Below are 144,179 nucleotides of genomic sequence, written 5' to 3' on the forward strand. Positions count from 1 at the left end.
AGTCAGAGGCGTTAAATTATGAGTTCCAACAAAAAATATACTACCTGTAGATGCTGCTAAGATATAGACTACCCTTGTATCTGAATGGTAGAACAAGCTTGAGGATTTAGATGTTATTCTATTTCCATTAGAATACATGTATTTTTTTTTAATATGTTCTCAATATTTTCTGATAACAGGTTCATTGAAAATCAATTTACATCATCTACCACTTATATAAATTCATGACTGTAATGGTAATCCCACCAGTTTCCAGTGAGGCATACCACCTCCTACCTTTTAGTCGTAGTAGTAGTCATACTTTATTGATCCCGGGAGAAATTGGTTTTCGTTACAGTTGCACCATAAATAATTAAATAGTAATAAAACCATAAATAGTTAAATAGTAATATGTAAATTATGCCAGGAAATAAGTCCAGGAGCAGCCTATTGGCTTTTAAAATCAGAATGAGGTTTATTGTCACTGACATAAGTCATGACATTTGTTGTTTTGTTTCAGCAGTAGAATGCAGGCATAACAAGTTCCAATAAAACGAGAAGAATAAATGGGCAAACAAACAGGTATATGAATAGTGCCAATGAGGAATAGTGAGATAGTGTTCATGGACCATTCAGGAATCCGATGGTGGAGGAAAAGAAGCTGCTGCTAAAACAGTGAGTGTGGATCTTCAGGTTCCAACACCTCCATCATGATGGTATTGATTAAAAGAGGGCATGTCACAGATGGTGTGGGTCTTTAATGATGGATACCACCATTTTGAGACACTGCCTTTTGAAGATGTCCCTGATAATGGGAGGCTTGTGCCCATGATAGAGCTAGCTGAATCTACGTTTGTACAATCCTCTGAAGACTCTTATGATCCTGTGCATTGGTGCCTCCATACCAAATGGTAACGCAACCAGACACAATGTTCTCCACAGTACATATGTGGAAATTTTCAAATGTCTTTTGCAGGCTTACAAAATTCTTGAGGGGTGTAGATATGATAAATGTAAACAGACATTTTCCACTGAGTTTGGGCTGGACTAGAACTAAAGGTCATGCGTTAAGGGAGAAAAATGAAATGTTTAAGAGGAACATGAGGGGAAACATCTCTCAAACGAACAAGTGGGTACGTGGGTGGAGGGGTATGACCCAGGTGCAGGTCAATGGGATTAGACAAATTAATAGATTGACAAGGACTAGATGGGCTGAAGGGCCTGCTTCTGTGCTGTAGTGTTCTGTGACTCTATGACTCTTTGGTGATATACCAAATATTCCTCAAACTCCGAATGAAATATAGCCACCAATATGCCTTTGTAGGCCCAGGACAGATCTGCTGTGATGTTGACACCCAGAAACTTGAAGCTACTCTCCTTTCCATTGCTGACTCCTCAGTGAGGATTGGTGTGTGTTCTACTGACTTACCCTTCCTGGAGTACACAGTGAATTCCTTGGCCTTGTTGATGTTGAGTGACGTTGGCTGTTGTTGCAATACCACTTGACCAGCAAATCTATTGCACTCTTTTATACCTCTTTGTTGTCAAAGTCAGCTAAACTAAACCCATTCCAAATAAGATCTAAGCTAAACCTATTGATTCTAACTTTCTTGCCCCTCAGTCACCCTACTTTTTATCTAGATTGCCCTTTGTAAAAACCATAACATAGTCAAGGACATACAAGACCTTTTTAAGCATGACGAACTTGCACACAATATGTGAAAGTAAACTGCATTCCCGAAGTATTTCTAAACCTGACTGTCTTTTCCTGCCAGTCAGTATTCCTCTGTGAATTTCAAATCACATTCTAGCTGCATATTATCTCACCAAGAATAAACAAGATGATATAATATTATGCGATGATTTATTCCCAGTCTGAATAAAATTCAGATCTAAATATACCCTAGGGTACAGGTAGCAACACACTGGGGCCGTCAAATCACTGAGCAGTCTCCTTGCTTTTATTCCCACTGTTAAATAGAAGCTGAGCTGAAACTTAGAGCCCAGTCTATTGGTTGAGCTGAATCAACAATGGTTGGTGCTGTTTACGTTCTGATGCAGTTATTTTTACACCATCAGTTCATAAAGGTATCTGTACTGAATTTTGTTTTACCACTTGTGTACCTTGATTTGCTCAAAAAAGTGTCAATCAATCAGACCCAGTGCTACTCCAGAGTCTTGGGGGTGACATTCAGTGCAATTCCATGCACTTTCAGGTGGCATGGAAGATCCTTAGATGTCATAGTAAAAACAGTATGAAAAGTCCTCCCAATATTTATTCCTTAATCGGTGTCTTTTGAGTACCTATGTTATCTCGCTGATATTTGTAGGACTTTGTGCAACTTGCCACTGTGTTTCCTGCATTGCACCAAGTGCAAAGATGCTTGAGATAAAAACGTTCTATACAATGTAAACACCCATAATTGCCTTTCCTCAGTTTGCTTTGAAACATTTAGCTTGCAGAATATTTAATTAAGCCAATTGAAAGTATTATTAAGCAGGCTCAATTGTCTTCAGTTGTAGGTGACCTAAGGCTAATGCTGAACAGTGGAATGAAGAGTATATAGCCCCCAGTGTTTCAAAAGTCCAGATTATATTAGATTCCATAACAGTAGACTCAGCTATTCTTCTATCTTTGTTTTCAGACCTCTCACATTGTTCTTCATTTTGACTCCACTCCTCCTGTTCCTCTTACCATCAGATCTGCATAAATACTAACCCAAAAAGCTAGTTTTAAACTGGCCAGTTTATTTTTACAACATTTTATAACAACTCTGAAAGACAACAGTGCATAAAGACCCAAGTCACCTGTACTAAAGAGTTGAATTAAGTGCAGTGAAACACGGGTTTATATAATCCACATTGAAGGTACTGTATACTTGACAGTTAAATGGTTTGCCATACACAACTTGGAACAATTACAATCAATAAATGACTAAGAACAGGACAATAATTATCATGAGGACATACTCTGAGAATATTATGAAAAGATGCAACATAGAATTTGAGATCTGTTGTGCACTCCACACCTAAATTTCATTTTAAAGTATCATCATGTGCCTGTATTGCTGGTGCAAGCATATGACAATAAACTTGATGATTTATTTAAAAAATATATATTGTAAAATCATAGCCTCTATGATTTACAAAACCTTCTAAGTCCTTGATGCTTCCAACAGGTTTGTACACAATGGAATCCAAACAAGTGGTATGGTGTCTGTTTATGGGAAAATATTAAAATAGATCTTTGAGTTGGGTCAATAGAGACGTGCTTCACCTCTCTCTTCCGGAGGCTCCACAGTGATGCTTTTTTAATCTCCATTCTTTTTCCCCATTCTTGCTCCCCTAATCAATTCAGATATTTTCGAAAGATCTTATATTTGATGGATTAACGGGGTCAAATATGCATTTTTCCAGAGGAGCTGTTGATTTAAGCTGCGATTCTGGATGATGACGTCACCGGATCTGACTGTACCTCTTCCTATAGATGCTGCCTGACCTGCTGCGTTCACCAGCATTTTTTATGTGTTGCTTGAAATTCCAGCATCTGCAGATTTCCTCGTGTTTGTGCATTCCATAATCCAAATCATTGATGTACAACATAAAAAGAAGCAGCCCCAGCACAGACCCCTGTGCAACACCACTGCTAACCGGCAGCCAACCAGAATGGGATCCCTTTATTCCCACTCTCTGCTTCCTGTCAATCAGCCAACACTCTATCCACATATGTAACTTTCCCGTAATTCCATGGGCCCTTATCTTGTTTAGCAGCCTTATGTGTGGTGCCTTGTCAAAGGCCTTCTGAAAATCCAAATACGCAACATCCACTGCATCCCCCTTGCCAAGCCTACTTGTAATTTCCTCAAAAATTTGCAATAGGTTTGTCAGGCAGAATCTTCCTTTAAGGAAACCATGCTGAGTTCTGCCTATCTTGTCATATGCCTCCAGGTACTCCGTAACCTCATCCTTGACAATCGACTCCAACAACTTCCCAACCACCAATGTCAAGCTAACAGGTCTATGATTTCTTTTCACTTCCTGGCCTCCTTCATATATAGCGGAGTGACATTTGCAATCTTCCAGTCCTCCAGAACCATGCCAGAATCTATTGACTTTTGAAAGATCATTGCTAATGCCTCCGCAATCTCCACAGCTACTTCCTTCAGAACACGTGGGTGCATTCCATCTGGTCTGGGAGATTTATCTACCTTTAGACTATTCAGCTTCCTGAGTACATTCTCTGTCGTAATTGTGACTGCGCACACTTCTCTTCCCTGACACCCTTGAGTGTCTGGCATACTGCTGATGTCTTCCTCAGTGAAGACTGATGCAAAATACTCGTTCAGTTCCTCCGCCATCTCTTTATCTCCCAGCATCATTTTCTATTGGTCCTATATCTACTCTCACCTGTCTTTTACTCTTTATATACAGCACTTGAAAAAGCTTTTAGTATCCTCTTTGATATTATTTGTTAGCTTCCTTTCATATTTCATCTTTTCCCTCTTAATGACCTTCTTAGTTTCTTTTTGCAAGCTTTTAAAAACTTCCCAGTCCTCTGCCTTCCCACTAATTTTTGCTTCCTTGTATGCCCTCTCCTTTGCTTTAACTTTGGCTTTGACTTCTCTTGTCAGACACGGTTGCATCCATTTTCCATTTGAAAATTTCTTCTTTTTTGGAATATGTCTGTCTTGCACCTTTCTCACTTCTCGCATAAACTCCAACCACTGCTGCTCTGCCGTCCTTCCTGCCAGTGTCCCTTTCCAGTCAACTTTGGCCAGTTCCCCTCTCATGCCACTGTAATTTCCTTTACTCCACTGAACTACCGACACATCGGATTTCAGCTTCTCGTTCTCAAATTTCACAGTGAACTCAATCATGTTATGATCACTGCCTCCTAAGGGTTCTTTCACCTCAATCTCTCTAATCACATTTGGTTCATTACACAATACCCAATCCAGTATTGCTGATCCCCTAGTGGGCTAAACAACAAGCTGTTCTAAAAAGCCATCACGTAGACATTCTACAAATTCTCTCTCTTGAGATCCAGTGCTGACCTGATTTTGCCAATCCACTGGCATGTTAAAATCCCCCACAATTATCATAACACTTCCCTTCTGACAAACCTTTTCTATTTCCTGGTGTAATTTGTAGTCCACATCACTGCAGCTGGCCTGTATATAACTGCCATCAGGGTCCTTTTACCCCTGCGATTTCTTAGCTCAACCCATAAAGCATGAGGAATGAGGAAGGGTTAATTAGCGATCTTGTCGTGAAAGGCCCCTTGGGTAAGAGTGACCATAATATGGTGGAATTCTTCATTAATATGGAGAGTGACATAGTTAATTCAGAAACAAGGGTTCTGAACTTAAAGAGGGGTAACTTTGAAGGTATGAGATGTGAATTAGCTAAGATAGACTGGCAAATGACACTTAAAGGATTGACGGTGGATATGCAATGGCAAGCATTTATAGGTTGCATGGATGAACTACAACAATTGTTCATCCCAGTTTGGCAAAAGAATAAATCAAGGAAGGTAGTGCACCCGTGGCTGACAAGAGAAATTAGGGATAGTATCAATTCCAAAGAAGTAGCATACAAATTAGCCAGAGAAAGTGGCTCACCTGAGGACTGGGAGAAATTCAGAGTTCAGCAGAGGAGGACAAAGGGCTTAATTAGGAAGGGGAAAAAAGATTATGAGAGAAAACTGGCAGGGAACATAAAAACGGACTGTAAAAGCTTTTATAGATATGTAAAAAGGAAAAGACTGGTAAAGACAAATGTAGGTCCCCTGCAGACAGAAACAGGTGAATTGATTATGGGGAGCAAGGACATGGCAGACCAATTGAATAATTACTTTGGTTCTGTCTTCACTAAGGAGGACATAAATAATCTTCCAGAAATAGTAAGGGACAGAGGGTCCAGTGAGATGGAGGAACTGAGTGAAATACATGTTAGTAGGGAAGTGGTGTTAGGTAAATTGAAGGGATTGAAGGCAGATAAATCCCCAGGGCCAGATGCTCTGCATCCTAGAGTGCTTAAGGAAGTAGCCCAAGAAATAGCGGATGCATTAGTGATAATTTTTCAAAACTCGTTAGATTCTGGACTAGTTCCTGAGGATTGGAGGGTGGCTAATGTAACCCCAATTTTTAAAAAAGGAGGGAGAGAGAAACCGGGGAATTATAGACCGGTTAGCCTAACGTCGGTGGTGGGGAAACTGCTGGAGTCAGTTATCAAGGATGTGATAACAGCACATTTGGAAAGCGGAGAAATGATCGGACAAAGTCAGCATGGATTTGTGAAAGGAAAATCATGTCTGACGAATCTCATAGAATTTTTTGAGGATGTAACTAGTAGAGTGGATAGGGGAGAACCAGTGGATGTGGTATATTTGGATTTTCAAAAGGCTTTTGACAAGGTCCCACACAGGAGATTAGTGTGCAAACTTAAAGCACACGGTATTGGGGGTAAGGTATTGGTGTGGGTGGAGAATTGGTTAGCAGACAGGAAGCAAAGAGTGGGAATAAACGGGACCTTTTCAGAATGGCAGGCGGTGACTAGTGGGGTACCGCAAGGCTCAGTGCTGGGACCCCAGTTGTTTACAATATATATTAATGACTTGGATGAGGGAATTAAATGCAGCATCTCCAAGTTTGCGGATGACACGAAGCTGGGTGGCAGTGTTAGCAGTGAGGAGGATGCTATGAGGATGCAGGGTGACTTGGATAGGTTGGGTGAGTGGGCAAACTCATGGCAGATGCAATTTAATGTGGATAAATGTGAAGTTATCCACTTTGGTGGCAAAAATAGGAAAAGAGATTATTATCTGAATGGTGGCCGATTAGGAAAAGGGGAGGTGCAACGAGACCTGGGTGTCATTATACACCAGTCATTGAATGTGGGCATGCAGGTACAGCAGGCGGTGAAAAAGGCGAATGGTATGCTGGCATTTATAGCGAGAGGATTCGAGTACAGGAGCAGGGAGGTACTACTGCAGTTGTACAAGGCCTTGGTGAGACCTCACCTGGAGCATTGTGTGCAGTTTTGGTCCCCTAATCTGAGGAAAGGCATCTTTGCCATAGAGGGAGTACAAAGAAGGTTCACCAGATTGATTCCTGGGATGGCAGGACTTTCATATGAAGAAAGACTGGATGAACTGGGCTTGTACTCGTTGGAATTTAGAAGATTGAGGGGGGATCTGATTGAAACATATAAGATCCTAAAGGGATTGGACAGGCTAGATGCAGGAAGATTGTTCCCGATGTTGGGGAAGTCCAGAACGAGGGGTCACAGTTTGAGGATGGAGGGGAAGCCTTTTAGGACCGAGATTAGGAAAAACTTCTTCACACAGAGAGTGGTGAATCTGTGGAATTCTCTGCCACAGCAAACTGTTGAGGCCAGTTCATTGGCTATGTTTAAGAGGGAGTTAGATATGGCCCTTGTGGCTACAGGGGTCAAGGGGTATGGAGGGAAGGCTGGGGCGGGGTTCTGAGTTGGATGATCAGCCATGATCATAATAAATGGCGGTGCAGGCTCGAAGGGCCGAATGGCCTACTCCTGCACCTATTTTCTATGTTTCTATGTATAAAGATTCTGCACCTTCCGATCCTATGTCACCCCTTTCTATTGACTTAATATCATTTCACACCAATAAAGCCACGCCTCCCCCTCTGCCTACCTGCCTATCCTTCCGCTACACCAAGTATCCTTGGATGTTCAGCTCCCAAAGACATGCATCCTTTAGCCACGTCTCAGCAATGGCCACAATATCATACCTGCCAATCTGTAGCTGTACGCCAAGGTCATCCACCGTATTCCTTATGCTGCATGCATTTAAGTATAACATCTTAAGTCCAGTATTTGGTACTTTTTGCTTTGATTGCACTGCAACTTTATTGCACTGCAACTCATTCCAATGACTGCAAATTTGCCCCATCACCTGCCTGTCCTTCCTGACATCTTTACTGCTCACTATCTTAGATTTATTTCTGTCTTCCCCCTCCTCTGCACTATCATTCCTGTTCCCATCTCCTGCCAAATTAGTTTAAACCCTCCCTAACAGGTTATTAAACCTTCCTGCCAGGATATTGGTCCCCTTCAGGTTCAGGTGTAACCTGTCCATTTTGAACTGGTCATACTTCCCCAGATGAGATTCCAATGATCCAAGAATCTGAAGCCCTACCCCCTGCACCAGTCTCTCAGCCACGCATTCATCTGCCTGATCCTACTATTCTTGCCCTCGCTAGCACGTGGCACAGGTAGCAATCCTGAGATTACTGCCCTGGAGGTCCTGCTTCTCAGCTTCCTTCTAACTCCCAGAAATCTCTCTTCAGGACCTCCTCCCTTTTCCTATCTACGTCTTTGGTACCAACATGTACCAAGATAGCTGGCTGCTCGCCCTCTCAATTCAGAATATTCTGTACCCGAACCGAGTCATCCTGTACCCAGGCACCTGGGAGGCAACACACCATGCGGGTATCTCTATCAGGTTCACAGAATCTCCTGTCTGTTCCCCTGGCTATGGAATCCCCTATGACTACCGCATTCCTCTTCTCCCTCCCTCCCTCCTGCACAACAGCGCCAGGCTCAGTGCCAGAGACCCAGTACTGTGAGCATCCCCTGTCAGGACATCCCCCTCAACAGCATCCAAAATGAGATATTTGTTGCTGACAGGGGGACAGCCACAGGGGTGCTCTCCACTATCCAGGCATCTTCCTTCCCTCTGACAGTCACCCAGTTTTCTGACCCCTGTAGCCTAGGGATGACTACCTCCCTGTAGCTCCTGTCTATCACCTTTTCACTTTCCCTAATAAGCAGTAGGTCATCAAGCTGCAGCTCCAGATCCCTAACACGGTCTCTGAGGAGCTGCATCTCGGTTCACCTGGTGCAGATGTGGCCATCAGGGAGGCTGGAGGTCTCCCAGGATTTCCACAACTGACACCCTGAACAAAGCACTAACCCTGCAGACATGCTACCTAATTCTACAGGAATGAAACAAGGAAAAATAAGTCTACTCACCCACTTACCTCGCCAAACACACAAACTTTTTAAACCGTTAGCTTGTACCATTAGCTGTGTGAGCCCTGCTGTTCCTCTGTCTCTCTGGGCCGATTCGACAAGAGGGAAAAAAAAAGTTTGTGCCTCGCTCTCATCTCTTCCCGTTACCACCTAAGCCCATTGAGCCAAAGCCCTACACCCTGCTGCCCGCTCCGACCATTGCTCGCTGTATAGAGTGGTCTCCTTTTTAAACTCTCCGCACTCTGCTGTCTACGTCATGCACCTGCGCAGTCTCGTCCTTCTTGTACTTCCTTCAGAATTTAGCTGTCACGCCACCCTTTTTGTCCAGATCCAAAACAACCGTTGGAAGTCCCCTTCCTTTTTATAGCACCCTACCCACAAACACAAGACAAAGCCAAACTTGCAATATACCCATTTTCCATGTTGAACATTCTTGGAGCTCCATTGTCATATTTAAATTTGCCAATGACACCACTGCTGCTGGCCGAATCACAGGTGGTGATACATCGGCATAATGGAGGGAGATCATAAATCTGTTTAAGTGATGCCACAACAGCAACCTCTCACTCCGTGTCAGCAAAACCAAAGAGCTGATTATTGATTAGAGGAGTAAGAAACTGGGAATCCCACAACCAGTCCTCATTAGGGGATCAGAGCTGGAGAGGGACAGTCACTTGAAATTCCATGGTATTATCATATCAGAGGATCAGTCGTAGGATAAGCACATCAGGGCCATTAGAACAAAGGCACAGCAACGGCTCGACTTTCTTCAAAGTTTGCACAGACTCAGCCTGTCATCTAAAACTGTGACAAACTTCAATAGCAGCACAGTGGAGAGTATCCTGACTGGTTGTGTCATGGCCTGGTAGGGAACCATCAATGCCCAAGAACAGAAAATCCTGGAAAATGTGGTGGATACAGCCCAGCCCTTTACAGAAAAAGCCCTCCCCACCATCGAGAACATCTAGAAGGACTGCTGCCATAAGAAAGCAGCATTCATCATCAAGGATCCCACTATCAGGGCAAACTATCTTCTCGCTGCTGCCACTGGTAAGATACAGGTATCTTATTTTGCACATCACCAGGCACAGCAATGGTTATTACTCTTCAATCATCAGGCTCCTGTGCAAACATGGGAAATTTCATGTAAACTATGCAAAATTTCATTCACCCAACTCTGAACAACTCCATCACCTGTGGGCTCACTTTTAAGGACTCCATAACTCAGTGTTCTCAGTATTATTTATTTATTACTACTATTGTTTTTGTATTTGCAGAGTTTGTCTTCTTTTGTGCATTAGTTGTTTGGCAGTCTTTGTTGTGTTTAATTTTTCATTGACTCTATTGCATTTCTTTGTTCTACTGTGAATGCCTGCAAGAAAATGAATCACAGGGTGGAATATGATAACATAAATGTACTTTGATAATAAATTTACTTTGAACTTTGCGTATTTATCCAGCAGGTGAGACTAAAAGTTGAGCATGGTGAATGTGTTCTGTAATTAATGTACAAACATATGATCCAACAATGAACTGACAGTTTAATACGTCTTTAAGGGCAGAACACATTTTCTAGAAATTGATTTGGTGCAACTAATGCAATAATATACACAATCTATATTATTGATGCAACAATACCCATATACTGTATCACTACAATCATATATAGCTATTATTTTTATTGCACCATTGACATCAATTTCCAGATCTGTACAAGTGTGCAGAGATTTTCTCCCATTGTTCAAAGTTACTATCAGTAATTCGCTGGGGCTCATCTGGTCACAGTCTAACACTGGGCTCCTTATGGAACTCAATATAGGAGAGGGAGGGGGGATTTAATTACCCTGCACTTACTCCTAACACTTATTCAAGATGTTTGTCAATTGTGCAAGTCCAAAGAGATACACGTTATAAACTCTCAATAATTGAAAATAGAAGGAACAGCTGTGAGAGCCCCCTTTCAGAATTTGTCTATTTAGGAAGACTTCAGATAGGTTATATTAAAAGTTACACACTTTAGGTCTACTCCAGGTTGCTCTGGGGATTCAGAAACAAGGACCTCGACTTGGTGCAGAATGTTGTTGCTTGCATGATTTGTTTTTCTTCATCTGATGATGTGCATTGGGTGTTGGCCTTTTTTTTCTCATTTGGTTCTTTTGGGTTTCTTGCTTTGTGGCTGCCTGTAAGCAGACAAATCTCAAGGTTGTATTATTTATACATACATCGATAATAAATGTACTTTGAATCTTTGAAAAATGGTGAACTCAGCAGGTCAGGCAGCAGCGATGGAAATGAATAAAGAGTTGATGTTTTGGCCAGGACTGGAAAGGAAAGAGGAAGATGACAAAATAAGGTGGGGAATGGGAAACAGGACAAGCTAGAGTGGGGATCATAAGACATAGGAGTAGAATTAGGCCATTCAGCCCATCGAGTCTGCTCTGCCATTCCATCATGGCCGATCCCGGATCCCACTCAACCCCATACACCAGCCCATCCACCATATCATTTGATGCATTGACCAATCAGGAAACTCAACTTCCGCCCTAAATATACTCAAGGACTTGGCCGCCACCACCGTCTGTGACTGAGCATTCCACAGATTCACTACTGTAAATCTGTAGAAAAAGAGGGAAGGAGGGAGGGGAATTTCTGGAAGTTGGAGAAATTGATGTTCATGCCACCAGATTGGTGGCTTTCCAGATGGAATGTGAGGTGTTGCTCCTCAACCAGAGAATGGCTTCATCATAGCAGAAGAGGAGGCTGTGGAGTGATGTCAGAATAGGAATGGGGATAGGAATTAAAATGGTTGGTCACTGGAAAATCCCACGTTTTGCAGATGGAGCAGAAATGCTCAATATGGACAAGGGTTTCACGGTGGGTGCAATCACTTCGAAAGGTGGTAAGGATGTGTTTGGTGGGAGGGTCCTGTTGAAGATGGTGGATGTTGCGGAGACTAATGTGTTAGACATGGAGGCTCATGGGGTGGTAGGTGAGGACAAGACGCATGGACTAGATGGGCCAATGAGGCTGTTTCTGTGCTCTACTTTTCCATGACTCTATAACTTTATCCATGTTAAGGCAGTGGGAAGATATGGACAGTTCCTCTTGTCCTCTCCTACCACGCTATGAGCCTCCGCATCTGGCACAACATTCTCCACAACATCTGCAATCTTCATTAGGAATCTCCCACAAAACACATCTGTGTCTCTCTCCCCCACCCCCACCAACTCCACTCTCCAGTTTTCACAGTGGTTGCTCTCTCTGTAATACCCTTGTCCATTCAGCCCTCCCCACTAATCTTCCTCCTGGCACTTACCCCTGCAAGCGGCAGAAATGCTACACCTACCAATTCACCTCCTCCCTCACCCCCATTCAGGGCTTCAAACAATCCTTCAAGGTGAGGCAACCCTAGGCCTCCAAATCTGCTAGGGTAGTCTACTGTATCCCGTGTACCCAATATAGATTTGGGGACTGCTTAGTTGAGCACCTCCATTTCATCTGGGATTTTTCCAGTGGTCAACCATTTTATTTCCTATCTCCATTCCCATTCTGACATAAGACATGGGAGCAGAATTAGGCCATTTGGAGCCATTTGGCCGTCTGCTCCACCATTCAATCATGGCTGATTCTTTTTTTTCACCTCCTTAGCCCCACTCTCCTGCCTGCTCTCCAAAAACTTTGATGTCATGTCCAACCAAGAACCTATCAAGCTCAGCTTTAAATGTACCCAATGACCTGGCCTCCACAGCTGCCTGTGCTAATAAGTTCCACAAATTCACCACCCTCTGGCTAAATGATTTTCTTTGCAGCTCTGTTTTAAATGGATGCCCCTTTATCCTGAGGCTGCACCATTTTATCCTCGACTTCCCCACCATGAGAAATAGTTTCCAAATCTACTCTGTCTAGGCCTTTCAACGTTTGAAAGGTTTCAGTGAGATCCCCCCCCCCACCATCCTTCTAAAGTCCAGTAAGTACAGACCCATCAAACATTCCTCATATGATAACCCTTTCATTCCCAGAATCATCCTTGTGAACCTCCTCTGAAACCTTGCCAATGTCAGCACATCTTTTCTTAAAAGAGGAGCCCCAAAACAATTCACAATACCCAAGGTGAGGCCTCACCACTGCCTTATAAAGCCTCAGCATCACATCCTTGCCCTTGTATTCTAGACCTCTTGAAACCAATGCTAACATCACATTTGCCTTCCTCACCAATAACTCTACCTGCAAGTTAACCTTTAGGGTGTTCTACACAAGGGCTCCCAAGTCCCTTTGCATCTTAGATTTTTGGATTTTCTCCCCATTTAGAAAATAATCTGCACACTTATTTCTTCTACCAAAGTGCATGACTGCATTTTCCAACATTGTATTTCATTTGCCACTTTCTTGACCATTCTCCTAATCTGTCTAAGTCCTTCTGCAGCCTACCTGTTTCCTCAACACTACCAAACTTTTCATCATCTGCAAACCTGGCAGAAGAGCCAGCTATTTTATCATCTAAATCACTTATATACAGCATACAAAGAAACGGTCCCAACACCGATCCCTGCAGTACACCACTAGTCACTGGCAGAAAAGGATCCTTTTATTTCCACTCACTGCCTCTTACCAATCAGCCAATGCTCTAACCATGTCAGTAACTTTCCTGTGATACCATGGGCTCCTTGAGGTAAGCAGCCTCAAGTGTGGTACCCAGTCAGAGGCCTTCTGAAAGTCCAAATACACAACATCCACTGCACTCTCTATATCTATCCTACTTGTCATCTCCTCAAAGGACTCCAACAGGTTTGCCAGGCAAGATTTTCCCTTAAGGAAATCATGTTGACTTTGTCCTAGATTGTCCTGTGTCATCAAGTGCTTTATAACATCATCCTTATCAACTGAGTCCAACATCTTCCCAACCACTGAGGTCAGGCTAACTGGTCTATGATTTCTTTTCTGCTGCCATCCTCCTTTATTGAAGAGTTGAGTGATATTTGCAATTTTCCTGTCCTCTGGCACCATGCCGGAGTCCAATGATTTTTGAAAAATCATTACCAATGCTTCCACGATCTCTACCGCTACCTCCCTCAGCATCCTAGGGTGCAGTACGTCTGGCCCAGGTGACTTACGTACCCTTAGGGCATGTCAGTCCATGGCCTTCTCTTCTGCCATGATGAGATAATTCTCAGGATGGAGAAGCAACACATATTCTCTCTAGGTAGCCTCCAACCTGATGGCATGAGCATGAATTTCTCCAACTTCCGGTAATTGCCCCCTCCCCTTCTTCAATTCCCCACGCTTCTCCCCACCTGCTTAATTCTTCCCCCTAATACCCAAATTCCTCTTCCTTTTCTCTCATGGTCTGCTCTCCTCTCCTATCAGATTTCTACTCCAGCTCTTCACTTTTTCCATGTATCAGTATCCAGGTTCTTACTTCCTCCCCCTCCCCTCCCTCACCCACCTTGCTTCACCTACCACCTTCTAACTTGTCCGCCTTCCCCTCCCCCATCTTCTGATTCTGACATCTTCCCGCTTCCTTTCCAGTCCTGACGAAGGTTCACAGCTCAAAATGTTGGCTGTTCATTCACTTCCATCGATGCTGCCTGACCTGCTGAGTTCCTCCAGCATTTTGTGTGTGCTGCTCTGAATTTCCAGCAATAGTAGAATCTCTTCTGTTCATAGTCTCTTTTAAATCTTCCAAAATATTCTGAAAGATTTGCATAAAACCATAAGATACAGGAGCAGAATCAGGCCTTTAGGCCCATCTGTCTGTTCCACCATTTCATCGTGGCTGATCCATTATTCCTCTCAGCTCCAGTCTCCTGCCTTCTCCCTGTATCCCATCATGCCCTGACCAACCAAGAATCTATCAACAAAACAAACCTTGAGCCAGTTTAACTCAACACTGCAGTCACACTGTGGACAAGCTCATTCTTTATTGTCAGCATCTTTAGACCATAAGATATAGGAGCAGAATTAGGCCATTTGGCCCATTGAGTCTGCTTTGCTATTTCATCATGGCTAATCCAATTTTCCCTCTCAGCCCCAATCTCCTGCCTTCTTCCCGTATTCCTTCATGTCCTGACCAATCAAGAATCTATCAACCATTGTCTTAAATATACATAAAGATTTGGTGTCCACAGCTGCCTGTGACAAAGAACTCTGCAGATTCACCACTCTCTGGCTAAAGAAATTCCTCCTCATCTCTATTCTAAAAGAACGCCCCTCTGTGTCCTCTGGACTTATACTCCTCCAGCATTGGAAACATTTTCTTCACATCCTCTCTATCAAGTCCTTTCAAGGACCGAAAGTGAAGTCATCCAGGAACTGAACGTGAAGCAACTGCGTGAGATTTTCGCTGCAATGATTGCAGAAAAGTACAACTTTAATTTTGAAAGGGTACATCAGTTTAGGGCATGCTTGCAGGATGGTTTAAGTGCTTACAAAGAACTGTATGACAGAAAAATGCACGAGGCTAAGCAGTCAAGCATACTGTCGTTTTTCAAGCCTTCCACATCAGCCACAGCAGACGACGAACCTCAACCTTCGACATCGAGGCAGGCGGACGTAGAAGAAGATGACCTGCCTGCCCTGATGGAAACAGACGATGATGAGATGACACCCCAGTGTCCCACCACCCCAACCTCCAGGCCGTGGACCAATACATTGCTGCAAAGAATGCAGCGGTAGCCAGGACACACCTAGCACATATTTAAGAAAAAAAGCTAATTAATTACATGCCAGGCAGCTTCTAATTAATTAGCTTGTTTATTTCAGCTTTTTTCTTAAAGAAGTGCTGGGTGCGTCCCCACTACCGCTGCACCATTGCATGTTTTGCGGATCGGTATCGGTCCGCGGCCTGGAGGTTGGGGACCACTGCACCACCCCAACCTCCGACAACTCAGCTAACACACCATCATCAGTGTGCTCGGCCCTGTCTTCCCGATTCCCGTAAGTGATACTACACTGTGCATGCATTATTTCTACTTTATATCGTCTGTGTATTTTTACGTGTTATTTGGTATGATTTGGCAGCTTCATAGCTTAAAGGTTACTGGAGAGAGAGTTTCTGCCGGGAGCGCTTGCGTGAGATTTTCACTACGGTGGACAGTGCAGCAATGATTGTAGAAAAGTATTTCTACTTTATATAAGCTATGTATTTATCATATCATTCCTGCTTTTACTATATATTACTGTTATTTTAGGTTTTGTGTTATTTGGCATGATTTGGTAGGTTATTTTTTGGGTCTACGAATGCTCACAAATTTTTCCCATATAAATAATTGCTTCTTCACTTTACGACATTCCGGCTTGCGAACCATTTCATAGGAATGCTCTACCTTTGGATGGTGGGGGAAATCCGTATAACTTTATTTTTGGCTTTGATATTGTGCAGAAGAGTCAATGTAAGAAGATTAGGCATGCCTCATCCTAGTTACCCAGTGCTGCCCTCCAACTTCTTTGCTTCTAGTAGCATTATGTTCCAGCTTTGAAAAGACCTGAGTTGTTGATTGCAGCCCAGCAGACATTACTACTGACTAAACCTAACTTATTTTTCTCGTTAGTTCTCACAAAGTTTCTTAGTGTGATGATTGACATCCATGGCTTTCTTTTCCCCTGTGGCCCACTTGTCAGAATCTTCACTGAGGCCACAACCACCATCATTGAAACAGTGGTATTTATGCATCAATTGCACTGGACAAGGTTAAATGCAGATGCCAGATTCTTCTCTCTCTAAATGAGGCCTCTCTTCCCAGCTCCCCCATAGTCAGAAGCAACTCAGCCAGGACAGACTGGAAGTGTTTCAAAGAAACAGATGTAGACATCACAAGCAGGGAACAGCAGCTAGTCTTTGTGTTGCCACATTCTCCTTCCAATGGTAGGTTGATTTGAGGCGATGCACTCTACCCTCTAAGTTGAGAAGGAACAAACAAGAAAGAATCCTCTGCCAGCAGGCGGCTAACCCATGAGAAAATGTGTACCTTCAGCGGGCAAGTTTTCGTTTCAGGATGAAGCACCAAATCTTCTTCAGAATTATTGTAGTCGGGTTTAGTGATGAGGCATGCTTAATGCACTAATTCTCAGACAGACGCAGAAAGGAGCTAGTTTCCCCCCAGATCTGAATCCATAAGTCTACACTAGCCTACGAACCAACCTTACTTTCCCTTGATAAGAAGCCTGGCCTTCACAGCATCACTCAAATGCTCCAGGCAAGCCAAATAGTTTAAAACTAGGCATGTATCTCATGAGCATGATCTGCCACATAAGAATGAAGGAGAAGTAGCTGGGCTAAGGTAAGGGGAATTTGAGCAGGATCTGGAAGCAAATGGTCATTTGGCAGGGTATTATGAACCTTGGCAGCAGAGCAGGTTGGCCTGGAGCTCATCAGTCAGAACTTGTAGTTTGTGAGTGAATGAAATGATTATATTTAACTTAAAATAATTAGAAGGCAGGCTGCAGTTCAGCAGCTCTGCTGAAACTCACTTCAGTTTTTCTAAAACTTGACTTCTGAGCTCACTGCATATTCCGTTTGGTGTTTGTCGATAACCACATGGCAACTGTCATGAGCGCTTATGCACCAACTCTGAACTCATACGAGTATGAAAAAGAGGCCTTCTAGACTTGGCTAGATGTGACACCATCAAACATTCCCAAGGAGGATAAGCTAATTCTTTTCGAGGACTTCATTGCCAGGCTTGGTCAGGACTACAACCTTTGGAAGGGTATAGTAAGAAAGAAGGCATCAACTCAAAAGGAACACACTTCCCACCATATGTGCAGAGCAGAATCTTATCATCACAAATACTCTCTTCCATCAGAAAACAAGTTTAAGGCATCTTGGCAGCACCCCTGTTCTAATCAGTGGCATCTCATCGACAATGACATTGTCCGAGCTAGGAACCACCTTGATGTGACTATCAAAAGAGCCACGATTGGTACATATATCTGCGAGACAGATCATCACCTGATCTGTTCCACTGAGTCCATCAGACTCATGAAAAGGAGGAGGGTTCATAAGAAGCACACCAAGCCAAGGTGAAGGCTTGATACTGCCACCGAACAGCACCTTCAGAGGGTACTGAAGAACACTGGGGTCTGTTTAAATCTACCATTCTCGATACCTGCAAAAACATACTTGGGGACAAGTGCAGAAAACACTAGGGCTGGTTTGATGATAACGACATTAAATAAAACAGCTTATCTCCAAGAAAATGAAAATCTTTTGTGCCTAGTAGAATACCATCTGTCCCAAGGCATTTGAACGGCAGCAAATCAGAGATCAGGAGCGAGAGAGAGGAGGAGTGACACTCAGGTCGGCAAGTGTGCTTTAAAAAGCAGTGCTTCGTGAGAGTTTTGGCTTTGAACTATGGCAAATCAGAGATAGGATTTCATTAGCAGGTGCAAATTAATATAAGGCTGGGGCAACCAGAGAGGCCTTTGCTGGAGCAGTCATTACTGGAGTCAACAGTGTTAGAGTAGGGATTTGAGGTTTTAGCAGGGAGAGGCTTCTGTAGGTAGATTTTTTCCCCACAGTTCATTTATTGTTCCTTCTTTATAGTTGCACAGTTAGAGCAGGAGGATGCTAGGCAGGATGAAAGTGGTTAAACAGCCAGTGCAGAGTACCCCATGGGCATTCCCATCAACAACAGGTATACCACTTTAGATACTGCTGTGAGGCATGATCTGGCAGAGGAAAGACACAATAGTCAAGTCTCTGGCTCTGAGTCTGACTTTGTGGCTCAGAAGGGAAGGGGGAGGGGAAGAAGGAGCAAGCTGTGATGACTGGAGATTCATTAGTTAGGAGAACAGAGAGGAGGTTCTGAGGACAAGAACGAGATTCCCATTGCCTTCTGGGTGCCAGGGTCAGGGACATCTTGGATCAAGTTCTCAGAACTCTTAAGTGTGAGCGTGACCAGCCAGAGGTCGTGGTCCATGTAGGTACCAATGATATGGGTAGGAAGAGGGATGAGGTTCTGCAAAGTGAGTTCAGGGAGTTAGGTGTTAAGTTAAAGAACAGAATGCCCACCATTGAGAATTCAGGATTGTTACCCATGTGTGCTAGTGAAGTCAGGAGTAGGAAGATCATACAGTTTAACATGTGGGAAGTAGCTGATGCAGGAGGGAAAGCTTCAGAGTTTTGGATCATTGGGCTCTATTCCAAGGAAGGCAGGACCTGTACAAAAGAGATGGCTTGCACCTAAGCTGGAGGGGGACTAATATCACAGCGAGAAAATTTGTTAGTACTGCATGTAGGGGGTTTAAACTAGAGCTGCAGGGGCATGGAAACTCGAGTGCCAGGACAGAAAATAGAGTGGTTGTAGAGACAACTGTTAAGATCTCAAACAAAGTCAGGAATCAAAAGGTTGAGCATGGTGCAACTAATGTTCTGAGTTGCATATATTTCAATGCAAGAAGTATTGTAGGAAAGGCAGAGGGGCTCGGTGCATGGGTCAACACGTGGAATTATGATATTGTAGCTATTAGTGAGACGGTTGAAGATGGGGTAGGACTGGCAGCTCAACAATTCGGATTCTGTTGTTTTAGATGTGACAGGGCAGGAGAAATTAATGGGGAAGTGGCGGCTTTACAAATTAGGGAAAATGTCATGGCAGTACTCAGTCAGAACAGCCTGGAGAACTCATCTAGTGGGGCTTTATGGGTGGAACTGAGGAATAAGAAAGGTATAATCAGGTTAATGGGCTATATTATAGACCACCCAACATTTCACAGGATTTAGAGGAATTCATTTGTAGAAAAATCATAATCTGTTGCAAGAAACATAAGGTTGTGATAGTAGGTGATTTCACTTTCCACATATTGACTGGGTCTCCCAGCTGTAAAAGAACTAGACAGAGTTTGTTGAATGTCTTCAGGCAATTTTCGTTAATCAGTACAATGAAAGAGTGTGTAATGCTTGATCTGCTGTTGGGAAATGAGACAGGGCAGGTGACAGAAGTTTGTGTGAGGGAACACTTTGCATCCAGTGATCATAATGCCATTAGTTTCAAGGTAATTATGGAAAAGGATAGGTCCGATCCTTAGGTTGAGATGCTAAATTGGAGAAAGACCAATTTTGATGGTATCAGAAATGATCTGTGGATTGGAACAGGTAGTTTTCTGACAAAGCTGTATTTGTTAAGTGGGAGCCCTTCAAAAGTGAAATTTTGAGACGACTAAACTTGTATGTGCTTTTCAGAAAAAAAGTCAGGGATAACAGGATTAGGGACCCTTTGCTTTTGAAAGATATTGAGGCCCTGGTTGAGAAGAAAAAAACAAGTACATAGCAGGTATAGGTAGGTAGGAACATAAATCAGGAGGGCTAAAACAAGGCATGATTTTGCTCTAGCACACAAGGTGCAGATATGTTAAGAGCAAAAGGATTGCAAGGGACAAAATTGGTCCTCAGGAAGATCAGAAAGGCAATGTGTGGAGTCAAAAGAGATCTTAAATGACTTTTTTGTGTTTGTATTTACTTGGGAGATGGACACAGAGACGATAGAACTGAGGCAAAGCAGCATTGTGATCACAGATCCTATACAGATAACAGAGGAGGAGATGTTTGCTGTCTTGAAGCAGATCAAGTTGGACAAACCTCAGGGTCTGACAAGATGTTCCCTTAGACCCTGCAGGAGGCAAATCCAGAAATTGCAGGGGCCTTAGCAGACACATTTAAATCATCTTTAGCAACAGCTGAGGTACCAGAGGATTAGAGGAAGCTAACGTTGCTCTGCTGTTTAAGAAGAGCTCTAAAAAAAACCAAGAAATTATAGGCCACTGAACCTGATATCAGTAGTGGGAAAGTTATTGGAAGGTATTCTAAGAGACTGGATTTATGAATATTTGGATAGACAGAGATTGATTAGGGATAGTAAGCGTGGCTTTTTGTATGGTAGGTTATGTCTAACCAAAAAAACCAGTTTAAGGACATTATCAGGAAAGTTGATGCAGGCAAGGTAGTGGATGTTGTCTACAAGGCATTTGACAAGTTCCCACATGGAAGTTGGTCAAGAATTTTCAGTCTGTTGGTATTCAAGATGAGTTAGTAAATTGGATTAGTTATCCGGACCACCTGGAAAAGTGGGCTGAAAAATGGCAGAATGAATTTAATGCAGGTAAGTGTGAGGTGTTATACCTTGGGAGGACCAACCAGAGGAGGTCTTACCCTACCATTCACTGTGTATGGAGGAGTGTGGTAGAACAAAGGAATCTGGGAATACAGGTCCTATAATTCATTGAAAGTGGAGTCACAGGTAGATAGGTTTGTAAAGAACACTTTTGTCACATTGGTCTCCATAGATCAAAGTACTGAGTACAGGAGTTGGAATGTTATGCTGAAGTTGTATGAAGTAGGCCTCAGTGATGAGGCCTAATTTACAGTACTATCTGCAGTTTTGCTTACTTACCTACACAAAAGATATTGAGTACATTAAAAATTTATAAGGATTCTGCTGGGACTGGAGGACCTGAGTTATTAGAAAAGATTAAATAGGTTAGGACTTTTATTCCCCAGAATGTAGAAGACTGAAGGTATGTTTGATAAAGGTATACAAAATTATAGAGGGATCAAATCACAAACAAGAGAAATTCTGCAGATGCTGGAAATCCAAGCAACGCACACAAAATGCTAGAAGAACTCAGCAGGCCAGACAGCATCAATGGGGAAAAAAATACAGTCGATTTTTCGGGCCAAGACCCTTGGGCAGTATTGGGGAGGTATAGATGAGGTATAGCCAGAGGCTGCTTCAGTGTCACCAAAGTAGTCAATGATCCAAATTACTTTGGATTAAACCCACTGCACACACAGGATGAGAAGAACTTGCTAAAGGATCGGAAGGATATCAACAATCGATGGAGATAGCACTTTCAAGAACTTTTTAACCTTGACAGCATTGCTGAACCAGAGGTTACTAACCAAATCCTCCAGAGACCTCTGAGAGAAGACAGTGGGGAACCTCTGAATATGAGAGAGATCCATGATACCATCAAGAGCTTAAAAAAGCAGCAAAACCACTGGTTCTGACGGAATCCCAGCAGAGATTCTTAAGGAAGATGGACCATCACTCCTTGTATTCCACAAAGTGGCGTTGCTGGTTAAAGAAGAGATTAACGCAATAGAAAGGAAGGACATAAGCCGGGAAGATGTGGAATCGATATGGGTAGAGCTGCGTAACACCAAGGGGCAGAAGACGCTGGTGGGAGTTGTGTACAGGCCACCTAACAGTAGTGGTGAGGTCAGAGATGGTATTAAACAGGAAATTAGAAATGTGTGCAATAAAGGAACAGCAGTTATAATGGGTGACTTCAATCTACATGTAGACTGGGTGAACCAAATTGGTAAAGGTGCTGAGGAAGAGGATTTCTTGGAATGTATGCGGGATGGTTTTTTGAACCAACATGTCGAGGAACCAACCAGCGAGCAGGCTATTCTGGACTGTGTTTTGAGCAATGAGGAAGGGTTAATTAGCGATCTTGTCGTGAGAGGCCCCTTGGGTAAGAGTGACCATAATATGGTGGAATTCTTCATTAAGATGGAGAGTGAGATAGTTAATTCAGAAACAAAGGTTCTGAACTTAAAGAGGGGTAACTTTGAAGGTATGAGATGTGAATTAGCTAAGATAGACTGGCAAATGACACTTAAAGGATTGACGGTGGATATGCAATGGCAAGCATTTAAAGGTTGCATGGATGAACTACAACAATTGTTCATCCCAGTTTGGCAAAAGAATAAATCAAGGAAGGTAGTGCACCCGTGGCTGACAAGAGAAATTAGGGATAGTATCAATTCCAAAGAAGAAGCATACAAATTAGCCAGAGAAAGTGGCTCACCTGAGGACTGGGAGAAATTCAGAGTTCAGCAGAGGAGGACAAAGGGCTTAATTAGGAAGGGGAAAAAAGATTATGAGAGAAAACTGGCAGGGAACATAAAAACGGACTGTAAAAGCTTTTATAGATATGTAAAAAGGAAAAGACTGGTAAAGACAAATGTAGGTTCCCTGCAGACAGAAACAGGTGAATTGATTATGGGGAGCAAGGACATGGCAGACCAATTGAATAGTTACTTTGGTTCTGTCTTCACTAAGGAGGACATAAATAATCTTCCAGAAATAGTAAGGGACAGAGGGTCCAGTGGGATGGAGGAACTGAGCGAAATACATGTTAGTAGGGAAGTGGTGTTAGGTAAATTGAAGGGATTGAAGGCAGATAAATCCCCAGGGCCAGATGGTCTGCATCCTAGAGTGCTTAAAGAAGTAGCCCAAGAAATAGTGGATGCATTAGTGATAATTTTCCAAAACTCGTTAGATTCTGGACTAGTTCCTGAGGATTGGAGGGTGGATAATGTAACCCCACTTTTTAAAAAAGGAGGGAGAGAGAAACCGGGGAATTATAGACCGGTTAGCCTAACGTCGGTGGTGGGGAAACTGCTGGAGTCAGTTATCAAGGATGTGATAAAAGCACATTTGGAAAGCGGTGAAATGATCGGACAAAGTCAGCATGGATTTGTGAAAGGAAAATCATGTCTGACGAATCTCATAGAATTTTTTGAGGATGTAACTAGTAGAGTGGATAGGGGAGAACCAGTGGATGTGGTATATTTGGATTTTCAAAAGGCTTTTGACAAGGTCCCACACAGGAGATTAGTGTACAAACTTAAAGCACACGGTATTGGGGGTAAGGTATTGGTGTGGGTGGAGAATTGGTTAGCAGACAGGAAGCAAAGAGTGGGAATAAACGGGACCTTTTCAGAATGGCAGGCGGTGACTAGTGGGGTACCGCAAGGCTCAGTGCTGGGACCCCAGTTGTTTACAATATATATTAATGACTTGGATGAGGGAATTAAATGCAGCCTCTCCAAGTTTGCGGATGACACGAAGCTGGGTGGCAGTGTTAGCAGTGAGGAGGATGCTGAGAGGATGCAGGGTGACTTGGATAGGTTGGGTGAGTGGGCAAATTCATGGCAGATGCAATTTAATGTGGATAAATGAAGTTATCCACTTTGGTGGCAAAAATAGGAAAACAGATTATTATCTGAATGGTGGCCGATTAGGAAAAGGGGAGGTGCAACGAGACCTGGGTGTCATTATACACCAGTCACTGAAAGTGGGCATGCAGGTACAGCAGGCAGTGAAAAAGGTGAATGGTATGCTGGCATTTATAGCGAGAGGATTCGAGTACAGGAGCAGGGAGGTACTACTGCAGTTGTACAAGGCCTTGGTGAGACCACACCTGGAGTATTGTGTGCAGTTTTGGTCCCCTAATCTGAGGAAAGACATCTTTGCCACAGAGGGAGTACAAAGAAGGTTCACCAGATTGATTCCTGGGATGGCAGGACTTTCATATGAAGAAAGACTGGATGAACTGGGCTTGTACTCGTTGGAATTTAGAAGATTGAGGGGGGATCTGATTGAAACGTATAAGATCCTAAAGGGATTGGACAGGTTAGATGCAGTAAGATTGTTCCCGATGTTGGGGAAGTCCAGAACGAGGGGTCACAGTTTGAGGATAGAGGGGAAGCCTTTTAGGACCGAGATTAGGAAAAACTTCTTCACACAGAGAGTGGTGAACCTGTGGAATTCTCTGCCACAGCAAACTGTTGAGGCCAGTTCATTGGCTATATTTAAGAGGGAGTTAGATATGGCCCTTGTGGCTACGGGGGTCGGGGGTATGGAGGGAAGGCTGGGGCGGGGTTCTGAGTTGGATGATCAGCCATGATCATAATAAATGGCGGTGCAGGCTCGAAGGGCCGAATGGCCTACTCCTGCACCTATTTTCTATGTTTCTATGTTTCTATACGTGCCTTGCTCCTGAAGGTCTGGGAAAAGGAACAACAACCCTCAGAGCTCAGGGATGCTCTGGTAATGCTCGTGTTCAGGAAGGGAGACAAGGCAGATTGGGGCAATTACAGAAGTATCTCCTTCCTGTTAACAACAGGCAAAGCACTTGCATGCATCCTTGTCGATGAACGCTATCTGAAGAAGTACTCCCTGAACCTCAGTGTGGTTTTTGCCCATCTCGAGGTATTGCTGACATGGTCTTCACAGAATGCCAGTTCCAGGAATTATGCTATGAACAAGGACAACACTTGTACTTGCCTTTTATAGATTTGACAAGGATATTAGATACAGTAGACCACCAAGCTCTCTGGCATATACTATCAAGGCATGGCTGTCCTGACAAGCACTTATGAATACCGAGGTTACTTCATAATGGCATGTCTGCAATAGTGGTGCTGAATCAGAACACTTCATTGTCAAGACAGGATTCGCACAGAGCCATATCATTGCACCCACTCTATTTACCATTTTTGTTGCTGACCTCCTTCACCTCATTGGCCAAGCCCTGCCACAGGGAATCCCAATCATGTATAGAATGGTCAACAGGCTTTACAACCTCACTCACTTCAAAGCAAAGAAGAAGGTAACCACCATTATCATGGAGCTTCTGTCTTCAGATGACAACATCATCGCAGCACGCCTCCAATGTAGCCAAGGCACATAGAGTCCTGGATCTCGTTCTGGATATAAAAAAGATACAAATCCTATACATCAGTCGCCAACCACCCAACCATTTATCCATTAAAGCTGACAATATCATCCTTGAAAAGTAGACCACTTTCCCTACCTTGGCAGCATTCTCTCCTCAAAAGTAGACATCGGCTCAGAGATCAACCACCATCTGAGTAGTGCAAGTGAAGCCCATGCAAGGTTAAGGAAAGGAGTCTTTGATGACTGTGACCTAGAAGTCCAAAGAAAACTTTCGGTCTACAGAGCAGTTGTCCTTCCTACATTACTGCATGGAACTGAACCATGGACCACCTTCAGTAGGCACCTGAAAGTCCAGGAAAAATATCACCAAAGAGCGATACAAAAGATTTTGGGGATCATCTGGAAGGACAGATGCACCAACACTAGCATACTGGAGGAGGCCAATAGGAACAGTGTTTTCACCAACTCCGGATAGGTCATGTCTTTCGGATGCCTAATTTACATCTCCCCAAACAGATTTTTTACTCTTATTTGAGTAAGGACTGAAAGACTCTGGTAGGTAAAGGAAATGCTTCAAAGTTAACATCAAAATCAACCTGAAGAAATTCAACATTACATCTAAAACTGAACTCACTTTCAAGGACTCTTCATCTCATGTTCTTGATATGTATTGCTTATTCGTTTATTATTATGTTTTTCTTTTTGTATTTGAACAGTTTGTTGTCTTTTGCACACCGATTAAACACTCAAGCTGGTGCGGTCTTTCATTAATTCTATTATAGTTATTATTCTATTATAGAATTATTGAGTATTCCTGCAAGAAAATGAATCTCAGGGTTGTATATAGTGACATATATGTACATTGATAATAAATTTACTTTGAACTTTGAACTTGAGGAAATCTGTTCAAAAGAGAGATGTGCTACATGAGAACGACCTCTGCCGTGCTGCAGAAAACAAACAGCAGCTGTGAAAGGCAAAAATGAACAATCAAAAGACCCAAACACTAACCACAGCCACCTCTTACTTTGTGTCCACACTGCACCAGAATACGGGGACCCTGGATGGGCCTTTACAACCACCAGAGGACCCACCAATAGACAAATCCCTTCAGAGAACATCTTACTTGACTCAAGTGATCACACTACCTCTACAATTTGCAGATATAAAGTGCAGTAGAATGTAAACATTGTTGAAATTTGCGTAACTTCAGTATGCCATCGAAAACACTGACAAACTTCTATAGATGCACAGCGAAAAGTATCCTGATTGGTTGCATCACAGTCTGGTATAGCATCACCAATGCTCAGGAATGGAAAGTGTACAAGTGGCTCCTCGACTTCCTAACCAGAAGAACACAATCTATGCAGATTGGTGATAACATCTCCTCCTTGCTGACGATTACCACTGGTGCACCTCAGGGGTGTGTGCTTAGCCCACTGCTCTACTTTCTATATACACATGACTGTGTGGCTAGGCATAGTTCAAATACCATCTATAAATGTGCTGACGATACAACCATTGTTGGTAGAATCTCAGATGGTGACGAAAGGATGCACTGGAGTGAGATATGCCAACTAGTGGAGTGGTGCCACAGAAACAACCTGGCACTCAACATCAGTAAAACAAAAGAGCTGACTTCCGGAAGGGTAAGACAAATCCTCTCTTGCCTTCTTTGTGACGGCATCAACATTCTGGTCCCAGGGAAGATCCTCCAATATGGTAACGTGAAGGAATTTAAAGTTTCTGCACCTCTCCACCTTCGATCCTTTTATGAGAACTGGCTCATGGATCTCGGGCTTCTTCCTTCTGTAGTCAATAATTAGCTCGATGGTTTTGCTGAAGGTTACTGCTATGGCACCATTCAACCAGATTTTCAATCTCCCTACTATATGCCGATACATCACCACCTTTGATTTGGCCAACAACAGTGGCGTCATCAAAGGTAAATATGTCATTGGAACTCATCGTAGATATTAAGAAGGTAGAGCAGGTGCTAAGCACACAGCCTTTTGGTGCACCTGTGCTGATGTTGATTGCTGTTGCCAATCCAAATTGACAGGAGTCTGAACTACAAGTGAGGAAATTGGAGATCCACTTGCACAGGGAGGTATCAAGGCCTAGGTCCTGGAACTTAGTGATTAGTTTCAAGGGGGTGACACTGTTGAATGCTGAGCTGTAGTCAATAAGGAGCATCCTGATATATGCATCTTCACTGTCCAGATATTCTAGAGCTGAGTGAAGAGCCAAGAAAATGACATCTGCTGTTGAGCTGTTCTGATGGTAGGCAAATTGGAGCAGTTCCAAGTCACTCCTCAGGCAAGAGTTGATATGCTTCATGACCAACCTCTCAAAGCACTTCACACAGAGAAAATCACACCTGATTTTTTATTAACGACCTGGATGTGGGGGTAGAAGGGTGGGTTGGCAAGTTTGCAGACAACACAAAGGTTGGTGGTGTTGTAGATAGTGTAGAGGATTGTCAAAGATTGCAGAGAGACATTGATAGGATGCAGAAGTGGCTGAGAAGTGGCAGATGGAGTTCAACTCGGAGAAGTGTGAGGTGGTACACTTTGGAAGGACAAACTCCAAGGCAGAGTACAAAGTAAATGACAGGATACTTGGTAGTGTGGAGGAGCAGAGGGATCTCGGGGTACATGTCCACAGATCCCTGAAAGTTGCCTCACAGGTGGATAGGGTAGTTAAGAAAGCTTATGGGGTGTTAGCTTTCATAAGTCGAGGGATAGAGTTTAAGAGTGGCGATGTAATGATGCAGCTCTATAAAACTCTGGTTAGGCCACACTTGGAGTACTGTGTCCAGTTCTGGTCACCTCACTATTGGAAGGATGTGGAAGCATTGGAAGGGGTACAGAGGAGATTTACCAGGATGCTGCCTGCTTTAGAAAGTATGCATTATGATCAGAGATTAAGGGAGCTAGGGCTTTACTCTTTGGAGAGAAGGAGGATGAGAGGAGACATGATAGAGGTATACAAGATATTAAGAGGAATAGATAGAGTGGATAGCCAGCGCCTCTTCCCCAGGGCACCACTGCTCAATACAAGAGGACATGGCTTTAAGGTAAGGGGTGGGAAGTTCAAGGGGGATATTAGAGGAAGGTTTTTTATTCAGAGAGTGGTTAGTGCGTGGAATGCACAGCCTGAGTCAGTGGTGGAGGCAGATACACTAGTGAAGTTTAAGAGACTACTAGACAGGTATATGGAGGAATTTAAGGTGGAGGCTTATATGGGAGGCAGGGTTTGAGGGTCGGCACAACACTGTGGGCTGAAGGGCCTGTACTGTGCTGTACTATTCTATGTTCTATGTAAGTAGTAATGGATGATAGTCATTGAGGCAGCTATGTTCTTCTTGGGCACAGGTACAATTGAAGCCTTCGTGAAGTACGTAGGTACCTCAGACTGCCAAAACAAGAGGTTCAAGATGCCAGTTGATTAACGTGGGTCAAGGCACAAATCAGCATATAACCTGTAGCACTAGAGGTCCTAATACACTAGACCACTGTTTTACCTAAAATAAGGTATGCCTACCGTTCCAAGCCCAAACTGCATTTTGGTAAATCTGATCACTTGGCTGTCCTCCTCCTCCCTGCATACGGTGGTGGTGGTTGTCCATCATGTCCAACAATGACAGGAAACCTGTGCAGGAGAGTTTTTAAAGTGGAAAAGCTGTTGCACTGGGGCAGTTCTAGTCTATCAACCTCAGAAGTCCAGACAAGTGTCACAAACTGGGGTGTTCCTTGGTTGCATTAGATGTTCATGGTGTCTTCTGTGCCTTGTCATGCCCTTCGCACTCCATGGAGCATTGTAGTACCACCTGTAGATCTCATGCACCCTGTCGTCCGGAGCTAACTTTGCATGCTAGGACAGGCATATCCCTATCTCACCGGGGTATGAGGCCACCAACTACCATCACCTGTCAAAGCGGTGTACTAGGACGAGACTGCTGTTTCAATCAAACCGCTATTTGGAGCAACAGGTGAGAGCTGAGTGTCTGGTGGGACCAAATGTGAGCGAGCTGCCTGGAGTAGACATGACAAGGCCCTTCACCGGAGATGCTACCCCTCCCTTACACCAGTGCCTAAGAAGAATGGGGTAACCTGCCTCAACGACGTAGCACTTATGTCTACAGTGATGAAGTATTTTGAGAAGTTGCTGATGAAACTTGCTCCTGACTGAGGAGTGACTTGGATCCTCTCCAATTTGCTTACCAGCGCAACAGGACAACAGCAGATGCCACCTTATTGGCTTTTCACTCAACTGGAACAGTGGACAGCAAAGATGTATACATCAGGATGCCCTTTATTCACTGCAGCTTGGCATTCAATACCATCATCCCTCAAAACTAATCAATAAACTTCAAGAACTTGGCCTCAATCCATCTTAGTAGAATTGCATCCTTGATTTCCTCACTTGCAGATCCCAGTCGGTTTGGATTGGCAACATCATCTCCACAATTCCCATCAGCACAGGTGCACCACGGGGCTGTGTGCTTCGCCCCTGCTCTACTCGCTTTACACTTATTACTGTTGGCTAAGCACAGCTCCAATGCCATATTCAAATTTGCTGACAACATCGCTGTCTTAGACAGAGTGAAAGGTGGTGACATATCAGCATTTAGGAGGGTGATTGAAAACCTGGCTGAGTGCTGCCACAACAACAACCTCTTACTCAATGTCAGCAAGACCAAGGAGCTGGTTATTGACTTCAGGAGAAGGAAACAGTGATCCATGAGCCAGTCTCATTGGGAGATCAGAGGTGTAGAAGGTTAGCAACTTTAAATTTCTCAGTGGTATCACTTGGATGATCTGATCTGGGCCCAGCACACAAGTGTAATTATGAAGAAAGCATGGCAGCACCTCTACTTCCTTAAGAGTTTCCATCGATTCGGCATGACATCTAAAACTTTGACAAACTTCTATAGATGTGTGGTAGAGAGTACATTGACTGGCTGCATAAATAATGAGTCCATCACGGTTAAAGCCCTCCCCACCAATGAACACATCTACACAAAGCATTGTCACAGGAAAGCATCAGCAGGGACCTGCTTCTCCCTGTGATCATCAGGAAGAAGGTAAAGGAGCCTTAGAACTCACACAACCAAGTTCAGGAGCAGTTATTACCTCTCAACCATCAGGCTCTTGAATCAAAGTGAGTAACTTCACTCTCCCCATCATTGAAATGTTCCCACGCCTATGGACTCACTTTCAAGGACTCATGTTCTCGATATTTATTGCTTATTAATTTGTTGTTATTATTTCTTTTTCTATTTGCAGTTTGTCTTTTGCTCACTGGTTGAATTCCAAAGTTGGTGTGGTCTTTCATTGATTCTATTATAGTTATTATTCTATTGTGGATTTATTGAGTACTCCTGTAAGAAAATGAACCTCAGGGTTGTAAATGGTGACATAAGTACCCTAATAAATTTAATTTGAACTTTGAAATCAACTGAATGCTCTCCACTTATTTGGATGAGTAGTCCCAACAATGCTCAACACAATCCAAGCAGAGCAGTCTGCTTTACTGATACCCCATCAAACACAATAAAAAGTCCATTCTTTTCAGTTCTGGTGTACTGTGTCTGCAGAGTGTATAATATACAAAATAAGCTGAAGTTACCCACCCAGCTTCCAAATCTGCAGGCTTTACCAGCAAATCGGACAAGGATGAGAAGCAGATGGGAACACCACACCAAACAAGAAATAGCCTACCCAGGTTTTTCGTACTTGGCCAGATGCTTTTTTGAGTTCACCCACCTAAAGGATGCTTTCACATCTGGCTTAGAGACTGAAATCACAGGGCTATCAGGGGCTGTGGGAATTCTTGAAGGTGCCTCCATGTTCTGTCGGTCAAAGCAAACTTAAGAAGCATCGAGTTCAGAGGTGCCATGGTAACATAACAGCATGATGCTATTACAGCTTGGGACATCGAAGTTCGAAGGTCATTTCTGGCATCCTCTGTAAGGAGTCTCTGTATGTCCTCCCTGTGCAATGCATGAGTTTTACCCCAGGTGCTCCAGTTTCCTCCTGCGGTCCACAGACATACTGGGTAGTTAAGTGATCATTGTAAATTGTCCCATGATTAGGTTAGGCTTAAACTGGTTGTTGGGGGTTGCTGTAGCAGTGTGGCTTGAAGGGCTGGAAGGGCCTATATCTAACCAAAATAAAATAAATCTGGGAGTGAAATGTTGTTGGCATTTAAGTGGCATGATTTTGCTTTGTAGGAGGTGATTGCTTTAATGCCCTGCCATGCCATCCTTCTGTGATTTAAGTTTGGTCCGGAATTGCCACTTTGCATATGGAATAGCTTTCCAAAGGTCGTACCTGGACCTCTTGTGCTTTCCTCGATCACCAGTCCTGAACGCAACTGATCAGATTGCCGATCTCTTGTTTCCTCTAGGATTTCTGGTTGGAGAAGATGCTGAATGATTTTGTGGGGACACACTTGTCAAGAGTTTCTTTATAAAGTCTGTAACAATAGTAGCAAATTCATTTAGGTCTTCTGCTGAACATGGCCCAGTCTAATGACTCAAAGCAATCCTGTAGCCTAGGGGTCGCCAACCCGTCGATCGCAATCAACTGGTCGATCTTTGAGACTTTCCCAGTAGATCCCAAAGAAAAATCAAAAATAAATACACAAATACTGTTGTAATGTGAGCATTATAAAAGTAAGTAATTCTAATTAGGATAAAGGTAATATAGCAATATTTTCACTAAAAAGCTGTTTGTAAAGAGAGATTGTTTCTGGGTTGCGGGGATTTAGTTCCATTCTTTCTGCCCAGTGCGCATGTGTTTAGTTCCCCTGCCGTGCACCGCGTTTTCAGTGTAGCCTGTGCTGCATCAAAGTGACCAATTAGATTAGGTAACAGTACAGACTGTCGCAAACATCAATATACGGCAGTGGTCCCCAACCTCTGGGCCGCAAAGCATGCAGGGGTGCAGCGGTAGTCGGGATGCACACAGCACATCTTTAAGAAAAAAAGCCGAAATAAACAAGCTAATTAATTAGGTGAATGTCAGCTCAGATCAGAGGCGGCACAATCGGCACTCGCTCGTGATACCCTGATAGCATGGCGGAGGCTCCACGAAAGAAGGCGAAAACATACAAACTCCATCCAGAATGGGAAGAGGAATTTCTATTTACCTTGGTGAAAGACAAGTGTGTATGTATGCTGTGCCACCAAACACAAGCACTGACTAAAAGAGGGAATCTGGAGCGGCACCACAACACCAACCACCAGGAATTTAAAGACATCTACCTCCCAAAGAGCACAATTCGTGCCTGGAAAGTTGAGGAGCTGAAATCTGGGTTGAAGGCCCAGCAATCGTTTTTCACAAAACATGCTGCTTAAAATAAGGCTGCTATTGAAACATCATTTTGTGTAAGTCACCTTTTGGCTAAACACAAGAAGCCTTTTACAGATGGTGATTTATTCAAGGAATCAATGGCCATTACCACAGAGACTGTTTTTAGTGAGTTTAAAAACAAAAACTGCATCACGACTGCAATACCTAATATACTGCTTGGCCCTGCAACAGTGACAAGGAGGGTAGAGTCACCGTCAGAGGATGTGAATATTTTTCACTACAGTTCGATGAATCCCTGGATGTAATGCAAACAGCTCAGCTTGTTGTATTTGTCAGAATGGCTTTCCAGGATTTTACAGCAAAGGAGGACTTCCTCACTCGTTTGCAATTAAAGGAAAGAACGAGAGGTGAGGATATTTACAATGAGTATAAAAAAATGTCTGTGAAAATGACAACCCCATTCATAAACTGGTGGCAATTTCTACTGATGGGGCTGAGCAATGCGCAGTGTGCACGTTGGTTTTATAGCACTGAAAGTCAGTGCCTACTTCAGGTCAACTTATCTATGTGAAATTGCATTTTCACAGATGAAAATTATTAAATCTAAGTACAAGAGCTGAGTTACTGACAGACACCTCACTAGGGTTGCCAACTTTCTCACTCCCAAATAAGGGACAAAAGTAGCAGTCAAATCCTACCCCGAGAAAGACTACCATGACCATGAAGCCTTGCGCGGCCACCTGTGTGCGCATGCGTGATGCGCCGATTTTTTTTTTTAGCCCCACGAATCGGTTTTGGCTTAATTTTCATTATTTCTGCTTTATATAGGCTGTGTGTTTATCATATCATTCCTGCTTTTACTATATGTTAGTGTTATTTTAAGTTTTAATGTTATTTGGTATGATTTGGTAGGTTTTTTTTGGGTCTGGGAACGCTCAAAATTTTTTTCCATATAAACTAATGGTAATTGCTTCTTCAGCGTAAAGCATTTCGGCACAAAAGGTTTCATAGGAACGCGCTACCTTCGCGGGGGAAATACGGGACAGTTGGCAACCCTACACCTCACAGACTGTCTCAGACTGGCTGTCTGTAGTTATGAGCCAAATTTCAGGGAACTAGCAGAAAGTATTCAGCCCCAGTCATCACACTGAGTGAAACAGTCAATTTTTATTCATTTATTTTTCATGTTGAAATAAAACTAAATAATGAAACTTAGAATTAAAGGTGTGAAGTTTTGTAATATTCTTAAAGAAAGACAGCTATGGTCTGTTTGATATGCTAGTGTTTTCTTGTTTGAATTAATTTGAAAGTTTGACAAAAGTATTTTGTATAATTCAAATACAATTCACCCAAATAAAAGGCGTCAAATTGGAAGTTCAATCTGAACTGTTTTTTCTCTAAACGATTTAGTAGGTAGATCTGGCCTTTCACTGAGGTCGAGGGAGGGGATCTTGGGCTTAAAAAGGTTGGTGACCACTACTGTAGCCATTCATCTGCCTCCCTCTTTGTTGTCCTTACCTCTGATGCCTTGCTCTTTAGCACCTGCCTGCATGTAGGTAGGTAGGAGGACAGCCAAGTAATCAGATGGAAATCATGAGTTCAAGAGATGCAACAGTCAGTATCCTTAATGGTAGTGTAGCAGTGACTGAATGTGTTGGGTCCTCTGGTGCGGCAGATATGTGCTGATGGCAGCTGGATAGAGATTTTTTCAAACTAGCCTGATTGAGTTCCACAGCAAGGATGTGAAATGTGGCAGGGTAGGCTGTATCGTGGTTGATGAGGGTGTTCCCATTTGCCTTCTACTCTTGTCCTATTTGCTGGTAGACACTGAAGGTTTGGGAGCAGGGTGAATAAATTCAGTTTTGTATATTATGTACACTACAGTCACTGTACACAGGAGTTGAAAGGAATGGGCATTTCAGTGTGGCTGGTGGGGTACCAATAAAGTGGACTGCTTTGCTAGGATAGTGTTGAGTATTGTTGGGACTACACTCATTCAAACAAGTCACTTACCTGATTTGTGACTTAAAGATGATGAAAGGGCTTTGGAATGTCAGGTGGTGGGTGAGTCACTGTAGAGATGGTTGAGATATCAAGCCTTTGACTTGCTCTTGGAGCTACTGTATTTTTGTGGCTGGTCCAGTTGAGTTCCTGGTCAAGGGTGACACCTGAGATACTAACGTTCAATGAGCAGTAATGGTAATGCCGTTGAATATCAAGGTAGGTGGTTAAGATTGTCGTTTGGTGGAGGCGGTCATTATCTGGAATTTTTTTGCAGCACGAAAGCTACTTGCTACTTTCAGGCCAGGACACGTTTAGCCTCAGAATTGCTACTCTTAAGGCACGTGCTGCTTCATCCGCTGAGGAGTTGCAAATTGAATTAGATATTGTGAATCCAGAAGTAAGCATCCCTCCCACAAACAAGACAACATCTGCAGATGCTGGAAATGCGAGCAACACACAAAAAGCTGCAGGAACTCAGCAGGGCAAGCAGCATCTCGGAAAAGAGTACAGTACATTTTGGGCCAAGACCCTTTGGCAGGATTCAGTCCTGTACTCTCTTCCACAGATACTGCCTGGCCTGCTGTTACTCCAGCATTTTGTGTGTGTCACCAGGCATCCCATCTATTTAACCCTGACCTAAACAGAGGACAATTTACAATGACTAATTAACCTACAGACTGGATCAGTGAAACTTGGAGGGGGAGGGATGAAGCAAAGAGCGAGAAAGTTGATTGGTGAAAGAGACAAAAGGCCATGGAAGAAAGAAGAAAGGAGGGGAGGAGGACCAGAGGGAGGCGATGGGTGGGCAGGGAGATAAGCTGAGAGAGGGAAAGGGGATGAGAAATGGTGAAGGAGGTGGGGGAGGTGGGGGCATTACTGGAGAAAAAAAATCTGAGGAGTAAATTTAAATGGTGGGGGGAGGGGAGAATTTAAAAAGTTGAGGGGTGGGAAGTATCAATTTCTCGAACTTGCGGTAATGCCCCCCACCCTCTCCTTCACCATTTCCCATCTGCTTTTCCCTCTCTCACCTCATCTCTTTGCCCACCCATCACCTCCCTCTGGAGCTTCCCCCCGCCCCCCCTTTTCTTCCTTCCATGGCCTTCTGTCTCTGACTTCATTCCCTGCCCCTTCAGGTTTCATCTATGACTTTGTGTTTCTCTCTCCCCCTCCCCCACAACTTTAAAATCTACTCCTCAGTTTTTTTTCTCCAGTCCTGCCGAAGAGTTTCAGTGCAGGTTGTCGACTGTGCTCTTTTCCTAGATGCTGCCTGCTCTGCTGAGTTCCTCCAGCTTATTGTGTGCGTTGCAAGCATCCCCACATGTGATTGTTCTGCCCTCAGCACAGCATCACATGAAGTAAAATACACCTTTGATCATGCTACAGTCCTGTTCTAAATTGCTAGCTTGCATTTTGTGCTCAAAATCTCTGGAGTAGAATGTGAAACTATAAACTTCTGATTCAGAAGTAAGCTTGCTCCCAGATGAGCACTGCTAGCCGAAGCAAATGAAATATTTTCCATCTTGCACGTCTCCTTCTTTCACTTGTTGAAGCATAGAGTGGATGAATGAATTTATGGACAAATTTTATTTGCTCAGACCATGAATTTTTATGTCTTCACATGATAAACGATGTTTTAGCTGATAATAGAATGCTATGGGGAACTGTTATACTAACTCAAAGCAAGGAATCCTTTGCACAGAATATGACAGGGAGGGGAAAAGTTAAAAGGGTGGGAACACAGGTTTTATTCAATTATGATTGATGAGATAGCAACTATCCAAAATAATGAACTGGAAATACACAGATGACTGATGAGCATGCAGAAATTTGACAGTTTAGTGCCGAGCTTCCAATCGGCATGTTGACACTCACGCTATATTCCTGCTGTTGCTGGTTTTTTTTTAAGCATTGCATTAACCTGTTTAAAGTAAATGTCTATACAAAAGTATGTGCTCACAAATGCTGTATGTGTCCTATCAGTGTTCTGACCAGAACCTCACTAAATGGACCTGCTGCTTTGATGTACTGCCATTGATTGTAACTGTCAGAGAAATCTGTGCTGTAAGTGCAGTGTACATAAAAAAAATCATCCTTGAGGTTTGTTAAAGTTTACATTGAGCCTATGACGACCTTAGGCTATTCCAATGAGCTTCCCAGTCAGGAAGCTTTGAAATGTCAACAGTTCTACAATGTAGACAATACAGCATCTAATTTACACACAACCAGCTCCACAAACTGTAATAAATTGAAGCAACACACACAAAACTGCTGGAGGAACTCAGCAGGCCAGGCAGCATCTAGGAAAAACATACAGTCGACATTTCAAGCCAAGATTAATAGTTACTTAGCCTATTGAGGGACAATATTGGTCAGGACACCAAAGAAAATGTCACAGCTCTTCTTTGTAGAATGCCATGAGACCTTCCTTGTCCATTCGAGGGAAAAGCCAAGATCTCGGGTTAATAATTCTTTCAAAAAAAAACACACACCGTTTTCTTGATATTAACCTGATCAATGGCCTAAATCATAGGTTTACGTTTCTGGATTGGGTTTACAGAGTGCTAGCACTGAAACACGGATGATTTTGTGACAGGTGTGCACATGCTGCAGGATCTTCCACTGATCAAAATCAGTTGCTGAAACCATCAGTGAGATCAGTAAAATTCCAAGACAATTCTAAATACTAGTTTCTAGTGTGCAAGGTCCTTGCAAAACTTTCACCAGATTGACATATCCCAGAAATTTCTTTTCATTGGGAAGAAAGACTTCCACATAAATAAATTCATTCATGACCACAGATTGGTATGTACCATAAACTTTGCTCGACCTGCTTCTGCACAATGAAGTGTTAGGTTCAGACTGCCAGCAAAAAAAATCTAATGCTGTGACAATTGCAGCCACTTGTTGGAGAAGACCACAGACATTTCTGATGCAAATTACCATGCAAAATGGTCGACTGTTAGTCTCGAGCACACTATTGTGGTCATGTCATACGTAAAAGTTTCAGTTCATAAGGAGGAACGTGGCTGCCAATGGGAACTGCCTTCTTGGTGTGAGTGTGAATGTGAAGTTAAAGTGTTAGGAGAATGCCTGAGCTGTAACAGTTCCACCTGGCTGAGATAGTGCACCTCATTAACCACAAGTGCTATTTCCTCAGAAGACCCCCCATGCATTGAAAATTGCTGGTTTGGAAACACTTGATGGTATCCCTAGAGCACTCTGCCTGCCTGCTTCAAATATCTTGTAATGTCAAATGTTTAAATCACTTTAACATGCTAATCGGCTATTAATGGACAACAGAACACACACATTCTATTCCTCTCAACTGCCCTACATAGCCCTGTATCTGCATCCATGCAAATATTCTTGTAAAGACAAGATCTCCCACAGATTCACAGCACAGGAATGAAAGAAAGCATTGTGCAGAAAATATCTCAATTTCTTAACATTTAATGTTATTTGTCATTATTTTTAGATAAAATTATAGTATAAATGATGATATTATCCTATTGGTTTATTCTGGTGGCTCTTGACACAGATGTTACCTCAGTTTGATTCTAAATTGCTAAATCCTGTGATTTGTCAAAACTATCAGTTGATTACGGCTAACAACCAATAGCAATTGCCTCAGACATTTACAGCCACTTTATCAGAGTAAGGATGAGATATGTCATAATCTACAACATTAAGTATTAACACGATATTTTATTTATGAAGAGATTTTTAACAAAATAATTCCATTTAGAATGCAAGTATTTAAAATGAAGTAAAGTGAGTTCTGAGAGAGGGTCTCGACCCAAAACGCCAACTGCTACTCCCCTGTTGAGGTCCTCCAGCATTGTGCGTGGTGTTGTTTACGATAGTCATAGTCATACTTTATTGATCCTGGGGGAAATTAGTTTTCGTTTCAGTTGCACCATAATTAAATAGTAATAAAACTGTAAATAATTAATAGTAATATGTAAATTATGCCAGGAAATAAGTCCAGGACCAGCCTATTTGCTCAGGGTGTCTGACCCTCCAAGGGAGGAGTTGTAAAGTTTGATGGCCACGGGCAGGAATGACTTCCTATGACGCTCTGTGTTGCATCTCAGTGGAAAGAGTCTCTGGCTGAATGTACTCCTGTGCCCAACCAGTACATTATGTAGTAGGTGGGAGATATTGTCCAAGATGGCATGCAACTTGGACAGCATCCTCTTTTCAGACACCACCATCAGAGTCCAGTTCCATCCCCACAACATCACTGGCCTTACGAATGAGTTTGTTGATTCTGTTAGTGTCTGCCACCCTCAGCCGCTGCCCCAGCACACAACAGCAAACATGATCGCACTGGCCACCACAGACTCGCAGAACATCCTCAACATCGTCCAGCAGATGTTAAAGGAGCTCAGTCTCCTCAGGAAATAGAGATGGCTCTGTCCCTTCTTGTAGACAGCCTCAGTGTTCTTTGACCAGTCCAGTTTATTGTCAATTCGTGTCCCCAGGTATTTGTAATCCTCCACCATGTCCACACTGACCCCCTGGATGGAAACCGGTACCTTAGCCCTCCTCAGGTCTACCACCAGCTCCTTAGTCTTTTTCACATTAAGCTGCAGACAATTCTGCTCACACCATGTGACAAAGTTTCCTACCATAGCTCTGAACTCAGCCTCATCTCCCCTGCTGATGCATCCAACTATGGCAGAGTCATCAGAAAACTTCTGAAGATGACAAGACTCTGTGCGGTAGTTGAAGTCCGAGGTGTAAATGGTGAAGAGAAAGGGAGACAAGACAGTCCCCTGTGGAGCCCCAGTGCTGCTGATCACTCTGTCGGACACACAGTGTTGCAAGCACAAGTACTGTGGTCTGCCAGTCAGGTAATCAAGAATCCATGACACCAGGAAAGCATCCACCTGCATCGCTGTCAGCTTCTCCCCCAGCAGAGCAGGGTGGATGGTGTTGAACACACTGGAGAAGTCAAAAAATATGACCCTTACAGTGCTTGCTGTCTTGTCCAGGTGGGTGTAGACACGGTTCAGCAGGTAGATGATGGCATCCTCAACTCCTAGTCGGGGCTGGTAGGCGAACCGGAGGGGATCTAAGTGTGGCCTGATGATGTAAAGTGCTTTCATTTTGATCTGAAACAGTGAAAGCTGCTACGTGAATGATTGTTATTTCCTACTTTGAGAAGCGGTGACTTAGAAATTCATGTTCACTTCATTTGAATTGCTAAAGAATCAATAAGCACAGGGATTGAATATTTGCCAAAGGAACCCAGTCTTCCCAATGGACACCTAAGCAGTTCAGTGCAGGTCAGAGGCAACACACACACAAAATTCTGGAGGACCTCGCAGGCCAGGCAGCATCTATGGAATAGTGTGAGCAGTTGATGTTTTGGGCCGAGACCCTTCATCAGGATGCATGAATGGCCTAGGTCCGCAACAGCGACTGTTCACTCTTTTCCATAGCTGGTGCCTGGCCCGATGAGTTCCTCCAGCATTTTGTGTGTGTTCAAGTCAAGTCAAGTTTATTGTCATTTCAACCATAAACTGCTGGTACAGTACACAGTAAAAACGAAACAATGTTCCTCCAGGACCCTGGTGCTACATGAAACAACACAAAACTACACTAGACTATATGAGACAGCACAAGGCTACACTAGACTATGTAAAACAAACATAAAAACTACACTAGACTACAGACCTGCACAGGACTATATAAAGTGCACAAAACAGTGCAGGGCAGTACAATAATTAATAAACAAGACAATAGGCACAGTAGAGGACATAATTACAATATAATAATAAATGTAGCTGTCAGTCTAGACTCTGAGTATTGAGGAGTCTGATGGCTTGGGGGAAGAAACTGTTTCACAGTCTGGTCGTGAGAACCCAAATGCTTTGGTACCTTTTGCCAGATGGCAGGAGGGAGAAGAGTTTGTGTGAAGGGTGCGTGGGGTCCTTCACAATACTGTTAGCTTTGCGGGTGCAGCGTGTGGTGTAAATGTCTGTAATAGCAGGAGGAGAGACCCCGATAATCTTCTCAGCTGACCTCACTATCCAATGCAGGGTTTTGTGATGTGAGACGGTGCAATTTCCAAACCAGGCCGTGATGCAGCTGCTCAGGATGCTCTCAATACAACCTCTGTAGAATGTGGTGAGGATGGGGGGTGGGAGATGGATTCTTCTCAGCCTTCGCAGAAAGTAGAGACGCTGCTGGGCTTTTTTTGCTATGGAGCTGGTGTTGAGGGACCAGGTGAGATTCTCCGCCAGGTGAACACCAAAAAATTTGGTGCTCTTCACGATCTCAGAAGAGCCGTCAATGTTCAGCGGAGAGTGGTCGCTTCGTGCTCTCCTGAAGTTAACAACCATCTCTTTTGTTTTGTTTACATTCAGAGACAGGTTGTTGGTGCTACACCAGTCAGTTAGCTTCTGCACCTCCTCTCTGTATGCTGACTCATCGTTCTTGCTGACGAGATCCACCACGGTCACGTCATCGGCAAACTTGATGATATGATTCGAGCTATGTATTGCTGCACCGTCGTGGGTCAGCAGAGTGAACAGCAGTGGACTGAGCACACAGCCCTGGGGGGCTCCCGTGCTCGGTGTGATGGTGTTGGAGATGCTGCTCCCGATCCGGACTGACTGAGGTCTCCCAGTCAGGAAGTCGAAGATCCAGTTGCAGAGGGAAATGTTCAGGCCCAGCAGTTTCAGCTTTCCAATCAGGTGCTGAGGAATGATTGTGTTGAATGCTGAACTGAAGTCTATTAACAGCATTCGAACATACGTGTCTTTTTTGTCCGGGAGGGTTAAGGCCGGGTGGAGGGTGGTGGCGATAGCGTCAGCCGTTGAGCGACTGGGATGGTACGCGAACTGCAGGGGGTCCAGTGAGGGGGGCAGCAGGGTCTTGATGTGCCTCATGATGAGCCTCTCGAAACACTTCATGATGATGGATGTGAGAGCAACAAGATGGTAGTCATTGAGGCAGGACACTGAAGACTTCTTCGGCACGGGGACGATGGTGGCGGCCTTGAAGCACGTTGGAACGACAGCGCTGCTCAGGGAGGTGTTGAAGATGTCAGTGAGAACATCTGCCAGCTGGTCTGCACAACCTCTGAGCACTCTGCCAGGAATATTGTCTGGTCCAGCAGCCTTCCGTGGGTTGACCCTGCATAGAGTTTTCCTCACATCGGCCACAGTAAGACACAGCACCTGGTCATTGGGAGGAGTGGTCTTCCTTCCCACCATGTCAATTTCCGCATCAAAATGAGCGTAGAAGTTGTTCAACGCATCTGGGAGGGAGGCATCACCAGCACAGTCAGGTGATGTTGTCCTGTAGTTGGTGATGTCCTGAATGCCCTTCCACATGCGCCGTGTGTCACTGCTGTCCTGGAAGCGGCTCAGGATTCGCTGGGCGTGTGTATGCTTTGCCTCTCTGATGGCCCGGGACAGTTTGACCCTCTCTGTTGTTAGGGCTGCCTTGTTGCCTGCTCTGAAGGCAGAGTCATGGGTCCTCAGCAGCGCATGCACGTCCGTGGTCATCCATGGCTTCTGGTTAGCGCGTGTAGTGATGGTCTTGGCCACAGTGACGTCATCGATGCGCTTGCTGATGTAGCTAGTCACTGATGTCGTGTACTCCTCTAAGTTGTTAGAGTCGCCATCGGTTGCAGCCTCCTTGAACGTGTGTCAGTCAGTGTGCTCAAAGCAGTCTTGAAGAGCAGAAATGGCTCCTGCTGGCCAGGTTTTCACCTGCTTCTGAAGTGATCTGGAACACCTGATGAATCATCTGTATGCTGGGATTAGCATAACAGAGATCTGGACTGAGTAACTGAGGTGGATTTCCAGTATTCACAGATTTTCTCATGTTTGTCTCAGTGCAGGTTGGGTGTTTTTTAAATAAAGGACCAAGTTCTCACTGCTAACCATACAACTGCTTCTGCCCTCAAACCAGGGTCACCAGGGAGAGACCCTATACTGAAAGCTGACTCAGCTATAGTCAATTCAAATCCAAGGTTTCTGAAGTCCAACCAGAGCCAAATCACACACATACAGTCATGTCCAGACTGTGCTCTAGCCCAGACCACAGAAAGTTAGCGCTTGTTAAGTCCAACTCTGCTAGACACCAGGCTAGTGTAGCAGTTAGCACACTGTTGTTACTACTAGTGCTGGAGTTCAACGTTCAAAAACTATGAAACAATATGGTGTTAAGTACACAAATACTTTACCATTTCATTACATGACAATAGTGTTACTGAACTATCATTGAAAATTGCCTTTTTTTGGGGTTCTGGTGACGTCATCGTTCAGAATGGCAGCTTAAATCAATATCTCCCCTGGAAAAATGCATATTTTGCCTCGTTAATCCATCAAATACAAGATCTCTTGAAGATATTTGAATTGATAAGGGGGGCCAAGAATGGGGAAAAAGAATGGAAATAAAAAAAGCATCACTGCGGAGTCTATGGAAGAGAGAGGTACAACGCGTGGCTCTCCTACACGTGTGCGTGGTGGCGAGGCTGACGCGGGGCCTCGTGCAGGCAAAGCGGCAAATATGATAAGGATTCTGGAAGAGATAAGGGAAGTCCAAAAAGATATAAAGCAGCAACACAATGATATCAAGTCAGAGCTCGCCAACGTCAATCAGAAAATAGCGGAGGCAGAGACTATAATTGTGAAGGTGGAAGATTGCGTGCAAAACGTGGAACAGATACTAAGTAAGATGATAAAAATATTAAATCAACAGGAAAGTAAATTGCTTGACCAGGAGGGAAGATCACAACGGAAAAATATCAGGATTTATAATATTTATAATAAAGGAGCGGAGGGATTGTCTATGATGGACTTTGTAGACAAGCTGCTGCGGGAAGCGCTGGAGATTCCTCTGACCATGGAGACTGCAATTGAGAGGACACATCGTTCGCTCGTCCCGAGGACCTCCGGAGACAGAGAAAGTAAACCGCGCTCAATAGTACTTAAATTCCTTCCAATCAAGAGCAAGGCAGAGATTCTACGAAGGGCCTGGGGTAAGAAGAGGGTTTTTTGGAACAGGAGGTTAATATACTTAGATCATGATTACCCCCCCGCCCCGGCGGTCCTACAGAAATGGAAGGAACATTCCGAAGCGAAACGAATATTAAAGCGAAAGATTAAATTCCAAACCCCGTACCCTGCTAAACTGAGGGTATTTTACCAAGAAAGGATACGACTATATAAAAGGTGGAGGCGGCAACTACAGACATGAACAACAGAGGACTGCCCATTAGCATGGTCAAACGAAGGGAAAGTCTGGCTGAGCAGTTATCCCGATCTGCTTGGGAAATAGTACGAGAACCGAGAAAGCAGGGGACAGGAGCAGGACGAGAGAAGGATGTTAGGAAGAGACTGAGTTCTCTGAGGTGAGCCCTCACCTCCTACAGAAGAGCCATAAGGTTTGGCTAACTTTCAAAGTGCTGATAAACTAAAGGGAAGCGAAAATAGACAGTGATATACCTATCTCGAGAAATACGTATTATAATGTGGATTTTATATTACTCAATTTTTAAAAATTCATTTATTCATTCCTTTTTCCCCACCTAAATGAGAATATATACATGGGAGGAATACACAGGGAAATCATTTCTGTGTAATGGACATAGTTTTTTTGACTTATTTTTATAGGTACTGCAATGGGGACCCTCAACCCACAGGTAGGAGGGGCTACCCCCACGGTTAGACTTTCCTTCTAGCCCAACCCAGGGTCATCTAGAGACCCCAGCCTTGGAATCACACCTTAGTTACCTTTTTTTTATTTTTCGCATTTCTTGGCTCTTATTTGTTCAGGGAGTAGATCGATGAAGTTATATTCTGCAAATTTCAATGATATACTAACAGATAAATACACAAGGCTAAGGACAAAGTAAAATTCATTTCTTTTAATGTCAATGGGCTGTTGAATCCAGTCAAGCGCAGTAAAATTCTATCAAAAATGAGAAAAGAACTAGCCCATGTAGTATATTTACTGGAAACTCACTTAAGTGATAATGAGCATGGAAAATTAAAGACAATGGGCTTCACTAATTTGTTTTTCTCCTCATAAATCGGGACATAGAAGAGTTGCTATTCTCATCTCAAGAAGCTAAATTTTGAAAAAGTATTCGAAATGGAAGATAAGGAGGGCAGATATATTCTGGTAAGGGGGAATATAGATGGAAATCCAGTTACTTTATTGAATATATACGCACTACCAGGAAGTGATTAGCTTCTTCCAGAAAATTACTAATATTATGTTAACAGAAACAGAAGGTCTCTTGATATGTGGGGGAGACTTAAATTTACAATTACAACCAAAGTTACTCTTCCAACAGAAAAACTTATGAAACAAAGTCCTTACGTAAGAAAGTTAACACTCTTTTTGAGGATGTTGGTCTAATTGATATATGGAGGGACCTTTTCCCCGACAGAAGGGATTACACTCATTATTCTGCCCCCCAATCCGTATATACAAGAATAGACTATTTCATAACATTTGGAAAAGATAGCCACAAAATAATCACCTGTGGAATTGGGAAAATAGATGTAAGTGACCATGCACCTATATATTTATCTGTTGATTTTGACCTACAACCAAAGAATACTATTTGGAAACTAAATTCAAGTCTACTCAATGATCCCTAGTTTAAGGAACAAATTAAAAAAGAAATTGGTCCTTACTTAGAATTCAATGATAATGGAAAGGTTTCACCTCCCATTCTATGGGATACTCTGAAGGCTGTCTTAAGAGGGAAAATTATAGCGATATCTTCATATAAGAAAAAAATAAGGAATAGAACATTAGAGGAATTATAAAATAAGCTGAAGGAACTAGAGAAAAACACAAATTGAGTTTGGCACAGGATACACTAGAGGAAATTTTAAAAATTAGGAATGAAATTAATAGTTTGGCTACAGAAGAAATTAGAAAAAATTCAATGTTTCTGAAACAGGGACACTATGAAAGTGGATCTAAATCTATGAAAATACTGGCGTGGAGACTGAAAAAAAGATAGCAGAAAATACAATTCATGGAATTAGGGATCCAAGAACAAAAGTGATAAGAAAAATAAGCTAAGTGAAATTCAAGAAGCTTTTGAAATGTTTTACGAAACTCTATATTCCAAAGTTCCAGAGAGAAGCATTACCCAAAATGACACCTTCCTGAATTCTTTAGAGTTACCCACTTTAAGCAAAAAACAAAATAGAACGATGACTGCTGACATAACTGAAGCTGAACTAAAAACTGCAATTAGTAGGCTTAAATTAAGCAAGTCACCAGGATCAAATGGATATACAGCAGAGTAGTATAAAGAGTTTAGAAGTGAGTTAATTCCTATTTTACTCCCCACACTGAACTGGGCCCTAAGAAAGGCGCAAATGCCACCCAGCTGGAAGGAGGCGATAATCTCAGCTCTACCGAAAGAAGGCAAGGATAAAATGGAATGTGGGTCATTTAGACCAATATCTGTTCTTAATGTAGAATATTTACCTCTATCATGGCCAAACGATTAGAAGAGTTTCTACCCACACTGATACATAATGATCAGACAGGTTTTATACAACGCCAAACACAAGACAATATATGAAGGACACTTCACATTATGGATCATATTTAAAAAATGAAATTGAAGCAATAGTGATAAGTGTGGATGCTGAAAAGGCATTTGATTCACTAATTGGAATTTTCTTTACAAAGTTTTACATAGATTTGGTCTACATGACACAATTATTAAAACTATAAAGGAGTGCACTATACGACAATCCTACCGCCAGGATTAAAATCAATGGATATTTATCTAATAGTTTTACCCTAGAAAGAGGCACGAGACAGGGTTGTGCATGGTCACCGCTACTCTACGCAATATATCTGGAACCATTAGCTCAATACATCAGACAAAATGAAGATATCAGGGGAATTACTATTGAAGGGACAGAGCATAAATTGGCCTGTTACGCGAGTGACATTTTGAACTCTCTAGGGCAACCAACATACTCTTTACCTAAATTGATGCAATCCTTTGAACAATATGGCCAATTATCAGGATACAAGATCAAAATAGATAAAACCCAACTACTTTCATATAACTATAGCCCACCAAGAGAAATTGAAAGTAGATATCCTTGGGCATGGCAAATAGAGTCCGTCAAATATTTGGGCATCATTATGCCAAAAGATTTGGCAAAATTATCAGAATGCAATTATCAGCCTATATATAAAAAAATTAAGATATAACAAGATGGAACCTAATTCCTTTTCTTGGTCTCAGTTCAAGGATTGAATCTATTAAAATGAATATACTGCCCAGACTACTATATCTCTTTCAGACCCTACCAATAGAGATTAACCAAAATCAATTCAATGAATGGAACAAGATGCTACCAAGATATATATGGCAAGGTAAAAGGCCTAGGGTTCGTCTCAAAACTTTGAAATTAGCCAAGGAAAAGGGAGGATGGGGCCTACCTTCTCTTAGATTATTTTGCAGCAAAGTTAAGAGTCATGATACGCTGGTGCAACCCATCATATGGAGCTCAAAGGAAAAACATTGAGGAGAGGATATTTTCCATCTCCACTCAGGAAATTTTGGCTGATTACAAATATAATGTTCTCGTGCAGTGTGTTGAAACTCTGACTAAACACCAAGTTAAACCGGAGCCAATGAAGACAGAGTCGTAAAGTTAACCATTTACTGTTCACTCTTCCACATTAACATTGTATGGTGAAAACTGTTGATAAAAAAATACAAATATATACAGCGTCTGTTTCATTCTGGAGACCACACGCTCTCTCTTCTTTCAGCCAGTGTCTCCAGCCGCCCGAGTAGGAAGCGAGGGGGTCGCATCAAACTGCCGCCGGGCCCGAGCCCACCCCGCATTTGAAATTGAAGAGCCGACATGCGCGCCGCTTCCTTTAACAGAAACCACATTAATATTTTTACTTCAAACACTTTCATAGGAACTTACGGCGTTGTTTCTATAATGTTTCTTTGTGGGTAGACTCGGAGCTCTTCACGATCATGCTGCACGCATGACACCCACCTTCACACCTTCTCCGAACCTGAGGTTACACATAAGACGCGGCGAAACCAGAGGTGACATCATCACATGCCGTGATATACCATAGGCAACGAATTTACCTTTGTTAAACTGTAACATAGTTATCAACCTTTAACCAGAAAATAGTTCCAAACAAATCATATAAAGCGTAGACCCAACAAGGTCAAATAAATGCCTTAAGGGCAACAACAACCTACAAAGTTACATAAATAATATTGACAACCCGTGGGTGAAATGGACTCTTAAAATATGGAAAACTATTATTAAGAATATAAACTAGAGAGAGACATTGCAATTCTTAAATGGAAACAGAACAGATGGCAGCATCCTAACTTGCAACTGGTCAGTTACAGGCTTTCATGCTTCAAGCAAACTCTAATTACTACTCAAAGGTGGTCAGAACCTCATGAAAAATGCATATATTGGTGCAAAAAAATATACAGACACTTAACTTTGTGGGCAATATTTCATTCAGATCAAGTTATGATTTTACTGCAAGGACAAAGGATTCTAATATTTAAAGTGCAATATACTGAAGTTTGTGACTAGAGTGCTTAAGGAAGTAGCCCAAGAAATAGTGGATGCATTAGTGATAATTTTTCAAAACTCGTTAGATTCTGGACTAGTTCCTGAGGATTGGAGGGTGGCTAATGTAACCCCACTTTTTAAAAAAGGAGGGAGAGAGAAACCGGGGAATTATAGACCGGTTAGCCTAACGTCGGTGGTGGGGAAACTGCTGGAGTCAGTTATCAAGGATGTGATAACAGCACATTTGGAAAGCGGTGAAATGATCGGACAAAGTCAGCATGGATTTGTGAAAGGAAAATCATGTCTGACGAATCTCATAGAATTTTTTGAGGATGTAACTAGTAGAGTGGATAGGGGAGAACCAGTGGATGTGGTATATTTGGATTTTCAAAAGGCTTTTGACAAGGTCCCACACAGGAGATTAGTGTGCAAACTTAAAGCACACGGTATTGGGGGTAAGGTATTGGTGTGGGTGGAGAATTGGTTAGCAGACAGGAAGCAAAGAGTGGGAATAAACGGGACCTTTTCAGAATGGCAGGCGGTGACTAGTGGGGTACCGCAAGGCTCAGTGCTGGGACCCCAGTTGTTTACAATATATATTAATGACTTGGATGAGGGAATTAAATGCAGCATCTCCAAGTTTGCGGATGACACGAAGCTGGGTGGCAGTGTTAGCAGTGAGGAGGATGCTAAGAGGATGCAGGGTGACTTGGATAGGTTGGGTGAGTGGGCAAATTCATGGCAGATGCAATTTAATGTGGATAAATGTGAAGTTATCCACTTTGGTGGCAAAAATAGGAAAACAGATTATTATCTGAATGGTGGCCGATTAGGAAAAGGGAAGGTGCAACGAGACCTGGGTGTCATTATACACCAGTCATTGAAAGTGGGCATGCAGGTACAGCAGGCGGTGAAAAAGGCAAATGGTATGCTGGCATTTATAGCGAGAGGATTCGAGTACAGGAGCAGGGAGGTACTACTGCAGTTGTACAAGGCCTTGGTGAGACCACACCTGGAGTATTGTGTGCAGTTTTGGTCCCCTAATCTGAGGAAAGACATCTTTGCCATAGAGGGAGTACAAAGAAGGTTCACCAGATTGATTCCTGGGATGGCAGGACTTTCATATGAAGAAAGACTGGATGAACTGGGCTTGTACTCGTTGGAATTTAGAAGATTGAGGGGGGATCCGATTGAAACGTATAAGATCCTAAAGGGATTGGACAGGCTAGATGCAGGAAGATTGTTCCCGATGTTGGGGAAGTCCAGAACGAGGGGTCATAGTTTGAGGATAGAGGGGAAGCCTTTTAGGACCGAGATTAGGAAAAACTTCTTCACACAGAGAGTGGTGAATCTGTGGAATTCTCTGCCACAGGAAACAGTTGAGGCCAGTTCATTGGCTATATTTAAGAGGGAGTTAGATATGGCCCTTGTGGCTACGGGGGTCAGGAGGTATGGAGGGAAGGCTGGGGCAGGGTTCTGAGTTGGATGATCAGCCATGATCATAATAAATGGTGGTGCAGGCTCGAAGGGCCGAATGGCCTACTCCTGCACCTATTTTCTATGTTTCTATAATATGATGATTACTGGCATCAGTCCAAAGAAAGTACATAAGACATTCAATTTTTCCCACTTTCCTGCTTCAACAATGAGCGATGACCAGCATTTGTGTCAGAGAAGTGCTAGTATAACACAACAGCAAGCCAGTGAATAACAAATCCTTTTCATTTGCATCTCGATTTAGAGAAATAAATATTTACTCTAAAGGAACTGAATGTGCAGAACTGAACACAGCCAGTGGACAACATTCACAGATACATTTTAACACTGGTGAATGATAAGTTACATCATCTGCCAGATAATTATGACTTTTATGGAGCACAATTTGTGAAGTTGGATATTCAGGTTAATTATCTTTGGCAAGGCTAATACCAAGCATTTTCCCCAGTCTGTTTATTTTATTTCTTCTTTTAATATACTGTATTTGTGCAATCAATTCTCCCAAGGTTTTGTCTGCAATATCTTAAATTTGCTTTAGTGATAGCCTCAAGAGGAATAGTGGAGACTAGTTCCACACTTTCTGACTGTCTGGATAAAGAACTCCTCCTAACTCCTTCACTGAACATTTTGTATGATATTTAGATCAGGATTACAAGTGTGTTTAAGGAAACAGAGTTTAAACTCCTTACACTGACTCTCTTGCTGGCAAACGTACAGTTTCTGGTGAATAAGATCGATGATCTCAGAGCTAGGGTACTGAATCAGAGGGACATTAGGACCACATGTGTCCTTTGTTTCATGGAATCCTGGTTAACCCCTTTCATACCGGATGCAGCGATTCAGATCGGCAGGTTTACTATACAGTACACCATCAGGATAGATCTATAGAGTCTCTCAAAAGCAGAGGTGGAGGAGTATGCCTCATGATCAACTCTTCTTGGTGCACAAATATATCAGTGCTGTTCCAATTCTTCTCACTAGACCTGGAATATCTAGCAGTAAAGTGCTATCCTTTTTACCTACCACGGGAGTTCTCTGGGGTCATTTTGGTAGCAGTTTACATTCCACTTCAGGCCAATGTCAAGCAGGCTTTAGGTCATCTGAGTAATGGGATCAACATGCACGAAACAGCGCACCCCAACGCCTTCACCATCGTTTTGGGAAGTTTTAACCAGACCAGTCTGAAAAAAAATCACTAAGCAACTAACAAACAAATCACTTACAATACTAGAGGAAACAACACACTGGCCCATTGCTACACCACCATCAAGAATGCCTACCGTGCTATTCCACGCACTCACTTCGGGAAGTCTGATCACCTGGCTGTACTTTTACTTCCTGAGTATAGGCAGAGACCGAAGACTGCAGCATCAGCAGTGAGGATGCAGAAGGTATGGACAAGGGAAACACAGGAGCGCCTACAGGACTGCTTTGAATCGGTGGACTGGACTATGTTCAGGGATTTATCTTCGAATCTGGATGAATATGCTGCAGTTGTTACCAACTTCATTAAAACCTGTGTGGATGAGTGTTTGCCCACAAGGACTTACCATATATTCCCAAACCAAAAGCTGTGGATGAACCAGGAGGTACATCGTCTGCTGAAGGCTCGATCTGTGGCATTCAAGTCTGGCAACCCAGACCTGTACCAGAAAGCCAGGTATGATCTGCGGAGAGCTATTTCAAGGGGGAAGAGACAATTTCATATGAGGTTGGTGGTGATATCAGATGCACGACAACTCTGGCAGGGCCTGCAAGACATTGCTTCCTACAAAACGAAACCAAATAGCATGAATGGCAGCGATGCTTCACTACCAGATGAACTCAACGCCTTCTATGCCCGCTTTGAAAGGGAGGACACAACTACAGCTGTGAAGATCCCTGCTGCACCTGATGACCCTGTGATCTCTGTCTCAGAGGCCAATGTTAGACTGGCTTTAAAGAGAGTGAACCCTCTCAAGGCAGAAGGTCCCGATGGAGTACCCGGTAAGGCTCTGAAAATCTGTACCAACCAACTAGCAGGAGTATTCAAGAACATTTTCAACTTCTCACTGCTATGGGTGGAAGTTCCCACTTGCTTCAAAAAGGCAACAATTATAGCATTGCTTAAGAATAATGTGGGCTACCTTAATGACTATCGCCCGGTATCACTCACATCAACAGTGATGAAATGCTTTGAGTGGCTGGTTATGACTAGACTGAACTCCTGCCTCAGCAAGGATCTGGACCCATTGCAATTTGCCTATCCTCACAATAGATCAACGGCAGACACAATCTCAGTGGCTCTCCACACAGCTTTAGACCACCGGGACAACACAAACACCTATGTCAGGATGCTGTTCATCAACTATAGCTCAGTATTTAATACCATCATTCCCACAATCCTGTTTGAGAAGTTGCAGAACCTGGGTCTCCATACCTCCCTCTGCAATTGGATGCTCGACTTTTTAACCGGAAAACCACAGTCTGAGCAGAATGATAATAACATCTCCTCCTTGCTGATGGTCAACACTGGGGCACCTCAGGGGTGTGTGCTTAGCCCACTGCTCTACTCTCAATATACGCATGACTGTGTGGCTAGGCACAGCTCAAATACCATCTATAAATTTGCTGACAATACAACTATTGTTGTGTGAATCTCAGGTGGTGACGAGAGGGTGTACAGGAGACAGATACGCCAACTAGTGGAATAGTGCTGCAGTAACAACCTGGCACTCAACATCAGTAAGACGAAAGAGCTGATTGAGGACTTCAGGAAGGGTAAGACGAAGGAACACATACTAATCCTAATAGAGGGGTCAGAAGTGGAGAGAGTGAGCAGCTTCAAGTTCCTGGGCGTCAAGATCTCTGAGGATCTAACCTGATCCCAACAGATCGATGTAGTTATAAAGAAGGCAAGACAGCGGCTGGACTTTATTAGGAGATTGAAGAGATTTGGCATGTCAACAAGTACACTCAAAAACTTCTATAGTTGTACCATGGAGAGCATTCTAACAGGCTGCATCACTGTCAAGGATGGAGGGGCTACTGCACAGGACCGAAAGAAGCTGCAGAAGTTTGTAAATCTAGTCAGCTCCATCTTGGGCACTAGCCTACAAAGTACCCAGGACATTTTTAGGGAGCGGTGTCTCAAAAAGGCAGCGTCCATTATTAAGGACCTCCAGCACCCAGGGCATGCTATTTTCTCACTGTTACCATCAGGTAGGAGGTACAGAAGCCTGAAGACACACATTCAGCTATTCAGGAACAGCTTCTTCCCCTCCGCCATCTGATTCCTGAATGGACATTGAAGCTTTGGACACTTTTTAAATTACAGTATTTCTGTTTTTGCACTTTTTTAATCCATTTAATATACATAATTGATTTACTTGTTTATTTATTTTTAATTTTATTTATTATTTTATTCTCTCTGCTAGATTACATATTGCATTGAACTGCTGCTGCTAAGTTAACAAATTTCACATCACATGCTCATGATAATAAACCTGATTCTGATAAATATTTAAAGTTTTTTTTTAATTCACCAGTAGAGGCATCGAGATTAAAATCTATCCTCTGTTACATACACTGTGCCTCTTTGAGCTTCCTGCCTTATGTTCAGTTCCATAGACTTTATGTTTAACAAGCAACCAAAGGTGAATATATAACCCATCCTCTCTATGTTGACCACAATAATCATTTAAAGACTACCATTAGCTCACACTTCAGTCTTTCCATGGTCCAGAGCAGTAAAAGTTTTCAAATGTTTGTATCTTCTTTTGTTCTGAGGGAATCTGGTGAAAATCATCCTTGTAAGTATTTTATGCCATGAAATATCAGCAGTGTTTCTCTGTTATATAATATGGAGTTATGGGAGGAAGTCATTCCTGCCTGTGGCCATCAAACTTTACAACTCCTCCCTTGGAGAGTCAGACACCCTGAGCCAATAGGCTGGTCCTGGACTTATTTCCTGGCATAATTTACATATTACTACTTAACTATTTATGGTTTTATTACTATTTAATTATTTATGGTGCAACTGTAACGAAACCCAATTTCCCACGGGATCAGTAAAGTATGACTATGACTATGTTATATTGAGTCATATTCTCTATATATAATAGGGAGTTATATTCTTTGTTATATGTGCTTATACTGTGGAGACCATCGCTGTAGCTAATTAGTTTGGCTAAATCAAGGTTCTCTGTTTCTAAAAGCATCAAGTCAAAAATAAACAATTTATTACAGCCTATTTTGTAATTCTTCAAATCCAGTAACTTTTACATACAGTGGTATGCAAACATTTGGGCACCCCTGGTCAAAATATCTGTTACTGTGAATAGTTAAGAGAGTAGAAGATGAACTTACCTCCAAAAGTCATAAAGTTAAAGATGAAACATTCTTTTCAACATCTTATCAAGATTAGTGTATTATTTTTGTTTTGTACAATTTTAGAGTGAAAAAAGGGAAGGAGCACCATGCAAAATTTTGGGCACCCCAAGAGATTTGAGCTCTCAGATAATTTTTACCAAGGTCTCAGACCTTAATTAGCTTGTTAGGGCTGTTGTGGCATGGATGAAATCACCAGAGACAGAGTTACTGGTAGGTACAAAGCAGCTTCTTTATTCGACACAAGGTACAACAGGCATCATATGGATGGAGATGCTTTCAGTAGAAAGGTCTGCCAGCCCAATGTGGGCTCAATATTTATATGCTAAACACAAAGGGCAATAGCTATTTAAAAAGTTATAGACAATGCATAGACAATGCTTCCTTTTGAAACTACATACAAAATCTCACACCTTCTGACTTCATCCTTTCCTTCCAACGGCAACATGTCTGGGTTGGTATCCACAGCCTTTAGGAATGCAAGTTAAATCCACAATACATTTATTTGGTATTTTACATGCTAACATAGAAGACACTTCATATCTATGAAGTATAGATGATACTGTCTTCGAAACTACCTGTAAACTTCACACTTCCATCCGCAGCATCTGCCTAGTATCCCGATATTTACAGCTTTTAGGAAATGCATTGCTGTGAACTCAATCCACAGTACTTTGTCAAATAGAAGGCTGGTGGCCAGAGTCATTTAGGTGTAAATGAGTCATCTACCCAAAAACCACTCTAACAAGGGCTATGGCTTGTGGACAGTCATCGTTAGGAAAGGACAGGTGATGCAAATTTCAAAGCTTTATAAATACTGTGTCTCCTCATACCTTGTCCCAACAATCAGCAGTCATGGGCTCCTCTGAGCAGCTACCTAGCACTCTGAAAATTAAAATAAATGATGCCCACAAAGCAGGAGAAGGCTATAAGACAACAGCAAAGCATTTCCAGGTAGTCATTTCCTCAGTTCGTAATGTAATTAAGAAATGGCAGTTAACAGGAAAGGTGGAGGTCAAGTTGAGGTCTGGAAGACCAAGAAAACTTTCCGAGAGAACTGCTCATAGGATTGCTAGAAAGGCAAATCAAAACCCCCATTTGACTGCAAAAGACCTTCAGGAAGATTTAGCAGACTCTGGAGTGGTGGTGCACTGTTCTACTATGCAGTGACACCTGCACAAATATGACCTTCATGGAAGAGTCATTAGAAGAAAACGTTTCTTTCGTCCTCACCACAAAATTCAGAGTCAGTATTTGCACAGGAATATCTAAACAAGCCTGATGCAGTTCAGAAACAGGTCCTGTGGACTGATGAAGTTAAAATAGAACTTTTTGGCCGCAATGAGCAAAGGTATGTTTGGAGAAAAAACAGTGCAAAATTTCATGAAAAGAACCCCTCTCCAACTGTTAAGCACAGGGGTGGATTGATCATGCTTTGGGCTTGTGTTGCAGCCAGTGGCACGGGGAACATTTCAATGGTAGAGGGAAGAATGAATTCAATTAGATACTAGCAAATTCTGGAAGCAAACATCACACCGTCTGTAAAAAAGCTGAAGATGGAAAGAGGATGGCTTCTACAACAGGATAATGATCCGAAACACACCTCAAAATCCACAATGGACTACCTCAAGAGGTGCAAGCTGAAGGTTTTACCATGGCCCTCACAGTCCCCTGACCTAAACATCATCAAAAATCTGTGGGTAGACCTCAAAAGAGCAGTGCATGCAAGACGGCCCAAGAATCTCACAGAACTAGAAGCCTTTTGCAAGGAAGAATGGGCGAAAATCCCCCAAACAAGAATTGAAAGATTCTTAGCTGGCTACAAAAAGCATTTACAAGCTGTGATACTTTCCAAAAGGGGTGTTACTAAGTACTGACCATGTAGAGTGCCCAAACTTTTGCTTTGGGTCCTTCTCCTTTTTTGTTATTTTGAAACTGTAAAAGATGGAAATAAAAAAGTAATCTTGCTTAAAATAAAGAAATGTGACATCTTTAACTTTACGCCTTTTGGAAATCAGTTCATCATTTACTCGCTTAGCTATTCACGGTAACAGAAATTTTGACCAGGAGTGCCCAAAATTTTGCATGCCACTGTATTATATCTCCTTCATTTGAGGGTACCAAAGTGTGACATTGCAAACCACAGGAGCAGCTGCAGTGGAAGGAGAGACAGCAAAATGTTTATGAACAGAAAATCCCTTGAAGGCGACCCTTGATATTATCTCTTGAATTCCAAATATACAGTTTTAGCATCAGACTGTAATGGGATTACCAATCACTTGATTATTCCAGTAAGGAAATGTCACATGACAGCAAAGAGAATGAACTGAATTTAGATCAACCTAATTTCAGTTTCCTCCTATAATAAGGGTAAGCATTTAGCTTTTGTACAAAACCTGCTCACCATCCCTAGTTCAACAATAAGCTAGTCAAGATCTTTTTTGTAAAATATACTTTTCACTTTTTAACAATCGGGATCTCAACAGTGAGTGTTAATGGCATTGTTTGGAGATCTAGTTTGGAAGAATTATTGTGTCTCAAAGAGGAAGAGTCTGATTTAACACACACTGTTGAAATGACAAGCTCACTGAAGCACCCTGGGGTTAATGACTGTATCTCTACTTATGTTAATTCAGCTTCCTCACACTGTTAGTAGAGTTGGAGCCAATAACACAGGGGTGCTTCAACTTTAACCATGTATTTTCATTCATCTTTGTCACCCTGTCTGTCTCCGTAACTCCCTCCATCAGTTCCCCTGGTGATGTCATTAGTACATACTGGTTAATGACAATATTCAAAAGAAATTACATATAAAAGCAGAAGAAAACAAAAAAACACGTCAAAGTTAATCCCAATTCTTTGTAACTGGCTGATTTTTCAATGGGCCCATGTTGTCAAGGCTTTATTTTTTTTATACAAGGAAGGCAATAAGGTGTCAGTATTTGGTACAAAATAATGGGGAGTCTTTTCTACAAGCCGTGCACATTTCTGCAAGCAAACTGCAACTTATATCTCAGTTAATTTGCATTTAACTCCTGATTGTTACTGATTTTAGTTTCCATAATGCACTCCAATGCCAACAACTCAGCAAACTTTGGCAACAGGTCATTATATACTGTATGTGCATAGGTTTTGTTTGTTCCCATCCCATCTTCCACTTCCTCAGTGTGAGCCAGATCCATATAAGTTTTTCCCCATGGTCCTATCTTTTTAAACAAAGGAATGTCATATTAACCAATCACGAGGAAATCTGCAAATACTGGAATTTCAAGCAACACACATAAAAGTTGCTGGTGAACGCAGCAGGTCAGGCAGCATCTCTATGAAGAGGTACAGTCGACGTTTTGGGCCGAGCACCCTTCGTCAGGACTAACTGAAAGAAGAGCTAGTAAGAGATTTGAAAGTGGGAGGAGGGGGAGATCCGAAATGATAGGAGAAGACAGGAGGGGGAGGGATGGAGCCAAGAGCCAGGATTGGCAAAAGGAATACGAGAGGATCATGGGACAGGAGGCCGAGGGAGAAAGAAAAGGGGGAGGGGGAAAAAGCCCTGAGGATGGGCAAGGGGTATGGTGAGAGGGACAGAGGGAGAAAAAGGAGAGAGAGAGAAAAAGGAGAGAGAGAAAAAGGGGTGTCTATAAATAAATAACAGATGGAGTACGAGGGGGAGGTGGGGCATTAGCGAAGTTACAGAAGTCAATGTTCCAGACAAAATATAAGGTGTTCGTCCAACCTGAGTGTGGCTTCATCTTTACAGTAGAGGAGGCCGTGGATAGACATATCAGAATGGGAATGGGACGTAGAATTAAAATGTGTGGCCACTGGGAGATTCTGCTTTCTCTGGCGGACAGAGCGTAGGTGTTCAGCAAAACGATCTCCCAGTCTGCGTCGGGTCTCGCCAATATATAGAAGGCCACATCAGGAGCACCTGACACAGTATATCACCCCAGCCAACTCACAGGTGATGTGTTGCCTCACCTGGAAGGACTGTCTGGGGCCCTGAATGATGGTAAGGGAGGAAGTGTAAGGGCATGTGTAGCACTTGTTCCACTTGCAAGGATAAGTGCCAGAAGGGAGATTGGTGGGGAGGGATGGGGGAATGAATGGACAAGGGAGTCGCATAGGGAGCGATCCCTGCGGAAAGGGGGTGGGGGGAGGGGAGGGAAAACTTGTGCTTAGTGGTGGAATCCCGGTGTAGGTGGCGGAAGTTACAGAGAATTATATGTTGGACCCGGAGGCTGCTGGGGTGGTAGGTTAGGACAAGGGGAACCCTATTCCTAGTGGGGTGGTGGGAGGATGGAGTGAGAGCAGATGTGCGTGAAATGGGGGAGATGCATTTGAGAGCAGAGTTGATGGTGGAGGAAGGGAAGCCCCTTTCTTTATAAAAAAAAGAGGACATCTCCTTCGTCCTGGAATGAAAGGCCTCATCCTGACAGCAGATGCAGCGGAGACGGAGGAATTGCGAGAAGGGGATGGGATTTTTGCAAGAGACAGGGTGAGAAGAGGAATAATCTAGATAGCTGTGGGAGTCAGTAGGCTTATAGTAGACATCAGTAGATAAGCTGTCTCCAGAGATAGAGACAGAAAGATCTAGAAAGGGGAGGAAGGTGTCAGAAATGGACCGGGTAAACTTGAGGGCAGGGTGAAAGTTGGAGGCAAAGTTAATGAAGTCAACGAGCTCAGCATGCGTGCAGGAAGCAGCGCCAATGCAGTCATCGATGTAGCGAAGGAAAAGTGGGGACAGATACCAGAATAAGTTTGGAACATAGATTGTTCCACGAAGCCAACAAAAAGGCAGGCTTTTTAGGACCCATACAGGTGCCCATGGCTACACCTTTAGTTTGGAGGAAGTGGGAGGAGCCAAAGGACAAATTATTAAGAGTAAGGACAAATTCCGCTAGACGGAGCTGAGTGGTGGTAGAGGGGAACTGGTTAGGTCCAGAATCCAAAGAGAAGCGGAGAGCTTGGAGACTTCCCTGATGGGGGATGGAAGTATAGAGGGACTGGACATCCATGGTGAAAATAAAGCGATGGGGGCCAGGGAACTTAAAATCATCGAAAAGTTTCAGAGCGTGAGAAGTGTCACGAACATAGGTAGGAAGGGATTGAACAAGGGGGGGATAAAACAGTGTCAAGGTATGCAGAAATGAGTTTGGTGGGGTAGGAGCAATCTGGGACAATAGGTCTACCAAGACAGGCAGGTTTGTGGATCTTGGGTAGGAGGTAGAAACGGGAAGTGCGGGGTGTGGGAACTATAAGGTTGGTAGCAGTGGATGGGAAATCCCCTGAGCGGATAAAGTCGGTGATGGTGTGGGAGACAATGGCCTGGTGCTCCTTAGTGGGGTCACAATTGAGGGGTAAATAAGAGGAGATATCCGTGAATTCATTCATTCATTCACCATTCAGGGCCCCAGACCATCCTTCCAGGTGAGGCGACACTTCACCTGTGAGTCGGCTGGGGTGATATACTGCGTCCGGTGCTCCCGATGTGGCCTTCTATATATTGGCGAGACCCGACACAGACTGGGAGATCGTTTTGCTGAACACCTACACTCTGTCTGCCAGAGAAAGCAGGATCTCCCAGTGGCCACACATTTTAATTCCACGTCCCATTCCCATTCTGATATGTCTATCCACGGCCTCCTCTACTGTAAAGATGAAGCCACACTCAGGTTGGAGGAACAATACCTTATACTCCGTCTGGGTGGCCTCCAACCTGAGTGCATGAACATTGACTTCTCAAACTACCACTAATGCCCCACCTCCCCCTCATACCCCATCCGTTATTTATTTATAAACACATATTCTTTCTCTCTCTCCTTTTTCTCCCTCTGTCCCTCTCACTATACCCCTTGCCCATCCTCTGGGCTTTTTTCCCCCTCCCCCTTGTCTTTCTCCCCGAGCCTCCTGTGCCATGATCCTCTCATATCCCTTTTGCCAATCAACTGTCCAGCTCTTGGCTCCATCCCTCCCCCTCCTGTCTTCTCCTATCATTTTGGATCTCCCCCTCCCCCTCCCACTTTCAAATCTCTTGCTAGCTCTTCTTTCAGTTAGTCCTGACGAAGGGTCTTGGCCCGAAACATCGACTGTACCTCTTCCTAGTCATATTAACCAATTTCATTCACATCCATTCAATTATCTATTGAAAAAAAACTCATTTAATCTCTTGAATACACTACTGCAAAGATTATCTGTATCCATATCCAATGGTAAATCAAAGACATATATATAGCTCCTGCATCTGCCCATCAAATTCATCCCTATCAAAAGCCCAAGCAGCATCAAGTTGGACGCATATTAAATCATCCCCTTCTGAACTTAGTCCAATATTTTTCATCTAGCTACCAATCTAAATGGGCACCAAATCTGCTTTATTGATTTTAACCTTCGCATAGCTTTAATTATTGCTCTGAATACATTTCCCCCTCCACAAGCACTCAGAGGGAAACTCTTTCCTGTGTCAGTGTTCCTAATTTCTTGCCAAGCTCCTCTACTTCTCTAAACATTCTGCACTTTCTAAAACTTTTTTTAAAAATCTACAGCACATTACAGGCCCTTTGGCCCACAATATTGTGCCAACCATGTAACCTACTCCAGAAACTGCCTAGAATTACCCTACCACGTAGCCCTCTATTTTCCTAAGCTCCATGTACCTATCTAAAAGGCTCTTTGAAGACCCTATTGTATCCGCCTCCACCACCATCACCGGCAGTGTATTCCACACACCCACCACTCTACATGTGGAAAAAACTTACCCCTGACATCCCCTCGGTATCCAATTCCTAGCCCCTTAAAACTATGCCCCCTTGAGCTAGCCATTTCAGCCCTGGGAAAAAGCCTCTGGCTAGCCACATGATCAATGCCTCTCATCATCTCATACACCTCTATCAAGTCATCTCTCATCCTCCGTTGCTCCAAGGAGAAAAGGCCAAGTTCACTCAACCTATTCTCATAAGACGTGCTCTCCAATCCAGGCAACATCCTTGTAAATCTCCTATGCACTCTCTATAGTATCCACATCCTTCCTGTAGTGAGGTGACCAGGACTGAACACAATACTTCAAGTGGGGTTTAACTAAGGTCTTGTATAGCTGTAACATTACCTCACAGCTCTTGAACTCAGTCCCACAGCTGAGGAATGCCATCACACAATCGCCTTATTAATAACACTGTCAACCTGCACAGCAGCTTTGAGTGTCCTATGGACATGGACCTCAAGATCTCACTGATCCTCCAGACTGCCAAGAGTCTTACCATTAATATTATATTCTGTCTTCAAATTTGACCTACCAAAATGAAGCACTTCACACTTATCTGCATTGAACTCCATCTGCCACTTCTCAGCCCAGTCCTGCATCCGATCAATGTTCTACTGTAACCTCTAACAGCCATCCAGACTCTGCACAACACCCCAACTTTTGTGTCATCAACAAACTTACTAACCCACCCTTCTACTTCATCCTGATCACTTATAAAAATCACAGAGGAAGGGTCCCAGAACAGATCCCTGTGGAATATCACGAGGCACCGTCCTCCATGCAGAATACATCTACAATCATCCTTTCCCTTCTGTGGACAAGCTAATTCTGGATCCACAAAGCAAGGGCTCCCTGGATCCCATGCCTCCTTACTTTCTGAAGGTACCTTGCATGGCGAACCTTATCAAATGCCTTACTGACATCCATTTTCACTATATCCACTGCTCTACCTTCGTCAATGTGTTTTGTTACATCCTCAAAGAATTCAATCCGGCTCGTAAGGTATGACCTGCCCTTGACAGAGTCATGCTGACTATCCCTAATCAGATTATGTCTCTCCAAATGCTCATAAATCCTGCATTTCAGGATCTTCTCCAACAACTTGCCCACCACTGAAGTAAGACTCACTGGCCTATAATTTCCTGGGTTATCTCTACCCCCTTTCTTGAACAACATTTGCAACCTTCCAATCATCTAGTACTTCTCCCATCCCTATTGACGATGCAAAGATTCATCACAAGAAACTCAACGATCTCCTAACTCTCTTCCCGCAGTAGCCTGGGGAATATCTCATGCCTAGTACCTTTCAAAAGCTCCAGCACATCATCTTTCAATGCCTATATGCTCAAGCATTTCAGTCCACTGCAAGTCATCCCCACAATTGCTAAGGTCCTTTTCACTGGTGAATACTGAAGCAAAGTATTCATTAAGTACCTCCACTACCTCTTCAGCCCCATGCACAACTAGGCTGAGAAATGGTCCTATTCTCACACGGCTCATCCTCTTGCTCTTCACATACTTGTAGAATGCTGTGGGGTTTTCCTCAGTCCTGCTTTCCAAGGCCTTCTCATGGCCCCTTCTGGCTCTCCTAATTTCATTCTTGAGCTCTTTCCTAGCACCCTTGTAATTTTCTAGAGCACTTACAGTACCTAGTTTTTTGAAGTTTTTGTAAACTTTTCATTTCTTAACTAGATTTTCTACATACTCTGTACACCATGGTTCTTTTACCCTACCATCCTTTCCCTGCCTCAATGGAACATACCTATGCAGAAAGCCATGCAAATGTACCCTGAACATTTATCACATTTCTGCCGAGCATTTCCCCGAGAACATCTGCTCCCAATTTATATTCCCAAGTTCCTGCCGGATAGCATGACATTTGCCCCTACCCCAATTAAATGTTTTCCACAGTTGTCTCTTCCCATCCCTTTCCAGCACTGTGGTAAAGGTGATAGAGTTGTGATCACCACCTCCAAAATGCTCTCCCACTGAGAGATCTGACACCTGACCAGGTTCATTTCCCAATACCAGGTTAAGTACAGCCTCTCATCTAACTTGGCTTGCCTACATATTGTGTCAGGAAACCTTCCTGAACACATCTCACAAAATCCACCCAATAAACCCCTTGCTCTAAAGAGATGTCAGTCAATATTAGGAAAGTAAAATCACCCATCACAACAACCCTATTATTATTTTACCATTCCAGACTCTGCCGGCCTACCTGCTCCTTGATGTCCCTGTTACTATTGGGGTGGGGTGGGGGTCCATAAAAAAAAAAACACCCAGTAGAGTTATTGCCCTCTTCCTGTTCCTGACTTCCACCCACAATGACTCAGTAGACAATCCCTCCATGACTTCCTCCTTTTCTGCAACCATGACACTATCCTTGATTAGCAATGCCTTTCCCTCACCTCATTTGCCTCCGTCCCTGTCCTTTTTGAAATATCTAAAGCCCAACACACACAGCAGCCATTCCTGCCCGTGAGACATTCAATTTTCTGTAATGGCCACAACATGGTAGTTCCACGAATAGATCCACACTCTAAGTTCATCTGCCTTGTTTATGATACTTCTTGCATTAAAATAGTCACATCTCCAACCATCTGGCCGAGTGAAGCTTTCTTGCTAGCATTTGCATTTCCTCTCAGCATTTAGTATGAATGAATCATGTCATTTCTTGTCACTTTCTCCACTGAAAGCAAGTCCCAATAAATAAAAGGTTATCCCCCAATGAATCATTTTGATGCTCTGCCCCAAGTTATTTCCAATACTATTGAAGACCCAGACTTCAAACAGCATTCATGCATTCATTATCTGGCCTTTCCAATGATGCCCCAATGGTTTTACTCAAATTATAAGTAAATATATTAGAGGAGAAAATTGGAACTTCCTTGCCCTTTACTAGTAACAGCTTCCTATTATATGGATTCTTTCAGTGAATGACTAATCACACCATGTTCTTTGGGTGTCATTGGGTGAAGTCATTAAACCATGAAGAGAAACAGATAATGGACAGATGCAAGAGAGATTCACACAAATAAAAAGATACGTACATAATAAAGGTGGAGCAGGATGGGGTGACATAATAGACAGATTTAAAGAATTGAAGGGGTTTGATAGATTATTTGTAAAAATAAATATTTTCTCCTGGGAGGTTGTTCAACTAGAGATTATAACTATAATAATATGATGATGATTAGGATTATGAGGACACACAGTCCCCTTTTATTATCATTTAGTAATGCATGCATTAAGAAATGATAAAAATGTTTTTCCAGAATGATATCATGAAAACACATGACAAACTGACTTAAAAACTAACGAAAACCACATTATAACATAGTTACAACAGTGCAAAGCAATACCGTAATTTGATAAGAACAGACCATAGCACAGTAAAAGCCTCGGTCTCTCAAAGTCCCATCATCTCATGCAGATGGTAAACCCCCAGTGCCGCCAACTTGCCGATGCAGCATCCCGGAAGCATCCGACCACAATCAGACTCTGAGTCCGTCTGAAAAACTCCGAGCCTCCGACCACCTCCCGACACCGATGCACCAGCATCATCTCTGCTGAGCGTTTCGACCCCGGCCCCGGCAACAGGCGATAAGCAAAGCTGAGGATTTGGGGCCTACGTCTCTGGAGATTCTCGATCGTACAGTAGTAGCGGTAGCAAAGCAGGCATTTCAGAAGTTACTCCAGATGTTCCTCTGCACTTTCACAGCTGTCCCCATCAAATCCAGATTGATGCACACCCCCTAGTTACATATATCGATATTCATTCGGAACGGCCACCCTCGCTGCGTCGCGTCGCCATCTTCTCCTCCCTCCCAGCTATAAATTATAAATAACTATGGATAATATAAACTATAATAAGTCTCATGAACATTCACGAGAAAATTTTATTCAAGAGTCGTGAGATCATAATACTTGTTACCATCAGGACTAGCTGAGGATAATAGATGTATTTAAATAAAGATCAATGAATCCATAATGGGTCCAGAGGAGATTCACAACGATGATTCCAGGAATGAAAGGGTTATCATATGAAGAATATTTGATGGCTCTAGGTCTGTACTAGTTAGAATTTAGATGGATGGTGGCGGGGGGTGGGGGATCTCATTGAAACCTTTTGAATGTTGAAAGGACTAGACAAAGTAGATGTGGAAAGGATGTTTCCCATGGTGGGAGAATCTAGGGCAAGAGGGCACAGCCTCAGGATAGAGGGGCACCCTTTCAAAACAGAGATGCGGAGAAATTTCTTTAGCCAGAGGGTGGTGAATTTGTGGAATTTGTTGCTACATGCAGCTGTGGAGACCAGGTTGTTGGGTGTATTTAAGGCAGAGATTGATAGGTTCTTGATTGGACATGACATCAAAGGTAGCGGGGAGGCCGGGAAATGGGATTGAGGAGAAGAAAAAGAAAGATCAGCCATGAATGAATGGCGGAGCAGACTCGATGGGCCAAATGTTCTAATTCGGCTCCTGTGTCTTCTGGTCTTATGTCTTATAATGGAGAAATGATAAAAAGATACGACTTCAATTGGAAACAAAATTCAATGCAGCCCTTAACCCAGCACCAAACAGCAGAGATGAATGGTCTGCTTCTTTGCTGTGCACTCAGTTCACTTTCATATAGCAGAGTCTTCTGAATATTCACAGGGAAATAGTTTATAGCTGATTTTTTTACTGCATGCCAACCTAATCACAACTCTGTATTCACATGTACACAGAATGCACAACTCCAGAGCCAAATACTAATACCTGAACATTTTTTAATACTGTGTTCCAACTGCAGCAGCACTTTGCAAACTTTGATTTGAATAAAGGTAGATTACTGCACACTACAGAAAAATGGGGATAAATTTTGACTTCTAAACAGGTAATATTAATTCAGCCACCCATAGTCTGGAATGATGAATGTATAAGTGATTTGCATTACAGAGAAGAGTTTCAACATTTGACTTGATACTGACATACTATAACTCCGAACTGAAATATGATATCTCTGCACTTAAAAGAGGAAACTGTGCCAAATACACAGATACGGTTGTCTTTATAGTTAATTTCAAAATGTGAAATCTTTGTCAGTAATGAAATCTTCTACATGTTGTTGAATCATCAACTGTAAATTATTTCATTTATACAATATATCAGATACTGATAAGAATTTTAGTATCATGTGCAAGCAGCAATATATTGATAATGATGTTCTATTTAAGATTATCTCTTCTGGAATTACAAGGTAAAAAGACTGGTCCAAAAAGTCTCCCAGAAGGTGATGCCTCAAAAAGGCGGCATCTATCATTAAGGACCCCCATCACCCAGGATATGCCCTCTTTTCCTTGCTACCATTAAGACCACAAGACATAGGAGCAGAATTAGGCTATTCAGCCCATCGAGTCTTCTCCACCATTCCATCATTACTGATCCTGGAACCCACTCAACCCCATGTACCTGCCTTCTCGCCATATCCTTTGATACCTTGACCAATTAGGAAACTATCAACTTCTGCCTTAAATATACACACGGACTTGGCTTCAACTGCAGTCTTTGGGAGAGCATTCCCCAGATTCACTACTCTCTGGACAAAAAAAATCCTCCTTACCTCTATTCTAAAAGGCCACCCCTCAATTTTGAGACTGTGCCCTCTAGTTCTGGATACCCCCGGCATAGGAAACATCCTCTCCACATCCACTCTATCTAGTTCTTTCAACATTTGATGGGTTTCAATGAGATCCCCCCACATTTTTCTAAATTCCAGTGAGTAAAGGTCCAAAGCTACAAAATGCTCCTCATATGTTAACCCCTTCATTCTTGGAAATCATCCTTGTGAGTCTCCTCTGGACTCCCTCCAATGACAACACATCCTTTCTGAGATACGGGGCCCAAAAACTAGTGACTTATAAAGCTCAGCATTATCTTCTTGCTTTTATATTCTATTCGCCTTGAAATAAATGTCAACATTGCATTTGCCGTCTTTACCACAGACTCAGCCTGTAAATAACCTTCTAGGAGTCTTGCACAATGATTACGAAGTCCCCTGCACCTCTGTAGTCTGAACATTCTCCTCCTTTAGATAATAATCCACACTACTGTTCCTTTTACCAAAATGCATTATCATACATTTCGCAACACTATTCAATCTGCCATATTTTTGCCTATTCTTCCAATTTGTCTAAATCCTGCTGCAATCTCATTGTTTCCTCAGCACTACCTACCCCTCCACCTATCTTTGTATCATCCGTAAACTTTGCCACAAAGTCATCAATTCCATTATCCAATTCATTGACAAACAATGTGAAAATTAGCCGTTCCAGTACTGACCCCTGAGGAACACCACTAGTCACTGGCAGTCAACCAGAAAAGACCCCCTTTATTCCTACTCGCTTCCTCCTGCAAGTTAGCCAATCCTCTATCCAAGCCAGTATATTTCCTGCAATACCATGGGATTTTATCTTGTTAAGCAGTCTCATGTGTGGCACCTTATCAAATGCCTTCTGGACATCCAAGTAAATGACACCCACTGCCTCTCTTTTGTCCACTCTGTTTGTTACTTCCTCCAAGAACTCTAACAAGTCAGGCAAGATTTCCCTTTAGAGACACGATGCTGACTTTGAATTATTTTATCATTAGTCTCCAAGTACCCCGAAATCTCATCCTTAATAATAGACTCCAACACTTTCCCAGCCACTGACGATAGGCTAACTGGCCTATTGTTTTCTTTCTTTTGCCTTCCCCACTTCTTAAAGAGTGGAGTGACATTTACAATCTTCCATTCCTCCAGGACCATGCCAGAATCAAGTGATTCCTGAAAGATTATGACTAATGCATCCTTTATTTCTTCAGCAACTTCTCACAGGACTCTGGGATGTAGTCCATCTGGTCCAAGTAACTTATCCACCAGAAGACTTTTCAGTTTGGCTAGCATTTTTTCCTTTATAATAGCAATGGCACTCACTCCTGCTCAGTGATGCTCTCGGACCTCTGGCACACTGTTAGTGTCTTTCACAGTGAAGACAGTGTAAAGTACCCATTAGGTTCTTCTGCCATTTCTTTGTTCCTTCATTACTACCTCACCAGTGGTCCAATATCAACTCTCACCTCCTGTAAAACTGAAAAACTTTGTATCCTCCTTTATATTATCGGCTAGTTTGCCCTCATAACTCATCTTTTCTCTTCTTATAGCTTTCCTCATTACCTTTTGTTGGATTTTAAAAGTTTCCCAATCACCCAACTTCTCACTCACTTTTGCTACCTTATATGCCCTTTCCTTGGCTTTTATGCAGTCCTTAACTTCCCTTGTCAGCCACAGTTGCCTACCCCTACCATTTGAGAACTACTTCTGTGGGACATATTTAACCTAAGCCTTGTGAACTATTTCCAGAAACTTCAGCCCTCTTTGCTCTGCTGAGAATCCCTGCCAGAATCCTCCTTCAAATTCACCTCCACAAGCTCCTCTCTTATGCCACTGTAAATCCCTTTATTCCATTGAAATGATACATGTGACTCCTTCTCAAACTGCAGAATGAATTCAATCATATTATGATCACTTCTTCCTAAGGGTTCCTTTGCAGTAAGCTCCCTAATAAGATCTTACACAATTATTACACAACACACAATCTAAGATAGACTTTTCCCTCATAAGCTCAAGCACAAGCTGCTCTATAAAGCCATCTTGTAGGCATTCAACAAATTCCTTCTCTTTCGACCTGACACCAACCTGATTTTACCAATCCCCTTGCATATTGAAGTCCTCCATTACAATTGTGACATTACCCTATTACATGCCCTTTCCAACTCCCTTTGCAATCTCAACCCCACATCTTAGCTACTATTTGGAGGTCTATATATGATTCCCATAATTATTTTTTACCGTTGCAGTTTCTTAACTCCATCCACAAAGATTCAACATTCTCTGACCCTATGTCACCTCTTTCTAAAGATGTAATTCCATCCCTTAGAGCCACACCACCACCTATGCCTTCCTGCCTGTCCTTTCGATACAAAGTATATCCTTTGATGTCAAGCTCTCTACAATGGCCTTCTTTCAGCCACGACTTACTGATGCCCACAACATCATACCAACCAATCTCTAGTTGTGCCACAAATTCGTCCACCTTATTCCAAATGCTACATGCTTTTAAATACAACACCTTCAGTCCTGCATTCTTTACTCTTTTGAATTTTGCCTTTGGGGTGCAATTTAACTCTTTGTTCTGTCTGCATCTGTACCCAATCATTGGCTTGTTTTTCCTTGCATTCATGTTACATCCATCATCTGCTCGTAAACCAGCTGGCTAATCCTCAACTCTATCACACTGGTTTCCATTCCCCTGCCCTAATAGTTTAAACCACTCCCCCAGCTCCAGTAAACCTACATGCAAAACTATTTTCCCCTCAGATTCAAGTGCAACTCATCCCTTTTGTACAGGTCTCACCTGCCCCAGAAGAGGTCCCTATTATCCAGAAACCTGAATCCCAGCTCCCTGCTCCAATTCTTCAGACACACATTTATCTGCCACCTCATTCTGTTTCTATCTTCACTGTTGTGAGGTTCAGGCAGCAGTCCCGAGATTACTATCCTTGAAGTCCTACTTCTCAGCTTCTTTCCTAACTCCCTCTATTCATTTTTTCAGGACTCCTTCCTTTTCCTATCTATGTTGTTGGTACCAGTATGTACCACGGCTTCTGGCTGCTCACTCAAGATATTGTGGATGCATTCAGAAATATCACGGATCCTGGAACCCGGGAGACATACTACCATCCGCGTGTCATGTCCACAACATTTCCTATCTGTCCTCCTGACTATAGAGTCCCTTATTCCTGCTGCCATCTTCTTCAGTTCCCTACCCTTCTGAGCCACGGGGCCAGACTCAGTGCCAGAGACACGGCCACTGTTGGTCGTTCTCTCCCCCACCTCCAGCAGTACTCAAAATGGAGTACTTATAGTTGAGGGGGAAGGCCACAGGGGTGCTCGCCACTATCTGACATTCTCCTTTCCCTCTCCTGACAGTCACTCATTTATCTGTCTCCTGTAGCCTTAGGGTAACTATCTCCCTGTAGCTTCTGTCTATCACTGCTTCACTTAACCCTAACAAGCGGAAAGTCATCAAGCTGCAGCTCCAGTTCCTTAACATTGTATCTAAGGAGCTGCATCTTGATGCCCACATCTGTGCCAGGAGCATCGGGGAGGCTGGTAGTTTCCTGGAAATCCCACATCTGACTCCCAGAACAGAACACTGGTTTTGTAGACATACCCCTTATTCTGTCAAAAAAAAAAGAATGAACTCAAGCAACACACATCAAAGTTGCTGGTGAATGCAGCAGGCCAGGCAGCATCTCCAGGAAGAGGTACAGTCGACGTTTTGGGCCGAGACCCTTCGTCAGGACTAACTGAAGGAAGAGCTAGTAAGAGATTTGAAAGTGGGAGGGGGAGGGGGAGATCCAAAATGATAGGAGAATGAACTCATCTACTTACCTTGCCTCCGCCTGATTACCTGACTGGCAGACCACAGTACGTGAGCTTGCAACACTGTGTTCGACAGAGTGGTCAGCAGCACTGGGGCTCCACAGGGGACTGTCTTGTCTCCCTTTCTCTTCACTATTTACACCTCGGACTTCAACTACTGCACAGAGTCTTGTCATCTTCAGAAGTTTTCGGATGACTCTGCCACAGTTGGATGCACCAGCAAGGGAGATGAGGCTGAGTACAGGGCTACGGTAGGAAACTTTGTCACATGGTGTGAGCAGAATTATCTGCAGCTTAATGTGAAAAAGATTAAGGAGCTGGTGGTAGACCCGAGGAACCGGTGACCCCTGTTTCCATGCAGGGGGTCAGTGTGGACATGGTGGAGGATTACGAATACCTGGGGATACAAATTGACAATAAACTGGACTGGTCAAAGAACACTGAGGCTGTCTACAAGAAGGGTCAGAGCCGTCTTTATTTCCTGAGGAAACTGAGGTCCTTTAACATCTGCCGGACGATGCTGAGGATGTTCTATGAGTCTGTGGTGGCCAGTGCTATCATGTTTGCTGTTGTGTGCTGGGGCAGCAGGCTGAAGGTAGCAAACACCAACAGAATCAACAAACTCATTCGTAAGGTCAGTGATGTTGTGGGGATGGAACTGGACTCTCTGACGGCGGTGTCTGAAAAGAGGATGCTGTCTAAGTTGCATGCCATCTTGGACAATGTCTCCCATCCACTACATAATGTACTGGCTGGGCAAAGGAGTACATTCAGCCAGAGACTCATTCCTCCGAGATGCAACACAGAGCGTCATAGGAAGTCATTCCTACCTGTGGCCATCAAAGTTTACAACTCCTCCCTTGGAGGGTCAGACACCCTGAGCCAATAGGCTGGTCCTGGACTTATTTCCTGGCATAATTTACATATTACTATTTAATTATTTGTGGTTTTATTTCTATTTAATTATTTACAGTGCAACTGTAGCGAAAACTAATTTCCCCCGGGATCAATAAAGTATGACTGCTCCGGCGCTGACCACACCCGCAATGACCACTCCGCTAGGCAGTTCCACTCTTTTATAGAGACTGGGTTTTTAAAAGCTCTTTGCCGGACCTGCATGGAAACACTTCCATTGCACCTGCGCAGTACTCCAATCAATGACTGAGGAGGTACAGGAGGCTGAAGACACACACTCAACATTTCAGGAACAGCTTCTTTCCTTCTGCCATCAAATTTTTGAATGGACAATGAACCCATGAACATTATCTCACTACTTTTTTGGCTTCTCCTTTTGCACTAATTTATTTAATTTTCTTTTGTAATATATACTTATTATAATTTATAGATTTTATTATTATGCATTACAATGTACTGTTGTTGCAAAACAACAAATTTCATGACATATGCCAGTGATATTAAATCTGATTCTGATGTACTGCATGTCACTGTTATTGAGGTAATTTTCTCTTGTACTTAAATCTGATTTAGAAATGATGTAATCTGCTATCCGGCAAGTGAATATACTGACCCGTGCTTTTGCACGTGGTGTTTAAACATTTCCCGACTGCAGTAAAGTGGAATCATGTCCTTGTTAGTTTGATTAAAGCCTGTAGCAACAGCTCATCAAAACTAACTACAGTATAGGCCTAAATGGTCATTTCATGACATTTTGCTCCTCCTCATTCACCAAGATCACTTAGAGATTTTGCACACTTCCCTGAACACAATTAATCAGAAAGTCATGCTCAGTGTGTCTCCTCACCAGGGAAGTAAGGTCAATGAATTCTCTTTCAAGAATTATACAGTAATATTATTTTCCTCTTAATCTCTTGCAGTCGATATAATGTATTGAAATTTGCAAAATTTGTTTCAATTTATCCCTGTGAGAATTTGTAAGCTGTGATAACAATATTAGCTAGCAACGATATATTTTGTTGTTTCATCTGTCCTAAAGAGGCAGATGCATTTTTAGCAGTTGATTACAAATAGAATCAATACTAACCTGGTGATCAAAAGATAATCCATTCTGTTATCCTGATAATTAGACATTAAAAGCCAGAAGTTTCTTGTAAATTATAGATTTTCTTTTATTGAGACCTACACTACAGCTAAAGAGCTAGCAAACATTTTCCAGCACCTCCCCCTGTACCATGACTAAATTGGTGGACTGGTGGAAATGGGAATGCTAGTAGAGAGACACAGTACAAAACAGGCCCTTTAGTCCAACAAATCCATGCTGACCATCAATCTCCTTACACTAATCCCACATTAATTTCATTTTTAAATTCTTCCCACATTCTCATCGCCCCCCCTCCAGATTCTATCACTCCGCCATATATTAGAGGCAACTTACAGCATCAATTAACCTAACAACCTGCATGGCTTTGGGATGTGGAAGGAAATCCACGTGATCACAGGGAGAATGTGCAAACTCCATGCAGGCAGTGTCCAAAATCAGGATTGAGCCCAGATCTCTGCACACTGTACCCACTTCCAATTATGGAACCATACAGAATAGGAAAATTTAAAGAGAAATTAATGCAAGAAACGCTGTGCTAGTTACCAACTTTTGGGCATACACAGACTTAGAGTTCCTTCTACATTTCTGTTGGCTCTTTTTGGGGATCTTGTGTTTTGCAAATGCTCTGATGCAGCTTTAGCATTCCAGCAAAGACAAGTGAACTCCACAGAAATTTGGTGTGAGATCCATTGATAAAGTTGGCACAGGAGCCAAAGCGCAAATGGGATTCATGATTACTCAATTAAACAATAAAAAATAAAAAAGAATGTCCAGGCTAAATGCTCATCTTCATGGTCAGGAAGACAACTACAATTAACTCAGGGACTCATGGCAGTAGTGACAGCCTCATTTAAATTCAACACTCAATGTGCAAATTCCACAGGTCTTGGGAAATTCAGCACTATGGGGACCGCTTTTCTACTGCTCCAGGAAGAATTGGTTCTGAATTCATTGAGATTCCCATTCCCCTGGAATAAAATTCAGTTTACGTGGGCCAATGTCACTTAAGGAGAGCACAAAGCTACATTTTGGAGTTAATGCCTCTTCTGATGTTTGGTTAGTCATCCCTAGGGATTGTTTATGATACAAGTTCCTTGGTGGATTGAATAAATAGGATATATTGCTCATTGTCTCGATCATCACCTATAACCTTCACCTCCAAAAACAGATAACATTGTCATTCATTTCTGTGCTGGTCGCTGAACCTAGATGTGTACAAAATAGTTACCATAATTGCATGCCTAATTATGGATACCAAGTTACAATTATTTCACTATACTTAGTTCTTTAAGGTAGTTCTGACTTAATTCTAAATGCACCATCTCTGTGGCAATTAAGAAATGAAGATAGAATTTAGAATTGACTGTGTTTAATGTGAAGATACATTTTAAAGAACATTTATCCTATTCTGAGTTGCTTCTAGCAGCAATATAATTTCATCAGCATTTATGTCACTGTACCAATTATGCACATAAAGTTTCTTCTTATAAGGTTAAGGCTATGGAGCTCCTTGACGTAAAGCAACGAACGGTAAAAAGGTAGGTAATTCATCAGTTATCCATTTAGTTTTCATTAAGCATTCAATAACAGCATCTTTTGAGAGCGTAACATTCTCTTAATCGCTAAAACTTTTACCATGAATTATGGAGAGAGCCTATTCCATCTTATTGTTCTTATTCCCTACTATTGCGTCAGCATATGTGAAGTGCCATCCATTGTTCAATCCAGACATTATCCCATAGATTTCATTAAGAATCACTTGCAATTTTTTGCCTACACCTCAAAATTATAGAATAACTTCCCCAATATACATGTATAACTTATACTGATTGGAGAATTTCTTTATCTTAATTGAATAAAAAAAAAATCAGGAACTTTTTTTTTGAATAAAGTCAAAAATCAATCAATTAAAAGGGAAGGAGATATGAATTCTTACAAAGTCCTCAAGGATTGACAATTGATTGATTGAGGACAAAATGGCACAAGCGATCTGCAGCGATGTTTTGCAGACAGATCACAAAACTACTAGATAATCTAATAGATATACTTCTTCCTCTGAATCGTGATCACTGCAGCCTATAATTTCCCTTTTAAGGATGTTCTTTTGAACCAACCAAATGATCTGGCGCTTTTGCGATCTCCTGTGGGGTTCAGCGAACTAGACTGTTAAGAGTGCAGAAACAGCCGGGGCAGCTGTCGCTGGGGGTAGAAGCTGCATCGAGGCCTGATGGCAGAAGACAAACCTCCGGTCATCTCCATTACTCCGGCTGATTAAAGTGTTGACCAAGATTAAAATTGTCAAGGACGAGAGTGGAAAATGAACAGGAGTTTAGACCCGTCTGTCTGATCGCCCTTTCTCCTCACTACCACTGTCGGGCGGGAGGTGCAGGAGTCTTGTGTTCCTCGCTGCCAGTTTCAGGAGCAGTTGTTGCCCTGCAGCCAGTGGGCTCCTCAGCGGGCCTCACTCGCCCCAGCACTGAACAAGCTCTGCAGCTGTGGTCTCACCTTTGGGAAATCTGCAGTTCATGTTCCATGTGTTCTTGTTTGCCTTTTTTTTTACTATTTGCGTGATCTGATCAAGCCGTGAGGGACAAGGGCGAAGGATGAACCACTATTCAGCTCAGTACTCCACGATCTTTACCCGCTTTGGCACTGAAATGACTCTGCAGATGCGGCCGGCAACCATCGGCACTCGCCTCAGCGCTGAACTGTCTCCATATTTATGGCCTGCAGCCATCAGGCTCCTGGACCACCTTCATTCACCTCAGCACTGAAATGGTTCCAGGGCTGTGGATTCACTTTTGGGGACTCTGCAGTTAATCTTCTGTGTGTTGTTTGATTATGTTTTTGTTGATTACACGATTTGTTCTTTCCCGCCCCCCCCCCCCCACACATTGGGTATTTGACAGTCTTTATTTTGTGTTTTTTTTAAATGGACTCCATTGTATTTCTTTGTTTTGTGGCTGCCTGCAAGAACACAAATCTCAGGGTTGTATACAGTATACATACTTTGTTAATAAATGTCCTTTGAACTTTGATCATTCTATTTTCACTGTTTTCACAGTCACCTGAAAAGACTCTTCTTGTTCATTGAAAATTAGCCCCAAGTCATTTTGTTTTTAAGTAGAGCCCTAACTCAGCACAATCATATGGAAATTAATACATTTTTAATTGACAAAGCCCTGACAAATATTTAAAAGGTCTGGTTCCTTGAAATGAATGGGACATCAAGCTCAGGACTTCATAGAGCATGCCTCTTATTTCATCAGAATCAAAACCAAGAACTCTGTCATTTGGATAATCAACAATGATAAAAATGCTTGCGTAATTTTTCATTCATGGGCAGGGAACATCTGAAATAATCTCAAATGAAGTCTTTCGAGCAGAAAACATGGTAAGAATACAAAATGCAGGTACTTTAAATCAGCAAGAGTAATTATTATGAACATGATTATCACTAAGCACTGTAAGTGTTAATAATAATTGTGACTGGAAAGCAAAGAGTATGAACATCAAGGGGTATTGCTAGTGCTTTGGCAATGACAAATAAAATTAAGGGGGGGGGAGATTTTGGTATTGTACAATATTACAAAGCTGACCTTTCTTCCATTAATTTACCAATGAAAGTAAAATAGTAGTGTCAAACAGACTGGATTTGCTCTCACTCCTTTTACAAGTTTGGGTGGTGAGCTGGAGATATATTTGTACCAAAGGAGATGTGAGGCGTTCCTTCCTTCCACTAGCTTGCAGGTCATCCTTGGGCAAGGTGTAGCACCTACTTAGCCCCCTGATCAGGGTCACGCAAAGCCATGGGAGCAGTTGTTGGATGGTTGTACGAGCAGCTGATGCATATCACAAATCCGGATTATGCGACCACTGAGGTCAGGCAGACAACCTCTGAAGAGTATCAATAATGGCTGGGGAAAATTAAGCACTGGATAAAGCAAAGTATTGTCAGACTCCACCTGTAATGGGATGCACTACATTTCTGAGAAGGGTGTCCCTGTAGTGGTGAAAACTCTAAGTGGCTTTAAACATAAGAGGTTCTGCAGATGCTGGTAATCTTGAGCACACACGCAAATGCTGGAAGAATTCAGCAAGTCAGGTAGCATCTATGGATTGGAACAAATTGTCAATGTTTTCAACCAAAACCCTACATCAGAAATGGGAAGGAAGGAGGCAGAAGCCAGAATAAGGCGGCAGGGGAAGGGTGAGACTACAAGCAAGTGATAGGTGAGATTGGGTGAGGAGGGGAAGTGGATGAGTGGGGGGATGGAGTATGAAGAAAGAAGCTGGAAAGGGATAGGTGGAAGAGGTACAGGGTTGAAGGAACCAAATAGGAGAGGACAGTGAACCATGGAAGAAAGGGAAGGAGGAGGGGAACCAAAGGGAGCTGATGGATGGGTGAGGTGAGAAAGGGTGAGAAGTTAACCAGAATAGTGAATGGAAAAAGATAGAAGGAGGGGGAATAAAAATTACCGGAAGTTAGAGATATCAGTCTTCATGCCATCAGGTTTTCCTCAGCTACATCGAAGACTGCATTGGCCCTGCTTCCAGTATCCATGCTGAGCTTTTCAGTTTCGTTATCTTTGCCTCCAACTTTCACCCTGATCTCAAACTTACTCGATACCTTTCTGACATTTCCCTCCCCTTTCTCAGTATCTCTACTTAACTCCCTTTCTCGCTTGTCCCTCCCCACTGATCTCAATCTTGGTACTTATCCTTGCAAGTGTGACAAGTGCTACACCTATCCTTGCACGTCCTCCCTCACCATCATTCAGGGCCGCAAACAGTCCTTCCAGGTGAGGCGACATTTCACTTGCAAGTCTGGAGGGACCATCTACTGTATCCAGTGCTCCACGTGCAGCCACATCTACATCAGTGGGACATGATGCAGATTGGGGAACCACTTTGTTGATCTGAAAAAGGCATAATATCCCAGAGGATATCCATTTCGATTTGACTTCCCATTCCCATTCTGACATGTTTGTCAATGGCCTCCTGTACGGCCATGATGTGGCCAAGCTCAGGTTGGAGGAGCAATCCCTCTTTCTCCAGGTTGCCTTTAACCTGATGGCTTAAACATTGATCTCTCCAACTTCTGGGAACTTCTCAACCCTCCTTTCTTTTTCTATTCCCCATTCTGTTTCCCTTCTTTCACATTCTTTTCTCCTCATCTGTCCATTACCACCCTATGATTCTCTTCCTTCTTCCCTTTCTTCCATAGTTCACCATCAGATTCCTTCTACTTCAGCCTTTTACCTCTTCCACCTATCCCCTCCCAGCTTCTTAGAGCCCTTCTCTCACCTACACACTTTCCCCCTCACCTGGTCTTCCCTATCACCTGCCAGCTTGTACTCTTACCCCTCCTCCACCTCCTTACTCTGGCTTCAGCCCCTTTCCAGTTCTGATGAAGGGTCTCAGCCACATCTTTGTTTATTCCCCTCCACAGATGCTACCCGACTTACTGAGTTCCTCCAGGATTTTGCGTGTGTTGCTCTAAATGGTTTTGAGCTTTGTGAGTTCTTTATGGTAAATATCAACTACTTTGAGTAATGTTTGGGTAGTTCTCATCAATTAGTTTTCAAAGTAGCACTGCTCTGTGCATCTCTGAAAATCAGCTACAGTACTGTGCAAAAGTCTTAGGTGCAGCTAGTGTGCCTAAGACTCTTGTACAGTACTGCATTTGCCAACGTGGAGTGGAGAGCGAGTATGTAGATCTGGCAGGAGCAAAGGATGTTGAGAATGGTGAGGGTGGAGCACCCCAAGAAGGGTGTGGGACAAGTATCAGAGAAAGAGTACCAGAGGCAGTGTGTGATGCAGGTGCAGACACTTTCAGCCCTGAGATACCAGGCAAGGTTATTTGATTCCAAACAATTGGTTTATTGATCATTACAAAGTGTCTCTCTGGTGCTTCCAGCTCCCTTCCCCTTTTCCCAATCGTGAATCCCCTCTTTCCACTTTCAGTCCACAATACAGACCCACATCAGGATCAAGTTTGTCATCACTCACATATGTCATGAAATTTGATATTTTTACATTAGCAACAGTACAGTGTAATACATAAAATTACTACAGTAGTATGCAAAGTTCTTAGGCATCCTGGCTACATACAGGATATGTGTCTAAGACTTTTGCACATGAATGTATTTCCTCAACATGACTACCAAACAGATGCTGCAACTGTAGAGGGAATCTCTCCGAATGCTCTGTTCCTATCATGTCTCTATTAGGAACATACATCAAAGTTGCTGGTGAACGCAGCAGGCCTGAAACGTCGACTGCGCCTCTTCCTATAGATGCTGCTTGGCCTGCTGCGTTCACCAGCAACTTTGATGTATGTTGCTTGAATTTCCAGCATCTGCAGAATTCCTGTTGTTTGCGTTTAAATTCTCTATTAGGAAGTTAGCTTTCCCAATTTGGACTCTGGTCAAAATCCAGGAATTCACTTCTAAATGTTGTTGCAGTTTTTCCACTCTGCCATCAAACAGGGAAATCAGCCCAAAGAGAATTCATACTTTTTCAAACTTCTCTTTAGAATGATCTCTGCCTTAGTTATGCCACCAATGACACCCAGAAGTAATCTTGTGCTTGGTTTCAGTCTCAGCACATCCAGGTTGGGGATGGGAAAATATTAGTCAGAGTTTGCACACATTATTGGTATCCATCGATACCTACTGCATTATTTTGTGTGAACAGTATGGGAACAATTGGCACACTATATAAAGCTGTTTATGTATTGATAATGCTATATTATGAATAATAGCCATGTTAATGAGTCACAAACTTAATCATTACAATTATCCTGTGCAATTCATGTGGCTGGCAAGTCCAAATGTACAAGCGGTTTGTATATTACAGAACCAGTGATCACAAAATCTGTCCGTATCTCTCAACAGGCAGTAAGATGGATGGCTGCCCAAAAATTTGGTCAAAGAGGTAAGTTTTAATAATGTTATAAGAGAAAAAAGTGAAAGGGAAGTGTGCAGAGTTTGGCGGGGGGGGCGGAGAACCAGCTAAAGATTTAAAATGGTGATCAATTAATTGTGCAACACCATCAAAAGGAAAAAAAAGGAGGGAAAATTGCATAAGAAATTAAATGTCACAAATAATATTTGAATTTTTTTATTCCAATCTTGAAGAATTCTCACTGTAAATATTCACTGTCACTATGGAACTTAGTGAAAATAGGTTTTCAGAAGGAAGTGGAGAAGGGTGTGTAACAGAAACCTTGCAGAATATGGGGAAACAATGGATAACTTAAGACGGACAAAATTTGTCTACTTGAAGCCAGTAGAGCACTGAGAATCAAATGGACTCCTTTTGTGCTGCAACAGTTCTATTTCTGTTCAAAGGAGACATGGATAAATACCTTAAGTTTAAAAAAAAACCTGCTCTGGGAATAGAGCAGAGGGTGGGAATACATGTATGGGCATATGGCAGCATTATGGTTCAGTTAATGAACTGGATCCAGAGGCTTGAACTTACTGATTGAGAAACATCAGTCCAAATAGCACTAGAGCAGCCACAAAGTGGTCTTCTCAGCAACATTGAACAAAAGTGGCTGCAGCAACATGAATAGAGAAAATTGGTTAAGGAACAGGAAAGAGCAATAATAAAAAGCTAGTTTTATCAATGGAAATAGAAGTGTTCATTAAATTTCCTGAGGGACACTGCTTTTCCCAATGTCAGAATCTGCAGATAAACTCTGGAAGCACAGTAAACTGTGAAGAGGATAGCAAAGATTTCAAGGACATGCAGATAAACAAGTGGGATGTGCAAGCAGGTAGTCAATGAAATAATGATGCTGAGAAAGGTGAAGTGTTCCATTTTTGTTGGAGGAATGAGAAGTGGCCATAAAAACTTGAGGTCACCATTCTAAAAGGATACAAACATGGACAGATCTGGCTTGTAAATATTCACTGTCACTATGCTGTCCTTGTATTCTTTATTTCCTAAGCCCAGGACTTCTTACTTTTAATTTTTTCCAAACCTCTTTCTTAGTCTGCCCTGCTACTTTCACAAGGACAACATAGTGACAGTGAATATTTACAAAATAGCGGCTTGCACCTAGCAACCAGAAGTCATTGTCCACGCCTGTACCAATGACATGGGTAGGAAGGGTGACGAGGTCCTGCAAAGTGAGTTAAGAGAATTAGGGACTAAGTTAAAGGACTGGACCTACAGGGTTGTGATCCCAAGATTGCTACCCATGCCACGTGCTAGTGAGATCAGAAATAGGAAGATAAATACTGTTTAACACTTGACTAAGGAGAAGGTGTAGCAGGGAGACTTCAGGGTTTTGGATCACTGAGCTCTCCTCCAGGGAAGGTGGAACCAGTGTGACAAGTTGGTTTGCACCTGAACGAGAGCAGGATTAATATCCTTGCGGGAAGGTTTGCTAGTGCTGCGTGGAGGGCTTTAAACTAGAGTTGTCAGGGGAATGGGAGCCAGTGCACCAGAGCAGACAGTGCAGTGGCTGTGGAGAAGATCTTGTTAAGCCTACATGCAAAGTCAGGAATCGAAAGACTGAGCATGACAGGAGTAATGTTCTGAATTGTGCAGATTTCAGTGTATTATAGGACAGGCAGATGAGCTTAAGGCATGGAACAGCATGTGGAAAAGCGACATTATAGCCATTAGTGAGATTCAGATGCAAGAGGGGCAGCCCTACCGCTCAGTGTCTGGGATTCCATTATTTTAGATGTGACAGAGCGGGAAGAATTAAAGGTGCGTAAAGGGATCTTTTGCTATGTTGGCTTTCATAAATTTAAGTATTGAGCACAGGAGTTGGGATGTTATGTTGAAGTTGTACAAGGTGTTGCTGAGGCCTAATTTGGAGTATTGTGTCCAGTTCTGGTCACTAACCTACAGGAAAGATATCAATAAAATTGAAGGAGTGCAGAGAAAATTTACAGGACATGAAAATCTGAGTTACAGGGAAAGGCTCAATAGGATAGGACTGTATTTCCCTAGAGCTTAGAAGAAAGATGGGACATTTGATAGAGATATACAAAATTATGAGGGGTATAGACAGTAAACCCAAGCAGGCTTTTTCCACTGAGGTTGTGTGTGACTAGAAGCAGTATCATAGGATAAAAGTGAAAGGTGAAATGTTTAAGGAGAACATGAGGGGAAACCTCTTCACTGAGCATTGTGAGAGCATGGATCAAGTTGCCAATGGAAGTCATGGATGTGGGTTTGATTTCAACACTGAAGAGAAATTTGGATAAGTACCTGGAAGGGAGGGATATTGCAGGCTATGATCCAGGTACAGATCGATTGGACCAGGCAGATTAATAGTTTGGAATAGACTAGATGGGCCAAAGGGCCTGTTTCTGTACTGTAGTACAGCAGTCCCCAACCACTGGGCCACGGACCGGTGCTGGGCCACAAAGCATGTGCTACCAGGCCACGAGGAAACGATATGATTTGGCGATACGAGTCAGCTGCACCTTTCCTCATTCCCTGTCACGCCCACTGTCATTACCCACGCGTCATCCATGTCAGCGTGGGAGGGAGATCAACTGCTCGAGCTTGCAAATGACGGGCTGAAAAGTATGTTTGGCATAACATCTCTGCCGGCATTCTGGATCAAAGTCAAGGCTAACTATCTCGAGATAGCCACCAAAGCACTGAAAAAGTTGGTTCCATTTCCAACATATCTCTGCAATGAATGCAACGAAAACTAAATTGTGGAATAGACTGGACATAAGGAACCCCCTTCGAGTATCGCTGTCTCCCATCATCCCTCGATGGCACTGTCTTGTTGCAGGGAAACAAGCCCATGGCTCCCACTGATTCAGCGATATTGGTCTGTTGCAATGATTTTATATGTTCATATGGGGAAAATATGTTCCGTGTTTAATATCCAAACTTTACTTAAAATGTTATGATGTTGTTGACTTGTAAGTGACTTATATAACCATATAACAATTACAGCACAGAAACAGGCGATCTCAGCCCTTCTAGTCCGTGCCGAACGCTACTCTCACCTAGTTCCACTGACCTGCACTCAGCACATAACCCTCCATTCCTTTCCTGTCCATATACCTATCCAATTTTTCTTTAAATGATAATATCAAACCTGTCTCTACCACTTCTACTGGAAGTTCATTCAACAATTACTTCAAGCTCCCCTGTCCTCCCCTGATAATTGACTTATCACTATATTCATGCGAGGAAAATATTCACTGTGTGTTTAATATTAAATTCATTAGATAAACCCTTTTAGAAATGAAATTGAGTGTATTAGCCACTTATCACCTATATTCCAGTCGTGATTAACACCCCCACCCCAACAGAATTGCCAAAAACGATTTGTAGAGAGAGAAAAAAAATCGGCACGTACACACATGTGCACTGGTGCCCGCGCAAGGCTTCATGGTCATTGTAGTCTTACTTGGGGTAAAAAGGTTGGGGACCCCTGCTGTAGTACTCTGACTCTGATTCTCTAGCTGGAGCACTGTATCCTGTTCTGGGTACCAAACTTAAAGAAAGATCTGAATTTCTTTTGTGATGTTGTGGAAGAGATATAACAACATAATTCCAGGGATAAGGAACTTTTGTGGGGAGGTGCAAGAGATTTCAAGATATTTACTTTAACGGGAGAATCTTACATTATTAGGGAGTGGTCGTTTAAAGCTGAGATGCCTTCTCTACTCCAGAGAATTGTGGAGCCTAGATCATTGGAGATATTTAAAGTTAAAGAGATTAATATTTGAAAGATAAGGGAAATGTGGGTAATAGGCAAAGGGAAGATAAACCCTAACCTATGCTCTGATGTTTATAATTTGTTAATGGCAAAGTAGTCAAGAACTGAAATAGAATGACTGTCACAGAAGGAAGACAGTTTTCACACACAGTGAGTGACTAGGGTCTGGAATGCATAACTAAGGGTAGTAGTGGAGACAAATTCAGTTCTGATATCCAAACAGGAGCTGGTTAATTTTCTGAATATGTTGCGCTATGGGGGAGAAAGTGGAGAAATGGGATTAGCTGGCTGATTGTACATGGAGTGGGTAAGAACTTGACAGGGTTGATTGCTATATTTATTCCGTGAATAAGCAAGTTTAAAGTGATGTTAAAAATGTCTAAAACTCTGATAAAGAGCCAGCATGGGCATGATTGGACTAATTGCCTCTTCCCGTGTGCTGTGCTTCGAAGTAGTAATAGCTGCTAAAAATCTGATTAGAAACGCAAGTTGAGTTTGACATTGAGAACTGAGCAGGGGGACCATCTAAATTACCAGTAATGTTAATATTGCTCGCGTGGACCAGTTACTCAGTGGGTCAAATGATATAACAAAGATTGGACATATGCAAATTCTATCACAAAGATAATTGGGTAAAGGAGTCACAACGAGTCAGATGGTTCCCAACCTTTTATATCCTGCAGCGGATAGTAAGGTCAGCTGAGAAGATCATCGGGGTCTCTCTTCCCACCATCACAGATATTTACACCACACGCTGCATCCGCAAAGCAAACAGCATTATGAAGGACCCCACACACCCCTCATATAACTCTTCTCCCTCCTGCGAAATCTGGAAAAAGGCACCGAAGCATTCGGGCTCTCACAACCAGACTATGTAACAGTTTCTTCCCCCAAGCGATCAGACTCCTCAATTCCCAGAGGCTGGACTGACCCCAACCTACTGCCCTCTACTGTGCCTACTGTCTTGTTTATTATTTATTATTATTTATTGTAGTACCTGTACTGTTTTGTGCACTTTATGCAGTCCTGGATAGGTCTGTAGTCTAGTGTAGTTTGTGCTTTTTTTCTTACATAGTTCAGTGTAGATGTTGTATTGTTTCATGTAGCACCATGGTCCTGGAAAACATTGTCTCATTTTTACTATGTTCTGTACCAGCAGTTATGGTTGAAATGACAATAAAAAGTGACTTGACAAAACCTTCCCTTTGTCATACTCAGTAAAATACACAGCCTCCATTACACAACCCTCAGAAACACTAGCAACAGCACTTTTGTGTCCATTTTTACTTATTTAATGTACTCACCTCAATACTATTAAAGCATTGTGGACCCCCGGTAATCTCTAGTGTCTCCCACTGCCAATATCCTAAAGGGAATCAGGTAGGTCGGACTGAAACTCTGAAGAAACCCAGCCAGGCTGTGGCTTATGTGAACCAAGTGGTGTCAAAGTTAAGTAAATAATCCTTCTGTGGAAGGCAGGGGTGATTGATCTGAGAGTCCTACCGAAGGGCTTCAGCCCAAAATGTCAACTGTACTTGTTTTCCAGATGCTGCCTGGCCTACTGAGTTCCTCCAGCATTTAGCATGTGTTGATGTGAATGTTTACTGCGTTCCTGTGTCATATTTTGACTATGAATTTCTTTTTCATTTTAAAGATTTGAAATAAATAATGTGTGACACCATTTAAACTGTGAATCCTGACTACTATTTCTGCTGTTGCCTCCTTTAAGTAGATAATATTTAATAAGTCTGACAGCAGCTTTAACAGAATATGAGGAAGCAACTTTTTGCCCATTGCAGTGACCTTATAGATCGCTCTTGTAGCCAGACTTACAGGAAAATGTCACCACAAAGAGCAGAAAAATTCTATGCATCATTTCCCTTAGCTTCATCCATTTAGAATCTGTTTGGGCACGTCCTTCTTGGAACAGGAAAGAGCATGTTCAGATCGTAGAGAACAGAAGCACTACTGTTGCAGAAAAACTCTGACCTGCCCAGTATTTGCTTCAGTGCATCATTATCCGTATATCTCAGGAGTGCCCTCAGAAGGTTCGATTCACTTAGAAGCTGTGGCTAAGTTGTACTGGGGAGAATGAATATAAGATGCTGCCATGGTAGCTAATGTGGTGTCTACTTTGACCTCTCTCCCAGGTGATTTTTTTTCCCCCCAGAGACCCATATAATCATCACCGTCAATCCGTCAACAGGGCATTTTCTATTAAAAAGATACTTAATGCCTTTACCAAAAGAAACTGTACCCTTTTTTAAAAAAAAAGGATCTGGATTCCCAAGGCTTCTATATCTTCTTTGAACAGACATGAACTGTAAGGCTTTTTACTGACTCAGTGTTAAGGCCACATTCACAACAATGTGCCTTTGCATTTATACCACCTTGCCACTATGAAGTGGAGATAGAAAACATAACCTACAGCACAATACAGGCCCTTCAGCCCACAAAGCTGTGCCAAACATGTCCTTATCTTAGAAATTACCTAGAGTTACCCATAGCCCTCTATTTTTCTGAGCTCCATGTACCTATCCAGGAGTCTCTTAAAAGATCCTATCATATCCACCTCCACCACCATCGCCGGCAGCCCATTCCACACACTCACCACTCTAAAAAAAACTTACCCCTGACATCTCCTCTGTACCTACTCCCAAGGACCTTAAACCTGTGCCCTTTCATGTTAGACATTTCAGCCCTGGGAAAAAGCCTCTGACCATCCACACAATCAATGCCTCTCATCATCTTATACACCTCCATCAGGTCATCTTCCGTCACTCCAAGGAGAAAAGGCCAAGTTCACTCAACCTATTCTCATAAGGCATGCTCCCCAATCCAGGCAACATCCTTGTAAATCCCTCTGCACCTTTTCTATGGTTTCCACATCCTTCCTGTAGTGAGGCGACCAGAACTGAGCACAGTACTCCAAGTGGGGTCTGACCAGGGTCCTATATAGCTGCAACATTACCTCTCAGCTCCTAAACTCAATCCCACGATTGATGAAGGCCAATACACTGTAGGCCTTCTTAACCACAGAGTCAACCTGTGCAGCAGCTTTGAGTGTCCTATGGACTCAGACCTTCAGATCCCTCTGATCCTCCACTCTGCCAAGAGTCTTACCATTAATGCCATATTCTGCCATCATATTTGACCTACCAAAATGAACTTGATGCTTTCTGAGATGCCCAAACAATTAAGAGTCGGTCCTGAGTGACCAAAGATATCTGTCGCTGGCTGGATTATAGCTTCTCTTCTCACATTTGTCCCCTGCAGCAATATGCAAATTCAAAAGGACGATGCCTCTGTCAGACAGATCATCAATTTTATCAAATTCCATCTGAAATAAAACTTACGATGTCTTGACAAAACAGAGCATTCTGTGACAGGCTAACAAAGTTCAAAGAATACAACTCTGAGATTTGTTTTCCTGTGGGTATGCTCAGTAAAGCCAATAACCGTAATGGAATTAATGAAAGACCACACTATCTGGGTGTATCATGATATGCAAAGACAATAAGCTGTGCAACTACAAATAGAAAGAAATAATAATAATAATAAATAAATTAGCAATAAATATCAAGAACATGAGATGAAGAGCCTTGAAAGTGAGTTCATAGGTTGTGGGAATTTTCAGTGATGGGGCAAGTGAAGTTGAGTGAAGTTACCCCCTTTGGTTCAGGAGCCTGATGGTTGAAAGGCAAGTACTGTTCCTGAACCTGATGGTGTGAGTCCTGAGACTCCTATACCTTCTTCCTGATGGCAACAGCGAGAAGAGAACTGACTGGGCAGTTGGGGTCTTTGTTGATGGATGCTGCTTTCCTGTGACAACATGCAGTTCAGACATGCTCAGCTGTGGGGAGGGCTTTACCCATGATGGACTGGGCCGTATCCACTAACTTTTGCAGGATTTTTCATTCAAGGTCATTGGAGTCTCCACACCAGGCGGTGATGCAGCCAGTAAATATACTCTCCACCACGCATCTATAGAAGTTTGTCAAAGTTTTAGATATCGTGACAAATCTTCACAAACTCCTCAGGAAGTTATTCAGGTTTCTAACTTTATTTTATTTTGAGATATGGTGCAGAACAGCCCCTTCTGACTCAATGGGGTGCACCGTCCAGCAACCTTCGTCTAATCACAAGGCCATTTAAAATGACCAACTGATCTACAAAAAGGTATGTCTTTGGATTGTGGGCAGAAACCAGAGCACCTGGAGGAAACCAAAACAGTCATGGGGAGAAAGTAGAAGATCCTAACAAATGGTGCTGGGATTGAACTGCAAATTCTGGAGTGCCCCAAGCTGTAATAGTATCGCACTAACTACTAAACTACCATGGTGCAGTAATCCAAAGAATTTTTGCATGAGTAAAATCATCACTTGATTTTTGAGTCACATTGACTTATGTCAGATCAAAATAGTGGTCATCAGGAGTGGGCAGGATTTAAAATCCATCAGAACTTTACTTCAATGGAGTATCATGGCAAGTAAACAGAATCAGAAACTGCTTCGACTCTGCCCCACTTGACAGCATTGCCAGACGCAACAGAAAATGACCTGCTCAAAATAGGTAATAACCTCAGGTGGCAATGCTACTTATTTATTCAAGAAATCGAAGCATTACATTGCTGTCCAACTTATGGCATGTTGATAACACTAGCATACTTTGGTTTTGGAGAGGGGAGGCGTTCAACTCTGCACCTAGCTGTTATAATGGGCGGTGGTGCTGGGAGCGGACCCAAATGTAAGACAGACACTGAAGTACTAGGAACAGGACTTGACTAGAGAACTAGAGTTAGGGACGGGACTGGATGCAGACAAGGAGCTGGGACAAGAACACAAACTTGGGCTAGGACACGACTAGGAAAGCGGGACCTGGACGGGGAACTGGGAACTAGGAGCCTGGGCTTGGACTTCGAGCCAGAGACTGGACAAGGACACAGAAACTGGGTCTTGACTCGGGCTCGGACCCCGGAACTAGGCGAGGACATGATGTAGCTACAGGACTGGACGTGGCTTGGGTTCTTCGTGGCTTGGGCTCCTCAAGGCGAGGACATGACGAGGCTCGGGTTCGGACTCCGAGCCAGAGACTGGACAAGGACCCAGAACCTAGGTCTCGACTTGGGCTCGGACTCCGGAACTAGGTGAAGACATGACGTGGACTTGGGAGACAGGACTAGGCGAGGCTACAGGACAGAACGAGAGACTCCCGGGCAGGACGAGAACATGAAGCCTTGACTTGGTCGAGGGAGGGAGGGAAGGGGGGGGCGGGGACCCGGAGCCCCGGTCGGGGTGAGGGGGGGGGCGGGGACCCGGAGCCCCGGTCGGGGGGAGGGGGGGGGCGGGGACCCGGAGCCCCGGTCGGGGTGAGGGGGGGGGCGGGGACCCGGAGCCCCGGTCGGGGTGAGGGGGGGGGCGGGGACCCGGAGCCCCGGTCGGGGTGAGGGGGGGGGGCGGGGACCCGGAGCCCCGGTCGGGGTGAGGGGGGGGGCGGGGACCCGGAGCCCCGGTCGGGGTGAGGGGGGGGCGGGGACCCGGAGCCCCGGTCGGGGTGAGGGGGGGGGGCGGGGACCCGGAGCCCCGGTCGGGGTGAGGGGGGGGGCGGGGACCCGGAGCCCCGGTCGGGGTGAGGGGGGGGGGCGGGGACCCGGAGCCCCGGTCGGGGTGAGGGGGGGGGCGGGGACCCGGAGCCCCGGTCGGGGTGAGGGGGGGGGCGGGGACCCGGAGCCCCGGTCGGGGTGAGGGGGGGGCGGGGACCCGGAGCCCCGGTCGGGGTGAGGGGGGGGGCGGGGACCCGGAGCCCCGGTCGGAGTGAGGGGGGGGCGGGGACCCGGAGCCCCGGTCGGGGTGAGGGGGGGGGCGGGGACCCGGAGTCCCGGTCGGGGTGAGGGGGGGGCGGGGACCCGGAGTCCCGGTCGGGGTGAGGGGGGGGGCGGGGACCCGGAGCCCTGGAACACAGAGCCACGATCCCTCCTTGGGAACAGAATTTGGGGCTGGGGCTCTACACAGAGTCAGGACCCCTCCTAAGGAGCAGGAAGTAGGGCGGGGACTCATACACAGAACACAGAGACACAGTTCACAACACAAGGTAGCAGCAAACAGCCAGACCTACCTAGCAAAGGCATGGACACAAAGACAGTTCAAAACAACAATAGGTAGTTCCTTATCTTGCTCCAGCAGTTGAGCTTGACAACAGTGCAGGCAAGCATTTCAGGCAAGGCAAAGCGAGGCCAGGCTTCAGGCACTGGTTGCAGGGCAAGGCTTCAGGAGGCCAGGGCAAAAAAGAGTTTCAGCCAGGGAGTTTGGACAGGAACAGTCCAGCATCTGAAGCTGACCCAAAAAGCTATTTATGTAGCCAGCCCAAAATGTGAATCAGCTGTCTCAATTAGAGCACCCAACAGGAAAAAGGGAAAACCAGAAAACCTGGAATAAGGAACGATGGACCGGACCATGAACCGCAATCCGGAGTTCACGGACCGGACCATGACACTAGCAGCCTGCGGAATTTATCCAGATGTGTTTGATGCTGACATCTGCATCGCTGATGCAAGACAATGTTCCATCCCCAGCAATCAGACCTTTCAGAGGAATCAGCTCCTCTGAGGTTTACTGTTGTTTCATTTCCCAGAATTATCATTGCAATGAGCATTAAATAAAAAACAGTTGAGCAAAATTCAAACAGAAGCCAACCATACTTCTTTCCTTTTTGCCATATCTCCCCTTTGCCAGAAACAATCTGAACAGCAGAAAATAGAAAGCTGAGCATGGAGAAAAAAAAGCCCTTTTCTCTTTACCTCAGAGAATAACTTCGGTTCTCAATTGTTCTCCAAGAGAGTAATACATCTGGAATCCAGATGACACTGATAAATCATCAGTTCAAGCTTCACTTTCACTGCTTAAGAATCTCTCCCAAATAATTCATAAGCTTCAGCCTGTAATACACTATGGGTTTCCCAATGAATAAATGGCCCCAAGGGAAATGGTACAGTAACATTTTATAGTGTGCAACTGAAAGTGTAACTGGTGCTTTGTAATGAACTGTATACATGGCGTTTAAGGGGACGCACCCTCCGAGTCATACATCATCTCTACAAACAAATTCCAGTAATTTTATGGTGATCTGTTTCTATACCCTGCCTGCTAAGGGGATTTCTCACACCTATACATATGTACAGTTAATTAGAGTGATTTACATTTCGAATAGATTACTTTTCATAATTACCATGAAATGCAGACATGCTTTTTTAAGACGTAAAGGAACATTTTATCTTAGTGCCGTTGAATACATGGTATATTCTCACTAATTGTGAAGTTATGAAGCACAAACGTGAAGTGAGTTACACTCAGTATCATCATATTGGCAATCTGCTTTTGTGGTTTTGAAGGTTGAAAGAAGTGTTGTTTTGTGGTTAAAGACTGTCTTTTGTGCATCAACCGATTTGCCTATTTAGAAGAATGAGATTGTACATGTCTGAGACCACAAATCCTCATGCAGTGCTTTTTTTGCTGCAACAACAATTGTTCTGATGTTTCATGCCATGCATGAGATTAGTTGATCAGATTTAGGAATTTGCATTTGAAGGTGTAGTTGTTCTTCTGTTTTGTAGCTTTAGTACAAGAATTGTCAACAAGCTTTACTTTACTTTATACTTTATTGTCGCCAAACAATTGATACTAGAACATACAATCATCACAGCGATACTTGATTCTGCGCTTCGCGCTCCCTGGAGTACAAATCAATAGTAAATATTAAAAATTTAAATTATAAATCATAAATAGAAAATAGAAAAGGAAAAGTAAGGTCATGCAAAAAAAAGATTAGCTATTAATATTTTAATTTGCTGAAGCAACTACTCTGCAATCTCTTTTCTAACACTAAGGGAAACTTAATAAAGTGATTGAGGATAAAAATCTTCAGTATTTTTTCCAGCAATTCTCAGACTATTTTGGTGGACAAGAAATCTATGAGTTAAATGTTTATCTTGAGCACCTGCAATACAGTTAGCTTTTCAGTTCCTTTGCTCTGTTTTGAAGACAGTTGTTATGTTATATTTTTCTTGCTAAAAGGATGAGTATATGATGCAGTAAAGCTCATATATTTCTTTTCACCCCCTCAGAGCACATGACTCTTAAACTTCCCTTGATTCACGGCAACATAAAATTTCCAAACGTACCAGTTGTTTTTTCTGTGGTTGCATTTCCATATACAATGATTTACATACTTCTATTTAACTGATAGTTAGTTATTACCTTTTCTTATTCCATGGGGTTTGCCACATATTATTAATGCTTTCTGCAGTGCAGCATTAAAGATGTACTAGAAATTCGCATTGTGCCAAATGTAGGCTAATACAGAGTGAACTGTTTAGAGCTAATGCGCAAACTTTTATCTAATGGCAATCAACGTACGAATGAGTTCAATGTAGTATTTAAAATGAGAAAACATAAAATGCTGGAAATGTGCATCAGGTCAAGATTAAACTAAAAGGTTACTAAAGTCCAGAGCCAACAAAGTGCTACAAAACCATGAATAGGACCTACAAAAAGTGCATGAGGTGAAGCTTGCAAAGGTATCAAAATGAATTTATACAAATGTAATGAGAAAAAGAATGACCAAAAATAATGTACTCTTAAAAATCAAGTGTTCCAATGATGTAAATGATAAATATGTGGTGCATATGTTGTTTTTGTTTGTATATGTTGAGTATGCCTCCTCTGAAAATCCAAAAAGCGCCGAAATCCTAATACTTTTTGAGCATTGTCATGAGATCACAAACTCCACAAGGTGCTGGGAAGGTTCCCAGGATATGTGGAGGTCTCTGCGCGCCACAGACAGCTCTGAGAACTGGCCTCATGTATGTAATGAACAGATGTTAATGAAAAACAGAAAAACACTGCATAAAGCGAAAAATGAAGATCTCCACTGTGTATTGAAAGAATGGACTTGTCAGCATCAGAGGGAAGATATGCTGTTTAGCAGTATGCTGATCATGGAACAAGAACTGAAAATTGAAGGTAATTGTGAATATTCGGCAGGCTGGTTGCAGAAATTTAAGAAAAGGCACAGCATTACATTTTTAAAGATCTGTGATGATAAAGCGTCAGTTGATCATGAAGCTGCAGAAAAATTCATTGATGAGTTTGCCAAGATCATTGCAGATGGAAATCTAACATGCTGAATGGCTGTATCAGTATATATGTGCAATAACCGTGTGTAAAATAAACAACAGAAAATCTGCAGATGCTGGAAATCCAAGTAATACACACAAAATGCTGGAGGAACTCAGCAGGCCAGGCACCGTCAGTCTTGATGAAGGGTCTCGGATGACTGGCCTGCATCTTGTGTGTATTAAGTGCAAGATAAAGACAGCTTACTGGTAGCACATAATTCAGAGATGGAGATAATGGTAATCCCAAGATGTCACATTAAATTTTCCAAAATCAAAAAGAAAATCTGAAATCCGAAACCCTTCTGGCCCTAAACATTTTGGATAAGGGGTACTCAATCTGTATTTACAGATGTGGCAGAACAGTGCATACACAAGAAACCAGAACTGAAACAGGGAGTCTGATTGCCAATATCAATGCAACCAAAGTGACAGTGAAGAAAACTAAATGTGTAACAAATCTCCAGTTACTCTTAAAAGTTTCCATCACAAAGTTGTAAAGGAAGCAGATGAAAGCATTGCAAATTCATTGAACGTAATTTTCCAAACCTTGGCAACTTGTAAACTAATCCTTTACCCTAGAACACTGAGAAGTCCCTCTGCTTTTTAAGAAATCCAAGAGGGAAAAACTGGAAAATAGAGGCCCACGGATCTGTTGTTAGGAGATTAGTAGAGTCAAAACTTCAGAACAGGGTAAGTGCAGTGCCCGATTAACCTAGTAGCACAAATAGCATATGCTATGGGCCCCACATTTTCGAGGGCCCCACACTAAATGCTTGCAAGCTGCAGTCTGGTGAAATGGCATCTCACTGTATCCTCACGACGATCTAGCAACACTGTTATTTTCAGTCGGGGGAGCTACAGGCTGCATGGTATGTATGTGCAGGCATGTGTTGGCTCCTTGCTGTGTCGTGGTGACCTTTGTGCTATCCCCCACGCTCCCAAGCCGCTGCAGAGTGCGCTGTTACACCGCTGGAGGGTGCACCGCCGTGGTGAGCCTGCGACAGGGGATGTGCGACTCCACAGTTTTATGTGACCCAGTTCATGATTCCTCATTTTTTTCCTGATTTTAGGTAGTCCGAACCAGCTCAGGAACATACAAGATCGGATGAGACTGCGAGTTTCAACCTGTATTTCCCAATTAAAATGAGTTTCAATAAGCAACTAAACAGATAACTTTCAGAACACTATTCCTAGTTGGTTGTTGAGTGCATGTGATCCACACACGCTCATAGCCACAACAGTCACATAAATTTGTTATTGTTCACTAGTCTTTGTTGATACCGCTACTTAGCTTTTGTAACAAACTATTTGTTTTTAAATGCGTATATCATTAATTTTTTTTTCCATTGCAGATAGCAATGAGCAATAGAGCCAGAGATATTCGACATCATTATGCTTCTGGAAGTGCAAAACGTAAATTGAAGGAAGAAAAAGAAAGAGGAGACCAACTTGTGATATCAAAAACACGTAAGTTGACAGAATATTTTGATGTTCATGGAGATGGTGATGGTGCTATAACAGCTGAAGCTGGAAATATAGGAACAACTAGTACTAGTGCGGCAGAAGGCACGATACAGCAACAGCCAACATCCATTGAATGTGAAAGAACAATTGAAAAGAACAAGTACTCTAATGATATTGGCGAATGGCCAAACAATCTAGATGATGGTGATCGTGAATATCGGATAGCCAAGGGAAGTGATGAACGTCAACATGCTGAGAGTAACTTCTCTTCATCCATGCAATTGTATGACCATGAAAAGAAACCTCGGCACTGTCAGGAGTCTTATTTTACATATGTTCATAAACCTACAAACAAGCAACATGCAAGAAATTGGTTATGCTATTCAGAAAGCAAAGGAAGCCTATTCTGTTTCCCACGCAAGGTTATGACTTCAGGATGTTCATCAAAGTTTAGTGAAGAGGGTTTTAATGACTGGAAAAATGCAAGCAATCTATTAAGTCGACATGAAGAAAGTTCCTCACATAGACACACTTTAATTTCACTGTTGAAGCGCAAAAACAAAGCTAAATGTGTCAATTCCCACCTTGTGAAGGAAATGGAGACTGAACAAAAGTATTGGCGCACACTTCTAGAGCAAATAATTGAAGTTGTGAAGTTTTCAGCAGAACAAGGCCTTTCATTTCATGGTAGTGATGAAACTGTTGGCTCTCCTCATAATGGAAATTACTTGGGGTTGTCAGAATTACTGGCCAAGTTTGACCCTTTTCTGGCAGAGCATATAAATGCTCGTGCAAACAAAGGAAGGGGACATAAATCATACCTATCTAAAACAACATGTGAGGAATTCATCAGTCTGATTGGATCCAGCATACTGGATCACATTATCAGTGAAGCGAATAAATACAAGTATTATTCTGTTTCATTGGATTCTACTCCAGATATATCTAATGTGGACCAGCTGACTTTGACTGTGCGCTATGTTTTGCCATCTGAACCAGTTGAAAGATTTGTGAAGTTTTTGGATATGGAAGGTCATAGTGCTGAACAGCTCGCTCAAAGTTTACTTGACTTTTTAAAGGAAAATGACATTGATATAAAAGACTGCCGTGGTCAAAGTTATGACAATGCCAGCAACCTGAGTGGCAAGTATAGTGGCTTACAAGCACAAATTAAAGAGCTGAATGAGTTTGTGGATTACATTCCATGTCTTGCACATTCACTAAATTTGGTTGGAAAATGTGCTGCTGAATGTTGTCAAGAGCATTAATTTTCTTCCAATTTGTAGAAAACCTGTACACATTTTTTTCTGCTTCTCCTTATCAGTGGGATCTCCTTTCTGCTGCATTATCTGATGGTGGTGCTCATTTGCCCATTGTGAAAAGAATGTCAGATACCAGGTGGCCAGCTCATACAGATGCAACGAAAGCACTTTTACACAGCTTTTCTGCAATAAAGCAAGTCTTGGATGACATTTCAAATAACAATGATCAGAAGGCAGAGTGTCGACAACAGGCTCGTGGACTACTTTCAACCATGACGAAGTTGGAAACAGGAATAATGGTCATATTGTGGGATCAAGTATTACAGCGTTTTCAAATGACCAGTGCTTCTTTGCAGTCTTCTGGCCAAGACTTGAACACAGCTTGTGCACTCTATGAATCCTTGCATGGATATATTCAAGCTATGCGGTCTACTTTTTCAGACATTGAGCAAAAAGCCAAGGATCTGACTAAGTGTGAAGATTATCAACAGCAAACTCGAAGAAAACACAAGCAAAATCGCGCATATGATGATTTCAGTGGTTCCAGCACTCCTGTTGAATCCACTTATTGACTCTCAAACACCTTCTCAGAAGTTTAAAAGCCGAACAGTTTTTGCCATTATTGACAGCTTGCTCTCTGTCCTGTCAAAAAGGCAGATAGCTTATCCAAAGATGAATGGTGTTTTTGGATTCCTTCATCAGTTACAGTCATTTATACTTGAAGAGATCGCAAAGAGGTCATCAAATCTTATTAAATCATATCCGGAAGATCTGGAAGAAAGTGTTGATGAAGAATTTGTGCAGTTTACTGAACAGTTGAAACTGATCTTGCTTCTCATATTGGCACCAAACAAGACCTTGTAGAGTTACAGTTGTACTGTTTGATAACTGACAATTTTTTAGAGTCACGTTTTCCAAATGTAGAAAATGCCTTGCACATCTATTTGTCACTCATGGTTACCAACTGCAGTGGAGAACGCTCATTTTCAAAACTGAAAAGGATTTAAAATGAACTAAGGATCACCATGGGTCAAAACAGATTGAACAATCTCACTCTAATGATCATTGAACATGGATTTCTGCGTGAAATAGGCATTTCCAGTATCATCAACAAATTTGCTCATGCTAAATCTAGAAAATGTAACTTCTAAATTGTAGTTCTGTTACTTTTGACATTTGAAATTGATACCTACATGTAAGTAATACTATTACTGAAGTGTCAGACATTTGTCATATTATCTGGCTGTACAGCAAATGAAAAAAATGACTTACTTTACTATGCAAGTAAGTAATTTATGTTTTAATACTTATGTGCATTTTTTTAATTTAGGGCCCCTTTATAACATATGCTACAGCTTAATCTGGCCCTGAGTAAGTGAACACCTTGAAAGCTCTCAGATGACCAGTGAAGTTTTGTAAAGCTTTGATTCCACCATATGATTCTGATAGATTTTTTGAAATGCTATAAAAATATTGGATATAGGAATATCTATGGTAGGCATTGAAACAGTTCCTCATAAGATTATTTAAAGTTGAAGATGAATAGAATTGAAGGCAAAAGATATCAATAATGGGTAGACAATCAACTGGGATTACTGCCACACACAGGTTGTACTGGGGCTAGAGTTGTTCTTTACATTGACATCTTTAGATGATGGGTCGGATAATGAATGTTTAGAAACCAGATTGTACCTTTTTTTGGTGCATATCAGGTTGATGTGTTGCACATGAGCAACACATTTGAAAGTATTGTGAAATGGATCAAATGTAAACGAGTTGCACTTTTCACATGGCTTACATACAAAAGCAAACATTAGAACATATCCTGCACAGCTACCAACAGCATCAGTCTAAATTAAGCCCTGTGCCATCATTTTGCATTGAAAGCATGCATATCCAGCACTACATGCCTGCCTTGGAGAAGAGGGGCTGGAGAGGAAGGGACCCCTCAGTTTATAAAGAATGATATGCTCATCTCCGAATAATGAAGTTCATATCACTAAACACACAAGCCAGATTTAGTGTGCCAGAAGGGCCAGGAGAACTGCCAGGATCAGCAATAGAGGGTCTGGCAGAAGGTGCTTATGTTGCTCCCTCTTTAATGGATCAGTGTGGTGGAAAAAAATATGATCTTGGAAGATAATTTCAAACTGTACACCATCATAAGTATTGTTCTCTTCTACATGGAGATTTATTTCACAAACACACACACAAACACAGACACACACACACACACACACACACACACACACACACACACACACACATGCACACCGCCCCCCCGAGAAATCTACAATTCTATTGTTACGTACCCCGTAACTGGGTTGCCAAACCAGCAGAAATGGATCACTCAGTTGGAGTCTGGAGTACTAGAACTAAGAAAGTTTTATTAAAGGAACAAGCAACACAGTAATCGAAAGGATAATAAATGCAACAGTTCAGCGATTATAAACACACACGTGCACAGAATTAAGATAACAGCATCAATCAAGCTCTATCGTTGTCTAGGGGTAAATGACCAAATTTCAAAGTGACTCAAAGTTCAGTCCAGTTTAGTAGTTCAGTTCGCAGTAATCGTTGCCATGGCGATGGACAACGTGGGGGGAGAGAGAGAGGGAACAGGAACAACTGATCATTCAGACACGGCTTCACTCACAGACCGGCGATATGGCTCACAAGCAGCTTTTGGGCAGGTCCTTGGTGATGTCACCTGAGGTCACCGACTGTGACCCCTCCTCCAGATGCGGTCGATCCTCTGCAGTGAACCCGGCACCCAGGCAAGGGCGGACACACACCGGGTTCCCGCTGATCGTACCTTTCCACCCTGGCCGTTGTCTGATACTTCCCACCGACTCGTGAGAGGCGTACCGCTTCCAGGGTCTCGTTACCTCGGGTGGCGTGTGTGTCCTGCCTTAGCGAACCGGTCCCTTTTTATCCCCCTGCTGGGGTATCGCCTGTCCATCACTTCAAACAGTTCAAGGTTCAAAGGGGGGAGCCGCTCCAGACAGCTCTCTCTCCCCCATCCCTTCATTACACATCTCCAGACGCTGCTCCATTGTTCCTTATCTCTCCTTCCCCTGAGGGCAGGTGGCAGACCACTTGCTGATGTCACTGATGCTAACCCAGGCCAGCAAACATCTTAATTTTATGTGTATTCTCGTCACACTATATACCCATCATCGTTAAACAGCCTCCCACCCCACATGCAGAGGTCAAGTCTGCAAAAGTAGGATAATGTAAAGTTTATTCAATGTCCTTTAATTCTCCTATTTAAGGGAACAGAGTGAGGAATGAATGGGAAGCTGTCTTAAGAGCAGAGGAGCCACTGGAGCAGGCACAAACTCTCACGAGCAGAAGTAATACAGAATCTGCAACATATGCTCCATATGTTACATTGCGATTAGTCAAATCCCTCTGGATTGATCTACAGTCACCTCTGTACACAGAGGGAGGTGAATACCTGGAATGAGCTGCCTGAGGAAGTGGTCAAGGTGGGTGCAATGTCAACATTTAAGAGACATTTGGATAGGTACATGGAGGGGAGGGGCTTGGAGGGTTATGGGCCAAATGTGGACTGGCAGGGAGGCTGCTGTCGTTAACATGGACCAGTTGGTACAAAGAGCCTGTTTCCACACTGTATTACTCGATGACTCTGTGTGTACACATCTTCAAAACCAAATGTAATGCTACCAAATCATCACTAAGGTGCATTGGATGAGGCTTGTGCTACAAACCTCTATTATGAAGAATGCCTCACCCCCTCCCCCCACCTTACTTTCCCCAGCAAGCAGGAAAAAAGAAAAAGAGAGGAGATGATGATGAGCACTGTCAATCATTACACCAGCATCTCAGAGGCTGGCGTCACAAAAAAAGAGCAAATTCTGAGGTACATGGATCACGGGAGACACATAGACCACAACAGGGCTGCAGTCTGAAACCACACGTACAGACTAACTTGACAGAAGGAAGCCCACACTTCTATGCTGCTAGAAAACTCAGGTGTATCGTGATAAGATCAAGGTGGATATACAGTGAGAAGGTAGCTAATCATCAGAACAGCCTGACTGAATACAGGGATGACAAGATGCACAAAAGCAGCTCATCTCCACTGTCACACAGTAGCTTGTGAGATACCAGCATCACACAAGCTCCATTCAGGAGATGATGGGCCACTCCCTGAAAGGTCTCAGTGACGATCCACTGTTGGTCCAGCTGCCCATAAGGGTATAGACAGAGGCTTTCTGCTTCAATGCGGCCTCCACACGGATCTGCTCACTGTGCTACTTGAGAACAGTTTGAAGCTCCTCAGAAACAGCGACGAGGGAGCAGTTTGAGTTCCTCAGACAAAGGACAGTGAAAATCTAGAAGACACTTACTCTAAGAATGCTGTTGGGGCTTAGGTGGAGCAGAGATGAGTAATTGGTAATTGCTTTGTTATTGTCACATGTGCAGTGAACTGCTTTGCTTTGCATACTCTCCAGACAGATCATTCCCAGCACAAGTACGTTGAGGTAGTAGTGAAGGAAAAGGATAGTAGATTGCAGACTATAGTGTTACAGTTAAAGTTTAGTGCAGGTCAAAAAATGAAGTGCAAGGACCCATGACAAGGTAGACTGAAAGATTGAGAGATTTTTATTAGTTAAGAGTTAATAAGGGTTACAGAAGCGAGTTGAGTAAACAGAGTTAAGATGCAGATCAATGATAACACAAATGAATAGTCTTCAGCTGTACTGTAAATTCCTGTCATAAAATAGCCAAGATAGCCACCAAAGTTATGCCTGCTCCTGCTTTAAATGACCCGGCTTTGATCATGACTTTAGCTGTGTCTGTGTGGAACTTGCACATCCCCACCACCCCCAGCCCATGTGACCAGATAGACATCCACTAGTTCTGAAGAACTCCCAAAGAAGTGTCTTGGCCCAAAATGTCGACTATTTATTTATTTCCGTAGATGCTGCCAGACGTGCTGAGTTCCTCCAGTATTCTGTGTATGTTGCTCTGGATTTCCCGCACCTGCAGACGTTCTTGTGTTTAAGATCCACTAGTAGTGCCATTTTCGTATGAACATCAAAATCAGGTTTAATATCACTGGCATACAGTATGTCCTGAAATATCAAAGTTGCTGGTGAACGCAGCAGGCCAGGCAGCATCTATAGGAAGAGGCGCAGTCGACGTTTCAGGCCGAGACCCTTCGTCAGGACTAACTGAAGGAAGAGTGAGTCAATTCCCTTACTCACTCTTCCTTCAGTTAGTCCTGACGAAGGGTCTCGGCCTGAAACGTCAACTGCACCTCTTCCTAGAGATGCTGCCTGGCCTGCTGCGTTCACCAGCAACTTTGATGTGTGTTGCTTGAATTTCCAGCATCTGCAGAATTCCTGTTGTTTATGTCATGAAATATGTTGTTTTGCCACAGCAGTACATTGCAGTATTTAACAAAAGTCTATAAATTACAATAATAAATATATAAGGTAAATAACTAGTGCAAAAATAAAGGAAAAAAAGAAAACAAAATTGTGAGGTAGTGTGCATGGGTCCATTGTCCATTCAGAAATCTGATGGCAGCGGGTGCCGTAAAAGAAGCTGTTCCTGAAACATTGAGTCTGTGTCTTCAGACTCTTGTACCTCCTCCTTGACGGTAACAATGAGACAAGGACATGCCCAGTGTGATGGGGGTCTATAATGATGGATGCCGCATTTTTGAGGAATTGCCTTTTGAAGATGTCCTCAGTGCTGGAGAGGCTAGTACCTCTGATGGAGTTAGCAACATTCTGCAGTTTTTTCTGATCCTGTGCGGTGGCCCTCCATACCAGACAGTGGTACAACCGGTTAGAATGCCATATTACACCTGTAGAAACTTGCGAGTGACTTTGGTGTCATGCCAAGTCTTCTCAAATTCCTAATGAAATATAGCCGCCGTCATGCGTTCTTTGTAATTGCATCAATATGTTGGGCCCAGGAAAGATCTTCACAGATGTTGACGCCCAGGAACTTGAAACTCCTCACCCTGTCCACTGCTGATCCTTCAATGAGGATTGGGGTGTGTTCCCTCAACATCCCCTTCCTGAAGTCCGCTATCAATTCCTTGGTCATACTGATGCTGTGTGCAAGGTTGTTGCTGCAATACCACTCAACCAGCTGTTCTACCTCCTCTATACCTTCTCGTCACGATCTGAAATTGTGCCAACGATGGTTGTGTCATCAGCAAATTTATTGATGACATTTGAGCAGAGCCTGGCCACACAGTCATGGGTGTAGAGAGGCTAGAGCAGGGGGTTAAGCATGCATCCTTGATTGTCAGTGAGGAGGAGATGTTACTTCTGATCGGCACTGACTGTGGTCTCCTGATGAGGAAGTCAAGGATCCAGTTGCAGAGGCAGGTACAGAGGGCCAGGTTTTGGAGCTTATTGATTAGAACTGATGGTATGATGCTGTTAAATTCTGAGCTGCAATCAATAAACAGCAGCCTGGATTAGGTATTGCTATTGTGCAGGTGATTCAAGGCTGAGTGTAGAGTCAGGGACATTGCGTCTGCTGTAGGCCTATTGTGGCCATAGGCAAAATACAACAGGTCCAGGTCTTTGCTTAGGCAGGAGTTAATTCTAGCCATGACCAACCTCTCAAAGCTCTTCATCACAGTAGATGTGAGTGCAACTGGGATAATCTTTCAGGCAGCTCACCCTGTCCTTCTTGGGCACTGATATGATTGTTCCCCTTTTGAAGCTGATAAGAACCTGCGACTGCAGCAGTGAGAGATTGAAGATGTCCTTGGACACTCCTGCCAGTTGGTTGGCACAGATTTTCGGTGCCCTACCAGGCACAACATCAGGATCTGATACCTTGCAAGGGTCCACCCTCATGAAAGATATTCTGATGTCAGCCTCCATGACAAAGGTTACAGGGTCACCAGATGCGACAGGGATTCACGTAGGTGTATTTTTATTCACCCTATCAAAGTGTGCATAAAAGGCACTTAACTCATCTGGGAATGTAGCATCACAGCCATTCATGATGTTAGGTTTATACTTGTAGGTAGTAATGGCCTGCAAGCCCTGTCACAGCTAACGTGCATTCAATTCCATCTCTAACTTCAATTGGAATTGATTTTCACTCTTAAAATAGCCTTCCGTGGGTTGTACCCTGACTTGATACATAATTATGGATCACAGGTCTTGAATACCACAGATCTAGCCTTCAGCGGAATATGAATCTCTTGGTTCATCCATGGCTTTTGGTTCGGGTATGTCTGGTATGTTCTCAAAGTCATACACTCATCCACACAAGTCTGGATGAAGTTGGTGACCACTGTGGCGTATTCATTCAGATTTGAAGATGAATCACTGAACATTTTCCAGTCCACCGACTCAATGCATTACCATTTGTCCTGTGGTCTTTAGTCTCTGCATATTCACTGGGAGTAGGAGTACAGGCAGGACTTTCCAAAGTGCAGTGTGGGATGGCAAGGTAAGCATTCTTGATTGTGGTTTAACAGTGGTCAAATATGTTGGCACCTCTGGTTCCACAGGTGATGTGTTGGTGGTATTTGCTCAGGGTCTTCTTCAAGCTGCCCTGGTCGAAATCCCCTACAATGAATGGGAAGGTAACAGGGTGTGCTGTTTTGTGACTGTGAGTCACAGTGCTCTGCTCCTCCAGTGCCTGCCTGACGTTAACTTGAGGTGGAGTGCACAACATAACCTGGATGATGGCAGAAAACTCCCTCGGCAGATAAAATAGTTGACAATTGGTCACTAGATGTTCCAGTTTGGATGAGGACTGAGACAGTATGGTTGCATCTGTGCACCATAACGAGTTAATCATGAAGTATGCTCCCTTTCTTCTAGCTTTAAAAGGCCCAACTGACCTGTCTACAGAGAACGGTGAAGCCATGGGGCAGCAGTGCTGAATCCAAAATGGGGAGGAAGGAGAGGTTTGAGCTGTGTTTTCATGTTTCCATATCCAAAAGCATGCTGCTAGTCAATTGATTACGACAAAATTGCCCCATGTGGGGATGATTAACAGAAACATTAGATGGGAATTAATGGTCTTATGAGAAAGAATGGGTTACAGGGACATACTGTAAGTGAGAGAATGCAGCTCATGGCCATGCTCCCTGAGTTGCTATTAACTCAATGGACTGATGAAACCCTTGTATGTAATTTAGGGAAAAAAGGGAATTTCCTCACTGAAAATACAAAAACTTCGAAATATACAAAAACTTAGAAATATACAGGCTGTAAAAATCTATGTAGATTGGTGCCGCTCTGTAATCTCATCTATAGAAATAGTAGAAATGTTACAAATGGCTATTGCATGTTTGAGATGAACATGGGAATGTTAGCCAGGGCTGCTATTCAGCTTCTCCTATTGAGTGTAAAAGATAGAAGCAAAAGCCAAAGGTGTTTGCTCTTTACCAATTCTGTGCTTTTTACTATCTGCTCAAATTTGTCTTTACTCTTTTACCACCTTCCTTTCTTGTATGTTACTCTTCAGTTTCAGATAAATGAAAAACAAACAAGATTTGTGCTTGTATACAGCATTTCACAACCTGAGTAGCGATCAAAATGCTTACAGCAAATGAAGTGCGTCTCAAAGGGCAATCAAGTTAAACCATGGACTTATTGCCTGCGAGGAGAGGTTCTCGGAGAAAATTGGCAAGAGAAGATCAATGTTTTAAAACATTAATTAAAGTAGCAGTGGGAGAAGAAGTCAAAAATGCTAATACTGAATGTTTCACAGACAGCTGGGAGGGGAGAGAAATGAAACAGTAAATATTAGAAACATTTGCTTGAGTGATTTGCTTAACATCTGGGTAAGGGAGGGCGCAAAAGTAAGTTATGAATGAAAGTATATTTAAAATTTAGGAGGAAGTGAAACTGCTTTTCTGAGGATTGTTTTAATGATTAATTCAGAAAGCTAGAAAGGGGAGAAAAACTGACAGACTTAAACTGATTTAATAATCCAAAGATGGAAGAGATTGAACTAAAATTATACTGATAAAATTGTATTATGCTCATTTTTAACTGCTAAGGAATTTATTTCATTTGGAGATTTGGAATATCAGGAAAAAACTATTTTTTTTTAATTCCCTAGTGTGTTTTCTTTGAAGAACTTTGATTGTGGGTGCTAAACTAAAGAGATTTGCTGTGTTTGAGAACATAATTTCTGCAAAATTTGTACAATTTATGCCATATTAAAAGAGATTACATTACATCCATTTGAGATTGAGTTCCTTGTTGTATATTAAGTCTCCTTTGTAAAGTATCGTCATTAATAATGGACATACACACAGTGGCCACTGACTGGATGCTCATGCTCTTCTGCTACTGTAGTTCACCTACTTAAAAGTTTGATGTGTTGTGCGTTCAGAGATTTTCTTCTGCAGACCACTGTTGTAACACTTGGTTATTTGAGTTACTGTTGTCTTCCTGTCAGCTGGAACCAGTCTGGCCATTCTCCTCTGAACTCACTCACTATCCACAGAACTGCCACTTGCTGGATGTTTTTTTTTGCTTTTCACACCATTCTCTGCAAACTCTAGATACTGTTGCACATGAAAATCTCATGCTTTTATGCATTGAGTTGCTGCCACATGTTTGGCTGCATTAATTTGCATTAATGAGCAGGTGTACAGGTATGCCAAATAAAGTGGCCACTTTGTGTTCATCTTTGTACCATACTTGCAGTTACTCTTGCACAGTGACTATTCAAAAGTTAAGGTTTCATATCAGTTGCAGTATCTTTGCTGCAAAACTCAGATAAGTAAAGGATGTGTATGGGTATTAATAGGAGCTTGCATTAGAAAATAACATCCATTGCGTTTGGTGCCATGTTAGTACAGCTGGGGGTGTCATAGTTTGGGATCCAATTCCAGTGCTGTCTGTAAGGAGTTTGTACATTCTCCCCGTGACTGTGTGGATTTCCTCTGTGTGTTTCAGTTTCCCCACACTGTCCAAAGATGTACTGGTTAATAGATTAATTGGTCATTGTAAGCTGTCCAGTGATTAGTCCGGGTTAAATAGGTTGGTTGGCGGGCAGTGTGGCTCGGTAGGCCAGGAGGGCCTGTCCCATGCTGTATCTCTAAATAAAAATGAATAAATCAGATCACTGATGGATATGCTGATTAAACAGGCAATTTATTTGATAAGTTGCGGCAGGTTTCCTTATTTATTGAGATACAGCATAGAATAGGCCCTTCCGGCTGTTCTAGCCGTGCCACACAGCAATCCATCAATTTAACGCTAGCCTAATCATGGGACAATTCACAATGAGCAACTAACCTACAACTGGTATATCTTCAGGCTGTGGGAGGAAACCCACGTGGCCACGAGGAAGGCATACAAACTCCGTAGAGGAAGCATTGGGAAATGAACCCGGCTCACCAGTATTGTAAAGCCTGGTACTAACCACTACTCTACCATTCCATCTTCACCAGATATGCTAGTTGATGGAATCAAAGCTGAGAGTGCTGCAAAACAGGTTCCCATCAGGTAGTGAAAACCCCAGTGGCACATCTAGTGGAAATGATGACTCAGAGTTTTAGTGACCCAGGTTCAGTCTTGACCTCTGATGCTCTCTGTGTCAGGTTCTTCATGACTCATGGGTTTCCTTCTACATTCCAAAGACAAGCAGGTTGATAGGTTTAATTGCCTCTGGTATGCAGGTAAGTGGTAAGATATAGTTGATGGGAGGATAGAGAGAATAAAAAGGGTTAATTGTGTGAGATTATTGCAAATGGCATGTTCAGAATCAGAATCAGCTTTATTATCACCGGCATGTGTTGTGAAATTTGATGGTTAGATTACTGCTTAAAATTCTTTAGAACTCATCATAACTTGGTGGGATTAGCTTCAGTGATTCAGTGTATTTAATTCTCGGTTATTGAGGTAGAGTTAACAAGTCTAGTTTTGAACTGAAACTCAGTGAGTTTCAACCACCTGCAGACCGCCACAACTCTTAAAGAATTGGCTGCATTAACCATCGAACCCATTGCCAAAAAAACTACAGATTCTAATATAATGTCTAAATGAAAGAGACTCAACTTGTGTGATTTCTTCATTTGAAGATTCCTATGCAAAACCACTAGAAAGATTTATTGAAGCAATCCAGTAGAATCTCACCTTACATAAAGATTGCATACACTATTTAAACTATGTATGTTCATTATCAAAGTCACCTACAATGGGCAAATAACAACGAGCAGCTGCTTTTACTATGGCATTCATATACCAACACATTGATTGTAACATACTAAGCAAGACTAACAGTCAATCTGAAAGACAAAACTATCATAACAATTTAGACTCAGGCATAAAAGCTCGTAAACTGACTGCTTTAGGTAAGAGGAATTTTCTTTGAAAAACTAAGATGCAGTCTACTTGGAGCTTATTCTCAAAGTTAACAAGCACTTTGATCAGTTCCTCAGAAACAGAATTCATGTATCCATGTTAAAATTATTTTAATATTAAGAAATTAGTTAATTTTAGTGCAATAAGCTTACCTACATTTAGAGTGTTTTTTTTATTTGTTATAATGCTTTAATTAATTTTAATAGACACACAATACATTTGTTATAAACCATCTACAATGTAGATAGTAGAGCTACTAAGACTTGATGTTTCAATCCCTATGGTAAGTTGGCATTCTCGATGTTGGCAGTGGGTTTGGAATGGTGACAAGGGGGGAGGGTAGGTATGTCATTGGGGTCATCAGGCGGGCACCCTCCTTCTTTGATGTTTCATTGATAAACCCACGACATCTCCAGAGGGCTCAACGGTGTTACCTGGTGTCCCAGATACACCCCCCTTAGTTCCATACTCTCCTGTCTTCATCTTGCAGCCCAGTTGTTGCCTTTCCTTTTAATCCAAATTCAATTGCTGCTTTCTTCAGCTGCATTTGACAAGGACTTGATCGCTTGTTGGAGGAGTGACCCCTCACTCCCATCTTCTTCAATAGACTGGTCATAGATGTAGCAACGAATCCCCTGCATCCCACTTCTACAGGGAAAATCTTGGTCTTCCAGCCATTCTGGGCAGCTACAGTTGTCAGTTCAGAGTACTTGGTCTTTTTCCTCTCATAAGCTTCTTCGACACCATCTTCCCATGGTACTGTCAATTCCACAACATATGTCAGCTTGGCTGTTGTGGACCACAGGACCATGTCTGGCCGGAGTGTTGTAGCCACAATGTCTGGGGGAAACACAAGCTTTTTTTCCAAGTCCACGTCTATGAATGATAATTAAAGATTTTAATTTAGCTATAATTTTGTGTACAAAATTTCCGTTTCAGAAAGAAAATAAATGAGATTAAGAAAGATGAGATCAAGTTCATCTAAAAATTATACAGCCTGTGTTTTAAAATGTATTTTATTCTAAAGAATATTAATAAACTGTATTTTTATTGTAACCTCATTATTTAATAACAAATCAGGCTCAAATGCCCCTCCCCTTGCAACAATATGTGACCTTTGACCTCTGTGTGGACAGATCTATCCACGCCTTCCACCCACTTCTGATTCTCTAATGCATACACATTCAAAACAATTTTGGCATTGATGTGAAAAAAATAGTAATATTATTAAGAAAGGTCAACCCTCCCCATGTTGCCAGTTGTGTTTTTACAGATTGCAGTGTGGCATTATTGCTCAACATTCAAAATAACTAGCAATTATGTATAAACCCTGTTCAGCAAGACAAGTATCCCTATTGTCTGCCTGTATAGGCTGTATTTACAATCTCAGTGAGCCTGCAGTACGTTTGTTGCTTCTTAGAGTTTGCATGAGTTTTAAAGTATATTACTTAAATGTCAATTTACAGAACTGGAACGTGAGTTTAGTAAGAAATATTGAAGCATAAATTTCATGAAGCATTACAATCTCTTTAATCTTTTCACTGTCTTTGTTTTGTTTCCCCACAACTCCCAACAGCTGAAGCCTTTTAGCTGGATAAGAAAATTGTCCAAGATGTAAACGGCAGTAGTTCGAGGTAATGGTAATATTCAAAGTTGCACAACACTGTCCCTCAAGGATCCATTCTGGGATCAATGCCTTTTGCTGTATTCTTAATTCATGACAGCCAAGTATTTAGGCTTGCTGACAACATTATGTTAGATTGTCAGTAATTTGTGCAAATCAGATTAGAAAATTGCAATGGGACATTGATAGGTTGACTGGATAAAGCTGAGGCAGATAGAGTTAAAATGAGATCATCCATTTTGGATGCACAATAGGTAGATAGAAATATTTTCTAAAGCATAAGAAGCTGTACAGTGACAGAGATATTGAAGTCAAACTACCAAAATCATTAAAAAGTTAATGAAAAGGTAATATATAGAATGCTAATGGAACATTGGCCTTTATTTCAAGATGACTAGAAGACAAAGCAGTGCAAGTGATATTATAGCTGAATGGAGTTCTGGCTAGATCCCATCTGGATTATTACAATCGGTTCCTTGCTTCACAGTGCTAATAATAAATTGCCTTTGGAAGGCAACAGAAAATTGCAACAACTGGGTTAACAGGCTTAAACTACAAGGACAAATTCCACGGATTGACATTCTCTTAAATGTAGAAGATTAAAGAGTCTAATTGACATGTTTAAGAAAATTAAAGTACTCGTTAGCATAGATCAAATGAAGATATTTCCTCCAGTGGTTGAGTGCAGAACAAGAGAGCACAAACCCCTAATTAGAATTGGACAGATTAGGAATGATGGTGTCAGGAAACATTATTACTCAAAACCTGAGTTTATCCATCCCAAAAAAGTTGTTGTTATTGCTAGACACAACTGAAAATGTTAAAGCTGTAACTCTCAGCTATTCGTTAGGCGATAGTTTTAAGAGCAGGTGGATGGAGTTCAGATAGAGATCAGAGAGGAGCTCAGTAGAAGGTGGAACAGAACTGAAGGGTAAAATGGATTACTGCCATTCCCATGTTCCTTGAAAGACAAAGAAACTCATTGATTCTTAAGCATTTATCAATGTTAGACTTGCTGCTAAATCATGCCAGTGGCTGACAATCTCTTTCCTATTTTCCTCGATCCATGCCTTTCTAAGATGGAAACATGGAGGTTTCTTCAAGCTGTCTTCTCTCCGGACATTCTTTGTTGCTCTTTACTGAGGACCAGATAGCTTTCAGAATATATTCCTCTCCTCATTTCAGCATAATTGGATTTCTCTCCAGTTTCAATATCACATTAGATGACACATGATCAAATCACTGGGCAAATTATCCCCATCACTTTACTCTCATGCAACAACTAACTAATTCAGGAGTGGTCTAGTATTACTGCATGGTTGCAACACCTTTTTATCACAATCACTTCAAACGCCTCTCATTCTCTCAAGTTTTCCATTTCTCTCTTCTCTTTCATCATTTCTTGGTCCACTCTACTAAGTTCTTTGCCACCCCTGTTTGAAGAATTTCCCTTTCTTGAGTGTGTCATTGGAAAGGTTCAAAAGCATTTCCCTCAGAAGTGTTTTAAACACCCATCATGCTTGCTGTAAATTATACTGAAGATTTCTGATTGATTGCTATCAACCTGAAGGATCAATATGGTTTCTCTCTCCACAACTCCTATTGAACCGGCAGCGTGTTTCCAGTGGTTTCCACTTCACTAAAACTCATTCTCTAAAAATGTCATAGCACAATTACCAATGGAGATCATGTGGTGTTTTTGACCTAGAAGGTTCCACAGTGCCACAACCTCCCACCCTTCCACTCTCTCCAACCAATTAATAGCAGGAGTACCTGTCAAACAAAATGAAGAAAGGCTTTCCATGTAGTTTGCAGTGTTTAATATATTCTGGGAAAGATGGGATCACAAGACATTGTCTGCAATCTACCCCTTGTTGTTTAAAACTATGATGTAAGTATAAGAGCACATTTCCGATAAGTTTAAGAAACAACTTCCAACTGAGATAACATAGAGACTTCCACCAATCACCCGCCGAGTAAATGAGCATTTAATAGGCACACTTAATTGTTCAGCATCTAATCCTGTGGTCAGCCTTCCCTTATCAAAACGGTAATGAGCATTTTAGAAGTGCTCTTGTGTATTATCCAAACTGGAGAAGATACATCAGTGATGTTTACTGTTTCTGACCACTGGAACATGTTAGACCATGTCCTAGGATTAATAGAAATTACTAAAGCTGCCTTAATATTATTAGTTTGTTTATTGTGTTTGACATCATAAAAGTAGAGTAGATAGAGAAAAGCTGTTCCCTTTTCTGGGAAAATGCAAAACTAGAGATCATTATCCGAAAATTAGACATAATCCAATTAGAAGCAATGTTAGAAATGTATTTTTCCACGCGAAAGGCTTCCAAAAAACTGAAATTTATACAAATGAGATCAAAGGGATCAATGGAGTTGGGGAAGAGATCAATTTCATCCAAACCAAACACTGAACCAGAAGAATGAATGCACTACTGCTCTTCCAATGCTCCAGTGCAATGCCCACCTGTGGTATGAGTAAATATAGAGTAATAGAAAGGTTCAGCACAGAAACAGGCCCTTCGGGCCACCTAGTCCATGCCGAGCCATTTGAACTGCCTACTCCTATCAACCTGCATTGGGACCGTATCCCTCCATACCCCTACCATCCATGTACCCATCAAAACCTCTCTTAAACGCTGAAATTAAGTTCACGTATACCACTTGCATGGCAGCTCATGCTACACTCTCATGTCCCTCTCTGAGAGAAGAAGTTTCCCCTCATGTTCCCCTTAAACTTTCCACCTTTCACCCTGAACCCATGACCTCTGGTGTAGTCCCACCCAACCTTGGTGGAAAAAGCCTGCTTGCATTTATCCTATCTATACCCCTCATAAGTTTGTTTACATCTATCAAATCCCCTCTCAATCTTCTACGCTCTAAGGAATAAAGTCCTAACCTATTCAATCTTTCCTTATAACTCAGGACATCCAGTCCCAGTAACATCCTTATAAGTTTTCTCTGTACTCTTTCAACCTTGTTTACATCTTTCCTGTAGGTAGGTGAGAAAACTGTACACAATTCTCCAAATTAGGCCTCGCTAATGTCTCATACAACTTCAATATAACATCCCATCTCCTGTACTCAATACTTTGATTTATGAAGGCCAGTGTGCCAAAAGCTTTCTTTACAACATTATCAAGCTATATGTTCAGCATTAACCTGTGATGCCACTTTCATTCCTGTATTCCCAGATCCCTTTGTTCTACCACACTCCTCAATGCCCCCGAATTCACTGTGTGAGACCGACCCTGGCTGGTCATACCAAAGTACAATATCTTGCACTTGTCTGCATTTAATTCCATCTGCCACTTTTCAGCCCATTTTTCCTGCTGCAAGCCACAATGGCATTCCTCGCTGTCCACTCCACCCCCAATCTTGGTGTCATCCACAAATTTGTTGACCAATTAACTACATTATCATTCAGATCATTGATATAGATGACAATCAACAACGGACCCAGCACCAGTCCCTGCGGCATTCTACTAGTCACAGGCGTCTAGTCAGAGAGGCAACCATCTACTACCACTCTCTGGCTTCTCCCATAAAGGCAATTTACTACCTCATCTTGAATGCCAAGTGACTGAACCTTCTTGACCAACCTCCCACGCGGGACTTTGTTAAATGCCTTGCCAAAGTCCATGTAGACAACTTCCACTGCATTGCATTCATTAACTTTCCTGGTAACTTCCTCAAAAATCTCATTAAGATTGGTTAAACACAATCTATCACAGAGGAAGCCATGCTGACTCTACTTAATTAGTCCATGTCTACCCAAATGCTCCCCTATCCAGTCACTTAGAATACCTTCCAATACTGATGGCAAGTTCACCCACCTATAATCTCCTGGTTTATTTTTAGACCCTTTCTTAAACAGCAGAACAACATTAGCTATCCTCCAGTCCCCAGTACTTCAAGTGTTGCTCAGGATGATTTAAATATCTCTGCTAGGGTCCTTGCCGTTTCTGCACTTGCCTCCCATATGGTCCAAGGGAACCCCTTGTCAGGCCCTGAATATTTATCCACCCTAATTTACCTCAAGACAGCAAACACCTCCTCCTCCATAATCTGTATAGAGTTCATAAAGTTGATGTCGTTTTTGCCTTACTTCTATGGACTCTGTGTCCATCTCCTGAGTAAATACAGGTGCAAAAAAATGCATTTAAGATTTCCCCCATTTCTTTAGGCTCCATGCATGGATTAACATTCTGATCTTCCAGGGGACTAATTTTGTTCCTTGTAACTCTTAACATATCTATACAGTCCCTTACAATTCTCCTTCACCTTGTCTGCTAAGGCAACCCCTTGTCTTCTTTTAACCCTCCTGATTTCTTTCTTAAGTGTTCTCTTGCATTTCATATACTCCATAGGCACCTCATTTGTTCCTACCTGCCTATTTCTGCAACGTACCTCCTCTTTTTCTCAACCAGGGCCTCAATGTCTCTTGAAATCCAAGGTTCCCTGCACCTGTTATCTTTACCTTTTATTCTGACAAGAATGTACAAGCTTTTACTCTCAAATTTTCACTTTTCAAGGCCTCCCACTTACTGTACGCATTTGCCAGAAGACAGCCTGTCCCAATCCACATTTGCCAAACCCTTTCTGATGCCATCAAAATTGGCCTTTCCCCAATTTAGAATTTCCCAAATTTAATAGAGCTGAAGGATGACAAGAATGAAGGTGGGGCCGCTAAAGGATAAAGAAAGCAACATGTGCCTGGAGGCGGAGGAGGTTGGGGAGGTCCTAAGTAAATACTTCGCTTCAGTATTCACAAGTGAAAAGGACCTTGATCAGGGTGAGGTCGAAATAGAACAGGCCTGTGTGCTGGGCAATGTGGAGATTAAGGAAGAAGAAGTGTTGGATCTTCTTAAAAACATCAAGGTTGATAAGTCACCAGGGCCGGATGTGATATACCCCAGGTTGCTGTGGGAAGTGAGAGAAGAGATTGCTGGAGCAGTAGCTATGATATTTGAATCTCTTTGGCTGTAGGGGAGGTGCTGGAGGATTGGAGAATAGCAAATGTAGTTCCCTTGTTTTAAAAAGGTAATAGGGAGAATCCAGGGAACTATAGACCAGTGAGTCTTACGTCGGTGGTCTGCAAACCATTGGAAAGGATTCTTAAGAATAGGATCTACGAGCACTTGGGGAAGCACAGTCTACTCAAGGATAGTCAACATGGCTTTGTGAAGGGAAGGTCATGCCTCACAAGCCCAACTGAGTGTTTTTGAAGAGGTAACAAAAGAAATTGATGAGGGTAGGGCCGTAGATGTGGTCGACATGGATTTTAGCAAGGCATTTGACAAGGTCCTCCACGAGAGACTCATCCAGAAAGTCATGAGGCATGGGATCAGTGGAACCTTGGCTGTTTGAATAAAAAATTGGCTTACAGGAAGAAAGCAGAGGGTAGTAGTGGATGGAAAGTATTCTGCCTGGAGGTCAGTGACTAGTGGAGTGCTGCAAGGATCTGTCCTGGGATCCCTGCTCTTTCTGATTTTTATAAATGACCTGGATGAAGAGGCGGAAGGATGGGTGAGTAAGTTTGTGGACGACACGAAGATTGCAGGAGTTGAGGATGTGTGGATGGAGCTGTAGGTTGTCGAAGGTTACAAGAGGATATAGACAGGATGCAGAGTTGGGCAGAAGAGTGGCAGATGGAATTCAATCCGTTAAGTGTGAGGTGATACATTTTGGAAGGACAAACCAGAAGGCTGAGTACAGGGTTAATGGTCTGTTACTTAAGAGTGTGGATGAACAGAGGGACCTTGGGGCTCAAATCCATACATCCCTCAAGGTTGTTGCACAGGTTGATAGGATAGTTCAGAAGGCCTATGGGATGCTAGGCTTCATTAATATGGGGATTGAGTTCAAGAGTAGAGAGGTCATGTTGCAACTCTACAAATCTCTGGTGAGACCACACTTGGAGTATTGTGTTAAATTCTGGTCACCTCATTATAGGAAGGATGTGGAAGCTATGGAGAGGGTGCAGTGGAGATTTACCAGGATGTTGCCTGGATTGGAAAAGAAGTCTTATGAGGCAAGGTTAGCAGAGCTGGGACTTCTCTCTTTGGAGTGTAGAAGGATGAGAGGGGACTTGATAGAGGTCTACAAGATTATGAGAGGCATAGATAGGGTGGATAGCCAGTACCTGTTTCCCAGGGCACGAATAGCAAACACCAGAGGGCATATGTACAAAGATATGGGAGAGAAGCTTAGCGGAGACATCGGGGTAAGTTTTTTTACACTGTAGGTTGTGGGTGCCTGAAAAGACTTGCCAGGGATGGTGGTGGAGGCTAAAACATTGGGGGTATTTAAGAGCCTCTTGGACAGGCTTCTTAGTCAAGAAAAGTACAGCAGAGAAACAGGCCATTCAGCCCATTTAGTCCCTGCTAAACGATTTAAGCTGCCTACTCCTATTGATTTACATGGGATCTTAGCCCTCCATACCCCACCACCCACATACCTATCCAAACTTTTCTTAAACATTGATCTCAAGCTCACATGCACTCATTGGCAGTTCATTCCACACTCACAAACCTCTGAGTGAAAAAGTTTCCCTTCATGTTCCCCTTAAACATTTCACCTTTCACCCTAACCATGACCTCTAGTTGTACTCCCTCTGTACTGATTAAGAAAACTTCCCTGAACATACATGACAAACTCTATCCCATCTAGACCTTTTACTGTATGGGAGTCCCAGTGAATATGTGGAAAGTTAAAATCACCTTCTATAACAATCTTATGTTTCTTGTAACAGTCTGCAAATTCTTTACAAATTTGTTCCGCTAAATCCCTCAGACTGTTGGATGATCTATAATATAGCCCCACTAACATTGTCATACCTTCCTTATTACTCAGTCCCACCCATAAACCTCAATAGACAAGTTCCATTGAACCCTTGGACACTAACTCACTTTTTAAATATATAGTGTTTCTGTATTTTGCACAATTTTTAATCTATTCAATATATGTGTACTATAATTGACTTATTTATTTATGTATTTATTATTTTTATTTTATTTTGTTTGTTTGGTTTTTTCTTCTATATTATGTATTGCATTGAACTGCTGCTGCTAAGTTAACAAATTACATGTCACATGCCGGTGATAATAAACCTGATTCTGATTTTGGTTCTATTCTCCAATCTGTCCTGACTGAACACTGTCATGGCGCTTTCCATGACTAGTAACACCATCCCTCCTCCTCTATCCCACCATCTCTGTTGTATCTAAAACAACAGAACCCTGGAATATTGAGCTGCCAGTCCTGTCCCTTCTGCAACTAATTCTCCCTAATGCTACAATATGTCAATTCCATGTGTTGATCCATGCCCTGAGCTCATTTGTCTCTCCTACGATACTTCTTGCATTGGAATACACACACGTCGGGACATTAGTTGCACCATGCTCAAGCTTTTGATTCCTGACTTTGAGTGAGGTCTTAACAACATCTGTCTCCACAACCTCTCCACTTTCTGTTCTGGCACTCTGGTACCCATCCCCCTGCAACTTTAGTTTAAACCCCCCAACCTGCAGCACTGGCAAACCTTCCGGCTAGAATATTAGCCCCATTCCAGTTCAGGTGCAAACTGTCTCTGCTGTACAGGTCCCACCTTCCCTGGAAGAGAACCCAATGATCCTAACATCTTATGTCCTGTCTCCTACACCAACTCCTTAGCCAAGTGTTAAACTGTATAATCTTCCTACTGCTGGCCTCACTAGCGCATAGCACAGGTCGCAATCCTGAGATCACGACCCTGGAGACCCTGCCCTTTAACTTAGCACCTAACTCCCTGAACTCACTTTACAGAACCTCATCCCCCTTCCTACCTATGTCATTGGTACCTACATGGACCATGGCCTCTGGCTGGTCACGCTCACACTTAAGAATGCTGAGGATTCGATCCCAGACCCTGGCACCCAGGATGCAACAGACCATTCGGGTATCTTGTTCTTGTCCACAGAACATCTTTTCTGTATCCCTAGCTGACAAATCCCCTAACACCACAGTTTGCCTCTTCTTCCCCCTTCACCTCTGAGTCACAGAGCCAGACTCAATGCCAGAGACCTGAGTCTTTGAAGTTAGTCTTCACCACTTTCTGCAGGTTTCGGATTAGATGACCCTGGTTAACAGGTTTAGGAGTGGATGTTTTTTGACCTGTCCATAGAGGTAATTTCAGAATTTACTCAGCATCCATTAGCAATCCACAAGATTAAATCGTATTAACTAAATTAAATAATTGAATCAAGTAGATCTGGTTTTAAAACATCAGACAACCAGACGGCAAATGCTCAATTGTTTCAAAAGGACAAAAGAAAAATAATTTCTTTACAACATTCCGTAAAGTCCAATTGCCCACAGGGTATCATCCATTTACTCTAATCCCAAGTTATTCTCCCCACATTCCAATTAACACAGCCCAGACTCTACCACTCACCTACACACCAGGGGCAATTTACAGTCTACCAACCTGAACAACTTTAGCACGCAGGAAGAAACTGGAGCATGTGGTCACGGGATTAAACTCAGGCTTCTGTCCACCACACCCTTCCTAAATATTGGTTGTGGGCACTCATGAAACCTCATCTGTTTCCATGAGTGTGGAACGAGCTGCCAGCGCGACTATAATGTTTAAGAGTAGTTTGGGTAGATACATGTCTGGTAGGGGTATGGAGGGCTATGGTCCCAGTGCAGGTCGACAGGATTAGGCAGTTTAACTGGTTTGGCACAGATTAGATGGACTGAAGGGCCTGTTTCTGTGCTGTTCTTTTCCATGAATCTATATTAGTTACTGTGTTCAGGGAGAACAAGTAAATGAAACAGCATCATTGAATTGTAGATGATGGAAAATGGCCTCTGGTCCATAACTGTCCATGCTGAAAATAAAATAAAGATAAATTAAAGCAGGGTATTGTTGGTTAATTAATATTTCAGTAATATCATAAATACATTGTTTGATGAAGTATTCTTTTTTGTTTAAATAATTCCCTACAGGTTACATGTAAATGTACGTGAATTGCATAAGTCATGACTCTACCAAGTGATACGGGCGTGCCTCGGTTAAAGTAAATATGAACACGCACGCGTTATCTCTCGGCTCCCTTGTGTGTGGTGGGGTGGTCCAAGTATCCCCATACCGATGCACAGGAAATGACGTCATTCCATGCATTCCTTGTTCAGTACTTATAGCAGAGAGGCAAGAATGACTCATCCTGGAAATACCCGGTCAATTTCCACCATGACACAAAATGACCCCGATAAAATTGTTTCACTGGGAGTGGGAGAAGAATTTGGTGGTGGGAAGGGGTGACCAATTTTCAGCTACTTAATACTGAAAATAAAACCACATTATAGAACTAAATTCTTCATCATTTATGTCCCTGCTCCACCTGAACATCCTTTTCAATGAGGCAACAATAGAAGACCTGCCTACCCCGACCCGCAAAATTTCACACTCCCACTCCACCTCCACACAGGGCCACCAATTTACTCTTTAAATATAAGAATGAGATAACCGCAACCACTGTAAATCAGGCAGAACCATTTCCCTGCGCGAAAATGTAAGCCCACAAAATGTGACCTTGTATTCAATCGGCGCTGTGTCAAGTAAGAAACAGGATCTACTATAATGGTAACAAAGGGAGGAATTCGGTTGAGAGAGTCTGTTCCACCTTCTACATGTTCAGAAAACAAGCCCCTTCCATTCTGTTATAGTCAGGACCTTTAAAGACATAGAATTTCAACTTTGCAACCTTTAGTGCCAGCGGAAACTAAGCCAGACTCATTAATGAAGGTTAAATGGTTGTTTTCTTGTTGTTGTAGGGATAGGAAAGCCCAAGGGAGTACTTTCAGTTCAAATGTCTCCCACTGTGTACACTCCTGTGTTTCCCCACAAAATGTCATATACTATCTTTCATTTATGACAACGTATGCTTAAAATCAACATATCATCATGGCAGCAGAATCAAAACTTCAGTGCAGATAATCAATGCAAATTGTTTCACAGTAAGTGGAAAAAAGAGCTGACAAGGAAGTAAAGGCAGTAATCAATGATAAACCATTTAAATCCAAGAACTAAATATATAGACATTAATACTAATTTCTTGCCTATCTGTCACTTTAAGAAACATCACCAGTAATGTTCTCATTGCTAAGATTTGAGGCATTTTGACCATTACCCCATTTATTGGTGGTATTTATTGCAATGCATTTTTATTAGCCCAAATTTGTACTGGCTATATTTGATAGTAATTTAAAGCACATACTGTATTATTTCATTTGAGAAGCTATTCAATTAATAGGATACAATATTGCCCTAAAAGTGAGAACACGGAGTCCAATTCAATCTCAGGCATTGTTGCAGAACAGAATTGCACTGGCTGTTCTTGTAAGAGATAAATGCCTTAGGTAACTACATGCCAGCATTTATTTACACCACTAGCATATTGAATATAGAACATGGAAGTCATTTTGACTCGCACAGTAGACCTCCTACATATTTACCCACCATCTTGAACATTCTTTAAGTAGTAAATATTCTAAGCAAATATTTTTGTGGAATATACATCCAAATGCATTAATTATCAGTTTCTAATATAAATAATACTGGCTGGTGGCGTAGTGGCATTAGCGCTGGACTTCAGAGCAAAGGCTCCCGAGCTCGAATCCAGCGGGCTTCCAAGTTCGAATCCAGCGGACTCCCTTGTACGCTTTCCATCTGTGCTGAGTTGAGCACCGACCTAGCAACTCGGCCTCGTAAAAATAAGAAAGCCTGCTAAAAAAACGCCATCATGATGGTGTCCCGATGACTCCACTCAGACTTAAGGGCTTTCAAAAAATATATAAACAATTGCCTTTCTAATATTCTGCATGTGGGTGTTTAACCTAATGCCACTACGAAGTAAATATTCTCATTAACCTTACAAACAGGTAAAGAAAATGGAGTAATGAGTGAGTGTGTAACTTTTTAAAGGCAAATGTTAAAATTCAAAGCTTTTAAGTTAATGGCATATTACACAATGAAGTTCAATAGAATGACTGAAATATTCTGTTAAGTAATTCCAGGGAGATGTGATGAAAGGTAGAAATATAAAGAAATCTTCACTTCACCAGAATATATTAGGCAAATAAGACCTACTGAATTTATGAGGCTTGTCACAAGCAACTGGGTAAAATACCTACAGCAGCAATGTAACATGACTAAGCGCTGGTGCTTCTCCCACTTTTACACAGAGACGTATTGTTATGCTGTTGCTCAAATGCATATGTTTCCTGTTCCCCAACAGTCCACAACAGCTCACAACACATCAACACTAGAGGCTGCAGTAAGCAGCACTGCACTTGGAAGATGTGCCATATATCCCAAAAACTTTTTTTAAAATTTTGATGTGTGAGTTTGTATCCTTGGTAAACAGCAGTATTACTTTACAGGGAAAAATGAAGGCGATGTGTCCTCTGTGCTTCAGTACCCATACAGTATTTACAGATGAATGCATTAATGGCTCTGCCCTTTTATCCACAATTTAAGAAAACATAGTTATTCTATTCAGACAGGAGTTTGGCTCAAATGTCACAGACAGATGAACACACATCTTGCCAAACAGATGAAGACCATATTCCATATCTTTCACGATTCCCTGACTGGGCATTTCTTCGTACCGGTGGAAGCAAATAACCCAAAATCTGTGAAGCAGGAAACAGTGGTAATTAAAACACAAGGACACTGCTGAGTATTTTAATTAGCTTACCATTCATGCTTGACAATCTCTGGATAATACACTCCTGCCATTAAAAGATATGTCAAGACCAGTCATCCTTGAATAAAAATGTATTTTGACAAGCCAGACCCATTCTTTGCTCCTGCTGCACCTTTTGTGCAGTTCCGTGGCACAAACCTCTCGTGTCGTCATTCTTCATGTTGATATCCAGACTATCTCATCAGCAAACCCAAATGATTGCCCTGACATTTCCAAGATACTGCTGAAAGATTACATCTGCCCTGGTTTTTGGATTAGCTTCAATTTTAATCTGGTTTCACTCATGAGAACATAAAAATAACCAGCAAGGTTAAACCACACAGCCCTGCTCCAACATGCAGTTGGACCATGGCTATTCTGATTTAAGGTTTTAGCTTCTCTTCCCTGCCCATTTCCCATAGCCATTCGCCCGTTGTCCAAAAGTCAGCCAGCCTCAGCCTTGAATATATTGTCAGGTAGAGGGTACTAGAGATTCACAGGCCTCTGAGAACAGAAATTCCTTTGTAAACACTCAGGATTATTTTATCATGTTAAATGTCTGCTGCAATTATTGCTGTTTTTATTGCTGTTTTCATCGTTGCACAGAGGAACAATCAAAAGTGAAAACATTGATCTCTCACCCCTTCCCTCTGCCATCTCCTTCCCCAGTTCCCCACAACTGACAGGTTCTTAAACCCACCTGCACAAGTCTAATCCTACCTCGGCAATGGAACACCACAGACCACATCCTGCACAACTATACACTTGCGTCTGGCTTTCTCCCCCTTCTTTTCCAGTCCTGATCAAGAGTCTCGGTCCAAAGCATCAGCTCTATTCTTTACCATAGATGCTGCCTGACCTGCCAAGTTGCATCAGCATGTTGTATGCGTTACTCTGGATTTCCAGAATCTCGTGTGTTTATCTCTTGTTTCTGAAGGTGCTTTGTGCACTGCTGTTGTGTTTTGCACAGTCTTCTCTACATATCTTGTATAAAGTCTGTGTAGTTTATGTTCTACAGTCCGTATTGTCTGAATCCACATGTAAGCAAGGTTTTCATTTGCCTGTACCTCACTGTACTTGTGCATTTGACAATAAATCCAACTTGACTGCCGCTAATTAAACCACCTTAATTTTGCATTAGCTGAAATCAAATAAATCAAAGCAGCAAGGCAAATGAACACAGAGTTGTTTTTTTTTGAAAGGAGGGATTTAGCACTACCATGTGACATATTTAGCACTAATCTGGATCAGCCATTTTTATCCAAATTTTAGATAAACATTTTGAGTTTCTACGACTATAACAAAAGGTATGTGGCCCAGATGGTGAAGTACACTGAATTTAATCTCAGCTTTTCTGAGTTAGGAATTTTGGAAATGGCATCAGAGTACAATAAATAGTCACAACTAACCAAACAGCATAGGGCCATAAACCTGAATTGGGTTTAAGTGGTGTACTTGAAAAGAATGTTTAGTCTGGTGCTCTGGAGTCAAGACCCATAAGCTGCTTACAGCATTCCCAGAATACGGTGGCATAATCGTATCCATGGTGGACGATTTTGTCAAGCGGAGTGAGCTGAATCATCTACAGCTCAACATCAGTAAGACAAAGGAGATGGTGATGGATTTTAGGAAGACAAAGCCTGCACTGAACTCTGTTACTATTGATTGCAAGGATGTGGATGTGGTGGGGACCTACATGTACTGGGGGTGCACCTGAATGACAGACTTGAGTGGAGCACCAACACAGAGGCTGTGTACAAGAAGTGCCAGAATCGCCTCTACTTTCTGAGGATTCTGAAGTCCTTTGGAGTATGTAGGCCTCGCCTTCACATGTTCTAACAGTCTGTTTTCGCCAGTACAATCTTCTATGCGGTGGTGTGCTGGGGCAATGGCATCAACATGGATGATGCCAACAGGATCAATAGACTGATTAGAAAGCCTGGCTCTGTTATAGGAGTCACACTGGACACTCTGGAGGCTGTGGTAGAACTAAAGATCGTACAGAAAATCCTGGAAACTCTGGACAATGTTCCTCACCCCCTACATGCCACATTGGCTGAAGAAAAGAACACTTTCAGTAATAGACTAAGGCAACTGCTCTGCTCCAAAGAGCTCCATTTGAGGTCATTCTTACCCTTGGCCATCAGGCTCTATAATCAACCTATAGCCGGGGAAGTGATCTTGTAATTTTTGACTTATAAATCTTGTACATCTGATTTTTTGAGGTAACTTATTTTTATTCTTTCTTACTTCTCATCTAATCTGTGCATTTGTAATGCTACTGTGACACTGTAGGTTCCTTTGGGATCAATAAGGTGCCTATCTATCTATCTATCCAATAGTTCAATAGTTCCATCTAATATCAGAGAAATGTACACAATATACATCCTGAAATTCTTTTTCTTCACAGACATCTATGAAAACAGAAGGGTGCCCCAAAGAATGAAAAACAGTTAAAACATTAGAACCCCAAAGCCCTATTATATCACCCTCCCACGCACAAATAGCAGCAAAGTAAAAACCCTCCCCTACCTCCACCCACTTCTGTAAAAAAGCATCAACACCTTCTACCCACCAAGCATGCAACAGCAAGGTCCCCAATAGAGACCATGATCTGCAGTAGAACAAAAACTGACAATTCAACATGCCACAGGGTCTCTCTCTCTTCCTAATAAAGGAAAAAAGAGGTGGCCCCTTTCTCAGCAAGAGGGGAGACATAACAAAACAACTCGCTGAGTTATGGTGTTAAAAGTCTGTTGCGCTGCTTTTTTTATGAGTTCTGTGACTCAAGGATTGCCAGCAATTTCTCACTCACTGACAGGCGAGCGCGAGTCGCTGAGTACAGAGCCTCCAACAGCTGATCCACTGCCCCCGATGTTCTGAATTCTCCTGCAATGCTTCAGTCGGTGACATCAGCTTAGAATCAGACCATCCACAGGGCCGTGAAATCTCAGAACCCCGAAGGCACACTCATCATCTGGGCCACATCCTTGGGATATCAAAGAGCGACCAATTGTGAGCCCCCGAGAGTGGATCCCAGCACTGTAAAACAAACCAAGTCTGAGGATAACTCCAGGTGAGAGTCTTCACCAGAAACTGGTTATGGCAACAAGAACAGTGCCATTATGACTCTGCCTCCATTCTCATATCCTTTCCTAAAATCAGCTATGTTTAAAAAAATTCTTACTAATATGGCAAGAAAGACCAGATAGGCAAGTTCCATGTTAAAACTGGAGGACCTGGTCCAGATCATCTTCACTACTTTGTGATAGATATGCAGAGTCCACTTTATTAGATTCACCTGTACACCTGCTTGTTAATACAAATATCTCATCAGCCAATCATATGGCAGCAAGTCAATGCAGACCTGGTCAAGAGGTTCAGTTGTTGTTCAGACCAAACATCAGAATGAGGAAGAAATGTGATCTAAGTAACTTTGACTATGGAATGATCGTTGGTGCCCATTGGGGTGGTTTGAGTATCTCAGAAACTGCTGATCTCCTGGGATTTTCACGCACAACAATCTCTAGAGCTTACACTGAATGGTGCAAAAAAAATCTAGTGAGCAGCAGTTCTTTGGAAAAAATGCCTTGTAAATGAGAGAGGTCAGAGGAGAATGGCCAGACGGGAAACTGACGGGAAGTCAGCTTAATTTGACAGGAAGGTGACAGTAACTCAAATAACCACACATTACAACAGTGGTATGCAGAAGAGCATCTCCAAATGCACAACATGTCGAATTTGGAAGTTGTTGGGCTACAGCAGAAGACCATGAACATACACTCAGTGGCCACTTTATTAAGTACAAGAGGTACAGGAGTGGCTCAAAACCCTGCTATGACATCCAATTACTACTTATGATATGCTACTAGTATCCTAGAAAAGGAGATTTCACCACAGTGTAAGGGGTTACTTCTTTTATGTTACTGCGTAGGCTAATCAAGATGGCTTCCTTGTTATGTTAACTGCTGAGAAAGTTCTCTCGCTAGCAGCTTGTTTGGGTTATAGAGAGAGTTGTATTCAGTTGCTAACCAATTGGGATAGATGTTATTCTTTCTTGTGTGTCTGTAAGCTATTGTTTTTGCGGGTGTTGGGGCAGACGGTGCGATGGGGAGAGAGAGAGGAGATGTCATGCTGTAAGCTGACAGGATGGACCCCGAGCAGGAGTCCGAAGCCCAGGGTCTACAGCGAGGAGAGGAGATGAAGACAGACTCATGTGGAGCACCTGGTTGACCACCATGGTTGTTCCCAGGCGGCGGGTCGAGGAGGTCGGAGGGGATCGAATGGTGGAAAGAGAACCCCGTTACTTGAGCTCCAACTGTTGTGCACAAAGTGGTTGAACTTTGATAAGTTTGGCGTCTTTTACTTTCCTTTTATATTTTATCTCTATTAATTATATAGTTCCAGTAATATCTATAAATTGTAATTTCATTGTATATGGTGTATTGTCTGTTATTTGGTGGGGTGGGGTACATCACACAGCATCCACACAAACTTGATTACCCAGTTTGGCGGGGCTGAAGGCTGCTTTCCTAGACGACAGCAAGTTAAGCGAGCCTGAGGGTTGCCAGGGGGGCTACATTTGTGGGCTCATCCGGGATTGACTTCAGTGGCGTGCTGCGTGATTGCCCTGTTTAAATCAGAGCTGCTGTGTCTCTGTGGGATTGCGGTTAGTAATGTGTGTCTCTGTGGGATTGCTGGTTATTACTGCATATGTGTTGGGTGGAGTCTTTGTTCGAGTTCAGACCAGCGCTGACGAGTTGGTGGTGGGACCAGGGGCTGTCCATACTGTTAGGAGAGAGAAGAAAGAGTAGCCTGATTCAGAGATAGTGTCTGCGAATAAATGTTCCAGCTATGGCAGGCTCCGCCTGGCTTTTGGGATAATATCCACCCCTAAAGGGGCAGAGGTGTACGAGACGAGGGCAGAGCGGATCTCTCAGTTGTTAGATGAGTGGCAGTGCTCGGTTGAGGGACAGCGACAGGGATTGGTTGAAAGTTTGAGTAGGCGGTCTGTTGACGGTGTTAGAACTGTCAGGTTCAATTACCCTGTAGTGACAGCTGCCGGCTATCTGAAAGCCGGGGAAAAGCTTTCAGTGTATCTTCTTTGGCTAGGAGGGAAGCTAAATTGCTTGTAGTGCCAGGGGGATCATTTCAGGGGATCAGCCCCTCCCTCAGTTGTTCAGCTGATCAGAGAGGTGTTGGGAAACTTAGTGGAGGCCCAGTGGGGGAACGGCTTTGTGTCTCTAGGGGAGCATGTTCCCAGCAATGTACCAAGGAACTTATGAAAGGAAAAGACCTTATTCCTGAAGGCTTAAAGGAACCACGCCTCCGTGTGTTGTTACGGATAGATGGAAGCTATGCTAAAGCCATCCTCGACACCGGGGTGCAGGTCACGTTGTTGTACAGTTCGTTTTACAACCAGTATCTGAAGCATTTACCCTTGACAACATTAAGGGCACTGGAGTTCATGGGGGTATTGTCTGTGCACCCAGCATTTCGAGCTGCTTGTGAGGACGTGTGTAGCAGCCTTGGGCCGGTACCGAATTTAAACGAGAGCCGATTATGGTATGGGCTGGGGAAAGTATCTGAGGGTGAGACCCTCTTAGTAGATGCTCCGAAATACCACGAGGGAGGGGAGTTGACTGCTGAAGACACCTCGGTGAGAGAGAGGTTGCGGTGACTGGACCCTGTAGTCGTGGAAGACGTAGGTAGCGTGTGTGTGGATTATGAGACTCTGAACAGGCACACTGTCATTGAACAGAATACGGCCCTGAGGGCCGAAGATGCTATGGTCTGTTTGTATGGTGCGACGTGGTTTAATGTGCTGGACCTGAGGAGTGGATATTGCCAGATCCCGATGTGTGAGGTCGACAAGGAGAAGACGGCCGTTATAGGTTCCCTAGGATTCTTTTGATCCAAGAAGATGCCCCAGGGCATATCCGGAGCCCCTGCAATCTTCCCGCGGGGCATGAGGAAGACCATGGGGGATGTGGAGGTGTTTGGAGTTTTGGTGTATGTGGATGATTGCCTAGGGTTTGGATTCGCCTTGGGGGACGATGATGTGAGGTGAGTGCCGGAGCCCGGGACAACCATTGAAGACTTGGAGTTCATGCTCGTCAAAGTGGAGATGGAGAAACGGAATTCTAAACTGAAACTGCGGTCATTTACTGATGAATTAATCCAGAGAGATGAAACAATGACCAACCTTCGAAAGGATCAGCAGAAACTCAAGAAATCGATCCAGAACAGATTGGGAGAAGCTGGTGGTGTAATTGCGTCCCAGATGGAGATGGACATGAAGCGTGAGTCAGAACTGCTGAGACTGGGGCGAGAGTTGGAGGAGTCAGAGAAGAAGCTGACGTCTGGACTGCAGGAGGCTGGAGAGGCTGCAGAGGCAGCCCAGGCTAAGAGCTTCAGTTTGGAGAAAATCAAACAGCAGCTGCCGATCGAGGAAATAAGGAAGAATACGGATTCGAAGGATGATGTGCTGGATGCGGCACATGCTGCATTTCGCTAACTTCCCCTTGATTGAGGAAGAGATTTTTGGCCCTTCTCCCACTGAGTCAGGTGTAGTGGGGAGGGCTAGCTGTGGGCAGCCTGGGTTACAGCAGGACCCTGAAGGAAAAGAAGTGTGGCCCCAGACACGGGACAGGGGGGCTCCGAGTTGCAGTGGGGGCATGAGTGAGAGATTGAGAGAGGATTTGGCAGGCAGACCCGAGGTATCCCCAGTAGTGTCCGAGCCTGAAGGGTTTAGGTGAAGGGGTATGGAGGTCTCGGAAGATTAGGAAACTCCCAAATAGGTTGGCCTATGTAGTGCCCTTAGGACTGGGCGTAAGGTCCACTGTTTGGGGAGCAATGTCACTGTGTGTACCTGGATTGGGTTTTTGTGTCTGCAAGAATGGTTGGCAAGTTATTTAGAAGTCATGAGGACATGACTTTATTTGGTGGGGGTGGGGGGGAGTGTAAGAGGTTTCTTCTTTTATGTTACTGCGTAGGCTAATCAAAATGGCTTCTTTGTTATGTTAACTGCTGAGAAAGTTCTCTCGTTAGCAGCTTGATTGGGTTATAAATAGAATTGTATTAGTCATAGTCATAGTTATACTTTATTGAGCCCAGGAGAAATTTGGTTTCATTCCAGTTGCACCAACCAAGAACAGAGTATAAATATAGCAATATAAAACCATAAATAATTAAATAATAATATGTAAATTATGCCAGGAAATAAGTCCAGGACCAGCCTATTGGCTCAGGGTGTCTGATCCTCCAAGGGAGGAGTTGTAAAGTTTGATGGCCACAGGCAGGGATGACTTCCTATGACGCTCAGTGTTGCATCTCGGTGGAATGAGTCTCTGGCTGAATGTACTCCTGTGCCCAACCGATACATTATGTAGTGGATGGGAGACATTGTCCAAGATGGCATGCAACTTGGACAGCATCCTCTTTTCAGACACCACCGTCAGAGAGTCCAGTTCCATCCCCACAACATCACTGGCCTTACGAATAAGTTTGTTGAATCTGTTGGTGTCTGCTACCCTCAGCCTGCTGCCCCAGCACACAACAGCAAACATGATCGCACTGGCCACCACAGACTCGTAGAACATCCTCAGCATCGTCCAACAGATGCTAAAGGACCTCAGTCTCCTCAGGAAGTAAAGACGGCTCTGACCCTTCTTTTAGACAGCCTCAGTGTTCTTTGACCAGTCCAGTTTATTGTCAATTCGTATCCCCAGGTATTTGTAATCCTCCACCATGTTCACACTGACCCCTTGGATGGAAACAGGGGTCACCGGTGCCTTAGCCCTCCTCAGGTCCACCACCAGCTCCTTAGTATTTAGTTGCTAACCAATTGGGATAGATGTTATTTTTTCTTGTGTGTTTGTAAGCTATTGTGATGCACAGATTTTTGAGAGAAGGCACGATGGGGAGAGAGCGCGTGGATGCGATGCTGTGAGCTGGCCGACGGGGTGGACCCCAAGCCGGAGTACGAGGTCCAGGGTCTCCGGCGAGGAGAGGAGACGAAGACAGACTTGTCGGAGCGTCTGGTCAACCACTGTGGTTGGTCCCAGGCGGCGGGTCGAGGTGGTCGGAGGGGGTCGAATGGTGAAAAGAGCACCATTACTAGAGCTCCAACTGGTGTGCACGAAGAGGTTGAACTTCGATAAGTTTGGCGCCTTTTACTTTCCTTTTATATTTTATCTCTATTAATTATATAGATCCAGTAATATCTATAAATTGTAATCATTTAATCGTATATTATTCAGTTCAGTTCAGTTTTCATTTATTGTCATTTAGAAATGCATGCATTAAAAAATGATACAACGTTCCTCCAGAATGCTATCACAAGAAAACACAGGACAAACCAAGACTAAAACTGACAAAACCACACAATTATAACATATAGTTGCAACAGTGCAAAGCAATACTATAATTTAATAAAGAGCAGACCATGGGCACGGTAAAAAAAGAAGTCTCAAAGTCCTGATAGACTCAACATCCCATGCAGGTGGCAGAAGGGAGGAACTCTCCCTGCCATGAAGCTTCAAGCGCCACCAACTTGCCGATGCAGCACCACTGGAAGCACCCGACCGCAGTGGACTCTGAAACTGTACGAGCATCATCCTCTGCCGAGTACTTCAACCCCACCCTGGCCGCCGAGCAACAAGCAAAGCTGAGGACTCGGGCCTTCCCCTCCGTAGATTCTGGACCACACAGTAGCAGCAGCAGTGAAGCAGACATTTCAGAAGTTTCACCAGATGTTCCTCCATGCTCTCACGTCCGTCTCTATCAAATCAGGATTGTGCACGGCACCCTACTTGACAAATAACAGACATCACCACTGGAGTGGCCACTGCGAGCTGCGTCGCGCCGCCATCTTCTCCTCCTCCTGTTATTTGGTGGGGTGGGGTACATCGCACAGCATCCACACAAACTTGATTACCCAGTTTGGCGGGGCCGAAATCTGCTTCCCCTAGACGACAGTGAGTTGAGCGAGCCTGGGGCTTGCCAGGGGGGCTACAACAGTAATGATAACACTAGGATGGCACAGGTCACTAACAATACAACATTGCAAAGAGATTTTTAAGAAACCTTTCTGTGCATGCAATGTTTGTTAACAAATAAAAACCAAAGAGACTAATAGGTGGCCATTTGACATGAAGTCACTTTTAGAATGGATAGCACACAAGCACAATGAAAAGACCAGTCTAAAGTTGTTGAATGATACCATTTTAGATCAGTTGTGCTAACTTTTGGCATTAACAAGCTAAGCCATAGATACTTGGAATATTCCAAGTGCAATGATGCCTTGTTCTCATTCTGAGATCTGGAGAAATAGTTTCAGATCGTTAAGTTGGTTAGCAGAAATGCAGCCCATTGTCACTATTACACACTATCTAGAAATGTGAGTGTTGATATCAAGGGAAAACAGGAGCAGACCTGATCCAGTCAACGTATTGTGTAGGTTCATATAGAGTACATGTAATGACCAGTTACCAATTCACTACTACATGGGAGCTGTACTCTAGAATGAATGCAAAACATTAAGAGGAAATTGTTCAAAAAAGAACAAACACTGAAAATTGCAATCAATAAATTTATTTATATTTGTGGCCTAAGATTAAAAAGGGTAACATTTTAAGTGTACCTTTCCAATTAATTATCCATTTAAAATATAAACTTTGGCTTTTAGGATCACAATTTTCCTTCGTGATCTTCTAACACAGGGGTGGCCAACCTTTTACATTTCATGCGTCAATTATTTCACGTACGAGTTCCATATTAACATATTTTTACAAGAATTGAATGGGGGTTCAAGAGTTGTATGGCGCATCTGAACTCGTGAGTGAAAAAATTGATGCAGGAGAACGTAAAAGGCTGGCCACCCCTGTTCTAATATAATTCATTCCATCCGTAAAATGTTCTTTTTTTAATTGGTGATTTCTCTATTTGATTCTAAATAATTGGTCTGAAGATTCTTCCCAACGTTACATTTGAAGAGCCAACAATTCAACAATCATTGAATTTTCAGCACTTGTTAATACCTCTTGATCATGGAGTTGCTTCCACATGGCACAACACATCAACTCTCCTAAAAGAAAACAGATCCACCTAAACATACATATCTGTCTTATTTCACAAAATCTCAGGCTGAATATTGAAAGTTTCCATAACAGAGTGTCCCAAAAATCACACAGCATCACTGTATTTATTGCCCATTCCAAATTGATCAGAGAAAGTAGCTAACTTACAAAATCTGCTTTGGTGATTTGATATAACTGAGCCAGCTGGTAAAATCCTCTTGTTAGGCAACTTCAGGGGCAGCTAACAACATTAAACCTGAATCACAGGACAGAGTAAGAATGTTCAGCTGATTTCATCCCTCAGTGGTGTCAGCAAACCAGATAGGTTTTTTAATAGTCCTAAAGTTTTACATTCCCCTGTACTATATGGCAAATCTAACACCTATGGAACAGTAAGTTATGGGTAGATGAGAATAGTCTGTGAAATACAGTAAACTCGCCTGCCTTCCTGCCTTCAATTCTGAGAAAGTTTTGTGAGTGAGATGGTGGTGATGGGGGTAGGGGGTGCTGGAGGGTGTTTTGGCTGATCACCACTCCAGAGGAAGGCTCAAAGTTCAATGCAAATTTATTATCAAAGTACTTATATGTCACCATATACAACCCTGAGGTTCATTTTCTTACAGGCGGTCCTTGAAAGTGTATCGATAAATTGTGGGAATAAATTCAGTGATGGGGTGAACGAAGTTGTGTGAAGTTATCCCATCTGGTTTAAGAGCATGATGGTTGAAAGGTAATAACTGTTCCTGAACCTTGTGGTGTGGGTCCTGATGCGCTTGTACCTTGATCCTAATGGCAGAAGTGAGAAGAGAGCGTGACCCGGGTGGTGAGTTTCCTTGATGATGGGTGCTGCTTTCCTGTGACAGTGTGGATGTGCTTATTGACGGGGCTTGGGGGTGGCTTTACCTGTATCCACTACTTTTTGTAGGGTTTTCCATTCAAGAGCATTGGTGTTTCCATACGAGGCTGCAATGCAACCAGCCAATATATTCTCCACCACACATCTATAGAGGTTTGTCAAAGTTTTAGATGTCATGCCAAATCTTCACAAACTTCTAAGGAAGTAGAGGCACTTCTGTGCTTTCTTTGTAATGGACCCAGGACGCATCCTCTAAAATGATAACACTGAGGAATTTAAAGTTGTTGATCCTTTCCACCTCTGATCCCCAACTGGCTCATGGACCTCTAGTTTCCTCCCCCTTGCAATCAGGTCCCTGGTCTTGCTGACATCATGTGAGAAGTTGATGCTGTGGCAGCACTCAGCCGGGTTTTCAGTCTCCCTCCTAGACGCTGTTTCATCACCACCACTGTGGTGTCATCAGCAAACTTGACCATGGCATCACAGAGATGTGCTTAGCCTCACAGTCGGAAGTATAAAGCGAGTACAACAGGGGAATAAGCACACAGCCAAGTGGTGCACCTGTGCTCAGAGGACTAAACACACAGCTTTGTGGTGAACCTGTGTTGGTAGAGATTGTGGAGAGATTGTTTTTGCCAATCCACACTGACTAGGCTCTACAAGGGAGAAAACCAAGGATCCAATTGCACAACTTGGTACTAAGACGACTGAAGCAAGAGGTTAAAGATATCAGTGAACACTCCAGCCAGTTGATCACCACAGGTCTTTAGTACTCGGCAGGTACCCCATCTGGGCCGGATGCTTTCTGTGGATTCACACTCCCAAAGGATGCTCTGATGTCAGCCTTAGAGATTAAAATCACAGGGTCATCGAGGATTGTGGGACTTTGTGATGGTCCCTCCATGTTTTGATGCTCAAAGCGAGTATAGAAGGCATTGAGCTCATCTGGGATTGTGTCGCTTAGTTTCACTTTGAAAGAGATAGTAGCATTCAAGCCCTACCATAGCTGTTGAGCATCCATCAGCGATTCAAACTTGTTCTGGAATTGCCACTTCATACATGAGATGGCTTTCCAGCATACCTGGATCTCTTGTATCTTACTTGCTCACCAGACCTGAATGCCACTGATCTGGCCCTCAGCAGATTAGGAATCTCCCAGTTCATCTAAGGCTTCTGGTTGGGGAAGACTCTGAATGATTTTCTGGGAACACACCGATCTACGATTGTTTTTATTAGGTCTGTTACAACCACAGTGTATTTGTTCAGATTCTCTAATGAGTCCTTGAACACATCCCAGTCCACTGATTTGAAGCAAGCCTATCTCTGCCTCCATGACTACCTCCTTGTTGTCCTAATCTCTGGAGCCCTGCTCTTTAGCCTTTGCCTTTATGCAGGTAGCAGGACAGCCAAGTGATCAGATGGGATGGAACGATAGGCATTCCTAATCATGGTGTAGTAGTGGTCAAGTGTGTTGGGACCTCTGGTGCTGCAGATTTTATGCTGATGATAACTGGGCAAAGGTTTCTTCAAACAAGCCTGACTGATGTCCCCAACAATAATCTAAAAGATGTCATTGTATACAGTTCCTTGTTTGCTGATGGCAGCATACAATATCTCAAGTGCCTGATTGACATTGGTCTTTGGGGGAATGAAACTGCAGAGAGGATCATGGAGGAAAACTCTCTTGTTAAGTAGAACAGTCGGCATTTAATCGTTAGACATTCCAAGTCAGGGGAACATAAGTGTGACAAGACCGCCATGTCTGAGCACCACGAAGAGTTTATTATGAAGCACAGGCACACATCTTTGCTTTAGCAAGGTAAGGTTAGAAGGTTAATGAGTTGTTGACCGATCAGTTGTAGGACTTGAGCCAATCAATCAAAATCATTTTCCTAGGAAGAGAAGTTGCAAGTCTGCAGTTTTACAGGATTTTATTGACAAATCCTAATTGGATCCCCACTACTTGGAAAATAAGGAGGGAGAAAGAAAACAGGGAACTGTGGACCAATTATGCTAACAACAATAGAAGGGCAATGCCAGAATCTTCTTTTAAAGAAAGGTAGAAAGGTACTTGAGACTAGGCAGAGCAACAAGGATTGATAAAAAGGAAATCAAAACTGACAAATTTGTTGGACTTTTTGACATTGATAATATCAAACTAGGTATGGGAAAACAAATGAATGCAGTGTATTTGGATTTTTCAGGAAGGTTAATAAATAAAATTAGAATATGTGGCTTTAGGATAACATGCATTGACGATTGATTGAAGTGGAGGAAGCAAAGACCATAAGACCATAAAATATAGGAGCAGAAGTAGGCTGTTCAGCCCATCGAGTCTGCTCCACCATTCAATCATGGGCTGATCCAATTCTTCCAGTCATCCCCACTCCCCTGCCTTCTCCCCATACCCTTTGATGCCCTGGTGAATCAAGAACCTATCTATCTCTGCCTTAAGTACACCCAATGACTTGGCCTCCACAGCGGCTCGTGGCAAGAAATTCCACAGATTTACCACCCTCTGACTAAAGTAATTTCTCTGCATCTCAGGATGAGAATAAAGAGATAACTTTCAAGTTGAGAGGTTGCAGCTAGTGGGGGACAGCTGGAATAAACTCCAGTTCTTCACAATCTATATCAAAAATGTAGAAAATCATATCAGATGCAATAACTCCAACTTTGTCGATGATGTAACGAAGGGTAGCTATAGGAGTTGTGCAAGGACAAAAAGGCCTGTGGTGATTATGGGCAAGTTAAGTGAAGAATTAAGGACTTGAAAGATGGACTACATGGTGAAGAACTGTGAGGTCATCCATTTTGAGAGTAAGGATACAAAGACAGAGCAACTTTTTTTAAATGCTGAGATATTGAATGGCCTTGGTGTTCAGAAGAACCTACATGTCCTTATACAAGAATTGCAGAAAGCTTTGTGCATATACAGAAAGCAATTAGGAATACAAATAGAATGCTGACCTTTATTAATTGAAGTTAGCTAATTGGTGATAAGTTATTTGTGAATGTTAAGTGGAATTATTAGGAACAGCCTATTTGTTTCTCTTTATTTCCATTTGTCTTGTTTATTTCCCTAAGTTTATTCTTGCTAACTTAACAATATTTCAAAGACACTCTTCGTTTCTTAGCTTTTTCCAGTACTGATGAAGAGTTGCCAACCTAAAATATTAACTCTATTTCTCTCACTACAAATGCTGCCCAACCTGGAAATTACTGTTTTTATTTTGGTTTTCAAAGCATACACTTTATTCCACGCCCTTTCAAAGTGGGAGAGTTTCAGGAGAACAGACAAAAACACTAGCTGGATCATCTCAAAGTCCTAAAGAAAAGAACACAATGTTTTCTGGAAACAGTGCCCCATCATTTTTGAAAATGGGGAAGAAGCATTAGAGAAGTCAGAAAGCAACTCCAAGACCAAATGCAAAAAACGGAATGAACACGAAATCTATACATCACTTGTACCAACTGTGGCAGGGTAAATGTCCCACAGGATTCTTCAGCTATCTCAAACACCAACAAACTAGAGTGGAAGTAAATTCTCCCGTTTACCTAAGTAGTAAGACACTGATATGCAAAAAAAAATCAAAATAATCTTAAATTTGAAAAATCCAGATTTCAAATCAAGAAATCCATCTTTTGAAAGAAATATTAAACTGAAGCCTCATCTGCCATTACTCTACAAAGAATCAGAGAACTTTCCCTCGTGCATTTATAATTTTATTTACACGTCATGCAACATCATTATCTAGTCAGTAATTTGCTACTATTTGCTGGAGGTTCCCATAAGTAATTACGGTATGTCATACATTACAGATGTATAGTATAGTGAAGCCCAGGACACTGATGACCGAAGAAAGGATTAGAAGTTCCCTTGGTCATTTGGAATTTCACCACCACATGAGACATCTGAAGGACAGAAAGGGTATCCATGCAAGGCAATTAATGCCCAAGAAATACTAGTGATCTGCAGAATCTCTTCTGGTTTTGAAAAGTGATTCCTATTTGATGCTTCACACCAGAGGACAAGGGACAATTTCCAAACACTTCTGCTCTGTCTACTCTCACTCCCACTATCACTCCAACTAGAGGATGGGACTCGATTCCAAGCTGCACATACAAATTTTATGTCATTTCTTGACGAAGGAAATAACAACCAAGTAAGCCCAAGAGGGAACCATTTGACTCAGCTACAGTAACCACCAGGTTTACTGCCCAGAACAATGTTTTAACAATTTTTCTTTAGGAATCATCTCAGCTTTCAACATTATCCTCTTGGCTGCCCCTGGATTATATTTACATTTTTGATGCATTATCCAAGTTAAAATGACTTTATTCTTACCATACATGTTACTGCGACTGTGGTTACTGACCACAACTATTATTTGCCGGCCAGTGAAAGTGTTGCAATGCCATGATGACTGCTTCCAGACTGCTTCCTGTACTTTCTTTTTTTCCATCATACAAGAATTTCTTTATTTCTTTCCAGAAAATGTTTGCAGGCTGTAAGCCAGGCATCTCTGTATGCATTCTTCACAATTCAATTGTTGGAAAAAATGACTTTATACCATTAAATTTGTCTAATATGCTATTAAACTGTCACCAGTATCACACAAAATACTGAGGAACTCAGTGGTTCAGGCACCATTTATGAAGGGAAATAGCCAGTTAACATCCTGGGTCGAGACCCTTCATCAGGACTGGAGAAAAATACAGCAGATAACCCATATAAAAAGATGGGAGGAAGGAGTGGATCAAGAGGTCGTACAGTTGAGAGGCATGATAGGTAGGTGAGGGAAGGGAAAGAGTAGGAATGATGTAAGAAGCCAGGAGGTGATAGTGGAAGTGACAAGTGGCTGAAGTAGTTGGATTCTGATAGGAGACGGCAGTGGGCCATTGAAAAGAGGGAAGGAAGTATCAGGGAAGCAATGTGATGGATATTCACTTCTTGTTTTTTTTAACTAACAGCAGCGACCACTTGTAAGATTAAACTGTTGTAAGTAAACTTCCAACTAACAGTTTGTTTAGCTTCTAGCCATAAAAGGAAGTCAGTTTTCAGTCCTTAAAATGCAAATGGAAGCAGTAATCAGCTTGAAGTTAGAAAACACAACGTTGCAAATAAGTTCTCTATGTCTGTAAGACTCTATGTCTGTGAAAGCAGATGCTAACCACTGCACCTGCCTTATTGCTGCTCAAGAATAGAGAATAAGACAATGGGTTGTTTAATTTGAGTTGTTTCAAAGCTGACTGAAGTTGCTTCGTTCAAGGAAACTTGCAGAACAGATGGATAGTATCACTTAGCATATCAATAACTGATGTCTTTATAGTTGGAAGGGTTTTATGTTCTCAAGGAAGTTAACTTTACAGCATTAGTTGTGAACTATGAGCATTAATTGCGGTCTATGTCTTCAAAAAATGCTTTTAGACCATTTGTGTTAAAAGGACATCTGAGGAAATATCATATGTATGTGTGAAATCACACAAGTGGGAGAAAAAGAGTATAAGTGTAGAAATCAGTTAAGGCTTATCATAAATGGGGTAAGGAACACCAAGAAACCTGAAAGAAACGTGGGAAGAACAAGAATCCATTCCTCCAGCTTTGGTTTCTGCAACAGATGACTTGTTTGTCTGCATCTTGGTAGGTATTTTTAGTTTTTTGAAATTGTACCTGCGTTTTGAAAATGCTTTGCCCTTGTGTCTTTACGTTTATGCTTTATGTTTAGGAAATGCTTTGCATTTTAGGAAATCACTTATGTTTTAGTAATGGTTTTTTTATGTGGAATATTTCAGACAGAAATCCTCAGCGCCTTTTAAATGTGTTTTAAGAGTGTTGTTTGGATTTTTAAACAGGTATCACTGAAAATAAATGAACTGTGTCTTAAACTACTTTGTTAGTCGGAAGTAACTTCTCGGCAGGGAGAGGGGACCCACCACTGGGTACTGGCAGCTAAGCTCACCATGGCGAATGAACAGGAAAGTGAACTAGTCCCCGAAAATCAGGTAGCTGCAGTATGATCTCCCTTTAGTAATAGCCATAACTCATGGCTATTTATAAGACCATGAGATATAGGAACAGAAGCAGGCCATTCGGCCCATCGTCTGCTCTGCCATTCAATCATGGGCTGATCCAATTCTTCCAGTCATCCCCACTCCCCTGCCTTTACCCCATACCCTTTGATGCCCTGCCTAATCAAGAATCTATCTATCTCTGTCTTAAATGCACCCAATGACTTGGCAGCAAATTCCACAGATTTACCACCCTCTGACTAAAGTAATTTCTCTGCATCTCTGTTCTAAATGGACATCTTTCAATCCTGAAGTCGTGCCCTCTTGTGCTAGACTCCCCTACCATGAGAAATAACATTGCCATATCTAATCTGTTCAGGCCTTTTAACATTCGGAATATTTCTATGTAATCCCCCCTCATTCTCCTAAACTCCAGGGAATACAGCCCAAGAGCTGCCGGACGTTCCTCATACAGTAACCCTTTCATTCCTGGAATCATTCTCGTGAATCTTCTCTGAACCCTCTCCAATGTCAGTATATCCTTTCTAAAATAAGAAGCCCCAAACTGCACACAATACTCCAAGTGTGGTCTCAAGAGTGCCTTATAGAGCCTGAACATCATATCCCTGCTCTTATATTCTATACCTCTAGAAATGAATGCCAACAATGCATTTGCCTTCTTCACCACTGACTCAACCTGGAGGTTAACCTTTAGGATATCCTACACAAGGACTCCTATCTCTGCATTTTGAAATTTCTCCCCATCTAAGTAATAGTTGCCCGTTTATTTCTTCCACCAAAGTGCATGACCATACACTTTCCAACATTTATATCTGACATTTATATCCAATAGTGCTTAAGGTCTTCATCTGAGTTTAGAACTTCACAGTCAGCAAAACCAGTATCACCAGGCCAGGAGGGGGGAGTGTGGGAATGGGGGGGGGGGGTTACGGTCAGATAAAGAGGGCCGGGGGTATTTCCAGCACAGACTAAGTGCAAAATATATTGGAAGATTACAAGCTATCCTCAAGCCATCAGTATATACCTCCTGTACCTGATAAGATAGCCATCGAGTGCATGTTCGTGGTTTTTTGCTGCTGTAGCTCATCCATTTCCAGGTTTGATGTGTTGTGCATTCAGAGGTGCTCTTCTGCACACAGCAGTTGTAACATGTGGTTATTTGAGTTACTGTCGCCTTCCTGTCAGTTTGAAACAGTCTCCTCATTCTCCTCAGGCCTCTCTCTCTCATTAACAAGACATCCAGGATTTACAATGATCAGACCTTAGCACACTGTTAATGTCTGTATTTCTCATCTATGACTTCTCCCCAAGCTCCCACTTCAAACATGTGCTCAGAGCGACTAGTTTTAAAATAGCATCCATTGCGTTCAAAAGTCAGTGATTTTTGTCACTGATAATTGGAGTAAAATAAGCAGTAAGGCAACTTGGAACTGTTTTGCTCATTGCTTTTGCAAGTATTCAGTCCTGGAGACACCAGGAATGGCTGAGAGTGAAAAAGAAATGATTTCACTACTTCAGCAAGTTAGAAACTACAAAGAATTCAAAGGTATTCATCTTGAATGTTACAATGAAGATGAAAATATGGAGGATGAAAGTGTTTAATGAATGCAGTCCATTATCTGCACTAAGTGTCTGCACTGATTTTGTTCATTTACAGTCAATCAAAAGATCACGGCAGCATACAGTAGATAGATTCTTCCATTGATCACTATTAGGAACTAATACACATTTTTTCAGTATTGTAGTTGTATTAATAGTGTTCTAATTTGTTCTGTATTTCATTTAAATACATGATTTGAACCTCAGTTAAACAGTAGTTTATCTTTTTTATAGCATCATAACTATTTCCAGTCAGCTTCGGCTAATTGGGGCAGCCATTTAATCGGGCCAAAATGTACTGCACCCAATGTATGCCACTGTAATTATTTTTGGTATATGTCATATGATGAAATCTTCTGGAATAGATCAAATAATGGTAGCAACCTAACACTTGTGCATTTGGCCTATTCAGAATGACCCTTAGTAGAAGAAGGATAATCAATGCGATCTTATCCTCTATACTATTTAAGATTTCATCAATTCTCAGTAAGGAGTTGCCTACGTATACAATGCAATCTATAGTTCAATGGAATCGGCTATATGTCTTATCTTCTCAAGTATCTGTGGAATAGATTCCTAGACAAGCAGTGTTAACATGCTCACTGAGTAAATCAATCATATTTTTCAAATAAAGCATTGGATAAATATCCAAGGAACAGTCTTAATGAATACGAAGATTGGAATTAATATGGTTGATAAATACATAGAATGCAAATACCCCTTATCCAGCTCAGAGATTTCAAAGAGCTCTAGCTTATGAAAGGTCTGTCTTTAGTGTGCTATCTCTTGAGAAGTTTGAAGAGTTACTGAAGTGTCCATGGCTGACTATTTACAACAAAGTGATGGACTAGATGGAAGGCCTTCTTGCATGTTTTATTTACCCTTATTCACATTTCATAATTTGAAATACCCTTTGCACTAAAGTCATTTGGCAGACCAAGAAAGGGAACATTTTCATGATATTCTGAATTAAGTCACAGTAGAAAGTTTGTAAAGCCATTCTCCCTTCCTGGGGGAAGTCTCTGGGTTTCAGCAGCATCTTTACATTCAGCAGAAAAGTCTCCGGATTTGCTGAAGCTGTCCCATCTGCATTAGCCCACCTGATATCTGTATTCAGCAAAGCAAAATAAATTCAGTTGTTGAATTTATACAAGTTACATAAAACTGCTCATTGACTGCACCCAGAAGAATTGAGGTTTGAGCGCTATTGCAGAGATAGGTAATTACTCTGAATCTGTTGTCACAGTGGCCAAAAGACCGAGCACAAGAACGTGTCACTTGCCTATTAGCATTTTTTTTCGCAATTAATCTAGAACATGCTAGAAGCATTCAGCATGTCAGGCAGCATCCATGAGACAGGAGAAGTGCCATCATTGCAGATCTGTAAGCGTTCGTCAGATCTCGAACCTGAAACCTAACTCCACCCTCCTCACCCCTCCCTCCCCACCACGCCACTCCACTGATCTGCTGATACCTGTTGTTTCAGTTACTGGTTTCTAGCATCTGCAGTTGTTTGCTTTTATACAATTGGGATTGCTCACACATCCTGCAGTAGACACACACAGCAACAGTGAACATCAAGAAATCTCAAACTCTGCCCAGCTCCCAGCAACACTGAAGGTAAGATACCACGGGTAAGATACTTTGCACATAGTTTAAGAGATGAGACCACGCTGCTCGCTTCAATACACTGGCAAGCATTCGGTGAATATTTGGTACTATCAGGCCAAATCTCTTGACCACTTCAAAGACACTAGTTTAAAGATCGTCAAGTGGAGAGTTCAACAAACTATGGGTAACAAGTAAGATGGAAATTGAAATACCGCAGTTTTGTATAATTGTTATCACTATTATCTGCACAGATCTACGCCTGCGGCGTGCCACAAAAACTGCCGTGCTCTGGCTGCACGCCAGACCTGCCAAGCACATTGATCTATATGTTATATCAGCATCAGCCACGTCAGTGCACCAGATGTAGCAGACCAGAGCACAAATCTGATCAGAGTATAGTCTCCCTTCTAGTTCACACAAACACATATGCACAGGAAGATTTTACTGATGGAGAAGAGGAAGCACAGGGTGAGTCACTTCTTGTGGGTGTGCAGAGGGCAAAGGTGGAAACTTCGTCAGGACTCTCTGTGGCTAGGTTAAGATACAGCATTGTAACACGCCCTGCTGAGTCACTTTATGACTCTGATCTCATGAGGACAGTTGTGAAATGAAGACTCAAAAACTCAAAAGGGTAATGTAGTCACTTGCATGGGGCAAACAGATGGTACCTTGCTGAAAGTCAATGTGTAGCAGGCATTACAATGAGCAAGACAGAGTACTGCTGGAGACCAGGGGCTGTGCAGGCAGTCAGTGTAGTTATAATGCTTCACATCAATGACCAGCTAATGCCACTGGGTTGTTAACGTTCCATGGCATGATTGTGAGTGAGTGAGGCCTCTGTCAGTCAGGGTCAACCATGAACGTTGCAAGCTAGTTGTCCAGATCTGCAAGCCTGGGCAGTACATCATGGACAGCAAGCTGTTGTCCATATAGCAAGCTCCCCCCGCCCCATGCATCTGATGAGCCCAAAGGAACGGCAGACCGATACAATTTGGTACCAGCAATGTCGCAGGAGTTGCCAGTCAGCATCGGACTCAATTTAGGACTGTTTAGGGACTCCAGCTCTGGACTTTTCTCTTGGTGTTTACTCCTGAAGCCTTCCCCATGAGTGGGTGTAGCCACAAGGGACTGGAGGTTTGAGATCAGAGTTTTCCTTCCCCTAAATGAGTTGCTAACCATGGCTGATGAGACTCATTCGCCTGAAGCGACTGGTTTTAAGGCACCAGTGACCCACCCTTTTCCCTTCTCCCGTCAGTAAAGACGGTTCTGCCGGGCTTAGCAGCTAAGCCACACGTGAAGGCCAGGAGCTGGACTTGGTTGTCAGAAGCTATTTGAGGTGCACGCCATTGGGAGAATTTTAAATATATATTGGGAGCTTGTCCCCATTACCACCCCCAGCTATAACATTCTTAAGAAACAATGGCATGATTATGGCAGGCTGAAATGCACATGGCGACAGGAGTTATTCTGATCTTATGCAACAGTGTAAAACAGATAACAGCTTTGGAAATAAAAACCAGGGGAAATGGGAATCAGATCTCTGCCTCACTATCACCCTCTTTACAGCATTGCCCTCAGTTCAAAATCACCCTAAAACAACCTTGCTCACTGATTCTCAGACCCTTGATTTCTCTGTGACCGTTGAATCTGGATGTACTCAGCCTTCAGGGACAGAATTGCTGGAAGATATGTGACGATCAACAATGTTGGGTTTCTGACTCCTTGGTGTACCTGGGAACCTCTGTGCTTCCCTCTAAGAGAAGGATGGAGTACGTAAACCTGTAGCAAGTGTAAGCATTCATATTGGATTTAAACAATTTGGGGCTGGTGTCAAGGCTTCTTCTAGTCCACTTTGCAGAAGGAGCATGTCTGTCCCATGGAAGTGGAGAGCCCATGGCGAGTCTACAAAGCCCTGAAAAATGAACTGAATTGTATTCCTTGCTCCAGATTAATCTCCAATACAGGTGCTAATGGACCTCTGGTGGCCAATTTACTATTGGCTTCTTCCCCCTTCTTTTTGAGGCCAAATGGTGATCCAGCACTGGACAGCCACCATGATGGGTGAGTTTCCACTGGCACATGATGTCCTGTTGAGTGGAAGTATTAGGAGGGGGTTGTTTAGTTGGACTAGCAACTGATTGCACTCATGGGTTCAGGAAATGGAGCTTAGGAGACAGAAAGGTGACCTTACGGAGGTGTTTAAAATCCTGAAGGGCGGGCATAAGGGCAATGCACAGTCTTTTTTCCCAGGAAAAGGAAATAAAAGACTAGAGGCCACAGGTCTACGGTGGGAGGAGTAAGATTTAAAAGGGACCTGAGAGGCAACTTTTCCATGCATATGTATTGAATTGCCAGATGAAGTGATTGAAGCAGGTGCCATAAAAACATTGGCTAGGTATGTGGTAAAGAAGGTTTAGAGGTATGTGAGCCAAATGCAGGCAACATGAATGAATTGGGCCCAAGCATGTTTCCATGTTTTATAGCTCTATGGCTCCATCACTGCACCCAGGGATTACGTAACAGGAAGAAGAATTATAAATAATATGGATCATATCAGTCGAGTTCTGTAAATATACCTCTCCTACTTTACACTGAGCTAGAACATTGTGGGTGATGGGGAGCACAGTGTGGCAAGGGTGAGAAATAGCCACTTACTCAGCGTCTCTGAATCTTACTGAGCAGTTTCCACAGCTCAGAGAAAGCAAAGTCCAAATGTTTGAGACAAGGACGTAGCTCCGAGCCAGGACTTGCAGCTAGAAACAGATGTTTGAAATAAAGAATATCTAAAGAAGCTTGGAGATCCAAGGAAAGAACCACTGTCTGCTTCCAACACTGGCTGTCAGCTTTACCTGATCAACTTTCTCTATGTACTCCTCCTGCCATGTCATAAGCTGTTGGCTCATTCTTCATCCCCTTCAATGGCCAACCTGTAGGATACAATTTGCTCCCGTTCCATGCAAAAAGCAGTCGACTAGAGGAGCTCAACAGGCCGTGCAGCATCTACAGGACAAAAGGAATTGACTTTTCAGGTCAAAGCCCAGCCTCAGACCCAATGCAAGGTTTTGATTCGAATATCAACAATTTTTTTCCCCCTGATAAATGCAGCTCAGCCTGCCGTGTTCCACCAATTTGTTATTTTTTTGCTCCAGATTTGTACTATTCTACTGCAAAGTTTCTTCAATACATAGAGAATTTTGAAGTTTTCCTCCTCTCTTGGACAGGAATTCTGTGAGCACCATAGAACATAGAATAGTACAGCACAGTACAGGCCCTTCCGCCCACATTGTTGTGCCGACCCTCAAACCCTGCCTCCTATATAACCCCCCCCACCTTAAATTCCTCCATATACCTGCCTAGTAGTCTCTTAAATTTCACTAGTGTATCTGCCTCTACCACTGACTCAGGCAGTGCATTCCACGCACCAGCCACTCTCTGAGTAAAAAACCTTCCTCTAATAACCCCTTGGACTTCCCACCCCTTACCTTAAAGCCATATCCTCTTGTATTGAGCAGTGGTGCCCTGGGGAAGAGGTGCTGGCTGTCCACTCGATCTATTCCTCTTAATATCTTGTACACCTCTATCATGTCTCTTCTCATTCTCCTTCTCTCCAAAGAGTAAAGCCCTAACTCCCTTAATCTCTGATCATAATGCATACTCTCTAAACCAGGCAGCATCCTGGTAAATCTCCTCTGTACCCCTTCCAATGCTTCCACATCTTTCCTATAGTGAGGTGACCAGAACTGGACACAGTACTCCAAGTGTGGCCTAACCAGAGTTTTATAGAACTGCATCATTACCTTGTGACTCTTAAACTCTCTCCCTTGACTTATGAAAGCTAACACCCCATAAGCTTTCTTAACTACCCTATCTACCTGTGAGGCAACTTTCAGGGATCTGTGGACATGTACCCCAGGTCCCTCTGCTCCTCCACACTATCAAGTATCCTGCCATTTACTTGGTACTCTGCCTTGGAGTTTGTCCTTCCAAAGTGTACCACCTCACACTTCTCTGGGTTGAACTCCATTTGCCACTTCTCAGCCCACTTCTGCATCCTATCAATGTCTCTCTGCAATCTTTGACAATCCTCTACACTATCTACAACACCACCAACCTTTGTGTCATCTGCAAACTTGCCAACCCACCCTTCTACCCTCACATCCAGGTCGTTAATAAAAATTACAAAAAGTAGAGGTCCCAGAA

General features: G+C 42.7%; 1 protein-coding gene across 1 annotated transcript; it reads left to right on the forward strand.

The window, feature by feature from the left end:
* Positions 1-79,348: 79,348 nt before the first annotated feature.
* On the forward strand, positions 79,349-102,982 carry LOC134357244 (zinc finger MYM-type protein 1-like). Its single transcript, XM_063068577.1, has 4 exons — positions 79,349-79,409; positions 93,709-94,975; positions 102,605-102,679; positions 102,921-102,982. Exons 2-4 carry the CDS (start codon positions 93,715-93,717, stop codon positions 102,980-102,982), a joined length of 1,398 nt encoding a protein of 465 aa, XP_062924647.1. The 5' UTR covers positions 79,349-79,409; positions 93,709-93,714.
* Positions 102,983-144,179: the final 41,197 nt, after the last annotated feature.

Source organism: Mobula hypostoma, chromosome 2 (genome assembly GCF_963921235.1).
Source record: "Mobula hypostoma chromosome 2, sMobHyp1.1, whole genome shotgun sequence".
Taxonomy (NCBI): domain Eukaryota; kingdom Metazoa; phylum Chordata; class Chondrichthyes; order Myliobatiformes; family Myliobatidae; genus Mobula; species Mobula hypostoma.

Excerpts from the sequence above, each read along its gene's own strand:
- LOC134357244 (XM_063068577.1), top strand. The coding sequence starts at position 93,715 with ATGAGCAATAGAGCCAGAGATATTCGACATCATTATGCTTCTGGAAGT. Across the intron at positions 94,976-102,604 it reads CCTGAGTGGCAAGTATAGTG|GTGATGTGTTGGTGGTATTT; the intron begins GCTTACAAGCAC and ends CTGGTTCCACAG. Across the intron at positions 102,680-102,920 it reads CCCCTACAATGAATGGGAAG|CTTTAAAAGGCCCAACTGAC; the intron begins GTAACAGGGTGT and ends CCTTTCTTCTAG.